Genomic DNA, 144,179 nt, shown 5'->3' on the forward strand with positions numbered 1-144,179 from the left:
GACCGATTGTGATTGTGTCTGTGCTTCTTACTTTCTGTATCTCTACTTTGCTGTCACTTTACCTGCCCCTCCCCTCTTTCCCCAGCGTAGGGTAGCAAACCGGATCTTCCCATCTGGTTAACCTCCCTGCCTTTCCCCTCTCTTCTGTCTCTCTCTCTCTCTCTCTCTCTCTTGCGTCGTTGTTTGCCTCGTTCGCCCGGACTTCAGTCAAGCAGCAAAATAAGTCCACATCATTGCTGCAACTCGTTGCTCCGAGGACAAGGTTCGCACAAAGTAGACAAGCGAAAGATACGAGGTGTCTTGTTGAATAATAAAGACCAAGAAATGCTACCTTGTCGCGAAATTTGAATTAGAATAAAGGAGCAGTAAACGTAATACCTCCTCTTAATGTTGTTCGCAAAAAAAAAAAGAAAAACATAAATCACTGTACGTTAGTCCTACTGAAGCTCATCTTGCATCGTAAGGTTGTCGGATAACGATAAATGGCCTCATTAGCCGCCGATGTCTACCATTCTATGGTTTTAGGAATATCTCAAACAAGCAAAAGAATTGGAGCCTAAAAAGTATTGCTCGCGGCGAGTGTTACTTGGCCAACTATTTTTAAAGCAACACAGTTTTCCGTTGAATAGATGTGTACTTCGGCTTCAAGGCATAACCCTTGAACTATAAACAGCAACAAAAGAAGGTATAATGAGCTCTCCCCATGAACCCACGAGAAATAGTCCAAAACTCCAATAATGACAATATTACCGTGGTGGCAGAGCGATTGTAGTGGCAGATTTCCTCTTCAGCAATCACATGTTAAAAACTCTATGGAGGCTACGCTAGACTAAGATCGTGGTTTAACAGCGAATGAAATAGCCACAATTTTTGGCGAGAGCTGAGTCAACATTCCGTACCAACCCATGATCCTCTACGATCTCTCTTTCTCGCAGAACATGTATTGTGCTAGCTGACAGCGTCGGACATGGCGCTGCTATATGGATCTGTACACGCCTCGCACGAGAGTTTTGTATCCCTCTTTTATCTGTGCAGAATGAAAGACCAGCGTGATGACTTCTGCGAAGAGCCTCTGGAGAGCTTGAAGACCGGACGCGACGGCGTCTCGGAAAGAATTGTATCCGGAAAAGCAACATGGGTACACTGCCACAAACCGGAAACCAAGAAAGAGAGTGTCACAACTCCCGCGGCAGCCGAGGCTGTGTTCAATAACAGCAGCCGGCGAGACGCAGGCTCCCCTTAACGGTTGCTCCTGCGCGTCACTCTAAAGCCGCGGAGAAGGAGCATCACATTTAGTTTTTGTTCGGGCCGGTCGACCCGTGCGGTGCGCACGTATGGTGATTTCACGGGGGAGTTTTGATAACCCGAGCTGAGGCAGAGTGTAGAAAACAAGACGAGTATTTCACTGATAGAAGAAGACGAAAGAAATACAAAGAACCGAAGAAGCAACGAGGTAAAATAACATACAAGTAATTTAGACGACTGCGCCTACGACAACCAAGATTAGGTGGGCGACAATGCCCGACCCTGGGCATAAAACGCTCAAAATCCTTAAGAAAATAAAAAGGCACAAAAACCTCATGACCGGTTTAACGACATGGAACACTACGCTGCTGTCTTTTCATTTTAGTCTAGAAATGTCTATACGACACGCATTAGTATGAACGCGTGCGTCCCAGTGCTCTAGGAAAGAGAGCGAGAAATGAACAAATAGAATAAGGCGATGAAGGAGTCTGTTACTGACTGAAGTGCCTGACGTTGAGTCGTCATGGGAACTCTGTTGCGGCGAAGACCCTGCATGTCCGACAGAAGGACGCCCAATGTCGACGACGATGAGCTCGATGAAATGGCCTCGATGAAACCGCGGGTTGTTATGAATACTTAGGATTATTTAATTTACACCAAGAAGTACGGTACACAGACGTTTTTTTTTTTCTCGATTCCCACCGGACTGGGGCTGCTGTTGCGACAGTAGAACCCTCGATTAGCACATCCTATGGCTCGATTAGGAGCAGATCGCCATAGCCACTCAGTTAGCACGGCGGGTCCATTCGTTCCTTCATCGATGCATGCAATCATAGAAGGCGGCATGAGAGAGGCGGCAGGTTTTCGGTGGAGGCTTGATACATGTGTTAACAAAAAAGGAAAGAAGAGAAACGAACGGGCCACCATTATATGTGCGACTGCGCTTCGAAAAAAAAAAATCGTGATGAAAAAAAATGGACGCCTGCTTGCCGCCTTTTATTTACTGAACGAAAAAAAAATAACGAAAAAAAAAAACAGAATGCTTATACTGATGCGAAGAGAGTCCATGTCCAAGAAATCCAACTCGCTCGCGAGAGAGAGCGACGAATGGCGCCGTATCCTCAGGCGAAATCAAACAAATTCTGCATTCGTAAAATCCTGGTGCATTTCGGCGAACACAGCAAGACGAATCCACGAGAAAAAAAATGACAAAGATTCAGCGAAAAAAGATTAGCCCTCAAAAACCACTGAAATCGCTTTGGACGTGGGTACTAAGTAAATGAAACACTAAAGGATGATGGTAGAAGTCATAGTCATAAGCGTGACTCAGCAAAAATGCCAATGACTCAGCGAAAAAAGATTAACATTCAAAAACCACTGGAATGGGTTCGGACATAAATGATAGAATGCCATGACACGCGTGTCCTGTAGGTCATGCAACATCCGCCTACGTCTTGGTGCTCTCATGGTCGTTTGGTTAACTTGGGTTTGTAGCGATGCCTTTCCGATGCTAATGCCTTTTCGCGCTTTTCACGCTTGGTCAGTGGTCAGAGCGACGGTCCGTAAGGTTATCAATGGGATCAGCCTGTCGTGAGCGGTGGATGATAAGACTAGTATAGAATAAAGCATAACGCAACGGTATACAAAATAACAGCCTTGGTAGGTTCCCCGCACACTGCTTCGCATGACATCGATTCCCACAGGGCGTGGGATCTGCCGGCTTTTTAAGTTTATTTGATCATCAATACCCTAGTTAATTATTTATTTAATAATTATTTCATTAATTCCGTATTTATGGCACGCCAAATCACAATTTCTTATACTCACAAGCAATCGTTTGTTAGCACCGTTCTCTCCTCGCTTACGCCTTGCATTGATGGCCGTCATTCGTCCGAGGACAGGGAGGCGGTTGCGACACCTTCAATGCGACAACCGTTTACGCTTGGACAATGCTATAGCCTACGTTCGTCGCAATCTAGCCAGGGAAGCATTCGGTGCATAAGTCTGCGGGGTGGCCAAGTAGCCTCCGGCTCTCCAACTACGCCGCTGTTTGTGCGGTCCTTGAAACATGTCTGCAACGCTGCACTATAATGCGCAGCGCTATGGTTTATAGGATGAGAACAGCTGCTGGTAAGTCCCTTGTGAGAACGCGACAACGAAAAAAGAAAAAAAAAGGAGAGAGAGAAAGAATGACGATTACCATCTGGTCGACGTGAAGGCGAACAACACTGCTGTTTTTTTGTGTGTGTTTTGTTTTTCTTTCCGCGTCACATGCAAAAAAAAACGCGTATCCACTTCCGCGTCGTGTGCGCGCCGCGGGTGTGATGAATAGCGAGCAAGTACACTCGTCGCGCAGGTTTCGCAGCCATTGCGTCTCCAGCCGAGTTTTCTCTACCTGAATTACGCTTATTATACGCTCGCTTAATTTACATGATTGGCCTCGTTACGTGTCATTCTTCTTGAGTCCTTATCCGGCCATTTCATTTATCAGCGGCGGCCTTCGCCGCGCCGCTTTCCCTCGTCTCCCTCCCGCATGTCTGACTCGGGTGTACTCCTCTTGTTAGCCGCCTTAATAGAGGTGTGGCAATTAAGGCGCCAAGTACACAGCGCACAATGGCAGCGAACCATCGCGTGTTTCTTCATTCCACTCATCCTTATTGGTATGCGCGGGGAAACAATGACGCACTGCGCGCCCCCTGACGTGTTACTGAACGGACGTGCTGCTTGGATCGGAAAAAAAGAAAGGGAAAGACGAAAATTCGCACCTGGCCTCATCGTCGTGCACATGGCAGCCGAACGACGCACGCCTTGATTACGAGGCGTCATGGCGCGAAGCCGCGACGTCAAAGTCAATTTTACAACCTTCACTGACGAATTTTAGACCGCTAGCTTCGGCCTCTAAATACACAGTATCCGTGATGTCGTACTTCAGAACTACTTTCTGCTTCAGCCGTCCCCAACGCTATACATAAGTGGGCCGCAAAAAGCGCACCAGGTGCGACGAACGACCTCTGTGCGTCTGGTCTTTAGTTTACGGTCATTCGATGCAATACACCCGTATTCCAAAAGAAGTAGCGACACACCCCTATACCATCCTTGACTTCATGAACGGCATTTGCTACTTCAGAGCGCTCTGGTGATGTTTTGTTTCGCATATTGTTTAGTATGCTTTATGATTAGCATCCACTGCAGGGCGAAGGCCTCTCCCTGCGATCTTCAATTACCCCTGTCTTGCGCTGATTCCAACTTGCGCCTGCAAAGTTCCTAACTTCCTCACCCCACCTAGTTTTCTGCCGTCCTCGATTGCGCTTCCCTTCTCTTGGTATCCATTCTGTAACTCTAATGGTCCACCGCTTACCCATCCTACGCATTACATGGCCTGCCCAGCTCCATTTTTTCCTCTTAATGTCAACTAGAATATCGGCTATCCCCGTGTGCTCTCTGATCCACACCGCTCTCTTCCTGTCTCTTAACGTTAGGCCTAACATTTTTCGTTCCATCGCTCTTTGTGCGGTCCTTAACTTGTTCTCAAGTTTCTTTGTTAACCTCCAAGTTTCTGCCCCATATGTTAGCCCCGGTAGAATGCAATGATTGTAGACTTTTCTTTTCAACGCCCGTGGTAAGCTCCCAGTCAGGATTTGGTAATGCTTTCCGTATGCACTACAACCCAATTTTATTCTTCTGTAAATTTCTTTCTCGTGATCAGCATGGCCTTCTATAACCTGGTGGCAATTGCTCGGAGCCTCCAACGGAACTTCTCTTGCGGTAACACCGATGCTCGTCCCCAGACCTTCACCAAGCCAGTGTGACTTAGCAAAACGAAAAGGTGACGCTTTATCGTGGGCTACGATAGGCTCCTCTGGAAACATTATGCGCTGTATGGACTCAAGCATAAGTATCTGCGCGTTCCTGACCATGGCTTCTGAGTGATGCTGCTGCTGTCTTGCCGAATAGCTCACTATTAAAAAAAATTAATTACGTGCACGATTGTGGCACCATCCTCGCTCTCCCAGCACATCAGCTCGATGCTCTAACCATTAGACCGCAATGGATCGTGTTCATCTATCTTGCTAACGCCAACAGATGTCCACCGTGTGAGTCACAATGCGTAGCACGGGTGGGCGACAGCACATGCACGCTCGCCAGTTTTCCTTTGCACCATATACGCATGAGTGAAATGGGCAAATTTATAGCATCTGATTAACCGCTTCACGAAAGTTTCGCTTCGTATGGACTCCGAGATGTGTGTTGGATCTGCATAACTTTTATAAACACAATCGAACTAGCACTACCTGCTTCACGTTTAAGTCAATAACGTCACATAACGTAATATATTTCCCCAATCTTGTAATCATCATAATTTCGTCGGCTGACTCCATCCTATGCCTCGAAAAGTTACTTAATCATCACACCACCTAATCGTCAGCTGTGTTCAACTGCATTTCTCTTGCCTTGGAACCAATTCTGTACCTCGAATAGAACGCCAGTTATATGCTCTACGAATTATATGACCTGACCCACACCATTTCTAACTCTTAATATCAACTTGAATATCAGCTACCCCCGTTTGCTCTCTGATCTACAGCGCTGCGTTCCTTAACGCTACGCCTTTAATTTATCCGTTCAATCGCTCGTTGCGCGGTCTACAGCTTATTCTCAAGCTTCTTTGTTAATCTCCATCTTTCTGCCCCCCTTGTCGGTAGCGGTAGAGGGCACTTTCGCCGAATTATATTTATGCCTTTGTATAAAAACAACTTCAACATTTCAACGTCGTGTTGCTTTGAGTCCCATTTCCATGAAAATGTGTTCCAACTATAAGCTCGGCGATGCTCAGTGCAATATGAAACAAAGATCTATTTTATCATTCATATCCCTGTCGTCGAGGCAAGATGAAACAAACCGAAAGATTATTTCATCATTTATTACAGTGCATGGAACGCGCAGAGCCGGAACGATAGCCAACGTAATGGGTACCGGCCATCCTTCATTGCGTCATCGGTTTTGGATGCGCTCGCTCTTTCCCGGCAGTGGGATTTGGAGGAGACGCAAATGAAAAAAACCCAAACTGCGATTTGCATTGTGCCGATACGCAGTCATGACCCGTTATTTTTTGGGTACAGAAATTGACAGGGCCCCCTGTTTTGAAATTGCATAATACCTCGGTTTTCAAGTTGAACCTGACAGCTTACGACAGACAAAACATTTCTCAGCTGTGTAAACCGTAATTCCAAGTCAGTTTAAAGAGACTTTATACTCAAAGGCTGATTGCGGAAACCTTCAGTTTATTCATATATGTTGACGCAATGTAAAAAATAAAGGAAATAAAGGGGGAAAAACAACAACAACACATCAGTGACTGCAAAACACCACCAGGGAATCATCGTGCAGGGTCTATGTCAATACAACCCGTTGAGACTTCCTGACAAAGGATGCGAATTAACGGGTTGCTTGGAAACGTTGTTTTGGTATTCTTATAAATGCGGTACATGTAGCCCACTTATACTGAGACTATCATGCCCAGCGAAGTGCACGAGGTGATGTGACAGCACAGATCATACCGTACTCTTACTCTTCCGTCGCGGACACGCTCGAGCACGACGGCCGGCGGCCGCACTCGACACATTCATCTTCCGTGAGCCGTGCTGTCCGCTCTCTCGTGCGAATACCTGCATGTGCCGTGGCCAGCTAGAACGCCGCTTCAACCCTTTCCCGGCGTCGTGGGCGGCTCGATGGAGGCACGGGCCATCAGAGCAGCGTTCAAGGCCGCCGTTCGCAATCTTTGCGCTATTGGCCTAGATACTGCCACCACGCTATCGGCAGTCGTATATGTATGCGCGCTAGGGTAAGAGTGTTAGGGCGGCTCGCGGGCCGATCGGAGCCTTTGTGGAGGGCTCGGACGCCTACTGACAGACGGACACGAGCTGCAGTCGGGTGGCCGCGGCGCCCTGCCCCTCCTCGCCACGGAGACGGCAGCGAGCTCATGCCGCGTAGCGGGCAGCGGTGTCCGTACGGCGAGCTTGCAGGCAACCCGCAGGAGAAACGCAAAACTCATGACGGTTTGTAATTACGGCAGCCGTTTGATTGATGGAAGCTGACGGTGGCGTCCGCCATCTTGGATTTCGCAAGCCACATGGGCCTGCGCATGACCGATCGGCGACGTCAACTGACGGTTTGGGCCTTGACTTGTCTCGGAGTCATCCATCCATCTTGGGAGGCGGGCGGATGTGCAAGCAGGGACCTGCGCCCAATTCCGGGACTCGCACGCGCCGGGCCCCGGCGTCCGTCAGCTGCCGATCTGTTTCTGGGCCCGCCGCGCGCTCTCGCTCTCCTTCCCTGTCGCTCCTCTCCTGGCGATAGTCACCGCGCCGCCCCCGGAGAAGTGCACGGTGCCACTAGTGCACCATGACATGGGCGAAAGAACTTAAGTGATCGCGCAAGCGGCATGGGTAGTTCCTGAAGCGTGGAAGGCGAAGGGAAGAGAAATGTTGGCATCACTTTACAAGTGGTTCTACCGCGAACAGCAGTTATGAGCTAGGAAATGGGCGCCGATCGCGTTCGTTCGTCACGCTTTCGTTCAGACCCGACACGACGATAAGTATGCCGCGCGGGCAGTATACGAGGGGGGGATCGAGCCAATGATACTGAGGTTTCAAGCCCGGCATTTGAACCATCACACAACAGCCCGTTTGCTTAAGCGGGCATGGTACGGCACATTATTCACCTTGAGCGAGCTGCGCTGTGCTGTCCGGAGTTTTTTCGTCGCGCTCACCTCGTGCACCTTATGGCCTCGTTGATCGAAACGCGGTGCCTGCACCATCGACTGCACGTGCACTACGGCGCGCTCTTCGCTTCACCGAGCAGCAAATGGCCAAGATGCAGTTTTCTTTTACCTACAAGCTGCAGGCTTTAGTGTTCAGAAATTAGTGAAGGGGCGCTGAAGTTCTGTGAAAGTTTTAACAGCGAAGCTGTTTAAGCCAGCCGTAATTTGTGGTTCGTATCAAGAAACTATCATCATCAGCAATGAAGAAATAAATAAAAACTTTCTTGCCGAGGTGGGATTCGAGGCCGCGTACCCACGGTCCCAAGCCGAGCGTCGTAACCACTAGGCTATACAGCCACGCTCGCTGAACATGCATTTATTTATGCGAACCACATGATTGCGTTCAAGAGTCGCCGTCTTAATTCATCCATAGCTGGCGCGTTCGCACGCGCTCGTGCCAATGCTCTGCGAGGTGAAGAAGAAGTTTTGCCCTCTATGGTCGGGAGAGAGATGAAGAAAATGAGAGCGTGAGAGAAATAGAGACGCATTCATGGAGCGGGTCTGCTCTAACGCGTTGTCGGCATTGCAACGCGGTGGAATGCGGTGTCGGCATTGGAACGCAGTGTCGGTGTTGCAAGCTGCGCTAAGCAACGCGCAGGGACAGCCGTAGGTCTAAGACGCGCGAAAAGACATTATCATCATCATGAGTAATAAGGTGAAAAGTACGCGCGCACTTCCCGAAAATGATGGGCTACGATCGCCCAGCTTCGCTGTTTCAAGCCTTGCGCGGCCGAGTGCAAGGTTGTGTTTTTTTTTTTTTCATGAATACCGTATCGCGTATCGCAATCACGTATAGAGGAGCGAGGGCCTCATAAGTCATTCAATTAAAGCAACACCGCTGATCTTGCGAGGTCACCTCTCAATTGACTAAATTTCTACCATTTCTTCTCTTTCGGCACTCTAATCATCTGTGGCAAACAGTAGGACTGAAATATATTTAGTTTCAGTTAAAATTAATTTCGAAGATTGTCCTACAGGCTGCCGACTCGCGCACGCGAAAGTATGATTGTTTACTGCCCAACCTGTGCTTGCTAACTTCAGCGTCTACTAGCAAATGATGGCGACTGAGGAACGGGTTCTCGTTAAGTCTTCATTTTGCGAATCGTCGTTTCAAGAATCAATCTTCAAACGGTATAGATATAGAGCACAGACCCTTTAATGGAATAGCGCATTATATTCAACGGCTTCTTTTGATGATTTCCTTAAATTTCTTAAACTTGAACTTCATGGAAGCTTTCGATGTAGCAAAGCCTAACAACGCCAGGCGCTTGAAGGAGAACGCTGCACCGACGCTCTTCGCGTTCACAAAGGGTCGGCTCTGACGTCATCACGCGACAATCTAACCAGTGGAGTTACAGTCTCACTACTTCGTTTCTTTTATTACCATTTAAATGATTTTCAAGTTTCTAGGCAAATCGACTCACCGTACGTGTGACAGCAAGCGCTATGTAATTTGAAAAACCACTTATATAAACAGGTAAAAAATAAAGAAAAATAAACAAACAAATAAATAAATAAAAGAAAACGTCGGAGTTGCCCTTTAACGGAATCAATTAATCATCGGGGTCTAGAAATTTCTTTAAAAAGCAGACGACTATGGATATGACACTTTGAAAGTTTGAGTAGAAGGCCATTCACAAACCTTCTGTTTGTCGATGGTGGTGGTAGTCCTGTAGGTTATGGTGTTGTGTATGAAGGTTCATGAAAATCACGAAAGCAGCGAATGAAAGTATGGGTTCATTCCCTCCGATCTATGCGGAAGTGCGCTTCCCAAACAAATACAGGTCATGATAGGTCGTTTTAATGTCACGACAGGCCATGAAGAAGACCATGAAAAGGAGAGATAGGGAAAGACGAAAGGCAGGGAGGTTAACCAGCAAGAAGTCCGCTTTGCTACCCTGCGAAGGGGGAAAGAGAAAATAAATTTAAAACGAGACAAAGGGAGAGAAGCGAGTAGATAGAATGAAAGCACAAAATTCTCAGGTGGCTCACGTCGCCGTCAGAGTCCATATCGCAGACCGCAGAAAACCAACTAGCCCTCTGGCAGCCTTTAGCGCGTACGTCAGTTGTGACCACTGTTGTTCTGACAGTGGCCGGCTCCCCAGTGTCTGACGCGATACACTGCAGCTTCATCTCTGTACTGTAGCGTTATAACGTTAAAGGGGCACCAAAGAATGAAATAATTTGAGCCCTATCTGTAAACCTTTATACAATACAAAAGAAAAACAAAAAAGCCACTATTTTATTGAGTAGAGTCTTGGCAAGCAAAACAAAACTCTGAAGTCGGTTAGCGACGCCGCCTTGCAGTTCTGGCACCAGCTCCCCGTGACGTCATGAATTTTGACGGCGTCTGCTTGGGGCTAGTAAATTTTTTAACGGTAAAAATGTGACTACGCTATATTCTCAAAAGAAAAAAAAATTCCGATCTCTTGCGTAAGGCAACCATTAACTAATTGTAAAGCACGTCGTCCCGGAAGGGGAAGGGGGGGGGGGGGGGGGCACGCTGAATGCCGGTGTGAGTCCGCTGTGATCAGGGACGCCTATGGTTTCCTGCTATGGCTTCCTAGGCGGCGGCGTGGTCTTGGGTGCCTTGTGTTGGGTCTGGGTTGGGGGCTCGTCGGTCTTTGCGATACGGTGTTAGATGTTTCTTGATGTAAGCGATGAGTCTTCGTCGGTATTTCTGTGTTGAGAGTGTTGCGATGATGTCTTGTCCTGGTCTCTCGTGGCACTCGCCAAAGAGAAGATGCTGGTTTAGCACTCACCGGCATGTGGAGCATCGCTGTGGTGAATTTCCTTGGAATCCGTGCTGGGGTTACGAGAATATCTGTTTGCGTTTGCCTCAGTAGGACCTGCTCTTCCTTGGCAACGTGTGCGTGTGACTTAGAGTAAGCTTCCGGGTTTTGTCGTAGATCTCTTGAGTGCGATTGGCTTTGGTGGGGTCAAATATCTCTTGGAATGACTGCGGTTGCAAGAGGCCCGGAATGCGGTTTCGCGGGCGAGTCGGTTTGCTCTTTCGTTACCCTGCATCCCGGCGTGACCAGGTACCCAGAAGAGTTCGAGCGTTCCCTTTTATATTTCCATAAAGTGGCCGTGCCGAGGGGAGGGGGGGGGGGGGGATGTCACTGTGTAAGATGCATGTGCATGCCTGTTGGGAGTCAGTGTAGATCTGTAGGGCTTTGGTGGGGCGTGCGTATTCTTGAATGGTTTGTCCAATGGCGTATATTGCCGTTTCGGAGCTTTGTGTGCAGGGACGGTGGCCCATGCCAATCGGTCATTATGGTTGCCGGTGTCTGTGAAGACAAGTATTTCTTGTGGTAGGGCGCACCGTATTTTCTTTGTTAGGTATAAACCACGGATAGCTGTGGAGTCTAAGAACTAGCACTGAACCGAGTAAGAAATACTAATGCGAACACAAACCTACGTCCACATCAACTGAGCAACCAATATAAACGAAGTGTTAAGTAGCCTATCGTTTGTGTGTGTGCTTGTTCTTTCTTTCTTTTTTTCTTCTTTTTTCTTCTTTTTTTCCCCCTGGTTTATTGCACTCTTTGGACACCATAAAAAACGCCATATATCATCATCATTCACTGGTTTGCTTGTTTCACTCTGTGTTACGCTCTTGCTATATGTTTGACACCTTTCTTTTCGACCACCGTGGTAGCTAAGTGGCTATGGCGTTGCGCTGCTAGGCTCGAGGTAGTGGGTTTGATCCCAGCCGCGGTGGCATCATTCTGATGGGGGTGAAATGCAAAAGAACGCTTTTGTGCTTAGATTTAGGCGAACGTTAAAGAACCCCAAGTGGTCAGAAAATTAATCAGGAGTCCCCCCACTACCGGTTCTTGCACGTAAAAGCCCCAGAATGTTTAACCTCTCCCTTTTTTCTTTAACTTCGAGTACATTGCATGAACGCAGTCTGAACTATGTTTGTTGTTCTCTTTTGAAGCGAAAGGCTTCATTACGCTACCTCGGGCAGCCATCGGCGACTCAACACTTTTCACCTTGAGAGCTAGAGGTCAAACCACAAGAGAGCATTAAGGCACGCTTATAGTCCGGCGTTATCGTTGCTCACACTTTGTCTTGCATTATTTACAAACTCACTCCTCGGATGTTTGAGTATGACAGCCCACAAACAAATATCATGGAACAAAACAACGGCGGCGCATGCCTTTTATGTTAAATATTCTCAAACTAAATATTCAAAGTGCGAAACAAAAAATTGACAGTCACTTTAGCACACGCAAAAGAGGGTGAAGGGGAAAGCCTGCGCGCTCAAGTGACATTCATTAAATTACTTGACATTTTCATTCGAACGCACTGTTACCTTTGAAGCGAAAGCTTCATTACGCTACCTCGGGCAGCCGTTGGCGACTCAGCAGATTTCACCTTGAGAGGTAGAGGTCAAACCACAAGAGAGCATTAAGGCGCGTTTATAGTCCGACGTTATCGGCGCGCGGGCGAGCGTCATCAGACGCCGGGCGCGTCGGAGCGCATTGGCTGCGCGTCCGGTTACGTTGGCGGCGCCAGTACGTCGAACCATCGGTCGAGCTATAGCCGCTGTTGTTCTCGCGAACGTGACATAACGTGTGCGCGCGTTCACGCTACGTCGGACTATATTTAGGCCTTTACGGAGCCCTGAAAGGAGACATTGCCACCGTTGCCCGAGTAGAGTTGGGCCCGGCTGCGAGTTGCAACCAAGTCTCACTACTTTACTGATCACCGCAGTGTCTTCATAGGCATAAAAAATGATGAATAAACACTGTATTCATTGCAAACATGTCTGTATATCATTGCGAAACCACACCTCGGCCCCAGCTCGACAATGGGCCATGCACAGGGCAGTGAAGCTATCGCTATCAACCAGGGTTAACCAAAGTTAAACCACAACAATTCTATTCACCTTTGAAATTTTGTGCAATAATATAACTACATAAAATTATAACAGTAACAGTATTAAACAGAAAGGAAAATGACTGAGCGTGCAACTGCGAACATAAGCAACACAGTTAAGCTAGTAGAATTTATTCGTTCTTTCGAAAGCAGCTCACACGTTCAACACTCCAATAGTGTGCGTATATATCACTACATGCACGTCCTGATACCAAGATACTAAAACATACTACATGAGCAATCTTTAGAACACAAGAAGCACCAACCCGAATGTTTTCCCCCGATATATATACTGGAACCCTTCTCCCCTCCCTAAAAAGAGAGAGAGAGAGAGAGAGAGAAAGTGTGCTCTTCTGAGGCAGTCAAAACCTTGGTGTGAGGCTTGGCAAATGTGGAACATCACGTGTACACACGCCGACTAATTTAGTATATTATTTCATAATGGAACGCACTGTTACGTCCTCAGGCCACATGTAACGTCCTCAGGCCACGCCTAAGCCCTTGCGACCGTTTTTGTAATTACTTTGGCACATGCCGAAGTAACGACACATGTATATCATCTGCTACACACATTATTGCGAAGCACACTCTGGTTCCCCGCTCCTTCAGTATTGTACTTGTGTATTGAAATAGCGGGTCTGTATTACCTTACAGAGCACAGATATATGCTATCTGACTTATTGTGCAATCTTAGTCTAAGAATTTATTTGATTGCCGCACGAAACATTAAGAAGTCATATTAACCATACCATTGAACGTGGCTTTGCATTATATCCTGAATTGAAGTGCACAATTCGCTTGAAAGCATGTCTCTGATAATTGGCTGAATCGGTCGATCAATTTGTATTTTTTGACAATTGTTTTACCGCTTCAAGCAGAAGAAATGACGTCACAAGAAATATAACAACGGGGAGGGGGGGGGGGGGGGGATAATCCCGAGACGCGGACGCTATAAGAAGGTAGCACATAGATTATTGTCCTACGAATAATTCTCAAAGCGCTGGTCCTGTCTGCACATGTGTTTTGACCCATCACTGACAAGAACCACGTCAGCGAATAGGCCACCGACTCTGAGCAGTGCGTGAAAACGCGACACTTTTCTACGGAATCGAAACTTAGAGAAAGAAAAATTTTCGAGGCCACATTTCTCCATATTCTCAGCACGACGACATTCTACATTTCAGACATCGCAGTTTGGTTCATATTCTAACGAGACTGCGTACTTGATATACCGTCTGTGCTTTCTGGTTTGTCAGGAGAAGCTAAAAGCCCAATCCGACCACACTGCGTGCGTCCAAAGCACGTTTGCTTGGCCTCTTCCTTGGCACGTGTCATAAGCCACAGGTGACGTTCTGAAGCCGCTCCGGAAAGGAACCGTACTAGCCGGGGTGGTCCCAGTCGCGAGCTGTATAAGCGGCACAGCTCTTAGAGCATAATTGTTCGGTTCCGTCAACAGGTGGTGGCTCTGGTGCGAGCCGTTAACACTGGACCCGCCGCATAACAGCCGGCTGTCCTCTGTGAACGCAGCGCGCCTAATTTCCCCGCCATGTCTCGGCGTAACGACTTGTCCACGGCAGCCCACGGGACGGGCACCTTCGCTGAGCATGGGACGCGCGCTTGCATTGTCTGGCACGGATGGCGTAACGTGGAGCGCGCGTTTCGCAGGGGCAGGCGCCACTGGGTGGCCATTATGCGGCCCCGTTGACCCCCTCCCGAAATCGGCCCGTGTTCGTGGCGAGCTGCTTATAGAGGCCGAGTGGCGTGACCTCCAGGGCCAGAGCGGCGTGACATCGGACTCAGGCGCCGCTAACCAGGGGTTTAGAGCGAGGCGCCGTTTGAAGGATGACCGCGCCGAGAGCGCAGTCCGAGGAAAAGCGGCCGAATTCAGCGCGCGCGCGACTGGTTGTTCCACGCGCCGCTTAAACCTCCCCCTTCCGAAATAAAGGATCAATCAAAGTTTCCCGAACTTGCGCGTCTTGACCGATGGGGAGGAATCGCGGAGCGCGTGATGTGTCTTTCCTCTTCTCTTGCGTTTTCTCTGCGCGTCTCCTTTGTCTCTCTTCATCTTTTCCTTCTTCTGCAAAGTCCTTGCTGTGCTACCTGCTCCGTACACATTGCTCTAGTCCCTTAGATCCGTCTCCTTTTCTTTTCTGTTTGCGCTTTCGGTCTACACGCCGCTTGCTTGGGATGCGTCTTGGCCTTCCGTGAAGACCACGGGCGTTTGGTCGGTCAGGCGGCATAAGATTCCAGGAATCACCGCGGTCGTTGCTCGCTACATGCTACATCCTTGCGTGTCCGGGAATGCCGCTACGGCGCCGACGTATTCCGTACGCTTGTCAGACCTACAGACCCGCTCTTAGGCGGACTTAACCTGGGATCTCAGATATGACGAAATTAACTACAGAGGGTGTACATCGTGATGGATAGGCATGCCGAATTTAATGTAAACAGGAAAATCACGTCTCTGCCGAGAAACTGAATATCACCATCTCCAACCCTCGAGCTCCGGCGCCGCCAATTTCTTCCGAGTTTAGGACTACTGGTAATCTGCTATCATGCGGTAGGCAAGACATGCGCTATAAAAAAAGGAAAAGTAAGAAAAAAACAAGAGCGATGCTCAGTGCCATAACATCTACGGATCCTAAACAGGTAGACATCGGAATACGGGAGATATTTCTGCGCACGTCTGGCTGCGCAAATAGTTTTGTCAATGCTAATTGTGACGTCGTCAGCAGTACTTCGGTAGAGATAAGGGGCGACGAGGAGGGCATTTGATCATTTGTGTAAGCTAAGGGACAAGGTATACAAGTTAAGGCTATTCCATCTTACACTCTGAGAGCAACAAATTAAGAAAGAGAGTTATTTCATAGACAGCTATATAAAGGGCTTAACTAATCAAGTGTCTAAACAAGCAATAAACAAACGCAAGCCAGTGTTCACATACACATCGCTACTTATGACGCGTTTCAAGCTGATAAAAACGATTTTTTTTTTCACAGCAGTTTTTTCATAGCTACAGCCCTGCCCTGTTTGTAGCATTATTTTAACTCAACGGCAAGAGACAGGTTCTTTACCATACTTGTTAGAATGACGGCTGTCAACACTTTCCGCGGCAAGCAACAAGTTTCACATCAACAGATAGAAAAAAATCAAGAGGAAGAAGAGGTGCTCAGTTACGTAACACACTTCGAATACCACACCAAGTTCACTAATTTGCCAGATTTCGAAGGAAAACCTTCTGCGGGCAGCACAGGCCTCCTTTTTTTGCATAGTATGGTGCTTGCAAAGTTTGGTGTTGAATACACTTTTTTTTTGTCGCCATATTTTAGTACCATTACATGTTTTGGGCGGCATAAGGGTCTTTGATGAAGCGCGGCGCCGTTTCTCACCCAGCACAGCATTCTCACGTAGGAATTTGCTTGGTTTATAGAAGAAACGGAAATAGCGCAATAATATATATAGCGACCGTATTTCTACTCACAGGAACGCACAACACTGAGTAAACAAAACTGAAGGTTGCTAAATCATCCCAATCCTCTAAGCAAGTGGCTCTAAAGCAAGATGTAAGAGAAATTCTTGCGGCGCGTAATATCCTCATCAGATGAAATGCTGGAGTGATTCTCTCGCGTGCGCCCAGACTTGGGTAGATTACAGTTCTCCATTAGCCAGTCATGCTGTGAGACATTTGTCAGTTGTCGCTAATAACCAACCAGTAGCGACCCAGTCGCACCGCCTCTATACTCCTGGAGAGCGGATCAAATCGCGAAATCCAAACGCTTACGAAAGCATCTTACCACCTGAACCTATTTTGTGCAAACAACTGATTCTGCGAGGTGCCGCAGAACTCGGCGCACTCAGCGACGACCTCTGCCCTCTGTCACGTCGCCTTGTCAAAGCGCATTCTGGAGCTTCTGTTCAGATAACGTAGTTTCGCAAAGTGGCATCACTCTATAGAAACATTTCGCGGGCACGCAGCCGACTCATCGAGGGCAGCCCGACAGCGGACGTAGCCGCCAATTCTCCACCTGCCCCTTCTTCGCTCAGCAAGCTGGTGACATCGCAGCGTATGACATTTCGCTGCGAACACACACACGCACACAGTGAGTCGCACGCCGGTTAAGTGCGAGCCGAACGTGCGCGGCAGCCCCCCGTCACACACGCGTCGCGCGCGCCAGTGCCGCAGAGACGACGGCGCTGTCGCGAGCAGGTCGTTCGCCGAGCTCGCTACGCGGCGGCACTTCAAAGTCTGTCAGCAGTGGGGCGCCAAATTACGCCTAAATGAACCCGAGGCCGACAGCGCCGGCGACGAACGCGCGTCACCGGGAGCTCGGGCGCGCGCATATATCCGTCTCCTTGCTTACACTCCGTCAGGAGGGTTTTATTGTTGCTCGTCTTGGCCCGGCCGGCGGCAGGGAGACGCTTGGGCGATTGCGCCTGCGCGACGGCATTCGCAAACGAATACGGACGGGTGTCATCCGAGACCAGTCGCTCGGAATGCGACACGTGCGCGCGCCGGGAGTCTTTGTTTCGAGTCAAAAAGGCGGGCCCCGGCGTCGATGGGGCCCGACAGCCGAGGGCGCACGTTAGCCGCTTTATCTTCTGTCTGCGCGACTCATTTGCCTTGACGGCTCTCGGAGCGACGTCGCGCCACGGCTTGCGAGCGCGGCGGCGACGCTCCGGGCTACGCGGCATTACTGCCTTGGCCCCCGGCGCTGTAAGCGCGTCTGCGGCTCGAGGTCAAGTAAACAGGCTCCTTCATGGTCTGTCACTTGTATGCGACACGCGCGCCGAAAATGACCGCGCGCGAGTCTGGCCTCTCTCGATTATCGAATCATGGCACGATGTGAACGCGGGGACGCGCTCGCATCACCTCATTCCTTCAGCTGCGGCTCCGAAGTCCGTGCGCCGGGCGTGTTTGGCGTTAGCTCGGCGTTGCAGAGTATGGGAGGCTAGTTTTACTAGCTATGCGGTCACGTCGATGCAAGCGGTGGTCATTGGAATGAATAGAAATGGTTGGTTTGATTCAAATAGTCGATTTCAGAAAAACCGACAACTGGTGAATAATTATCGAATTTCGACATTGAATGTGAACAAGTGGAGGGGATCTGAAGCGGTTCTAAATTGATGACACGACTGTGCTTAACTGCTAATAGTAAAAAAAAAAAAATTAAGTTTTGCTGCATAGATTACCTAAATGAATATTTTTAACATGCGGCATTGTTTGTATTCTCTCGTAAATTTTCCTGGTACATCACGGTAGACGCGGAACCTTGCTGAGAATTGATTTGAGCGAACATATCGGGAAAATGATGGAGACGGCACGTTGACGTCCATGTTCGCCGAGATATCTCAGTGACCACAAAGCACGCATTTTTGCGAGACCTATATACAAGAAGTCTTCGAGGTGTTTCTTACTTTAGTGCAGTGTGCATTTCACAGCAACCCGTCAACCAAAAAAAAAAAAAAAAAGAAAAGAAAACTAACAGTAATAACATGTGATCACTAAGCATGTCTCGGCATTGCACACATTTAAACTCTCCTCTCATGAATTTGGAAGCCAGTGCTTGAGAATTCCCAACCATGGCAGTGATATGGCTTGTTTTCTTATGTTACCCAGGTCGCTCAAGTGAAGCCGGGATTTTTCGTAGTGTGCGCTTACACATAAACACAAACGCTATCTGTTTGCTGGCCTCGCCAGGTGATAGTCATCACCGCCTTCACGAACTCGACCCAGAGATGAAAATACGGATACCACCCACCATGAAAAGGTACAATGCAAGCTTGCTGCAGAGATTACGGTTAGGCGGGGCCTTCACCCGGCGCTATCTGCATCTCATCGGCCTGGCGGACAGTCCGAATTGTGAGGAATGCGATATTCCTGAGACGACAGAAGACCTCTTGTGCACCTTTTCACCACCATGCAACCACTGCCCCACTGCACTGTGCAAGTTTTTCACCCCCATTTTCACCCTCACAATCAACGTCTTCAGTATTCTTTCTTTCTACACCCATTACCCTTCCTCCAACGCCGAGTAGCAGGTCAGAACATTGATTCAGGCCGACCTCTCAGCTTTTCTCTCATATTAAATATATATATATATATATATATATATATATATATATATATATAAGTTTGCCATACTTTGGCTAGACATTTGTCGGCTATCACGACATAGTGTGCTGAAAGAGTTCCTGGGAGGCCAACACTTCAGAATCTGACGATGAGGTCAAACCGGCTGTCCGTCCGTTTTATTTTTATTTTTCTTTCTTTTTTTTCAGTTTAGTTTTTAATAAAGTTGTTTCAACACTCACTAGACTGCTGGCATCCTTGCGATGTTGAAGTGCTGGGATAAGTGCATCAGTTTCAAGGGGGATTGCATTGAGAAATGAGATCAATTCCGCGCGTCGAAACACGTTTCGTAAACCGGAAAAATAAAGAAGTCAGGGTTTGACTTCAGCATCCCTCGTACATCTTTGTTATCGCCAGTTTTTCGGCCGGTGCATGTCGCCTCCCAACAGACTGGTGAAATTATTGCCGCTATGAAGTTGGCTGTATATAATTTACGCGCATACATCCGTGGGGCGTTGTCTCTGAAGTATCACAGACGTTTTCTGATACTGCTCAGGCAATGTCATGGAACAGTGCCGTTACATTCACCGCAGTGCACCACCATGGCATGGCGAGGTGGTATGCGAGGTGGTATGCGAGGTGGTATGCTTCCCGCTTGTCTGTTCAGTTTTACAGCGAAGCTGTTAGCCTCTAGTTCGTCGAACTTTTTCGTGTCCGCGTGCGCGACCTTTGCTCACACAAAAATGTGGGCCGATCCCCGAGACAGTGCAAATAAGCGGGAAGTGTGCTGCAGAGTGCTGCTTCTCCAAGAGACATCGCATGACGTCCTCAGGTAGCATCTTCCCTCGACGAAGACGTCATCGCCTGACGTCACGTTTCACGTGATGACTTCATCAGATTACGTCATAAGGCGAATCGTCACGTGGCGATGCTGTTATCACGTAACGTAACATTTGACGCGATGATGTCATCACGCGACATTTGGCGTCAGCACGTCATCACGTGACGTTTGACGTGGTTACGTAATCACGTTACGCCATCGTGGGCCAATCCCGGAGACAGTGTAAAGAAGCGGAAAGGGTGCTGCTTCTCCAAGAGGCATCACATGACGTCATCGGGTCACATCATCACTTGACAATGGCGACATCGCATGACGTCGCCTTCGACGTGCTGACGTCACCACGCGACGTCATCAGGCGATATCATGACTTGACGATGCCGTTATCGCGTAACGTAACGTTTGACGTGATGATGTCAACACGCGACCTTTGGTGTGATGACGTAATCCCCGTTTCGTCATCATGTCAAACGTGACGTCACCACTTGGTCGCATGGGTTTTGGTACCATCGGATGTTAACGCCGGATTTTTCGCTTCAGGGGCCATTTAATGATTTCGTATTTATAAAGAATACCCCCCTCAGCAGCTGTAGCGGCGGTTTTCCACAGCTTCGCTGGACATCCACTTTCGCTGGGCCGGGATGACGACGAGTCCTTTTCTTCCTTTTTCAACTACAGGATTTCCTGCTTTAAACACTATGTTTAGCAAGCGTCCCATCTTATGAGAGACGTCGCACGTGCCGTTAACTGGGGCATGTTTCCGTTAATGAGCACAACATGTTCAAAGTAACCGCAATCATTCGCAAGTGGCTGTAGCACGTGCGGAATACATTTGTAGAGCCATGTAGTACATTTCAATTGTACATGTTGCTTCCTTAATGACAGTTCGATATCTTTATTATTGGTATCATTATTTTAATGGCTGCTTGGGACACGAGTGTGTTTATACCACTTCAGGTATGAGCATCTGTGCTTTCCGAGTTTGCCTTAATACACTTGCAGTAGTTCTTATACACAATTATTAAAATACGAGCCTCGTTGTGTTTCTCACAATATTGCGCCTCGATGCACAGCATCTGTGTGCATGCTTGGCACGAGAAGGCTCAAGTGAAATGGCGCTTCGAGAGCTTTTTTTTTTTTTTTTTTAACCCCTCGGGTTTTCTTTTTTCTTCTTTTCAATCTAATTTCGTCAGTTAGAAATGCAAGACGCAGCCGCATCGGTAGGTGTAAAAGCAAGAAACAGCGATAATAATCAGGCGTCATCGATGATTTTTTTTTTCATTTTGAATGCAAAGTTTAATTGGACTCATTAACTGCTGATCAGCTCCACTTCGAACTCTTCCTCTCTCTCTTTTCTTTTTTTCTAATCTCTGCCTTCCGCGCTACTGAAATCTCAACATAGAGAGCAGTGCGGCCTGACATGAGCCGGCGAGCGCTTTGCAAAAAAAGTGCGAAGAGCGAGAAAACATCGCGGAAGCGAAAAAAAAAAAAAAAAAAGGGCGCCAGCCGACAAGGCGAGCGCACAAATACGAGCGTGTGGAGCTTTCTTAACAAACCAAGAGCCGATACGCCGGTGCCATATTTTTCGGATAACGATCTACTGCAGCTATTTTTTGCCTCTCTCGTCTTTTCTTTTTTTTTTTCCCCACTCGCACTCCTCTCTGCGCGTCGGTGCGAGCCCGAAGGCCTCGCGCAGAAATAAAATTAGACGCGGACGTGTGCGAGCGTGGGTGACATTTTGTTCGTGGGTCTTGACAGTTGGAGAAGAGCAAGAAAGTTGGCGTGGGCGGGGAGTCGTCTCCGGACAAGGCCAAATATCGTAGGACACCTAAAGCGAACAAGAAGATAGATGTCATAGCGGCACTTAGATGTTGTTGACAAGCCCAAAGGAAATGGGCGGCAAAGCAGTTGCCTTCTTCTCCGGGCAAACAGAAAATTGACACTTGAGGAGGAAGTCGGCGGTCGAAAGTGAAAATGTTAAGTGGGATGCCGCCGAGCATTGGCGGGGGCCTCTCCGTCGAGAAGAGAGCAGCTGCTAGCGCACGAGCGAGCCGCCGCTGGCCGCGTAATCCTGGGGGCGCGATGCGCGCGCCCGGCAAGACCGCGCTCCCCTGTCCGCAGACACCGCGGACACTGAAAAGGGAAAGGGGGGGTCGCCAAGGGCTGGTCGCATTTCGCGTCGCTCACTAGTGTCTTTCGTGACGTGGCCTTGTTTCGTTTACCTTCCGTTCCCCTTCCCAGGGGCTCGGCCACAAAGACCGCGCGGTGAATCCTGTGCTGCCAGTGCGCGCTAGATGTGGCACTTCCGCCTTCCGCTTTCGTCCTTGATTTGGACGCGCTCTTACGGAAACCTCGCCGTGTCGCGCGGCGGTTGCGCCAGGCGTGATTGTCTACTGTATTCGAGAACGGTGCGCGCTCTTTTGTATGCGCAGCGCTGAACAGCGCGCAGAGCTAGCTGCACTGCAGTGCCGGTGCCTTGCAGGTTGTGGATATTAATGCGTCAGAATGCTGATCGGCTATTATTAGTATCGAACTCGGGATGAATTCCAAAACAGGAGAACTCCGTCGTAGAGGAATGCCATTTTACGCCTCACACAGAATCACGAAATTTACTGTTTCGGAATTTACTTGAAACACCGGCAACTGTAGAAGAAACAGCAGCGCACGGAACGTGTCAATTTGGTTATATATCGCAGAGTTAGAACCATGAACAAGGACACACATTCTTATGTTCTCGTTTTCCGGTGACAGTGGCAAGAACTTTATTTGGTCCTGAGAAACTGTGGTCCGGGGGAGCATGTTCTTTTTGTTTGTTTTTTTCCCCTTAACTGGACGAGTTGGGATAGACGACGAGATCTTCGTTAGCGCTTTTCGTATATATATTTTTTCTTTCGTTGTCACTTAATCAACACTAAGTACGACATCAACAAACTCACAATATATTTCAATCGGCGTTATCAGCGTACCTCTACAAAGAGGAATGCAGTGACAGATCGCTTAAGCAACGAAGAATATATGACACTTACGGCAAACCTAGTGTCCACTCATCGCTTATAATCAACGTAAGGCTTTTTTGGTTGCTCGATCCTAGATGGTATGGCTGAGCCCACCACGGAGGATATGCCATCGATCGGGCAGTTGATAACTAAAATAATTTTGTACCAAGCTAAAAAAGATGTACTAAACTAAAATTTAATTTTGTAAATTGAAGAGAATATATCAAAAGGGTAATATCCATGTGCGTTAATGAACAATTGCAGTAAAGCAGCTTGATTATCTTAACTCTGTTAATATATACTCGTATTTTAGGACTATATTAAAGAATAGATGCTATCAATAGTGCTATTCATTTATGATGAGCCAAAAAGAAAAAAAAAGACATTTAGAAAATTAGCATGGCTGTCTGTCTCTTTGTTTCGCTTATAAAAAATGAATATGTCATCATACCTTCCAGGGCCGGTATTTTGTAGCGATGCCTTCTGCCTTATACTATACTAGTCTTATCGTCCACCGCTCACGGCCGGCTGATCCCGTTGATAACGTGAGCGGATCGTCGCTCTGACCCCTGACGTCAAGCGCGAAAAGCGCGAAAAGGCATTAGCATCGGAAAGGCATCGCTACAAAATACCGGCCCAGAAGTCGTTTCCTTGGAATTCTAAACCTACGACATTCTAAAAAGAAACGTTCCGTGGTTTCATGCTAACTGCAATAATAACACTGAGTGGAAGGAGACAAATCAGACATGTGTGAACGAAAAGTAAGCAGGGGTATCCGGCAACGCGGTCTGGTAAATGAAACTTAAAATTTTCTTGTGAAACACAATCTGCTGTACAAAGGGAAGATATAGGGTGCTGAACATCAGTGTTGCCTAAAACGGATTATTTGCGTATGTACCTCATGAACAGCACTTTATCGGAATCTTGCTGCTGGTATATATTCCGAGGGTCCTAGAATACTCAGGACCAGGATGCCGCCGCAAGTGCGTCCGCTGAATCATATAAAGTTATTGCCGTGTGGCCACTTACCCATATAAAACGGACGAGGCGTAATTATTGGGGAAGCGATGATTAAGAGTATCGGAGAACGTTAGATGGTGGAGTTATACAACGTGCATCCAATGCACAATGTTTAAGGGGCAGCCTGTTTTCATATCGTTTCGTCTATTTCGTCTCTCTTCCAGCCGTGATTGCGATTGCAATACAGGGGTTACTCTTCGCACGTATGTAGAAGACGACCACGATGATAACGACGACGACGACGACGACGACGACGACGACAACAACAACAACAACAACAACAACAACAACAAAAAAAAACAAAAAAAAAACAACAACATGTAAGGTGTACTTTATGGTGGTAGGCCAATGGCTAGTACTTTGACAGCGTGCTGCTATCAGTTTGCCGGTGGGCTGCTTAGCGAAGCGGGAGCCGAGGCTGTGCGCTTCCGATGCGCGCGTCCTTGCGCAACCATTTATACCGACTTGCGTTAGGACGGTATAGTGTTTATTTAGCCTCGATTACACTAAATAGCGATCTTGCGCGCATCCCCGGAAGTGTTATTATTGTAACCAAGGGATACTCCTCATGTAGCGGTTTTTGCTAAGAACTTGTCTTACCTGCTTGCTGGGCGATTAATGTACACGTTCAGATTACTATAGAAGATAAAAAGTACAGCAAGTGTGACCTCTCCTTTATAGCTTATGTCTGCTAGGCCACGACGTAGGCTAGAACAAAAAAAAAAAAAGAGGTCCTTCTGGAAACAGAGAGAGAGAATTGCAGTAGTAGTTTTTTTTTAAAACTTAGTGTCTGGCTTTGCCGCAATGCACTGTTCAAAATCTAGAGCCTAGCACAATGTTCAAACAGTGACTGTTATAGGAGTTCACACATTTTTTATTACAGCGCATTCTTACTGTAACACTGACCCACCAAGGCAGCTCAGTGGCTATGGCATAGCGCTGCTGAGCGCAAGGTCGCGGGTGCGATCCCTTCCGCAGCGGCCGCATACCGAAGGGGGCGGAATGATAAGCGCGCATTTAGCGTGCATTGGGTGCACGTCGAAGAACCCCAGCTGGTGAAAATTAATTATAGGAGTCCCTCTGTAGGGCGCACCTCATAATCAGATCGTGGTTTTGCCACGTTGAACCCCATAATTCAATTCTTTGCTTTAATGAGAGAAGAAAAAATTATGCACAAGCTGCACAGGTAAATCCTTTTAATGATTAGATTAGATTAAAAGACTAGAGAATAAAGTTACTGGATTTAGTTATAATTCTTATTAACGAATTTCTGCCACTTTACTACTACTTAGTCCACTACCTTTGTTACAGATCATAATCGCGTTCCCCGCTATTCTTAAACCGTTAGACAGCCATTATAAGATTGTTTTTTTACGTATATTCGCATTTCAAGGAAATTACCCTATAAAGATGTAAGCAATGCCTATCCCGTTTTCCCCGCGATATAATTACGGTGAATATTCTTATATTCCGAAAACAGTAGTTGACCGGCCACATTGTTGAGAAGAAGCAGCAACATCAGACTAGTTGTCATGTTTTCAAATGCAGGCTGCTTCCGTCGCGATCATTTTCTACATGAATGTAGCTTCTTTCTTTTTTGTCGAATAATTTTTTTGTAAATTAAATTTAGCTGTCAATTTATCAGACTGGACAACACTTGCTCAGGTTTATTGTTATACGTACGAAAAGAAAGAGGGAGGGGGGGGGAGGCTCCAAACCTCTAAAGCTATCGAGTGAAATCACATAATAAATAAATAAATAAATAAATAAATAAATAAATAAATAAATAAATAAATAAATAAATAAATAAATAAATAAATAAATAAATAAATAAATATGCACTGGCAGCCATATTTGTGCAATGGTGTCTTGAATAAAAATTGACCTACCTCAAAAGGTGCATTTAATATATAGAGAATAGCGGCCTACATGTCGACTTCAATGGCCATGATCCCTGGAAAACCAAAGTATAATTATTCGCCCAAATGTGTTTCGTTGACCCCTGGCAAAAGAACGCTTTAAGAGAGAGCGCGAGCACAAGGCCACAATAAAGCGAGAAGACGAAGACGAGGAAGAGAGTATGCAGAGCGTATTGTGCGATCTAAAGAGCGTAAAATGAATGCAATAAAGAAACGTAACGGTGTTGCGCGTCATTTCGCCATGATTCCGTATACACAGCCATCAGTTCTCGGTTCGTATAGCGCCCACATAACGTGTCGCGTGGCCCTCCGGTGGCCCCAAGGTTGGTTTACCACCATCCCGTACACGAGACGCGGGAGAAAGAGGAGGCCCCCGATGCGCTGAGGGAAGACCTGGCGAGCCCATCTCTGCGCAATGACGCGCGCGGCAAAGTGCCCACCGCGTGCAGTGCGAGTACGCGCGAGCGCGGCTAGTTATCCGGGCAACAGCTGCTCACCAATGGCCGGCGAGAGGGGAATTCACGAGCACCGCGCGCGCCTGACATACTGATGACGGCTCTGGACGGCCATTTGTTTGCGACCGAGGTAACGAGCGCCGGCGCTGACCGACGAGGGCGTAGCGCACTTTCTTGCGCCGCGGCAGTCTCAAACAAACTGCACTTAGGCGTTACCCGGTTGCGCCTGTCGTGCGCGGGCTCACGCTGGGACCGGCTAATTTGATCTCTGACCTGAATGTCGGATGAGTCGACTGAGCGATGGCTGCCTTCGGCGCCCGACGAGGCCTTGGAGACCCGCGGCTGTCTGCCAGAAACGCAGTTGTACGTTTGCGTTCGGCGAGAGAGAGAGAGAGAGCTGGTGAGATGTAGCTATATAGTGACCGCGACGCTATACACGAGAGGCACCTCTCGGTGCTTCTCCTATCCCGTCAACGCAATGGGCCCGACTGTCCAGCGGGTGTGTGTCAGCGTATCCGGCGGCCCGTTCGGGCCGGAAGGGCGCCGTCGCTGGGCCTAGGGTGTGTCCTGACGCTTGAGGTATAGAATAAATAATGCAGCTGTTCGAAATAAGGCGCGCGTGGAAACAAATGTCCCAAGTTGGCTGTTCTCCAGTTCATCAAGACCGTATAGGTACGGCGATTTATTCTGGAGCGAGCAAATAATGACGCGGAAAGGATAGTGCGCCGCGTCTCGTGCGTTATGACGAGAAGGTCGACAACAAAATTAAAATATGCTTTCAAGGGCGAGGTCGGAAGAGAAACGTTCGCTGAGCTGTATTTCCTTGAAAATTTATTACTTGAGCGCTAGTGCGTAACGCCGCCCAAAAGGGGGAAATAGTACGACGGTATATTGCTTCGGAGCTCGGAAGGAACCTCTTGGGTAAGACTTCATGGAATTCCAGCGTGTTAGTACTTGCAGCGACCAACTTTTTAAACGTCGATGAAATTTCCCTTTAAAGTCCGCTATAAACATTTTCCTGTTCATGATCAGGGTCCACTGTGAGTAATTGACCTATAGAATTTTCTGATCATGAGCAAGAAATTTACAGAAGAATAAAAATGGGTTGGAGTGCATACGGCATGCATTACCAAATCCTGACTGGAAGCTTATTGGCAGCTATATACCAGTACGCTAACGTAAGGGGCAACCTAGAGGTAAAAAAAGAATCTCTAGAAGAAGTTACGGACCGCGCAAAGAGCGATGGAACGGAAAATGTTAGGTGTAACATTATTTGACAGTACAGGAGAGTGGTGTGGATCAGAGAGAAAACAGGGATAGCCGACATTCTAGTTGACATCAAAGGAAAAAAAAATGGAGTTGGGCAGGCCATGTAATGCGTAGGGTAGATAACCGGCGGAGAGTTACAGAATGGGTGCCAAGGGAAGGGAAGCGCAGTCGAGGAGGGCAGAAAACTAGGTGGGGTGAAGAAATTAGGAAATTGGCAGGTGGAAGTTGGAATCAGCTAGCTCAATACAGGGGTAATTGGAAATCGCGCTGGGAGAGTCCTTCGTTCTGCAGTGAACATAAAAATAGACCGCTGCTGCTGCTGCTGCTGCTGCTGCTGCTGCTGCTGCTGCTGCTGCTGCTGCTGCTGATGCTGCTGCTGCTGCTGCTGCTGCTGATGATGATGATGATGATGATTGCAGTTTAGTTGGTAAAGCCTGGTTCCTTGAGCGACGCAGCGTGTTTCACGGAACTTCCCTTTCTTTATGACCACTGTGGCAAGGGTGAAATTTGCTTCAGTTGCACGTTCGTTCGTGCATAGCTGGCCATGTGATGTATTCGAAAAATATGCGCATTTGTGAATAGTGACTATTCGATTCGAGGACCGAATAGAATAAGACAGAATTCGATCAATTATTCGAAATTTTCGAATGTTCGCACGCCCCTATAAAAAGAAATAGAAAGTGGATGAAAAGACAATTTGCACATGTGGGAGCCGAATTTACATGCTCCGCATTAATTACGCCCTAGCGCGTCGTTCCACTATATTGCGTTCCGCACCAGCCTCGATCTTGTCAGCCGCTTACATTTTAGAGCATCTAGCTTGGCTTATCTTTCCACTTATACCCTCTTTCCTTATTTTCCTTTTTGTTCATTGGTTTGTTGTCGGTGACAGTGTTGCTAGTGAGCATAAATTTGAGAGTCAGTATATCGTATACCAATGAAATGAGGTGACCGGATCCAAAATTACTCAATGTTGCCGCATTCTTCTCCACAGCATGTGGAGCACGCACCGACAGCTTTTCAGCCACGGAGAAAGGAAAGAACTGGGACGGATCGCTAAACGATTGAAGCCAAAGAAGTCGGCCCAACACGTGAGTGACGTGATCGTCACGTCAGAGCGCGCGGAAAGCTTTATAGTGTTCCCGCTCTGCAGGCGGAGCCATGGCAGAGCAGCCGAACAAGCTCGCTTCGATTAAAAACTATCTAGAAACAAACATTCTCGGCCAATACGCCGAGTATCAGAGGTCCCGGGACGTATTGAGAGGAGTTTTTGATGCAAACAGCGAAGAGAATGGCTTCACGGAGGGATGGCTTGCCGAGGCTGACCGCGTGACGTAATGTTCCCCTCCTAGCTTATTTCCTTCCTCGATGGCTTCAGCGCTACGTTATTTTGCGATGCTGTGCGTGAAAGCTCTTGCGAGAGCGTGCAGCTTGTGGCGCCATCTATCAGTGATATGCAACATTGCTTCCATAAATAGTGTTCGCGCATAACTTCACTTAATGTCACTCATGGCTTCTCAGTGGTTTCCGCAGGCCGGTTGCGCTTGTATAATCGGTGGCTATGTGTGTAAATGCTACGTCTAAGGTGTTTTGTAGTTGGCTCATGCACAGCCGCAACTCCCGCGCCAAATATTAAATGCGTAACCATTTTTATTCCTACCTAACGAGGAATCCCATCCGTCTGCCCGTGTGTCTGTCACGTAAGACGAATCGCCACAAAGAAATTAATGTATAAAAAAGCAGAATAAATTCAATAGGGGCTTTGGCGGTGGTGAGTTTCGAACCTACGCCCTCACGCTCATAAGCCGAGTGCCCTACCTTCTGGGCTTACCCACGCTTGCAGGAGGTGAAGATATTTGAACTAGATGAATGTGTTGTACCGATGGTACAAAACAAATGTCAAAGGAGAACAGTTTCTATGAAGGCTTTCTTGAAAGATTTGGTGATGGTGGAATAAAATGCATGTCTCGGACCACATGTATCTATAGAGCCTACTTGGAGCATTGTAGGCATTCGGAAATTCTTATTTTGCGATAATTTAATCCCCCTCCCTTCCCCCGATGCGTTTCGGTGGTTGCGGGATGCGCCTTGCGTTGGGGAATTCCTTCACCGACCGAAATGCCACCGACCTCTGAGGGCTCATGCGATTCGCGACGCGCAACACAGACAGATAAGCAGTCAACGAGTTCATAAGAATGATAAGGAGTGATGAGGGGTTATGTGGGTCTCAATCACGGTTGATAATGGCTCGACGCGGACAGATAAGGTGCTGAAGAGCGATAAGGGATTGTAATGGCCGGAAAAGTTCTGATAAGGGTTTATAAGAGTCAGATCAAGTCCGATAAGATTGATAAGGACTGATATGGGTTGATAAGGGTCAGATCAAGTGCGATAAGGTTGATAAGGAACGATAAGAGTTGATAAGGGTCAGATCATATGTCAAAAAAGAAGAATCGTATCGATTGCGATAAGGTTGATAACGACCGATAAGGGTTGATAAGTATTTATACTGGTCGGGTCAAGTTTGATAAGGTTGATAATGCCACCGGGCTGCGTGAAGATGAGCGAGTGGTACAATGCTTACGCATACTTAGACAACTCCAGTGGAGTTACTGCCGTAATTTTTTTATGCAGAGGTAGCAAGTAACTTTTCGAGGTGTTCGATGCATTACACTTCGCGAACAAGACATTCTTCTCCGGCTGCAAGCAATCACGACGGCGATGTGTCCAAATGATGACCTCTGAGATTATATTATGTAATAAAAAGCAATCGCACATACACTATTATGGCATAATTACGATGTCAGAAAGCGCTTGCTAAATATGAACCTTCGCAGATGTATCCCAAACCAAGCAAGTCATATATTAAATACAACGGAGTTATATAAGGGAGTTCTCACATCTTTCGGAAGACCTGTGGGTATGTTAGGCCCTGTCCGAAATCTACCGAAGACTTTTCTAAAGCTTCCCTATACCCGGACCTTCTGAAACAATTCACTATATTCGACCTTTGTACGGAGACTTGCGTTATTCTCTAAAAGAAAAAAAAAGAAAAAAAGAAAACTGGTGCGGACACGAACGTACTCGTAAGATCAGATGCTAACGATAGTTTATTCACCATTAGGCACAAGTGCAACAGTGGTGCGTGTCTATACAGGTACAAACAATAATTACAACGTACTATGCGTGCAATTTATCACACTAGGCGTTAAGTTATGAACAAAGCAGAAGCAACAAACGGAACGGTAAATGATGTTAACTGGTGAACACTGACAACTGCAACTAAAATTCATCTTAGCAATGTGGCCCAGTTGCAATACCGACAAAATGTTTGTCGATTCAGGCCTCTCCTAGCTGACTATCGGCTTAGAGCATGTGAAACAAGACGTGAGAAACAAAACTTACGGATTCCTTGCTAAAGTAAACAACGCTAAGTTTGTTGTCTATTGGAGTGAGGTATACGGAAGTTAACTTTTATTTGGTAATCATGGATATTTACGTGTCAAAGCAAATTCGGGCTTCCGTCGCAGGCTGCGTTGCTGGCTGTCCTTTTATTGACATTTGATGTCGTTTGATTTGATTGACATTTGATCGCTGCATAAAAACTGTCGTTAAACACACCTTAATAGCTTCGCTGCAAAACATAATGACTACGAATCCCTTCTTGGCATGCTGTGTGCTGCCACGAACATGCCAAGTTCGCAGCTATTCTTACATTTCCTTTTCCATTGTTCTCGTGTTACGAGCCATGGGTTCCCACCGAACTGGTGAGCTGGAAAACCCTGGGAGTGGTTTGAACACTACCTAGTTGTACAAATTGCTTCCTGGCGTCGGAGCGAAAAGGAAAGGCGAATGGGATCTTTGAACGAGATGACCCAGATGCTGCGGCACAGTTCTCGTTCAGGGCACTGACGCTTCACAACAGTGCACAGTGTTTAGTTTCGGTCTATTATTATTATTATTATTATTATTATTATTATTATTATTATTATTATTATTATTATTATTATTATTATTATTATTATTATATGCCCAAGTATATACCTGTCGTCGTAAGCTTTAATGCCGAAAATTAACTGTGCCCTACGAAACTTATGCGTTAAAAGACGAATAGTCTCCAAATAGTACGACACTTCAAGCGGATTCCTGCCGTCGGCGACGCCGTCACCGTGAGGTTCCGTATAAAGTCCAAGGGCGATAAAATCGTCGCCGCGCGCCGTATGTGCGAGTGAAAGCGCGGGGGGGGGGGGGGACGCACGCTATCACGGAGAGCGAACGCACGGCGGCGCGAAAACGCGACTGACGTCGCGCGAAAGGCCGTGGGGGTATACATGGTAGGGAAGGGGGGCGACGCTGTGCTGCGGCACCAAATACGTATCTTGCAACCGGGCGCAAGAGGAATTGGCGACGGAGTCTCCCACGCGAAAGGAGCAAAGCGGGAATTAAGGCAGCGCGGGAGGGGGGGGGGGGCGCTTCTACTCTGCTAACAAATGCGTTCTTGTACTTTGCGCCGGTGCGGACTGTCGGTGTTGTCGCGCGCACCGTATCTTGAAAGCGATCTCCAGTCTCCACACGGCTCTGACCTTTGTATGAGCTATGCGCTGTGCTTTCGCCGCTCAGTTTCCGTTGAAGCGATAGCCCGCAGGAACCTTCGCTCGCTGCGGCGGCCGCGCTTCCCCACGCCAGCGTTTTGACAGTGGTTGTCTGCGGTGATCAAGTGTGATCTATTCACGTTTGCTTGTGCACGCTGACACTACGCTTGTTAATTCAGTTAGTTTTCGAATGTGTCAAGTTTATGCAGCCGATAAAATCTAATATGCTTACTCCTTATAGCTCTCTACTAATTTGCTATCGCAATTGATGCTTCGCCTTTCGGGCGAAACTGCGACATTTTTTATCAGCGTCTATCAACTGCATGGTCACACGCAACAATTAGCGCAAGTAATTTCTCTCTCACTCACGCGCGCGCTCTTTTGTGTAAATAATCGCGTTCATGGAAAATTATGCCACATAACTACGTACAGGGGACAACAAACGGAAGAAAAGTGAATGTTAACTCTCTCTTTGTGCATGTACACGTGCGTGCGTTCGCGCGCACACATTCGAGAGAGACCGAGGCGACGCGTGTACTATTCGGTTGTCTATCAACCTCGGATACATTGTTTGACGCTTAGCAAAGCTCGCAGCTTCATGCACATAAGTACGAAGATCCGATTAAAGTCACCTACACGTACGGGCACAACAGTCAACGAATCCTCGGCTCAAAGTGCACAACCAGGGTAGCTTTATCCTTTACTGGGGCACCGAAAGATTTGCAAACCGCATCGCGTGGCTCCTAACTATAGGATCACGGATGCTGTCGCCAGTGCCGCCGCTTCGCCACTGGCGGCGGCCGCATGAAAGGCGCGGGGCCTGACGCTCCGGCGCGCCGACTGCAGCGATTTCTCCCGGCGAGCCGCCCCGTGTCGCTCCGGTGAGACTGGAAATAACCGCGACGTCGAGCGACAAGGAAGGCAGCGCATCTCACATGCTCTCACGTTTTGACAATATTTATCCGACGCCTTCTCCCCACGTAGCCGTCGCTCTTCTGCCATTGTCTGTCAACGTCAGGCTGCGCCTCTGAGCTGTGACAGGCTATGCCTTTGGCTTTTTGTTCGCCGCGGGCTCCCGCCCGCCTCCCACTCGGCCGACGCGTCGGACGCAATATACGTGTCCCCGCCGCCGAGGCCGCTTTGTGGCGCGTCCGCGTTGCGTGGACACTACTGCGGCAGCCGCACGACGACCAGGGATTACGAACGGCGGTCGCAACAGCGCCTGCGAGACGCAGAATTTAATACAACGAACAGAGGAAATGCAGCCAAGGTTTTACCTGAATCCACTGCCGCTTCTTATGCAGTTACTGATGGCCGTTTTTGAAGCTCTCGAATTATTTGATGAATGTCTCTTGGCGGTTCTTTTCGTTTTCTTTTGTCATGTTTCGGAGGAAGGGGTGAAATAGGCGCAGTAAACTTGTCGCAGTACGTTTCAGGCCCACGCATTTACCGTCGTTTGCAGGGTTCTTACACACTGGAAAAAAAAAAAAAAACGCAACGGTATCTATCTCATGCATATATTATATACCTCTCGAATTTCTTGTCGCTCGGTCGCGCCATCTTTAAATCCGTACGTGACGTCACCTCCAATTTTGCCGAGAGGGCAGGGAGGCTAAGGCTAAATGTGGCACGTTTGGTTTATGACAGTGGCGAGACTCGGGGTTAAGGAGACGGACAAAATCAACGCTCGGGGAGCGCGAGAAGAACCGCTGCCTGCCGTCTGTGCGTCTCGCGCCTTGGCCTCTTGACAGGCCGGCGCGCGTGGATTCGCCTATTGGAACAGGTCTGGCCAAAGACAAAAGCGCCACGCTGCGGCCTTGAGGCACATCGGCGGGACGCGGCGACACGTGTCAAACGTCGGACGTGTCTTGTAAAACGGCTGACGGGCCGACTCTGTCAAACTTCGTTTTGGGATCGCCATGCCTCTCGCTTCAGTGTCCCCCCCCCCCCCCCCCCCCCCCCCCCCTGGCTATCGTTCGCGTTTTCTTCATTTCTTTTCGCGCCTTTTGTTTCTCCCTTATTGCTTCTGCGCTGGCGCTCCGCAACGCGGGGGCTTTATCTGTTTGCTTCGCTGCTCATCCAGCCGACGCCGTTGTCCCGATCTGTGATTGCAGTGGATGTGTCTTTTCTCTCTCGGAGGATCACTCGGCGCGTTTGTTTTCTTTCTTCCCGGCCGGCTTTATCTCCCTCGCGCCTTCTTCTCTTGCGGGTCCGCTCTCGCGTCTACCGCGCCACCGTCTCGGCAGCCTGCGAAGCAAGACCTCCGTACAGGTTGTTGTTGTTGCTGTTTTTGTTATTGTCACCACCAAACGCGCCTCGCCTCCCTGTTGCAAAACAAGGGTAGCGGGCTTTCATTCGTTCTTCTTCTTCTTCTTCGAGTTTTCCTTTCCTACCTCGCGGGAATATACGTTGAGGTGTATGGCTGAGTTGACGCGCTGCGCCTGCCTTAGACCGTTGCTCGCGCGCAACAATTTTTTTTCCCCTTTTTTTTTTTCTGCGTCACCTTCCGTTCCCCCTTTTTTATGACATAATCGCAATGTTGTCATTTGTTGATGTGAACGCTTCCCAACAAATGAGAAAGGAAGAGTTTCTAAATATAGCTATTAAATAGAAAGGATTCAGCGTTCTCCTGCACTATATATACGACTGAAGGAAGTCGGCCACTGTGCTATGAGGGTTGTCGACACGCCCGCGGTCATTTTTTGGTGACTTGCAAAAATTTTTTTTTGAAACCTACAAACATTTTCTCGATGCCTTCAAACGCACACATATCTGGTACTACTGACAGCGATTATGTATGCACCCAAATAAGGCCTTATCCTTATTCACACCAAATTGATGAACTTATATAGACGGCAACCTTAGAATTGCATGAGCACAGAAACTTTTAGTAAACAATAAGCTGGTTATTGTGGGCGTTGGGCGTCAATTATTCAATTATTCAAGGATTCCTTACGTCGAAAGTGGCTTCATACAAACTGTATTTCATCATGTGAACGTCGCTTGCCTATACTCTAAGAAAGAAAGAAAGAAAGAAAGAAAGAAAGAAAGAAAGAAAGAAAGAAAGAAAGAAAGAAAGAGAGAAAGAAAGAAAGAAAGAGAGAAAGAAAGAAAGGAAGAAGTCTAAAATTCTCTTCTTGTTTATTTGTACAAGCTCATAACAAAATGCCTTTTTTGTTATTGTTAATAAGGCCCTCGCATTCACGCCCTGCTTATGGAGATACCGTCTACTGCTTGTTCCCACTCATAGCGAGCTTTATCTTCGGAAATCTTAGCCACATAAAAAAAATGTTTGCTAATTGGCCGATACACACTTTGTAGGCTCATATATCTATAGCTTGTGTGCAATTACAATTGAATTTGCGTACGTGCGCGCGCGCGCGCGTGTGCTCATGAGAGGCACGTGAGAGAGCCGTTCTTTTCTGTAAATATGGTGCTACAGTAATCCTTTCCGAGTTGTCTATGTCGTATAGTTCCCTGTGTCAAGTGCTCCCAAGTGTGTCGTGTAAATAATCATAAAAAACTGGCAACTAAAGCGGATGGTTGCGCGGCGTCGTGCATGTGCAGCTCTGTTACATGTGTCAGGCTACATTCCGCGCATATTTTCAGCTAAAACAATATGAACAAGTGACGCCAACTGGGTGCGTTCATCGATAACGCTGGCGCGTTAATAAGACTGCATTTCTCGTCACTTCGTAGGCTTTCAATCGGCGTCTCTTCCTACTGACGCAGCGAACCAAATGTTTTCTTTTTTTGCGAATAAAGAAAGCACCACTCAGCCGGGTTTGTTACATAAGCTTGCGTCGAATAAGCGATCGATAAGCTATTTCAGTGTGATGATGCTGTACAGGTCACGCTCCCCGACTTAGAGGCATCGTGACTGCACCCTCGTCGCCTGCGGTGGCGAGTCGGCAGCTTCGTCGGCAGTGTGCGTACGCCTGCTCGTGATTCGCACTCGAGTGAGGTAAATGGCTGTCTGCGCTTTCTCCTTTTGTTCTCTCAGTCGTTTCCGAAGTGAAACCGATTGGGTTGGGGGTACGATTGGTGCAGTGTACAAACGCGTAGGTGAGAGCGCGCCGTGGAGGGTGAGGAGAGATTGGAGTGGAGGGAACGGGCGAAGAATGTCACCCCTCTAGAAGAATACCACCGGGACAAGAGTAACGAGGTCTACTGGCAGCGTTGCGAATTAGCTAATTTATCGCTTCTCCAATTAAAAGCAAAAGCACTTATTAAGGAAGCCGTGAGACCCCCCAATTATTCGCCATTTCTTGCGTCTCGGGACCCACGCTGACGATCCTCACTTCCGATAGATCCGTCCTGAGTTATAGCGACTTGAGAAGTAAACAGCCAAAGCATGCTTCTGCACCGCTGTTCCGGCGACGGGTGGGGGAGCACCGGGGTTGCCCTTCTCTCCTACGCTGTGGCTTTCGGTCCTAGCGCGCGCCGCGGACCGCCGAGGAGTGGAGAGGGGGGGGGGGGGGGGGGTCAGGAGAAAGAAGAGCGCCGTTGTCAAGTCGCTTCTCCCCGTGCTCCTCCTGTTCGATCTGATACTGGCCGTCCGGTAATTCATCACACGAACGACTCTGTCGCATCAGACCGGGCTCTGTTATTAGGACTGGTATTTTAACTGCGCCGCTGCGCGGCCACGTGCGTGTGTGAGCCCGGCGAGCGACGGACGTACGGTGCGCGATCTCTCTTCTCTCGCCGTCACCCGCTCTCTCTCTCTCTCTCTCTCTCTCGGCGACTGGGCAACTTTGCCGTATTTAGGTTAAACGCCGTCTCTCACTCCTGCTCCCTCACTACCATCTTTGAAGCGGTGCACCGCCCCCTTTCGGAAAAGCGAGCTGAAGCCCTATACGCGGAACGGCAGAAATGGAAAGTATATCCGAGAAAGGCGCTTCGCGAGAGGAATAATAATGGGAAGCAGAAAAGGAAGGGGAAAAAAAAAAAAAAGGAGAAAGACGAGAGAAGACGAAGAGGGGCTAAGGCAGAGGCCGCGGGCGGCGAACAAAACGGATTGTTTTCGCTTCCCTCAAATTCGGGGAGTGGCCTCGCCAGCTGATAGGTGGCATTTCAAACGTTCGCGGTTCTCGAACTTTTCTCGTGTAATTTGGGGATGGCCGCAGTTTAGGAAGCGGGTAGTTAAAACGGGGGACGTGATAAATGAGATCTCTTACGCCCAAGTTGGGCTCCTTCAAGCGCAACCTTTACGCGGTGCCTTTGTGAAGAACCCCCCCCCCCCCCCCCCCCCCCCCCCCGTTCAGGGCTCGGTGCGGCCTACAACCGCTGCTCACCTCGTCACTGCGGCACCGGAACGGTGCAGTGGTCGTCGGCATCGTTTCTTGCCCCCCTCGTACATGCCGAATGTTTGCTACCTTGGCCAGACCTTCGACAGGCAATATCCTCCACTTAGGTTCATTCGGCGGCGAATAAACGTGCTCGGTTGACCTGAACTCGAGCAATAACTCTAACCGTTGCTAACTTGGTCTCTCTATTTTTTGTTCGCTTTTAATCCTGATTATTTATTTTTACTTCTTACGTTGCATATGATATATTGTTCAAATAGCCGGGGTCAGATGAGGCAGTGCCATACTGCAGCAATGTTGCGAGAAGAGATGCCCACTTCGCTGAATCGGGTTGATGGTCGGGCGTACATAGGAGGGCAACACGGTGTATTCGCGAGCACCTGGGTCCCAAAATTCATCGCCTTCTTGTCACCCGCCCTCCGTTAGTTTCCTCATCCTCCACCGCCTTCTTCTTATTATTATGTTTTTTTCCGCAGATTTATAAATAATCTTTAAATATTACATAATACGTTTCACGAATATCTTCGCTTGTGCAAAAAGGAACCAGCGCGTATAGAATGTCTCGGTGACAGCGCTCGTTTTCTCTTTCTTTTTGTGGGGCCTGTTCATACGAAATGAATTTTCTCATTTTCTGCAGCATGGTCATCTGGAATGACGTCCTGTACTGACAAGTCAAATAACACTGTTGAGTGAGGAATGTGACTAGAAATCGTCTGGCGAGGGAATTCCGTAATCGAAGTAAACGTAAACTTAAATTTATTAGCGCACACTGACGTACACTTCGCGTACACGGACGTTTGATTTGTAAGCACAAATACTAATAAATCGTGAATATAGCGCTTCTGCTTATTTTGTGCTGTCGAGTGTCCATTTATTTCGACTGTCACATAATGCAGTAATTAAAACAAGAGGCGGGCATTTATTTAGCAGACGCTCATTTTTATACTGACATTAAATGAAAGCACGAATGCGAAACTTCAAGTTTAATTGTACGGGGGCTAACGCACCAAAGCAACGCGCATGGTCTGCGTTCCAGCGGTAGTCCAGTGGCTATGGCGTTGCGTTGGTGAGCTCTCAAGGTCCCTGGTTCGAAACCGGCCACATCGGCCGCATTTCGAAGGGGCAAGAACACTCGTGTACTTAGATTTAGGTGTATGTTAAGGATTCCCAGGTGGCCAACATCAATCCGGAGTCTACGGCGTTCCTCATAATCAGATCGTGGTTTTGGCAAGTAAGACCCCAGAAATTAGAGTTTTAATGCGGGATTTGAATTCAGGACGCCGTAGTGGTGGATGCCGAAGCAATTTCGACCACTTAGGTTTCTCTGCAGTGAACCTAAAGCTACGCTCCCAAATGTTTCTCTCTTTTTTTTATGCATTTCGCCTCCATCGAAATCAGCCGCCGGGTATCGAACCCGTGCCAGCCGCAGAAGGTCATAGCCACTGAGCCAGTGCTGCGGTTACGAATGCGAAGCCTTTCGCGATGAGCTAGCACGTCGTGTACGACGATTTGTTGCACCAAATTTACGGTGTGGCAACATCGACAGTTATGAAACGTCACTGAGGCTGCTGCTAAGGTGGGTTCAGCTGGTTGTGAGCGGCGCCACAATGCTTGTGATAGCTTGAGTGTCTTTTTCTCGCGTTTCTGCTAGACTCTTGTATGGGCCCCTGGACACGCGCTCACGCGACGCGGTTGCCATATGGGATGTTCAGGCGGAGAAATTGCATCATGTACTTGCAACATCTCCCCTCTACCCCCCCCCCCCCCCCCCTCCGGCCAAGCTCCCTGCGGCACGTAATGGGGTTACTGAGTGAAGCGCGGTGTTTAATGCCATCAATGCTAATTGCCATGAGGTAATGACACACACCGGAATGGATTAGCTGGTTTCTTTACACCGAGAGACTGCCAGGCTTGGAACAATGTATGATTAGTAGTCCGAAGCGAACATACAGCACAAGGCGACCAGCACTTTTCAGTGGCATTGCAATGATCTCAGTGCCATGTTGTTAGTGGCCACTGAACATATGTGATTATTATTATTGTTGTTGCTGTTGTTGTTAAAGACATGAAACAGAACTGCTCTATAAGGAGAGGGATAAAAGAAGTCATGCTTCCATGATGTATTTTGTCGGCAATGCGTCTTCGTCATTTCACAGTTCTCCTACATTTGTTTTATTTAATTACTTTTCTTTCTTTCTTTCTTCCTTTCTTTCTTTCTTTCTTTCTTTTTGTTCAACTTCACCGCAAGCGACCAGCAGACGAACAAAACAAAGAAAGAAACAAACAAACGAGAAGGACATCGCATACACAAGGCCTTTTATTCGGCGGAATATTTAATTTGTCATTCTCTCGTCCTCACCATTTTGGCGCGGTTGTTTCAGCAAAATTAATTATTGGCAAAGATCGAATAGTCCGATATGCGACATCCACGATAGTTTCGCACGTCGTCGTCGTCGTCGTGCAACTTCGACTGCACCGCCACCGCGGCCCGAGCCCGCGTCATCGGACGCCGTCAACCGCGCGAATGTGACTTGGTCACGTCGGTCACTCGATGGTTAAAGCCCACACCGCCTTTCTCCCTGCATTTATCGAACGTCATACCTCGGGGAGCCCCATCAGCGGGCATAAATCATTCGCGGCTCATAATTGGAAAAATCATCAACGGCTTCCGATTGCGCGGTCCAGCGCGTACCGTCCCCGATTAAGGCTCAATTCCTCACGATCGCTGGCCGGTGCAAGAATTACTCCGCTTTCGCAGACACACTGCCCTGGTGCGGAATAATTTGAGACGGAAATGCCTGCATAATGGCCGCGTATACGGCGCGCCGTGATGGATAGTTTCATGCTCGCGGACGCATGCCAGGGCGCCCATTCCAGTGGCGGCCTTCGCATGGTGTTTGTCGGAGCGCGCGCGCAAGACGGGAAGGACGCTCAGCGGCGTATAATCAAGCCAGGTAAAGGCAGAGCCGGCCGTGCGACCGAGGGCCTTGATCCAACCAGCCCAAGCTCGGCGGAAGCGAGGGGCAATTTTGTTTTGAATTAGCACGTGTGTTTTACCCGACTATATATGCCATACCGCACCTGATTCAGAGAGATTTGTTTCTGGGAGACCCGCAGGGCTTGGGAGGGCAGCCTGAAGGGGCGTGCTCAAGCTAATAATTGAGCAGCGTGTTACGAGGAAATTTGAGGAGCTGCATATTATTGAACTCACTTGCTTCATTGAAGAAGAAAACGAGGAAGAATGGTAGAAGAAGATGCTTGCAGACGGCGTCAGCTTAAAAAACTGCAGCTAGGTTCAGGAGACATACAATCATGCTCGACTTTTTTTAATATCGCTGTAACTAATTTTGCTGACTATCGACGCCTACTGTGTTAGCACCGAGCCGACCTGGCTGTGCCCACTCTGTAGACAAGGTGAGACGATTCACTTTTCGTTTTCAGTCACCGTTTCGCATCTATAAAAAAGTTGAAAGATTAAGAACTCCTGCGTGGCATTTTTTTTCTGCAAGACTCCTCTCTCGGACACTGCCACAGCGATGCTTGCTCAGTCATTGAAGAATTTCTAATTTCCAAGGCAATTTTTTGTTAGATTTTTAGTACTTTACGTTATTTTTGATTCCTTGGATTTTTCCACAAATATTTCTGCGGTTTTTCTGTATGTACTAAACGCCTTCTTATAATTCCCACCGAATCTTGGCCATGATCCCCCAAGTGGGTATGAGTAATTATAAGAGAGAAAACAAACAAACAAAACAAAACATTTTTGCTGCTGCCAAGAAATACGTGAAACAAGCTTGGCGTGTATAATAAAGAAATATTTCTTTGCTTTGGATTACGTCGTGCAGTTCACGTGGCGCTTGCCGGGTACAATACGCCGCGAAGTACTTCGTACTCACACAGCTAAAAGCGTACCAGATCAGCTGTAGAGAGCCGTCACCACCTCCGCCACCGCCACCACACCATAGACCTGCGACATCCACCACGCCATACGCACAGATTGCGCATGGAGGGACGCATCAATCGGGAAATGAGCCGCAGAAATCCCACATTCTTTAGGCACCTCGAAAATTACGGTTGAAAGCGTTATAGCTAATCAAAGTCAGGCGCTTCATTTACTGAAACCATAACACGTAGAGATGGAATATGCCTAAGCACAGTTCGCGGTAAGCGCTTTTCCAGTCCAGGTGGAACAGGGTAATCCAAAGTCCGCGTTCAGTCACCAAAGTGCCACACATTCACTGATTCTGTGGACAAAGCCGACACTTGAGAAAATGCGGAAGATTCATTCGCACTGTTAGCCTCAAATGTCTTAAACAATCGCGCAAGAAATACACCTGAAAACTCAATGCGGGATTCCCTGCTCTCCAGACAAGTGGAACTTCGCTTATGCAATTAGTGATTAAGATGATGACGGCTAGTGCGATTGAGCTCCGCGGAAGTGAGCCCCTGTACGTATATGTAAAATAAGTCGCACCCGTATTATTAAAAATAACAATAATAATTACACAGGGCTATCAGAAATTGTCTGCACCATTTTGTTTTACATTGCACCAGCGAAATGTCATTATTCCGATTACTTTTTGTTTATTTCGCAGATGCCCTCAAGCACATTGTTTGTGTTTTGGTGACTCCTAATCCTCGCATGATGGCGGCACCCTACATGTATACGCCGTCGCAGCGGCGAGCATCATCACTTCACCCCCAGCGAGACAAATCCTGCGAACGAGGACAGGGGCGCCAATCAGCCTTATAATCCTACAGAATATAATTCCACGTAACATCTCCTTTCACCCTCCCTGCGATGCTATTTGCGGTTACATGCACTTAAGGAAGAGCGGTGACGTCTCGGCACACACTCGCCTGGGACATTGACTGCTTTGGTACTCCATAGCGAAGCAAGCTCTTGGTATGGCGTCGACGAAAGGGGCACCGGTGTCGGTGTGACGCAGACTAGTCGCCACACTGTAGTGCCTCTCCTTAAGGGACTTGCCCGGTGAGCCGATCCCCATAAAGTTTGTTTCTTTTGTTTGTGCGGGGTTTACGTTGATTATGTCTCTGCTAAAGTCACAACGCACCCGCTGTGGTGGCGCAGTGGCAGTGGCCTTCTGCTGCTGCGCACGAGGTCGTATAGCATCGATTCCCGACCGCGGCGGTCGCATTTCGATGAGGGCGAGATGCCAAAAACGCTCGCCTACCTGAGATTTCGGTGCACGTCAAAGAAACCCCAGCGGTCAAATTTATTCTAGAGCCCTCCACTAGGGCGTCCCTCATAGCACCAGTGTTGCTGTGGGACGTCGAACCACATGGATAAATCAAATCGAAAGTGTGTGCGTGGTGAGAAACAAGAGCCTTATCGAGTAGTTGTAGGGTCAAGAACAAAACACGAATTAGTTCATTTACGTGTCCATTCCTATGTCAATCTTTCTGCAAGAACAAATGAGGGTTGAGATAATGGAAATGATTTGTTACTAGCACATTAAGTATATGGAATCGGGATAATAAAGGAATATGGCTGTCGAATGACTCTAGCGTCGCTCGAATGGTGTCAAAAAAAAAGAAAAAAAAACTGGAGGACGCTTAAGCTTCGCCTTTAAGAGTAGAACGCGATAGCGTTATGGAGACCCGTTCGCATCGCAACGCGCGGCCGTAGGTCTGGTAGAAATGCTGGAAAAGGGGTTTGTGTTTGAGTTTCCTCGTAGCAGAATTAGGTTTTCTCGTACATTCAAATTACCATCCGACGCCGATTGGTAAACAATCCGACGGCGAATTCGACGCCGAATGGTAAAGTCGTACTTTACCAATTTCCCGACGGATTTCACTGTGAGAACAAACACCACACACACACCAACAATTGAACACCAACAGTTGTGTGTGTGTGTTAAATTGTTGGTGAACACACGCACGCACACACGCGCACACACACACACACACACACACACACACACACACACACACACACACACACACACACACACACACACACACACACACACACACACACACACACACACACACACACACACACACACACACACACACACACACACACACACACACACACACACACACACACACACATCCTGATCTACTGCCGTTCTTTTGACAATGAAATACAGACATTGCGTGCTGCTTTAAGCCCATACTGGACGACAGAGCATTCGCAGAAGAAAAATATTAGCGTAGCTTGCAGTGAAGGCGCAATGCTAAAGAGACAGCGGAGCTGATGGGCACCTAGCTAGTCCTGGCTTTTGGGCTAGGCTAAGCGCTACCAAGTCATCCCCAGCATTTTCAGGAATTTATTGATTATTGATCGTTTCATCATCATCATCAGCCTATATTTATGTCCACTGCAAGACGAAGGCCTCTGCGATCTCCAATTACCCCTGTCTTGCGCTAGCTGATTCCAACTTGCGCCTGCAAATTTCCTAACTTCATCACCCCACCTAGCTTTCTGCCGTCCTCGCCTGCGCTTCCCTTCTCCTGGTATCCATTCTGTAACTCTAATGGCCCACCGGTTATCCATCATACGCATTACATGGCCTGCCCAGCTCCATTTTTTCCTCTTAATGTCAACTAGAATATCGGCTATCCCCGTTTGCTATCGGATCTACACCGCTCGCTTCCCCTCTCTTAACGTTGGCCTAACATTTTTCGTTCCATCGCTCTTTGTGCGGTCCTTAACTTGTTCTCGAGCTTATTTGTTAACCTCCAAGTTTCTGCCCCATATGTTAGCACCGGTATACTGCAACGATTGTACACTTTTCTTTTCAACGACAGTGGTAAGCTTCCAGTCCGGATTTGGTAATGCCTGCCGTATGCACTCCAAACCAATTTTATTCTTCTGTAAATTTCTTTCTAATGATCAGGGTCCCCTGTGAGTAACTGACCTAGATAAAAATACTCCTTTACACATTATAGAGGCTGATTGGCGATGCTGAATTCTTGTTCCCTTGCCAGGCTATTGAACATTATCTTTGTCTTCTGCATATTAATCTTCAACTCCACTCTTACACTAACTGTTCCGTGAAAAGGGTCAATATAATGTAAGCGACATGTGCAGTGGACGTAATCATTAAGAAATAAAAAACAAGAATACTATGACATTCAAATTATATAAACCTAGCGACATCTGAACTGGACAAAAGGAAAATACTGCGCGACAGCGCTTGCGCAAATACAGCGCAAGTGGCCACGTGCATGATCACAGTTGAAAAAAAGCAAACAAGGTTCGGCGGGAAAGTGCGCTGTCTTCGATTCACACGATAGCATCAGGAAGGTGGTTCCATGCAGTCGTTCGTTATATGTGGAATAAATGAATATAAAAACCTGTTTGTGTGACAAAAAGTGCCTCTTACTTTATGATGGTGATCAACTCGAAATGACAGATAAGTAGGTGCTAGAATGAACTCACCGCTAAGGATATGATGAAATACTTTATGAAATAAGCATAAGCAAAAAGCCTTCCTGCGCAGCGATATAAAGCTGGTAGACACAAGTTGCTTTTCATAAAAGATATGCTATAGAAGTACGATCGTAATTTGAGTGAATGAAACGAGCGTAATTATTCTGAACCATTTCAAGAGAATTAACAAAAGTAGCATTGTAAGGGTGCCAATTAGGAGCAGCGTATTCCAACTTAGATCGAACTAGTGTTTTATACAATAGTAATTTCATTGATGAAGGGTATTTGCTAAAGTTTCGCTGCAAGTAGCCTAACATACGATTTGCGCTATTGATTATGGAGTCGATGTGACATTTCCAGGATAAGTCAGATGCTATTGTTACACCTAAATAACGGTGTTACACTATGTCATCGAAATTGCTGATATTACCCTGCTTATCTTTCAGTGCATACATCTTGCCTTGTCCTATGGCAAGTTTTCTTCTCACTGATTTCAAGCTGCGTCCATTTCTTACTGCTTCCTCATCCTTTGCCCCGTTGTAATTTCGAATATCCCTTACTTTCTTCTTGTTGAAGTTTTGACAGTTCAGTGAACCCTGTCTGGTCTCTGGAGTGTCAATTTACACTTTCATGTTTTGTCGTTTCTTTATTAGGTCCTTTGTTACTTGGGAGAGCTTACCTACTGGTTGCCTTGGTGCCTTACCTACCACTTCAATTGCTGCTTCTGAGATCAGCCTAGTTACGGTTTCATTCATTACCTGTATATTGTCTTCATCTTCCTATTCTAAAGCTGCATATTTGTGTGCGAGCACCAGCCTGAATTAGTCTTTTTTTACACTTACTGCGTCTAGGTTGTAAGGGTAAACGCAGACCAATTGATCGATTATTGATTGGCTATCAATTGGCTATCGCAAGGTATTGGCCACCTATTTGAGCTAGGCTAAGCACTACCAAGTCATCCCCAGCATTTCCCGGGATTTATTGATTATTGATCGATTATCGATTAGCTCTTGATTGGCTATCGATTGGCTATCGCAATGTATTGGCTACGTATACCGAGTCATCGGTATACGTAGGCGAAGCTCTACCGAGTCATCCCCAGCATTTTCTGGAATTTATTATTGGTCGATTATTGATTAGCCATTGATTGGCTATCAGTTGGCTATCGATGACTGACTAAGCTTAAGTAGTCCCAACCATGCTTAGCTAGACTTATCCAGCCTCAGCTTTGCTAGTTCACAGGGGTATGTGCCATTGCGCTTGGACCCTTTCTGCACTACCTCCAGTATCGGCCCACAGTTTTCTGTCTACGACAGATTACGCTCGGCATAAACAGCTCCGCTGTTAAATAATGTCGCAGTTTCGCCCGAAAGGCGAAACATCAATTGCGATAGCAAATTAGTAGAGAGCTATACGGAGTAAGGATAGTGGTTTTATCAGCTGTATAAACTTGGGCATGCAGCAGCACCAGCAACGCGCAGAACTGTTGTCGACGACGCCGTCGGGGTTTTGCCCGCGTTCGCACCGAACGCGCACGGCGTTGGTGACTGTTGCCGGTGCCTCTGGGGGCGGCTCGGAGGTTTTCGACGAGATCAGAATGGGACGCTCGTCGAGCAGCGTTGGAAATCTTACCCACCTTCTCGCCTCGCAACGTTTTAGGGGCGGAGCTCCTTAGGGTGTGGGTCCTTCCCTCCTCTGTAGTAGTAGTAGTATGTAGCCACCTCTAGTTTATGAATTGCTCAATAGATGGCGTTGTGTGTCCGTAGCCACCTGTAGTTTTTTAAGTGTTCACTAGATGGCGTTCCGGTTCCAATTCCACTTCCGGTTCCACTTCCGGTTCCGGTTCCACTTTGCGCGCGTTCGGTGCGAACGCGGGCAAAACGTCGACGGCGTCGACAACCGTTCTGCGCGTTGCTGGTGCTGCGCATGTCCAAGTTTATACAGCTGATAAAACTACCTTTAGTCGACCCCATGGCTGCTTCGCATACTAATCAGGGTTCCCCTACGGGAAGATGGTGTAATTTTCTCTCTCGTTCCCGACGCGCGCTCTCTTTATCTCTCATCCGTAGCTGTGGTTTACCCGAATGATCCCCCGGTGCTTCACCCACTCATCATGATTCACTTCGTGGATATGCTGTGATTTTTTTATATAAATGCGCATTTGGTGCCACAGCTAAATGTCGCCTTCCCTCCCTCCCTCCCGTCCCCCCACGGTCTTCCGCGCGATAGAAGAAGTCGCGTTTGCTCTCTATATATGGTGATTGTAAAGGAGGAAAGAGACGCTTAATTCTGCAGCCCTTCATTGAGCACGGCACAGAACGCGCGTTTGCTCTCCGACGTGCGTTCGCTCCCCGTGAAAGCGCGCGTCCGATCGCGCCCTTTCACTCGCACATACAGTATCCGGAGCGCGGCGACGATTTCATCGCCGTTAACGTCATACGGAACCTCACGGCGACGGTGACGGCGATGACGACGCCGACGGCAGAAATCTGCTTTGAAGTGTCCACATAATTGCCATCGTAATAAAATACTGGGACCATGGCGTTGCGCTGCGGGCCAGAAGAGCACTGCTGCACTTTTTGAAGACGACTGAGCTCTGCGACCGCCTTTGACGGCCGTGATGGGGAACACTGTTGTGTGTGTGCGCGGGCATCACTTGTTCTTCCGTTCCTTCTTCCTGTTCTCCCCTCTTCACCCGCCCCCAGTGTTGGGTAGGAAACCGGGTTCAACCTGTTTAATCTGCCTGCCTTTCCTTTTCTTTCTATCTCCCTTCGATAGCAGCGCAAAGTGCTCTGAAATGGCAGCGCGATGTTCAGCTGGTTAAAAAAATTAGCATAACTTGCACTGGAGGTGCAATGATAAAGAGACAGCGGAGCTGATGGGCACCTAGCTAGTCCTAGATTTTGTCCTAGGGTAAGCACTACCAAGTTATCCCCAGCATTGTCCGGAATTTATTGATTATTGATTAGCTATTGATTGGCTGTCGATTCGCAATCGCAATGTATTGGCCAAGTAGTTGGGCTAGGCTAAGCACTACCAAGTCATCCCCAGCATTTTCCGTAATTTATTGATTATTGATCGATTATCAATTAGCTATCGATTGGCTATCGAAAGGCTATCGATGACTGACTAAGCTTAAGTAGTCCCAACCATGCTTAGCTGGACTTAGCCAGGTTCAGCTTCGCTAGTTCACAAGTGTAGGTGCCATTGCGCTAGGACCCTTTCTGCACGACCGCCACGATCGGCCCACATTTTTTCCGACGCATCACGGACTTCCGGCAGGCTTAAACAGCTCCACTGTTAAAAAGAGCGCCTTCAATGTGGTCGGCTGGTTTCAGCAGCGCGATCGGCTCCAGTGGAGAATGTGACGTCCGCTTCAATAGCGGATACCGTGATAACGTGACGACATATGGCATGCAGCGTCCAGGCAGCTAGCTGGCTTCGATCCGAATTTGTCCTAGTTACTTTCTACCCGTCGGGATAGCAATAAATAATGGTATATTCAGCCATTGCTTAGTATCATCTCACGCTGAGTACATAGTATTTGCGCTGTTTTTTCGTTATTATTGAGGGAAGCTGATTGTTTTCATGCTATAAGGCCTAAGATGCTACCGAGCCGTCGAAGTTTCTTCGTATTTATTTACAAGGAGGGCGCCACAGCAGCAGTATTGGTCATGCGTTGGCGATGTGGACTTTCTAAATGCGTAATTCTTCTCTGCATGATTTTACTTTCACGCTCTAGCACGGTACGCGACGATGTTATGCTAAATCGTAGATGTCGGGGCATGTCTATCGCTGTTCCGTGGAGAAGTGGCGCATGCGCATCAGGGTAACGTATCCCGCAAAGATAAAACGATCTAACGGTGTTTGACTTCTTGTTCGTGCGTTGAGCGTCAGCTTTTTGTAAAATACCGAAATGCAGAATCGACGGTGCTTCAGTCGAATGAAGTGCGCGTTTCACTTGTCGCCGTGCTCTGTCGCTCTGGAACTGCCTGAACGCTGTAACTTGTTCGGCTCTGACGCTCTACCTCCAGCTCGTACTGAGGGGGGCACAGGATCCGGCTGATCTGAAGCAGAGGACAAGTGCGACCAACCGAAGATACCATTACCGTAAGTCAGTTCCGAAGTTACCACCCTTCAAATCTTCGCTCCTGGCCCTGGTTGTAGCGCTTCACCTCATTGCATAGTCTCGGACGAGCGCTTCGCCTGTTTACCCCGTGCTGCTCGCCTGTGCATGCGCGCTGTCGCGTATTCCTGGCAGGCTCCGAGACGTGAGTCTAGCGTGAAGGCGTTTCACATAACAGATGTTCCTATGTCGGCTTGCTGGTGTGGACAGTCCACGTTACATTCTGCGCCAGTCTGTGGCGATTTTTCGCGCAACCAAAATTGCAAGAAATGGTTGAAGCGTCTTTATAGTAACATTTCAATGTAAAAAAAAAATATTTGCAAACATATTTTATTTTGCTTATTACGGGTGCCGTCGAACCCAGACACGTGAAATCCGTTCCTTATACCTTACGAAAGCGCTCCTTTCGTTAGGATGGCTGAAGGTACACCTTTCAGAATACGCTGTTCCTTCCCTTATCGATACTTCCTGGTAAGGAGGCATGAATGCCTCCTCACGTAAATTTAGAAGTCGCATGAAGAAAGAAAGGTTTGAGAATTCGGCCTTTAGCCATAAAAGAAGGTGTTGCTGGGCTAGGTGACTCATACCTGCAGGTTTTGACTAGCACACAAGTTAAGCCCTTCCTTTCGTCCTTGTCTTAACCCTTTGTCAAGCGCGAGAAATCTACTCATGGTTTCAGCTATACCTTTTCCCAATTGAACTGTACCACATGGAAGAAGAGCAAAAAAAAATATCATTTCTTGTACAAGAATATTTATCCGAAAAATCTGCGGGACAACACCTGTCCCACAGATAACTTGAGGACATGAGCGAAGGTGGGACACACGTTGTCCCTCTGTACACCTTGGGCTTTATCCTTTCAGGCTCTGAGGTGATTACGGCTTCTTATGGAATAATTCAAAGCACGCAATGCAAAAAGGCACTTGGCAGGCTTAACACACAAGCTTTGTGCGTGTTTCCTGCGAAGTTTTTGAGCACCATTGGCACCTTTTGCGCGTAGTGGTGGTGCATGGGTACTGCCCTTTCCCGTTGAAGCGAACCTCTGTTGGCACCACTGTCATAATTGAGGAGTTCTTGCTTCCTCTCTTGTGATATACAACACTGCGCCGGCACTTGCGAAAGTTCCTCCATTGATGAGCTGTCTGCACAGTATCACCCAAAACAACAGGTATCTCATGCCGTCTCAGTAGTAGCGCTGGACGTCATCAACCACTACGTTCAGCATATTTGCAACCAGCTGAAAACAATGGCTCACTCTCATGCCAAAGCTGTGTACAATTGATCTAACTGCATCACTGGAGTGCAAGAAAAAAATTTTGCTCTCACCGGTCAACTTATTCGTGGCGCATGAGCAAGGAAATTCACGCGCTTGAAGAGCGACGACAGCCGAAAAACATAAGAAAAAGCAAAACAACTCGAACTATTAGTGCCCCCTACGAATTCAAATAAAAACTTAAAATTATGTTTGCTTTATCTTCTAAGAGATGGCACTACCTGTTTCTGTGGGGCCACGTATGTCTATCCCGCTGCGGACTTGGGGCAGCTTTCGCTTGTGGTGACCAACAAAGGGTTAAACTGACCAGCAAGTCACCAACAAAAGGTTAAAGGTTGCGCTTGTTAAAACCTACAAACGTCTAGTCTTCTCATTTCATTTTTTCCACCGTCCTTTTCAAATCAACAAAAGATTTGCAGAAGTTTCACGAAATTTACCTTATTCGTTAAAAAATCACTATGCTGTACTTAACGATGCATATGCTGGGCATTTATGGAGGCAGAACTCAGCTTCTCGAAGGTACCTCGTTTACTGGAACTCATTGAATCAAGGAAGTCTGACGGAAAGGGTCAGCCGAAAATTTACCGATGCCTGCATAGCACGGAGGTGGCAAAAATTGGTCGTTCAGCGGCATTTGAGCTTGGGCTGGGAAGCGTATACCCTCTGAATTCATGGCAAGGCCGGAGTTCTTCATTTTGAGGGGCAACATTGCAATGTAGAATTGTGGACTTGACGCCCTAAATGCATTTGAATGAATTTTAAAAATTAACTTACTTAAGGAAATTCACTCCACATGAACGAATCATGGCGCTAGCATGTTCCATGCCGGCTGTACCTCTCAGTCCTGGTGGGCATAAAACACTCCTGCTACCGCGAAAGAAGCGTTGCGAAAGGCTCTCGTATAATGGGACGTCGCAGGAAACTGCCGTGACACTCGTGTCGGTGCGTTTTCATGGAAGCGAAAATGTTCCTACATACTCCAGTCCGTTCTATATACAGCTCACTATATGTCTGCAATGTTATCTCTATATAATGGGATTTCTCCATATAAAGGCCCATGGATAAACAATTACTCCATTCTTATCTTCATAAAATGTTGTGCAAGTGTCAACATTTTGCAAGTTTAGTCATTTATTCTTATTATTAGCGGGCTGACACAAACAAGCTGCACCATTGCCGGGAGCCTTGAAGCATTCAAAACAAACTCGCTGCATCCACTGGATCTAAATCTGCATCTGCCTTGCATAGTTTTCCTGTCCTGTCAAAACAGCAGCTGGCACTTTATGGACCACTACTACGAAACAAACCAACAAGCAAAAGAAAAGAATAGAAAAAAAAAAGTGCTCTGATTAGCCCAGGCCTTGAAGAGACCCCACGTGTAAGAGCGCATCTTACTACTTCACAATTCAGCAGTGACCAACTTGGTCGATCTTCGTTGAAAGTATAATGTGGGAGCCTTGTGTGATCTTTCGTTAGCTTTCTCGGTCGGAAGACCTCCCATGATCTCACTAAGCCGGACACTACTTGCGAGACAAATTGCAGGATGTTGGGTAACTAACTACATTTTACAAATTATCTTCGTAATTAATCACGTTAGCACAAATCTTCAAATATATATACAGTAAACCCTCGTTAACTCGAATTCTGATATTTCGAATTATCGGATAAGTCGAATTTCTTCCCTGGCACGGTGTCAACGCCATGGGTTTTTCACCCCTTATTTCGAAACGCCACTGCGCCGAGTTCCGGATATCTCGAAACCTAAACTGCGAAAATGCAGAAAAAGAGACAGTACCGAAACGTTTTCTTTTGTACTTTTTTTGCGCAGCTGTGGTATCACCAAAAAGTGAAACCAGGGCCGGTATTTTGTAGCAATGCCTTTTCCGATGCTAATGCCTTTTTGTGCTTTTCGTGCTTGGTCAGCGGTCAGAGCGACGGCCCGCTCACGTTATCAACGGGATCAGCCGGCCGTGAGCGGTGGATGATAAGACTAGCATAGAATAAAGCATAACGTACCGCATAACGCAAATGTCCGGTATGTACCCACCCCCTTAAGGTCCGTAATTTTGTAGCGATGGCTTATCCGGTGCAGTTCATTTTCGCGCTTTGTCAGTGGTCAGAACGACGCTCTGTGGAGGTTATCCTCGGTCTAAAACTCCGGGGAACCGAGTACGTCGCGCATAATATCGGAAAAAATGATCTACTAAAAGTACCGCTCCTGGTACATTGAGCTTTTGTGAGGAAGTCGGTGGTTACCAAAGCCATACTGGAAAGGCGTCATGTTGGCTTTACGTGGTGGTTATGCTTATATTCTCGTGAATTCGGCTATCTCGAAACTCCGCTTATCTCGATTTTCCCCAGTTTTTTTCTACTTAGAGTTAACGGGGTATTACTGTATACTATAGTGCGTGCGTGTGTGCGTGCGTGTGCGTGTGAGCGCGCGCGCATGCGCTTAACTTGCATGAGGCAATTTTTACACGGCCCATGCCACGCTGGGCTGAGGGACGTATATTTTCGCGTACGCTTACCGCGTCTCGTACCCGAAGCTGAATTCGATGCTCAAGAGCAGGCATTTCGGCATCTTCGTAAGCAGCGGCTATGCAACGGCGGTGTTTGCCTCTTCATCACAGCTGGCAAGTTCTTAATACGAGAACTGGTGTATCCTTACCTCCCCGGGAAATCTGCTTCTCGCGGGGAAGCGAAAGAAGCCCTCAAGAGCGCGCGTTCCGAGATGGCCGCGGCGTGAGCGCGCGCGCTGCGGGCTGACTTAAGCTGCGCGCCTGGTGGGCGCAAACAAAACGCTCGTCCGAAAGCGCGCCGCTGGCGGCAATCAGAGGGATTCTCGATGAATCTCATTTCTCTTCGGCTGCTGAGTGATGCCGATGCTTATTTTGATCACTCAAAGGTATATAACGAAGGGAAATCTCCCCGAACAGCTGAAGATGCCCGTATATATTAGCCGCGCTAGCAAGGATCCCCGCTCGAGTCGTATTTGTTAATTGCGTGGCCATTACGGCCTCTGCAGCTAACTGCACAGTATAGCATTACCGCGAGGCCGTTTCTTTCCTATCTTTATCGGAATGGAATCTTTGCTTCTAGTCGCCCCCCCCCCCCCCCTCCCCACCTCTTTTTTTTTTTTTTTTTTTCCCTTATGCGAATAGCAGGCCGCGTGGATGCAGGCAAAACAGAGCCACGGCTCCCCTCCCGTCCAGACGGATGGTGATGGCTGACCGAGAAGCGCTGTCATTTGCAGGCGCCTCCGTAATGAACGAATTCGTGGTAATGTTTATCTCGTGATAGCAGGCACATTTTCTTCCGAATCGCCTGTCCAAGTTCTCTCGTTTTTTTCCTATGCCACGCCAGCGAACGGCCGTGCTGGATCCGTACGGCGGGACGGCCCCGCTCCGTACGCCAAAATGTGGTCACTGCACGGCTCGTGCATCATTCCGGTCATTTGCAGTTTTTGGAAACGCTCCTCCGGTGTTCAAATAATCACCGGTTGCACCAGCGAAGCGCGGCTGCCGCTGCTGGACTTCTTTTTTCTGCGTTGCGTCCGCGCCCGAGTAGCGCCCGCTGATGTAGCTTTCCATTGGATCGGGAGCGCTCGCCGTTTATGATGCCTTCCTGGTCTCGTTATTCGTGAATAGCCTCGCCAGATGGTTTCTCCGCACACGACGCGAAGCTGACTGATTGAATTTTCCGGAGGAAAAAGAAAGGACACTGGGCGCTAATAGTATATACGGAACAAAGGCGGGAAGGAAAATCTGTAACATGGCGTTTAAATGTCCTCGTTCAGTGGGTATAATTGATCGGCATTTGCACTTTATACATTTTGTATTCATAGAAGATTAACGTTCATTCACATATGTTTGTTATTTCATTTTATTATCATTTATTGTTGTCGTTCTTTCTGGTTATGTGGAACTCACGAAGCCATTTACGAAGTTCTTGAAAGGCCGTCTAATTTATCGGCGCTCATTCCGCACCGATTAAAAGTAATTAACATAGTGCGGCGGCATGACTTAGGCAACCATTTTCTGTTTTTCTATCTTTCCTATGTTTTCTGGCTTGTTTCTGCGTGAAATAGCGTCTGCCGCTTCCTTGAACTGTCACGGCACGTGACGGAACATAAAGCACTGACGCAGTTACAACAACAAAACAAAAAAGTTTATTCGCAGCTTTCATTCATTCATTCATTCATAACAGGCTGATTAAACGGAGTCCAAGTGAGGCTAGAAAGCATGAGTTGTGCTTAATGAGCGTGCGGTTCTGTACGTATAGGAATACTGCGCTGATTCGAGTTCGCCGAAAGTCGGTACTGCGCTTTTACTGCGCTTATCCGAGTTCCTCAGAACACTATACCCAGTGATATTGCAGTAGACACTCAGGCGGAGCAATTGTTGGCCTCAATCGCCAGCCTAAACTCGCCTGTAGCTACAATTTACCATTACTGCTAGCACCACCACCATGATATCGCTTTCGCATATTACAAAGCTGGCCTGATTACCAACGTGATCTATTTCTCTGCTACTAAATGAGACGTTCAATGCATCCTCCACTCCAGCCCTTTATTTTTATTGCATAGTTTCTGATATATTGCTCGCACGAACATTGTCGTCGTCCTACTCAAGGATATGGAAGTTGCACGTGTATATGCTAAGCGTCTGTTCGTCCTCATTTTATAAAGTTACAACTACACGGCGAATGACTAAACACTGACGATATCCGTAAGTGGTGCTCAGGGCACAAAAGGCGCGTGATTTTCGCTAGACTGCATGCACAGGTATATTCACTCTATTTAGGAATTCCTGCTGTCACGCGGCCTTCAAATGTAGCCTTAATAGAATGCAGAAGTTACCTTCACAAAAAGTGACGTCTTGCGTTGCGTATTAAAGGTGTCACGCTCCCCCACTGTCAACGTTTACAGACTGAGAAAATGTTGGGCGTCACAATATGATGACGTGGTCGCGTATGTCTGAAGTTTAATGGAGAAGCTTGCTTCTCTTGCCCATACTTTCCACGTGCTTTCCAAAAATGCCTCGTTCATGGATGCTCCCTGAACTCCTTTTTGGGGTCTCTGCTGCGCTATGCATGGAAAAAATGTCTACGGTACTCGCTTCCTGCACTCCAAGACCTCTCCCAGGAGGACACGCAACTCTTGGGAGGAATGCAAGCTCGAGCTCTCGGATATACCACGATCCCACCCAAGGACACCTCAAATATGGAAAATAGTGACCGTGATCAGGCGCCTCACACTAACTGTGCTACACAAGAAGGAGTTACTTCGACATCAGATGCGGTACTTCGTCAGAGAACGCAAATAACCGCTTCCAGCTTGTTGTGCTTATGAGGCGTGCGACATGCTCCCAACTCACTGCCACAGATGCTCTGTCTCTTCACTGCCACTTGGGGAAGTTCGCGGCCCGGGAGATCCCCACGACGTTGCCTGGTATCGAGAGCAAAGTTAAAACTTCTGTTCCAGCTCTTGCTTACCTTGTTCTTGAGCACATTTCATAGTGCCTACATTCACGGCTCGGTAACACCTGAGTTCTCTGCCACTGGCGTCTGGATTCGTTCAATGAACACTACTGCTGCAGCGAGGCTTTGCCACGACACATTGGCAGCAACTACTACGTTGGTTGTGCTGCGAGAGCCTTTCACCTTCATCACAGAACGTCCAGCTAGTGCTTGGGCAGCTCTTCCATCTCTGAAGTCACTCCGCACGCTAGACCAATTGGTAACTGACATCAACTACCTACATGCAATGACGCATAGGCTGAGCCGCAGCGCCGTGCTGCAGTCGTTGCCCACAACTGTGGTATAGCGGGTGACGTGAAAGCCAATCGAGCGGCTGGAACTGCCCACGGTTTCGTCTCCGGGCCGATCTTCACTCTGTTCTCTCGACCTGACGCTGTGGCTCTTATGTCTGCTACTGCGTCACGCTTGCTGTGGAGTGATGGGCAACAGCCGTGCAGACCGCTTCGCAATATTGGCCCGAACGGTGACTTTTGCAGTTAGGGTGAATTCCGCGATGGTCTCGGCAGGATTGATTGCGCATCCTTGGATCGCATGCTGCTTGATGTCATTTTCACTAAGCATCTCTTAAAATTCAGCGGCTCAGCACTTCAATATGCCACAAATACAGTGTTCGCGAGGACTTCGAAGTTGGCACGCATAATTTGTACATGCATGCGTTTCATAAAGTGAAGAACTGACTTTAAAAGCTCGTCGAGCCTCCGCCAAGATATATACCTGGAACTACGGGATATTATCGTATCTTAGAGGAACTCTGTTTGCGCTTTGCGCGCGACAGAGAGCCTTTTGGCCTTTTCTTTTTTTTTTTTTTTTTTTTTACGTGATAGAGTCCTGTTAAAAGTGTGCTGTTCTCTTGTGCTTATTATTGGCGTTTATATTGCTTAATATCTTTTTTCGTCTTCGCTCGTTTATGAATGGGTGTTTTTCACCTTTTGTCACTCTAGAAATAATTATCTTGAATAAAAAATGTAAAATATTGTAAAATAGATTATCGGCATGAGTAGTATTTTATAATCTTTTCGTAGTCCGACATGCGCCAAGCGTTTTGGTTGTATATCTTGAATGCCTTCCAGATGAACCATCTTAACATGTTAGAACGACTGGATGGCTGATAATATGATACCGGAATACCGATTTCAACACTTCTCAGCCCGCAAGATTAAAAAAAAATTCTGCGACCTTAATGTTCCCTTTAAGTGTCTTTAATGGCGCTAGGCCCTAGACCTTCGGTTAACGCACGTCATTATCCTACCACACCCAGAGGGGCAACTGACGACGTGTCCTAACGCGCCGGCGGAAAGCGCGTTAGGACACGAACAATGAATGGTTCATACCCCCTTCAACAACGGCTCATACCCCCGTAAACGCGGCCTCCCTATTACGACGACAGAAGTGAAATTGTACGCTGGAATGATGAGCGCCAACGTGCCAGCTGTGGAAGAAGACGCTCGAGTCATTGCTGATGATGATAGTTAATCATAATAATGATGAGAAAGGCCTGACGGTTATTTCGCCCTTTCCTTAGCTAAACTTATGCTCCTATATCATATCTATCCTATAAAACTCTTAACTTGACCCATTACCTCCTTTTAGATGGGTTTTTATTATTCTCACGGTTTCGAAGACACCTCAACTTCCGGTTGCCTGAGGCCGACTTCCGGTGTGCTCCTTGAGAATCATAATGTCGGTAGGTGCTAGTGCCGTAATAATGGGGCCTCTGTGCATATTGATCGAGATTGACTTGTCTTGTGCGATTGTCATTGACGGCTGGACCCTGCTCGCGCGTGGTGAACATGTCCTATTCTTTCCTATTTCTCTAATACCCCACTCTCCGGCAGCAAAGGGCGCCAGCACGAGACGCTCTTTCTTCTAGTGTTAACATCCCTTGCTTGTTAGCTCGTTGGACTAGCGTCTTTGTGGACTGACCAATCGTGGGTTCATTATATAGCAAGTGCACTCCTACAGAATCTCTCCTAATCCTGTATGGGAGGTACAAAGCAGCAGTGCATAGCCCTAACACATCGTTACAATGACACGACACTGCAACCGAAAGTTGTTGCTGCAACTGAAAGAGCGTGTTTTATTGGAGTTGCGACGACAAGGCACTTCAAACATTAATCGCTCAGAGGCGTCGTCAAGCAGGTTTAAACCAAGCTCCCGAACAATCTTCAAGATTCGCAAAAGCGGCATCAAAGAAAGCGCACATTACCCACAGCGAAGTGGAGGAATCGTTGTATCCTCATGCTTGCGCGCTGTAATGTGGCAATATAATAATGTGGAGAGCGCATTCGTGGGATGGGCGAAGTGAACGTGACTGTTTCCTTGAGCACTGCCGCGAGAGCAAGGGACGCTGGCAGCAGCGGGCCCGCCAGCGTTGCACGCGGGAAGCGCCTGCGATCAGCGTCCGTGTATATGCGGTGTGGGTGCAGCCGGTGGACGGGGTCTGGCAGTCGCCTGGGGAGCGACCAACGGGAGGAACGGCAAAAGGAAGACGGACAGGGAAAGGAGATCGCCAGGGGATGAAGCAACCTGGATTTATGACGCTGTCACACTGGGGGACACCCGGTTCAATTTCCTATCAACTGCGCCGGACAGGCGACTGATGGCCTCGAGTTCATCTTCCCTCCTCCCTCGCGCGGAGAGGCGGAAGTAGGGCGGCCAGATAAAGAGGCGCCCAGAACAACACAAGTCGCCGCTGCGAGAGACAATAAGAGCGCCCCACGTGATACTCGCGAACCGGAGGAAGGGGCCCGCCGCGCTCTATCGGCCCGCGGGCACTGACGGAAGGCTTTTCAGACAAATAACTTTGTCGCGCCGGACGATTATGAGTGCCTGGCTGCAGCCCGAGGAAGGGTCCGATACTCGGTGATGAGCTCGGCGGCTCTGATTGAGTTGTGACGCAGCCGAGAGGCGCCCTGTCAAGGGCTTCATCGGCCGCCGCTCTGCAGACCCCCCTCCCACTCTCGCAACCATCGTCAGCGCCGAAGTCCCTGTCGCTGAGTTGGCTCGTGAACCGGCTGCCCCCTCCTCTCTCTGCATCATCCCTTTCACCGTGCTTGGCTTTGCACGCGCTTTTCCTACGTGCGGCTCGGCTCGTTCAATCTCGCGCGTAGCCCGCGGATTCCTGGAACTGAGTCTTCTATTCAGCACGTAACGAGATGCGTTGCTCTCGGATTTACCTATCATAGCTACAAGAATATTTGCTATATCCAATGTTTCAAGCTTTCCTACAGCTATAGGGTGGTGTGATTAATAATTATGTATAGTAAATAACTGCAACCATGAATCGTTTCACTGCATTACTAACATGTAAAAAGACGCCCTACTCTGGCACCAATAGACTCCCTTCGCTAACGTTTCTCTGCATGGAAACTCTGCACAGAAATACAGAAATAAAGTTCCAGGAATTTCGTTTCTCTTTGCTGAAAGGCGCTACAGCTGCGTGCATTCGCTGGTCTTTGGCCTGCGGCTGGAACTTCCGCAAAAAGTGGAGGCATGGAAGAACCAGAAATCAGCCTTGAGGTTGTGCAGCAAAAAAAAAAAAAAAAAAAGTATCCTGTACTTGAAGATAGCGCAAATTTATCATTGTTTAGGAGGTGCATTCTTCATGAACTGCGTTTGATTTCTTGTTCCGAACTATAAACTACAGCAGGAAATGGCGGCGCTAGCTTGCAGCCTTCCTGATGTACTTCATTTATTCCTGCATGATTTCAAGTGCTACACGGGTGTGTTTCATAGATGAGCCGTCAGGCAGAGGCGGACGCATGATCGGAGAAGCATGTGAAGCAGATACTTGTTGACAACGTGTTACGTTCAGTGCCTCTAGACCTTTTTAGTGGGAACAAACAGCGCTAAACACAGAACACAGAACGAGAGGACAAAGTTTAAGGTTAATCGCTTTGCTTATAAACCTAAACTATATTCGTTATCACGGGAAATGAACTATTTTCAGGAGTCGATAATTTTTTTTTTATGTCGCCATAGACCGCGCTATAGCATATAGTGCCGCATTGTAAATTGTACAGGACCTATTCATGTTTCGAAATATAGAATTTTCAAGAAAGCTTTTAACAAATAACAAACAAAGATTTCCTAGCGGACATTTTTGTGGCCTATAAAAGTTTTATAAACCTACAAAAATTTACAAGTTTAGAATAGGTTTTGCAGATAAATGTGCCAAAGCACACTTTTTTCTAAAAAAAAAAAAAAGAAGCCAATCAGCACACCACTGTTCTTTGAGTACAAAACACACACAAAAAAAAATGTTTGTCTTCCGGAGCCCGTGCTATGCATTGTGGGAGTTACTCGACTTCATGATGCAAAAGTAGGCTGCGTTTATGGCAGCACAAGTTGGGTTTTTGTTCGACTTTGTGCTACAGATAGCACTGCTTGCAGTTTCATCTCCTCTGCATCTTCCTAAGTTGGAGTTGCAGTTGAACGAGCTCAATTCTGTACAACAGTTGGCTGAAATTGGCGATTCTCTGAAAGCTGTTCTAAACATCGTGAAAATGCTTCGCTCTGCGTGTTGGACGTGCGGCAGACCCTTTGAAGTGCGCTTGAACGAAATAAAATCACGCAGAGTAAATAAAGTACTCCGGGAAGAATAACACCGCGCCAAAGTTTCAAGGTACTACGCGCAAATCTCAGGACATATGGTGAGCGACGTGCACGGGAAGTTTTCGAGGCATGCGCTGTTCATAGCAGCGGGCAGTCGTGCGTCAGCATTCCATTTGTTGGCCTGAGTGATCGAGAAATCGCATACATTTGCGATTAGTGTAGTTTTGGTTCCCCGAACCTTGCATCATTTACTGATATCTATCTGTAGTTGTTTTCTTTTTCGTAGCTTTTTAACGTTTGTATGCCGCCTTTGATGCAATGGACCGTTTAGTTATTTATTTACGATAATGTTGCCACAAGGCCACGTAATAAAGTTACATCAGTAATGTGAGAGCCACGGAAAGCAAGTACAACTTCATAAATTGAATGGTAGTATAATACTTTGGCATTCACAATTTGCGCTTCACCACTCGAATTTATAGCACAGAGCTCAGAGTACTAAAAAAAGTAAAAGAAAACAAAAGTACAAAGCATGTCCAATATGTACATGAGTGAAAGCAAAATATATATTCAGGTTTGCAGTGGCGTCATTATGCATTTTTCGAACGTTTCAGCTGTGGTACATTGCAGAACCGTTGATGGCAAGGTATTCCAATCTTTTATATTTCGAGGTAGAAATGAATTTGCATATGCGTCGATATGTAGCTGTGGCACAAAGAACATTGAGTCATACTTTTCCCTGATCTTTTTGTTTTGTTGTGTTAAAGTGGTGTCTAGAAAGCAAAAACAGAAATTTTAGTCTTGCCACCCGGCGGCGCTTCGATAGAGTTTGATCACTGAAGGAATTTATGATAAGTTGAGAGGAATGGTCATTGATGAGGAAGAGTATAGCAGCATAGGGAGCGACCATAAACACATCATTTTGAAAATGGGATATGTAGTTGGAAAAGAGAGCAAGGAGCGAACAATGGCCAGTCCAAATTTGAACGCTGAACAAATAACAAATATAGGCACAAGAGTTGAGGAAGAACTTGGCAAGTGGCCACACAAAGAGTGGGAATATATAGTAAGCTTCCAAGTGTAATTACGACAGAAATACGGAAAGGCAAGCAACATGCTCGTTGGACAGAAAAAAAGAAACCGAAAGGCTGGTGGAACAGGGAGATACGAGAAGCGATCGCCGAACGACAGAAAGCATCACGAGACCACAGGCAGGCAAAAAAAAAAAAAAAAAAGCGCAGTTGCCGCAGGATGAAGTGGATAGAAAATGGGAAATATACTGGGAGAAAAAAAAATCTATGGTTCAAATACTGGTTCAAGCAAAAATAAAAGGTAAACGTAACTGTTGGTGGTCAGAAGTACGCGAGAAAAAGAAGGCAGCACCTAGAATATTTTGAAACCACATATTAGGCAGGACGTCTTGAATAATACAACATATCCTAGACGAAGATGGAAACAAACTGAAAGGGGACGTGGCATTAAATTACATCCGAAAATAACAGCCGAATCTTTCCAAGGCAATGACGCAGTTGTACTTGAGGAAAAAAAGAGCATGAAAGAGAACCAGATGGAAAAGGAGCTGGTGCTGACAAATTTCAACTGGAAGAAAGCTGAAGAGAAAATTCCCAAACGCACAGCCACAGGTTTAGACTAGGTTCCCGTTAGGCTGATTAATGAGCTAGGACCAAATAGTAAGGAAGCTCTGTTGAAAGCAGTAGAAGAAAGCTTACAAGATAGACGAATACCAGACTGTTGGCGACAAAGTAGAATGAATTTAATTTATAAAAGTAAGGGGAAAAAGATAGCATTCGCTCATATAGACCGTTGACCATTACATCGGTAATATACAATTTAGTGATGCAGGTGATTAAATTAAAGCTGCAAACATGGACAGAGAACAATACACAGAATCACACATACAGACAATACACACAATACATAGAATCGGTAGGCGTCTGAATGATAACTGAATGATAACTTATTTGTCCTAGCTCAGTGTATTGAAATATCCAAAGAAGAAATGAGACTGCTATATGTGGCTTTTTTAGGCTTTACCGGAGCGTATGACAACGTAAACCGCAACATATTGTGAGATATTCTGGAAGGGGAAGACATATACAGCGACTGTATACAGCTTTTGAGAGAGATTTACCTTTAAAATACAGATTTGCGTTGAATGGGAAGGGTTGAGGAGCGAGGATCAAGTTGATATCAACAAGGGTTTGACACAGGGGTGCCCTCTATCCCCGCTGCTGTTTATGATGGACATGGTAAAGATGAAAAGGGCGCTAAAGGGAAGCAATACCGGGTTTAATGTCTCATATATATACAACCAGGCGGGTACAGTAATGGAGCAGCAGCTTCCAGGTTTGTTTTATGTGGACGACATCGTGTTGCTAGAAAACAACCAAAGTGATATGCAACGTCTGGTTAATATCTGTGGACATGAAGGCGAGAATTTGGGTCTGAAATTTCGCATTAAAAAATCAGGTTTTATGGTATTCAATGAAAACAGTGAGCAGACAGTGTCAATACAGGGCCAGGAAATACCTCGGGTAAAAGAATATAAATACCTTGGTATATGGATAAACGAAGGCAATAGATATATGGAAACACAGAAAAAACAATAACAGCAAAGGGGAAGAGAAATGTGGCCATAATGAAACACAGAGTGCTATGGGGATACAATAGGTACGAGGTGCTCCGGGGTATGTGGAAAGCTGTAATGGTTCCAGGACTTACTTTTGGAAATGCGGTTGTTTGCTTGAAGTTAGGGCTACCATCAGGACTCGATGGCAACCAAAGGTCAGTGGGACGCCTTGCATTGAGCGCTCACGGGAAGACTACAAATGAAGCTGTGCATGCAGGGTGATATGGGCTGGACAAGTTTTGACGTGAGGGAAGCTCAGAGTAAAATTGATTATGAAGAACGACTGAGAAAAATGGAAGAAAGTAAATGGGCTGGAAGAGGTGTTCATATATTTGTACAGGAAAAACATAGATTCACAGTGGAGCAAAAGAACTAGGAAGCTTACCAACAAGTATGCGACCGGTACGGTGAGCAACCGATGGCAACAAAGAACGTCAAGCGGAAAGTCATACAGGCTGAGATACTCTCATGGGTGGCGACAATGGAAAATAAACCTGCTATAAGTAACTACTTTAGAGGAAAAAGCGAAATAAGGAAAGAAACAATTTATGAAAACCTAAAGGGAAGCTCTTTTACTTTTCGAAGCGAGATCGGGATGCCTTAGAACACGCACTTATAAAGCGAGATACAACGAGGAAGAAGAAGCATGTGCTTGCTGCGGTAAAGCTAGCGAAACGCTGGGGCATGCTTTATTAAAATGTGGAGATATCTGTCCAGCGGTCGATTTAGGCACCATTGGCCTCCTTGAAGCCCTTGGGTTCAGGGATAGTAAATGGGAAAGTAAACATGACCGCAATAGAGATCAGTAAGAGGCGATTGGAAGATTGGTGGAAGAAAAGTAGGGAAACGACAAACAACGGAGGCGTACAAAAACAAAATTCCCAATAGGGGTTTAGAAAGTTTGGTGAGAGGAATTCTTCGCGTTTTTTTTTTTTTTAAGATAGGTAGGACATTATAATAACAAGAGCTTGGTGGCGCAACCCATTGCCCCAGACGCTCCTAGGATCCATCCATCCATCCATCACCCCATCCATCCATCCATAGTTGAAACTGATTTAACATTTCAGTTACTCAGTCGGCGGAGAAATTTCTGAGCAACATAAACCTGCTGCCCTTTTTTGTACCCTTTCAAGTTCTTTTATTAGGCCCATTTGAAACGGATCCCATATAATTCTTGCGTATACTCTAACGTTGGTGTGAGGTAAGTTAGAAAACGTGGTTAGTTTGACAGACTGAGGCGCAACCTTCAACTTTCGGCGCCGAAACCAGAGGTTTTTTTTTTTCGACAGTGGTCGTGATATCGGCGATCTGTGTTTTCTAGCTAAGGTTCTTTGTAATAGTTATCCCTATGTATTTAAACGTGTCGTATGTTGAAAGTATTCGGGAGTTCACAAAGTAGTCATTATCCAAGGCCTGCTTTTTCTTGTTGGTAACCCTGAAGACAACTGTTTTTGTTGTTGGTTGTTGCTAGTCAGCGCAGCGCCCTGTTTTGTATTGTTCTTTGCCCAGTGTTTAGCCCTGTTTGTTTCCACAGTATATGAACAAACTAGCTCATCTAGACGCGTTATTGCCTCAAAGCTTAGGGCACCAGCTGGAAGCAATTCGCTTCTTGTTTCTGGATACTGTCGATGCTATATTGTGCGAAGCTTCGGATACGTTAACAGCAACAGCGCGTGACTTTTCGTTAATAATTATTTCCGTTATGCCGCGGCAAAAAGCACCGGAAACCGCGAGTTTTAAGTGAGCTACCGTACATAATTTATCTTTTTTTTCCTTTATTTATTTCTTTTCTCATTAATATTTAATTTGTTCTTCCATTTTCATTCATTTCGTTTTAATTTCTTTACGTTTGGTATCGAAAAAGTTATCCACCTCGCAACATGACGAGAGTGTCTGCGTGAGGCGCTAGTTGGTAAAGATATTCTATAGTTCAAGCTGGAATAGCATGACAGGAGAGGTATAGAAACTCTCTGGGAACACGTTTGTATACCTGCCATGTATGCGTTTTCAGTTATGTGCACATTTTTCACCTGTATTGCATTGATGAAGTAATGTGTATGCGAGTTGAAACGCAAAACGAAATAAAGAAGCAAAGTCAGGACAGGAAAAAGTGAGCGAGCAAGTGGTCGATTAGTTCGCTTCCATTAAGACAACCAGAGACAAGTGCCAATTACTTGAAGAACCTTGATTTTCGCACATCAATTATCCTCGCATCCTTATTCCGGTTCTCCATTTACAGGCGAACGCGTTGGCAAGGACGTAACAATGAGCTATGACCCACTGCAGCGTTCCGGAACAACCTTGGCTCCCTTTCCGCGCACTTTCGCTTCGCTGCGACTTCTCCTTTAACGGAGCGCGACATTAGCTGGAGCTCCGTTGCCAATAAATCCGCTCGCAAGACAAACAAACCTGCGCGAGTTGCGCCCTAAACGCGAGTGATCTGCGTCGGCGGCCGCGCGAGTGGCTGCTTTCATGCAGGATCCGGACGGCTGCGGAGAGTGGAACGGAAGGCGCCGAGCGAAGCCGGCTAAAATAAAGCGACCCGTCGAGCGACGAGACGAGCGCGCCGGCGGGCCCGCGAGTCGAAGTGCGTTTGTTCAAGGTCGGAACTCTGCTTCCTGCGTGACTAGACTGTGGAGAGCTATTTCGATGCGATGCTGTAATCACTCAGCGAGCGGTCCCCGCTGAGCGCGCGCCTCTCGCCCGCTCTCCACAGGCGGAGAGGGGGACAGCACCGGTAGGTGAGCGCGCGTGAGGCCCCCATCCGCGTAAGTGGGCGGGGGAGCTCTCTGGTCCCTTTCAATGAGCGTCTTGAACTTGGCGACTCCGAGGCTATGCTGCCCGTTACGCCGTGCGTTCATTCTCGGCGCCCAGGCCGCCGCGTCAAGGAGTTACGAAACGCGTGGTGGGCAGGCTACTTTTGGTCGCGCACGTAACTCGGGCGCATAATAGCGCAGCCGCCCGAAACAGCGCGCCACGTTGTTTGCCTTCGCTCCTCTTCCCGGCTCATCCGTCGACAGCAGCGTTGGCCTCCCCGCAATGGCCACTGCCCTCAGTCGGCCCGGACATCCATTCCCTTTTCGGGGACAAGACGGTTGTGAAATGCGGCCACGTGCGCAACACAACGCTGTCGGCGTCTCGATTCTTCCCAATTCTTGCCATCAAGCCCCCGCATCACGTGAAGGACTGAGGCAGAACGAGCGATAGATTGAAATAGGCGGAGGCAGGCCGCCTTAAACGAACTCTAATCTCAGAGAATCCGTGGTGTCGCTAGATTCGCTTAAATAAGGTACCCATGAAAGTAAGGTTAAACCCGATACGTATGCAGTATTTAACAGAAGTGTGCCAAAGAGGGCCCTTCTACTGTGGGCAGAGCTCGGAATTCGGCGGAGGGGGAGGAAAGGGTATGGCAAACGATGACGTGAAGGCGAGAGGCTGTGCTTTCACGTCGTGTTCTCATGATGTCACTGCTTTTTTTCTCTTTTCCTTTCTTTCTTTCTTTCTTTCTTTCGCTCTTTCTTTTTTTGCGTTTAATGCACTAGATGACTGTGATGTATCGTTGATTGTTGCGAAGTCTGGTCCCAGGAGATAGTTAATTATTGATCATTAACATTGGATTACGTTTCATTCGTGATTAGCTGTAAGTGGACCTTGAAGATTACAACTGTCTTTTCCCGCGTAAGGCCGATAGACGTGACGTCAGGCTGAGGTAATCGGTTCCATGACTTGGGCAAAATGTTATTAGAAACATTTTTTTACTCTATTTCCCCACAAAAAAGCGGTCTGTTAATTAATTAATGATTATTCGTCGAGTAAGCTTACCGGGGATTCCTAGAGACCCATCCAGCTACCTCATATACGAAGTGATCCCATTGAGCGCGCCCCCAAACCCGCCACGGTGGCTTAGTGGCTATGACGTTGCGCTGCTGAGCTCGAGGACTCGGGTTCAATTCCCAGCCGCGGCGGTCGCATTAGGATGGGGGCTAAATGCAAGAGCGTTTGTACACTTAAATTCAGATGCACGTTTAAGAACACCAAATGGTCAAAATTATTCCAAAGCCCTCCACTACAGCGACTCTTACGGCGACCCTATATGCAAAAAGCACGTATAACGGTGAGCCGAAAAGGATGGCGGCTGATGGGGTATTATTTCCCACACGCTCAATAATCGGGTTAGTTGTTGGTGACGTAATCAAACGCGAATGGGAAGGAGAGCACGCGTCTTCTCCTCTAGCCCTGCCGTAGCTGTGAATGACTGTGCGCGGCTGACGCTTATGCGGCCCGTGTGCCATATCTAATTGTTGGTAATCATTGGTGGGTGCAATGATAAAGGGCGACCAGGGATGGCTCCTAACTTCATGCGCGCTGTCGTCCTTGCCGGGCTGTCTTTCTGCGCCCCTAGTGTTGCAGAGTTAATAGACAGAGGTCATCGCAGATCACTCACAGAGGCCGTCAGTAGTGGGCATAAAAATAGGCAGATAATGATGATGAAACTAATTTTCGGAGTTGCGGTGTACGAACCGTTCGCCTCCGCTGCCGACGTTCTTCATAATGCTTGCGCTGTGAAAGCGAGTACTCGAGGTCATCCACTGAGGTATTTACAGGTTTACATGAACCGTGCATTAAACTATGCTTGCTATTTTAATTTTTAGAGAATGTTTACTGCAATTTATATGGCCACTATAACTAACGTATAGACTCATGTAAGGGCCGCACTTTTCTGTCGCGATTATGACGGGCCTTTCATGGAACCGGGTCATTTGACCTCATTTTTACAACCACCAGTATGAAATCCGCGGTAAACCACCGCGATCGCCTCCTCTCGGCATCCAGTAGCGATGCGCGAAAGTACGCTGCGCGCGACAATTCGCTGTTGAGCCCGATCAGAATCTGCGCACGGAACGCGATTGCTTCTCGGTTGGATGTCCTTTTTTTTTAAATATTGGCTGTCAAGTTATGGGTGCGGCCCTTACACGGGTGCGATCCTTACACAGATTTACATGGTAAGAATCTTCCTTCGTGTAATTGTCTTCTACTTCGCTATCACTAATACTGCTTCGCCTTCCCGACCAAACTGCACTTTTTTTAGTACTTTGAGTCCGAGTATAAGCGCTGCTGCGCATGACTTCTAGACTTCTATTTATTCTGATTGCGAGTGAATCCGGCTTGGCATCATTTCGGTTACTGAGTGAATTCTATATACAAGGTGTTTCAGCGAACAGTTTCCAAAATTTTTAAAGGTGGCCTGTGGCAGATAGTACAATTCTAGTTCATGAGCTCGTCTACTCGAAGAGGCAGGCATTACTTGCACAAAAAATTGAAATGCATAATCGACTAATCAACAAAATTAACCAATTAAGTTTTTAGCTAATTACCTTATGGCCCATGTTGCAATTCACAAATTCTAGCCGTGGAGTGCGGATCCACGTTGAACTAAATCTCAGGCTGACACCAGTGTCGAGATATTAGTTCTCTAACTTTGCGGAGAAATACATTGGCAGTGCCAGTCACTTTCTCAACAAAACGTCGTTTTATGCGTCAAAGCACAAAAGTATGAAAATAACAAATTATGGGATTTTATGTGCCAAAATCACGATCTGATCATGAGGCACGCCGTAGTGGAGGACTCTGGAATAATTTAGACAACCTGGGGTTCTTTAACGTGCACCTAAATGTAAGTATACGGGTGTTCTATCATACAAGTGTGCCCCATCGAAATGCAGCCGCCGTGGCCGTGATTTGATCCCGCGACCTCATGCTTAGCAGTCCAACACCATAGCCACTAAACAACCACGGCGGGTAAGTGCAAAAGTAACTGGAACGCCAATGCATTACTCCGCAATGTTCGGGAATTAATATCTCGAAGCTGGTGCCATCCTGAGAATTAGTTCCTGGTGCATCCGCCTTGCGACTTCCACGGATAGAATTTGTAAATTGCCACATGGGCCATAAGTTAATGTTAAAAACCTAATTGGTGATTTTTTAATTCGTCGATTAGGCATTTCAATTTTTTGTGCAAGTAATGTCCACCTCTTCTCTGTAGACCAGCTCATGAACTAGAATTGTGCTATCTGCGACAGGCAATCTTTAAAATTTTGTGAAAGTGTTTGCTGAAACACCCCGTATTTATGGCCTCTGCATGCAAGAGGCGATGTTTCCATCCCTAATGCGTAAATGCTGTAAATAATTAGAAGAGCTTTTTTTCAGTTTATTTTGTAGCCAGTCGTTAGCATTGCCTACTGGAAAGAGAATCAATATTGAGACACATTACTCTCGTGATTTTCACAAGCCGTCGATAGAAGACTCTGCCGAAGGGGTCACTGAAGTCTGCAGGTTTTTTTTCAGGGTCAAAAAAGCACGCAAAGTAATTTGAAGTGAGGTGAACATACACATACATCAACATATTCATTCTCTAGGTATAGGCTATCCATTTAGTTGACTACCTCATTCTCTTTAAAAAATATAATAAACTTTGTCCTTTGTATATATTTAAATATATTGTGTTTGTGCGTGGTGTTCTGAGCGGAAATTAAAAAAAATGTTGAGAGAAAACGCGGATGAGGTAGCCGCCGCTGGTGCTTCTAATGCGCTTGTCCTCCTATTGTCTGGATTTGCCGAAATAAAGCGAAAGTATAAATTAAAAGCCGTGCACGTCCACGCCAACAATGGTGCCGTAAGCTTTTAGCCACAACAAACGGGAAAATTTTGAGGCAACGCAAAAGAGTCCTCAAATTATTTGGGTAACAGAACTCCGGTAATGACATTTTAGGGGCGGGGGGCTCAGCCCCCCGGGAAAATTCCGGAGGGGGCTCGATCCCCGGAACACCCCAGTAGTCGGCGCCTATGTACTAAACGTTGCCTTTTTGCTACTGTTGACGCGCAATTTACTAACACAGCTTAACTTAATATTCCTTTTTATGGCCCTGTAGTACTGCTCGCCCCAGGTGGCACTAAGACTTTCAGATTCACGATGTTCTTAGATTTAAACATACCCTTTCTATTGAGCATACATGTTGGGTTTATCAATCAAGAGCAAGCAAGCCGCTTTTTGCCTTACAGCTGGGCCTATTCCAATCTCGAAAAAGGAGCATGACCAACCTGTTTCTTAAAGCAGGTTAGTCGCCTGAAGTCATCTGGCTAACCTGACCACATTTTATCGCGACAGCGTTAAGAGTCCACACCTTCGCCTTTGCTCGCCGCAGCTGTTTTACGCTTGCCGAGGAAGCGAGCGCCACCTGGATGGTGTTTTTGCAAGTAACCTACCCGGGCGCGCCGCTGTATGGATGGTATAAATGCTGGAAAAGGGGTTTGCGTTTGAGTTTCCTCGTAACAGAATTATGTTTTCTCGTATATTCAAATTACAATCCGAGGCAATCATGTCTGTAGGTTGTGGTTAAGTTGTGCTTTACGATTTTGCTGATGTATTTTACTTTGAGAAATTCAATTAGTTCACTAACGCCGCTGCGCCACGCGGAGGGCCAGCGTGGTTTGGGTGGTTCGGGATGATTTTCTCAGCCGCGGACGCCGACGCCGTCACCAACGACGGATTTTCTGCGACACGGGGCCTTTAACACTATAGCGTTAAAACAGATTTCTGACCGGCAGTTATGCGAAAGATCAAAGAAGAAAGCAAAGTTCGCGGTAATTCGTGATATTCATCAGACGTCACATAACCGTTAAAACGTAGCGCAGCGGTCAAATCGTGAGGTTGTACTTACCGAGCCACTGACGCTTAGGCAACTTAACGAACTCCTGTATCCGAAAACTGTCAGTTAGAATCATGGGCAATGAAAAGCGAGAGAGAGAAAACAAGAGATGGAAGGTAAAGAGGTTAACGGGAATGACTGTCCGGTTGGCTACTCTGCACTAGGGGAAGGGAAGAATGGTAGACATGATAAGAAGAAAAAAAAATAAAGTATGCTTGAAGGTAGTCTGTCCTCCCAAACACGAGGAAGGCGCCTGACCATTATCCATAAAGAGAAACGTCTTAAATGCGAAACGGCAGTAGTTTACTGAATTCCGCGTTCTTGCGGTAAGGCTCTACATCGGGCAAACTGTGGTTGCCTGGACGACCGCCTCAGAGAAGGATCGCAATAGCCTAGAGAACGAAACACACGGACATCTGGCTGCCCCCAACGAAAGGTGCACGTGCACCCTCAATTTTAATAGCTGTGCCGTTCTCGCTCACAATCGCAAACAATGGACAAGGCTTATCACACAGGCTATGATGATACGCAATGAAAAAGAAAAAAAAATATATAAGTGTAGCTTCCGACACCTTGAATGCAAAATACATAACTTTTTGGATGTCACAAGAGTGTAGTCTTTGAGTGTCGCGTCTTTGTGCAAGCTTGTTTGACGACGGGGTTTTTGAATTAAACGAGTTGTAAGTGGCGCCATGCTTGTCCCATCGTGCTATTAATCTGTTTAATTGTATCTGATTTGCTACGCTGTACCAGCGATTTAATGTTTCAGCAGTCTTCTCGATTCATCGTTTGATGTACGCTGGGTGCATGGGAATGGTCGAAATTACACACCAGAAATCCAACCTGATACCCTGCCCTTCAGATTCCCTCTATATTATTTTAGCCCGAAAATTCCTTCTGCATCGGGACACACGCGCTTTATGAACTCCGTATGTCTGCCTCCTTCCCCGCAATCATTCTCGGGTGGAGGAAGTCTTTCTTCGGAGACTACGGGCTGGGCTGGTTCTCTCACTTTCTGTCCCCTGGGCCTGGGTTACAACACCTGAAGACCCCGCCAGCTGTCCAATGTGTTATTCTCTATCATCTGCAATGGACATTTACCGTCAGCTGCTATGGCTCTACCCAGGAACGTGGACTAACCAGACAGAGGATTTTAAGAGTTGCCAAAAAGCCATGAATTAATGAATCAAACACATCATATGCATTCCTTCTTGAACAAGTTCGCCAAGCAACTGCTACAATTTTTGAACGAGGTGGTTTTCAAGCTTTTATTTAATACACATCTTGGCGACAAAGAAAGCTGCTCGAAAAAAAGAAAGAAGCGTAATTGGCCGAATTGATGAGTGCACTTTCGTTTAATTCTTCGCCACAAGCTGATGCCATTTATGGATTCGCACGAGGAACAGAAGCGTGCAGTTTACTATAAAGGACAAACTATGTCTAGGCTGAGTGTAGCTCCCAGTAAGAATTATTTACCGATTACACCGTTTCCACGCGGCCGAGCTGGGGAGTCGAACAGCCAGCAAGGTCAACGCACCCGCACAAACGGGGCCCCTTTCCTCTGTTCATATTCTATCACGAAGGACACTAAGCGTCGTCCGCTCAGCATCCCCGCATATATCAGGTTCGACTACCGGGCGGTCGCAGCAGCCGCTTGCTGCACTTTGGGAGCGAGCGGGCTGACGATGGTCCATCTTTATCACGGCTATAGCTCGGGGGAAGCCGCTGCATAAAAGCCCGAAAATCAAACTTTCCTTGCACGTTTGGCGACCGTTTTCGATCGCGTGTCAGTCGCCCGTGAGCGGCATCTCTCTTTTGATATACAGTCCGCGGAAGAAGATCTTCCGGGAACTGCTCGGCGGTCCTTGATTTGTGCGAGACTTTGGTTGAGGCCCGAGGAGTGAGCGCTCCTTCGGAACCTGCAATAAAAGAAAAAAAAAAAACGAATGAAGAAACAGATAACGAAGTGTACAAACCTGATAAGTTATGAAACAGAGCCCACGCCTTGAGGGAAGTAGAAAGAGCGCGCAGCAGCCCCTCAAGGCACGCGAAGCAACGGCGCCCGGCACGCATGACGATGACGACTGCCTATACTGCTTGTGGATGTCGCGCTATGTATGCGTAAAAATTGCGCTGAATATACGAACGGACGCTCTGCTCGTTAAGATCATCGCCGCGAAACTTACGCACACTGAGGATTCCGAAGGCCACAATCGAACAAGAAGAGAGCGTTTCTACTGCATTCACCTTTCTCTCTTAACAGGGGTGTCCTTCCTGGTTCGTTTCATCAGTTTATCCTTCAGTTTCTTTCCTATAGTGCGGCCCCTTCTTGCCCTGCAGGCAGCGAGGTGATGTTTACTTGAAATGAGATCATTTCGTGCGCGGTCTTTATCAGGCGGAAAGTGACATACCACTCTAGCCGCAAGAGCAGAGAAGTTTCCAAGGCCCGTCGATACGTCGCGATAGGTGTTCTTTGGGATAATCAGAAGCCGAACTGAATACAAAGTATTGAAGCGGACGTTTTCAGCAATCTTCAGACACAAATGGGCACTAGGTAGAGCAGAAGAGCATATTGCAGATATTCAGCAACTGGTCTTAAACAACATATGCAATGTTAAGGAGAAGTGATCTAAAAATAATAATTTTAAATACCCATTCAGAATGGGTGCCAAGAGAAGGGAAGCGCAGTCGAGGACGGCAGAAAACTAGGCGGGGTGATGACATTAGGAAATATGCAGGTGGAAATTGGAATCAGCTAGCGCAGGACAATGTTAATTGTCGATCGCAGGGAGAGGCCTTCGTCCTGCAGTGGACATAAAAAAAAAGGCTGATGATGATGATGAATTTTAAGTACGCCCATATACCCCTGATTATAGTACAAGCAATGAAACTACATGCCCTCAAATATTTGACGCATTAAGAACGAAGGGCGTAATCTGGTTCCCTGCGTGGTCACAAAGGATAAGTAAGCAAGCGTGGTTTTGTGATGTAGCACCCAGAGGCTAAATGACTCTGCTCAGCACTCTACGCCTCTTCGATTCTTCCGGCCTTGGCCAATAAAATAATTCATAGGTAAAAGTCTGCTTTAAAAGCAACAGAGCTCAAATGATGCTATGTTCAGTTCAGACAATCAACGTCAAAATTTGATATCACTTTTTTTATTTTATTGTTTTATCTCTAAGACCCTCAAGGTACAGAGTATTACACCGCAGAGGGGAGGGGCGAGAATACAATGCAAGAGCAAACAATACAGAATTAGTTCTAAGAATTCGCAGTACAGGGAACAAAAGAAGGTATAGAAAAAAGTAGTAGTATTTCAGCAACAACCGGAAAAGAATCACTTACATAATACGGAGTAATTAAATGGACAAAAAGTACACGTACTTTACCAAAGTGACAATGCATAATTATGCAATTTGGTAACATTCATTATTTCATCGTAATTGGTGGTTTCTTAAAACGAGTGGGGTCACTCATGCTTACTAATGATTCAGGTAGATTATTCCAGTTAATCGAAGTCCTAGGAAGGAACGATTGTGAGCATGCGATGGTTTTATGACGGGTTACATAAACTTTATGCACGTGATCACGCCGAGCTGAATAATAAGGCTCTGGGTGAATCCAAAGGGACCGAAGAGGTACGTTGTGGTAGTAAATTTTATGAAAAAGGTAAATGCGTGATTTTTTTTTTCTGCCGTGAGATAGTAATGGGGTTTGAAGGGTACCCTTCATTAATGTAACACTAGCAGTGCGATGGTAGTTAGCTAGGATGAAACGAACAAATCGATTTTGCACTGATTCCATTTCGTCAATTAATGTGGCCTGATCAGGATCCCAGACGGATGAGGCGTATTCCAAGTGGGGGCGCACATAAGCTGTGTACACCAGTCGTTTTAATGAAACAGGCGCAAGCGAAACATTTCTCTTCAAGGCGCCTAAGGAGCGGTTAGCTTAGATATTAGGTATTGTACATGCTGCTTCCAATAAAGATCGTTAGTTATATGAACGCCAAGATAACGGTAGCATGCAACAGATTGAAGGGGGAAGTCATTGAGGGTGTAGATAGGGCAAGTTATGTTAGAACGAGACGACCGCATAGATTTGCATTTATAAATGTTGAGAGAGAGAGAGAGAATAAACATCTTTATTAGGTAAATGCATCGAGCTCCGAGCGCTAAGTGAGGCACCAATTATGTATGTTATTTAAATCATATTGAAGGTTTGTTATATCAGATACATTAGTTACATTACGATATATAACACAGTCGTCAGCGAATAAACAAATTTGCGAAGAAATGTTATCAGGTAAATTGTTTACATATCTTAAAAATAAAAGAGGGCCAAGGACAGACCCTTGTGGAAGACCGGATTCGACTGGAGCCGTGTTAGATGTGGAGTCACCCGCCGGGGTGGCTCAGTCAGCTAAGGCGTTGCGCTGCTGAGCACGAGGTCGCGGGATCGAATCCCGGCCCCGGGGGCCGCATTTCGATGGATGCGTAATGCAAAAACGACCGTGTGCTTGCGTTGTAGTGCACGTTAAAGAACCCCAGGTGGTCAAAATTAATCCGGAGCCCTCGACTACGGCGTGCCTCATAATCAGAACTGGTTTTGGCACGTTAAATCCCAGAAAGAAGAAGAAGATGTGGAGTCAATAGTTATAACAAATTGAATATGAGACCAAATGAGCGATTTAATCCAGTTAAGTACTCCAGGGTCAATGTTTAGTGCGCTTAGTTTGTGTAGGTGCTATACATGGTTAACCTTGTCAAAAACTTTCGGAAAATTCAAAAATATGCAATCAGTCAAAAAACCGCTATCAAGATATACATGCAAGTTAGTAGTAAAAGATGCTAGCTGAGTCTCACAAAAAAGATTTTGCGAAAGCCGTGTTGACTACTAGAGAAAAGTGGTTTTCTTCATGAAAGCTGACAAACGTTAGAAAATATAATGCGCCTCATTATATACTGCACGGTACTGAGGCAATAGGTATAGGCGTCTAGGATCGTGAGCTTCGCCAGATTTGTGGATCGGAATAAGTTTTGCTGTTTTGCAATCATGAGGCAACGATGAAGACTGGCACGACTGTGAAAAAATGCTCTCTGAGATGATCGAGCAATAATCACTAGTATTTGTTAGAAATTCCGTCGTGATATCATCTATTCTTCAAGAAGACATCAGTTTGAGGTTGTGTATATATTAGTATTTTTTAATTCCATATGAGTTAAAAATTATGGCATCCATAGGTAAAAAAATTACTGCGCGATAACCGTGGAAGTACGTGATGATGTGTTGTAGGTGTGAAAGCTTTCATAAATTGATTATTTAGGATCGTAGCGCAATGCTGGCGGGCTACAGGTTCGCCGGAAGACGTACTAAGTGATATGATTTTCGATTCACTAGGCCTTACTACATTATAGAAGCTATTTGGATTATTGATAAGCATGTTCAGGAGGGTAGTATTGAAAAATGAAAATTTAGTAGTCTTTATCCCAGATGAATAGGCCGAGTCAGTCGTTTAGCCTGGTTTTGCAACCGTTTAGCTGTGCTATAAAGCCGTTTTTTTTTTTCTGTTAGACAGGTGTATCAAATATTTAGCATGCCACGAAGCATTGTTATTCGAGAAAACGCGCCTCGTCGGAATAAACTGGTTGACAAGACCGTAAATATTTCCTTTGAATTTATTCCAGTTAGTATCCAGTGAGCGCTCGGCGACATCAGGCAGGAAAGTATCAACAAAAATAGCAAGTTCGTCGTTGATAACGGTGAAGTTGCCCTTTTTTATAGTCACGAATGGTTTTAAGACTGTTATGAGACGCTAGAATTGTCAGGCTAATGGGAAAATGCAAGACGTCGTGATTGTTCAAGCCGGGTGAGTGTTTAATCTGAGAAATGACATCTGTCGATGACGTTAGAACAAGATTTAAGAGAGATGACGTGTGTTCGTTACGAGTGTAGGGAAAGCAACAACCTGGTTCGAGTTTAAATCTGCGCATGCGTCGATAAAACGCTTCCATTCTGCGGAAGTTGGATTTAATAAGTGGCCTGTGCCTGACCAGGAAATGCTGTGGAAATTAAGATTGCCCATAAATAAATTGGTGCTCCGGGGAAACGAATACTTGCAATATCATGTAAAGGAAATTTCAGTAAGTCATTCTTTTTAACATGTATTTTATCACTCATTGTTTACCAGTGACAGCACTGCGTAGCTAGTCCTCATTATATTACATTCGGTGTCTGGGGAAATAATGATTAGACAAGTTCTGGAACTCACTGCGCGAGCAAATACTGAGCCAAAATCTGAGTCGTTCCGAAAGATTCCTAGTACGTAGGTGTGACAGGTGGTCCCTGTTATTTTCTAGCTGCTGTGTGCACCGTGGATGTGCCAGCTGACAAGAATGTTCAGCTATCTTTGGATTTTACTTTAAAGCGAGTCAAAGAGTACCTCACGGCCAGTATAGTAGTACTGCCCCTCGCTGACCTGACTGGAAGCGATCTAATAAATATTTTTCTGTGAGTCAGGCATACATCATTGCCTGAAATACAGCAGAAACAACCCCGTTATTGTAGGGTAGCTGCAGTCCTCCGATTTCCATAAACACGCGGCTAGTTTTACTTTTCACTGATATACGAAAGTGCGGACTCCGTGCTTAGCAACAGAACGTCTCATAGCTCGAGCCACCATGGCACATAGCTGTATTGATGTGATAGTTCAGTGAAAACGATTTTCGCACTCACGGCAGTTTCACTTGGTTAAGGTAACAGCGCGGTGTTTTAAATGTAGCGCGACTTCTATACAACAGCGTGTCAAAGCTTAATTACGACAACAGCTCCCCGTGTGTGGCCGCTCTGATAGTGAACTGAGTGTCGGGAACCGGCATTCTGCTGAGTGGCTGCTGTATGAAAATCACCCTCACAATCACTTCAAGTATCAGGGTTGAAAACCTGCTACTGCGCACTGCGCACCATTGATCTCAATCTTTTCGTTTCGCAGTTTTTATCTGTTACTTCTTTATGATATTAAAAATGTTTGTCATCGTCATGACTTTCTTGTGGATGGAATTCTGTGGACACCCCGTCATCGTCATGACGAGGCGCTGCGTTTTTCACGTGATGTCGCCGCGGTAGCTTAGCGACTGTGGTGCTGTGCTGCTAAGCACGAGGTCGCGGCCTCGAATCCCGGCCGCGGCGGCCTTATTCGATGGGGGCGGGATGCAAAAACGCGCGTGTCTCCTGCATTGCGGGCGCTTTAAAGATCCCCTTGTGGTAAAAATTAAACCGGAGCCCCCACTACGGCGGGCCTCGTAATGAAATCGTGGTTTTGGCATGTAAAAGCCCAGAATTCATTCATTTTAACAGCGAAGCTGTTTAACCTGGGCGTTTGCCGTCAGGTGTAACGCCGAAATGTGGCCCGATCCTGGTGGTAGTGCAGAAAGGGTCAAAGCGCAATGGCACATACCCCTGTGAACTAGCGAAGCTGTTGAAGCTCGAGGATGGTCCGTCGAGTGTACGCCGCAAAACCTCCGCCTGGCAATGACGCCACCATGCGTCGCCTAGTAACGCTTCGCACCAGCTGCGCCGACCGCGCCATGCCTCGCCACAGCTGCGTGAGCCGTGACGTCATCGCACGCGCCGCATCGCTTCGCCTTAGCTTTGCCGAGCCATGACGTCACCACGCCATGCAAAGTGGTTGCCGCGGCTGCGCAGAGGCGCGCAGTTAAGCCATGACGTCATTGCGCCGACCCACGGGATATATAGCTCCGCGTCGCCGCCGCGGCGACACAAAAGCCCCGCCGTCTCCGCGCCGAGCACATCGCCCCAAAGATGGGGCGGCCGTAGAAGAGCGTCACTCCCGAAGAAGAGGAAGCGCGGCGAGAAAGCCGCCGTGCCGCTACTCGAGAGCGACTGAGACGACTTCGGTCTGATCCCGAACACCGCGCCGCCGAAGCGGCGGCGAAACGTCGGCGATTCGCAGAAGATACACAGTTACGAGCCCGCGAAACCCCAGATAAAATATTTTAATGACCGAGTGCTCGTTGCTGCTTGGGCTGTCGATGATTCCAGGGTGATCTTGCGCAAAACGTGGCGAGTCTCGAAGCATAACCTCGCAAAAACTTGGGCGAACCGAGATAAAGCTAGGTGGTGTCGCCAGCTTCGCTGTTTGCCTAGTCTTTGCACCACTAGTGTGAAGCTGCCCCTAATTTGTTTGGTTAAGATGTGATCCTAGTATTATTCATAAACATGTTAGTTTAGTAGTTTAGTAGTTTGCGCTCTAAAAAGTTTATCAAGTATGCACCAACTAGGCCCACAGAAAGTTCTTCTAATGTTAGTTTAAGCTCAGTGGATATATATATATATATATATATATATATATATATATATATGTGTGTGTGTGAAGGAAGAAATTTTTCGAATCCGGTGCTTAATCAAGGAAAAGAAAGGCAGGCGCATGTAGCAAAGCAAAAACACTTAATTTCGATTTTTTGGCCGCGGAAGGCTGGACCTCAGCCGAAACGTCGAAATTAAATGTTTTTGCTTTTCTACGTGCGCCTGCACTTGTTTTAATATATATATATATATATATATATATATATAGAGAGAGAGAGAGAGAGAGAGAGAGAGGGGGGGGAGGCAGGGAGGTAAACCATGGCCGCAGATGAACATTCACTCACGTGTATTCGTAAGCGCTCGTGTAGTCCAATTGCGTTCAAGAAGCTCATTAGCGATTCGTTCACCTTAACTGTATATACTGCCTGCGGCCAAGGTCTTAGATCTTTTTACATCCGAGAACGGTCTGTCGTCTAAGCCGCAGAGCATGTCGTCGACAGTCGAAAGACGCACTGAACGTGTTCTATACTGTCGTCTCAGCGACAAAAAATTTCATGCCGCGCTGTTGGTTATTTTTATGAGGAATGAATAAGCGTTCGTAAATGCGACCCCCAACCACATGCAACACCACCGGGGCTATCCCGTGGTGAAGTGTGCTCAATGGATATGCTTGCCAGCGCCGATGTGTCAAGAAGTTGCCACTGGCCCTTTCGTACACCCATATGCCTTCTACCAAAAAGATTTAAAAAAAAAAGGGGGGGGGGGGGTGAGAAATGTATGGCAGGAGTAATGCTTGTGAACTACAAGCCTTCTGGCAAGTGCGTGAATGGGTATGCGATGTTAGCTACGGATAGCGCAGTAACCAATACACCTAAATCTCATTCTTTCCACTCGTCGCCACATTTCCTTCTTATACGCGCTTTCCTGTTAGCTATCTACTTGCTTCAACGCTGCTTTCACTACGCGTCCTTTCGTCAGCACACGTGCCACGCATTCATTGTGAGCGCATGAGTCATGGATCATTCATCGGACCTTGAAGTGAGGCGGGCGGTAGTTGACTAAGAGTGTAAACCTTCTTCCAGGAAAACGGCTTAGTGCTAGTTAGGCTCTTTTGTAGTAAGCGCTGAAGGCAAGAAAGCGACAGACCACTCACTGATTCATATACAAGTAGCCAAATAATTGATCATTTTGACATTTCTTTATTTAAAATTAAAATTAAATTATTAATGTAAAATTAAAATTCAAATCGCATACGACCCTATCAGAGATAGCTCGCGGTTCCGTGTAGTACGCTCATTCAAGGGAAACTGAAGCGTTCTGGAAAAAAGTGAGTAAGGCGCGGCTCGGTTGTGTAATGCTCAATACGAATTAAAAATTGCCCTCAAATGGGCTGTAACAAAACGTAAATTATTGTTAAGTTGGAAGACCCATCAGCCGTCGCCTCAGCGCTCGCCACAAACAGGACTGCCTGCTCGTACTGGACAATGTATTATTGACCTCATTCTTGCTATTATAGTTTCACCACCTAATATAGCGGATGCTCTTTCCACCTCTGCGACGAAATGATTTCTTGTACTTTTCTTCTTCGTTTTCTTTCTCGGAATTACTCGTGAGTCAGGCGCTGAAGCGACAACTGAATGTTATTTGGTGACAAAAATTGTGTCACTGAAATAATTAAATATTAATATAAATTATCGGGTTTTGCGTGCCAGAACTACGATATGATTATGAGGCACGCCGTAGCGGGGGACTCTGGATCAATTTTCACCACCTGGGGTTCTTCAATAACGTGCCCATAAATCTAAGTACACAAGCGTCTTTGCATTTTGCTCCCATCGAAAGGCGGCCGCCTCGGCCGGGATCGTACCCGCGAGCTCGAGCTTAGCAGCGCGAAGCCATACACCACTAGGCTTCCGTGGCGAGTAATACAGTAATATCTCACCTTTAGTAATGCTATTATGTCTTAGGCTCATTTCCGCTTCATATGCATGATCGGGACCGCGTATTTTAATTATTAATCTAACAATATGGCGAAAACAGAAAACAGACGCCGACCAAAGGGAAAATTCCTGTTTTCGTGATGATTCTTCCCGACCAGACGAAATTTCGTCAGACCCTGGACTTAATCGAACAATACCCCGAGAAATGAGCGCTCATTGACTGCATCAATAGTGTAGTTATTAAGATAAACAGGTGGGTTATATTCACAAATTAGATGGATTAGAATGAATAGAATGGCACAACGGAAACGGGCGTCTTCAACTGATTAATTACGGAAGAGTTGCGCTGGCATTAAGTTAAAATGTTATTTAGACCAACGTCTGGCTTTGGCCGTGAGAAACATTTCACTGGTCAGGGGCTACTATACAGTACCGCTAGTATTAAGAAAGGCTTCGGTGTCAGAGAGGCAGCTGGGGGGGGGTAGAATAAAACAAGTAAGGCAGCGGTCCCTCTATTGACCTCTGATGTACTGCTCGAATTGTCGTTGTGAAATCAGAAAACAATTATGGGGTTTTACGTGCCAAAAGCACGCGAATAAAGTTGTGTTATAAGTTGTGGGGCAAAGTGGCATCGTGCAACTCAATACATACACATTCGGTATGATGTATGACCTGAGAGAGAGAGAGAGAAAGTATAATACTCTCTGAGCGACAGCGCGCTAGTTTAAACGAGCTGTTCGTTCATGGGTGGCAAGATTGAGAGTACTACGATCGCTGCGCGGAAACGTGTAGTCACGTAGGCTTTTTCATACTATGTGGGCTCTCCTTAGGACTCGAAAACAATAACTGCATAATAGGCATGAACTTATATGCTGCTGAAATGGTCGTTTCCTAGAACACTATCTAATTTCTTCATTGGAAGTCTTTCTCTAAATTTAAGACTTGCGGAGTTGATGAAATAATTTCGACCAACTGTGCAGATAAAAAGCACGAAAAAAAAGTGTGATTTTGTCCATAGAGTGGCCGACAACATGCTCTTAGTCGCGTCCTCCCATAGCGTACTCGAATAATTTTAAAGCTTCGCTAAAGTTAACTGGGGCACCCTGAATATGTTGGTTGGCAGAACAGCAAATAAAGGCGGATGCCACGTTAGAAAAAAAAAACGAAAAAGGAAAAACGCTCACAGCAACAGTAATGGTGGAGCGGTATTCTATATAAGAAGGTTCAAAAGAAAGTGCATAAGCCTACTATAGCAAAAGAAAATACTTTCAAAATTTGCTTCCTGAATCACAAACTCTGCTGCTACGGAAATGGTGTTTGGTATAAGCGTTGCTGCCACTTTCAACTCGCCAACCTTGTACGAATGATCCACGTAGGCAGACCATGCAGGCAGTTTACGGCGGCAATTACAGCGCACATCTTATACACCGGTTGATGTACGAAGGCAGGCTGACAGGGCAAACAACGCACAATGTAACACGTGTAGCCCAGGTGTGTGCAGAGCGGCCAAGTAAAATTGGATTCGACTCTTAGAGGCTGAACGTTGTTAACAGTGGACGTTGCTGGCATTTTAGGGTACACAACAAAGCCGGCGGTAGCAAGGCGAATGCCCTCCTTCAGCTGCGACTGCGGTCACAGAAATCAAGTCAAGAAATCTATATTCAGGAACCATCAAGGCAGAAAGCACACACGCACTCACAAAAACAATGCTGATCATTCTAGTGAAAAAAATTGCGGCAGAACCCACCTCACGACGACTGTCGACGGTAACACGTTAGTATTGAATCAATATGGCGACACAACGTATTGCCGCCGTCAAAACGAGGTATGCATGAGGCGTGTAACTGTACCCTAAAAAAACTCGGCGCCATCTAGCGCGGCCACCGCGAAATCTGCGCGTAGCCTCCAAGATGCAGGGCGCCTGAGAAACACGTCATGCCGCAACCGGGCTCCTCTATATTGCGCCTCTTTCTGGAAACGCTGCCCCATCTGGTGGCGCTGCCGCGAAGTTCACACGTGGCCTTTTAGACGAGAAGCGGGGCGCGCCGGTGCCTGCGGAGGCTGAGAATTGTTCCTTCGCTTGGCGCACACTAAGTGGCACATACTCAGTGAACCAAGTTGGCGAGAGGCTCATTGACGGCACATATTGAGTGCGTTCATGGCGCAGCTCGCTAAGACGTTGGCGTGAAAGGCGTTCATTGAAAAGCGGCACATATACCCAGTGCATTTGTGGCGCAGTCGGCTAAAGCATTTCTGAGGAATATTGACTTGGTCTTATCTGTATTTTATTTTGGTCTGTCTCCGTCATTTCTTTGTTTCCTCTTTTCTTTCCTCCTATTTTCATTTCCTCTATTCCCTCCGCCTGAAAGATTATGGGGTTTTACGTGCCAAAACCGCGATCTGATTAAGAGGCACGCCGTAGTGGGGGACTCCGGAATATTTTAGACCACCTTGGGTTCTTTAACGTGCACCTAAAGTCCACGGGTGTTTTCGCATTCCGCCCCCCTCGAAATGCGGCCACCGGGGCCGGGATTCGATCCCGCGACCTGGTGCTCAGCAGCCCAACACCATTCCCTTCTCCTGAAAGAGCAGGAAGGCATTGTGCCCCTCTCGGTGGCAATTGTCAGCTTGCTCCCTCCCTATTTCTTTCGTGTCCTTGTGTTTATATGTGTACAAACCACATAATAATAATAATAATAATAATAATAATAATAATAATAATAATAATAATAATAATAATAATAATAATAATAATAATAATAATAATAATAATAATAATAATAATAAAGTGTCGGTTGGCTGTCCTTGAGGAACCCGGGTGACGTAGGTTCGATTACGCCCAACACTGAAGAAATTTAAAGGATCCAACACCATAGCGATTAGGTTACCGCGGTGCAGGGTGGCCATGTGAGTAACGCTCCGTACGTATTTCATCATTCATCTGAGCGAGCCCTTAATCATGCTCCGTGCTTGCATGCTCTTTGTTCGAAGAGCAGTGTACAGTATATACGAGCTCGTAAGTGGCATCACATAATTTCTCGCTGTCATTCGGAAGCCCGTTTGGTTCCGAGATGCTATCAAAATAGCACACTCATTGAAGCGCATCAGCTGTACTGCACGTAGTTACGCAAACCGTGCCGCATTGACAACGAGTTGGTATATGGCTCGTCGGGAAGGTGCCATCATTGTTGTGTTACTCTTCTCTCACTCTTTTATCATAAACAACTGCAGATGGAGATGTTGGGGTTAGAGCCGTGAGCCGAAGGACTCAGAAAATAGCAGGCCAAACATCGTGTTGCGGCATTTCTTCTTCTTTTTTTTTTTTTTTTTTTTAACGCAGGAGCCAGGGAGAGAGGTGAAAGTCGCATCAACCAAATCAACTTTATATAGCCATTCCTGACTTCTTTTTTTCCCCGCTAAGCATTCTTTCGCCCTACCTTATGCAACCCAGCCGACGCACAAATGCCATCAAGGCCGAAGGGAAAGGGACGAGCGATTATTTTCTGGCGTGACACGCCAGCGGAGAGGATCATGCGGCAGCGTCCTGAATCAGGCTTCTCTTTCAGGGTCCGTGCTTTGACTTGGTCGTTGACAAAATGGGAGGCCTACAGGCAGCGAACGCGAGTACGGTCCGAGTAATTTGCTGTGACGCAGGCGGGATCACGTCATCAGCTACAACCCTCGTTTCTGGGAAATACGGTGCAGAGTCTATGGGGCAACGGGAATCGTAGGCGTAAACAGAGCACGCGAAGCATAAAAGGTGCCGCGATAGAACAGAACGCTCAAGCTGTGCGAACGGGCCCCCAGGTGACCGTCGGGAAATTGGCCAGAAGTTGCGCAAAAGGTTGCGCTGTTATCCAATGCCTCCAGGTTGTGTGTGTGTCACAGATGAAAGACAAGCGCTGTTACGTATGCACGGCAGCTGTAGTGTGGCATTCATTGAACAAGCTATAGCGCGAATCACAGGACATGGCAGGCCTAAAAAGGCCGCTGAGCGTTGCATTATCTCCTGGACAAAGGGGAATTGTTATGTCGGCTGTGGGATGGAAGGGCGATAGCTTCACAGGGCGTTGCATGTAAGCTTGTCTTTATTTAGGGATCTATCATGCTCAGTTTACTGCACTACGTAAAGCTTACGGCCGAAGGCGACATATATGTCATACTTCGACAAGCTCTTGCCAAGATATAACGCGAGTATTTATATTCATTCGCAGGGGAAATTGAAACCCTTTCCTGTGTGAACGCGTAACACTGCCGCATGGAACATGTCCACCTTCTTTTCAGTTGTACTCACGTTGTGGGTTAATTGCATTGTCCATCCAAATGCGTCGTCACTCGTATTGCAGCAAAGAAAAGAAAATGATTAATTTTTACCACCCGGATTTCTTTAACGTGTGCCCAATGCACGGTACACCGGCGTTCAAATTTTGCCTTTCGCGCCCATCGAAATGCGGCCGCCGCGGCCGGGATTTGAAATGCGGCCGGATTCAAAGTGCGGCCGCTCGACACTGAGCCACCTAGTTATAGCTGAGGCCAGGGTACCACCTGTTCAAGCTCTACGTGTTCAGGAAATATTTTGACATTTCATCAGGTTAACTACACAACACAATAATCGTCCATCGATACATAAGATACCCTTCAGCACCGTTTACGAATGACGGGGCCTACACACCACGCTTTTTGCACCACGTGAAGAAGAATTAAGGAAACCTCAAACTGTACCTACTGTGACACCCCAGGCGCTTCTGTGGATCACTTCCTGATAGGACGTTCACAAAATGATCAACAGCCAGCCCATTTTCGAGATAAATTAGGTCACTTGGACTGACGTGAATTTTTCCTTACCAAAGTACTTGACTCATGGGCATGCCCCGCTAAACAGAAATATCACTGCGGGATTTTCCTGGGGACAGCAATCTAATTAATTTGATTTGATTTGCAGATTTTTATGAACCCTAGGTAAATGGAGTGTTCGATGTCGGGAGTACTCGAAAGATGACATTCGTGCGTTACACGAATACTAGTGTTTTTATTGTACAGTGTACATGAACTTTTACTTAACGCGGGTGCATGTGGATCGCTTCTCCTGTTTTTTAATAGCACGAGCATTGATTGACACTCTTGTTTCTTGCACAGCCCTTTCGGTTCACCTCCTAGCCCGACCGGGGACGAAATTAAAAAAAAAAGAACTAAAAATATAAAAACAATAGTACAGTACAAAATTCATGGGTTTCATTATAGATATATCAGAGCATAAGTTTATTTACAAGTTGAGTTACTGAAGTGTCTGGAATAATTAAAATTAATTAGAAATCACTGATTACGGGTGACGAAATTCAAAATAAATCAGAAAAAAATACAAAAAATAGTACAGGACAAAATTCATGAGTTTCGTTATAGATATCAGAGCATAAGTTGAGTGACAAGTTGAGTTAACGAAGTGTCTGAAATCATTATAATTAATTAGAATTACTGATTACCGCACACCAAAGCACAGAATCGAAGACATTAGAGACCCGCCACGTCAGCACGACTTTGGCAAAATTCCCGGAAACCCGGAAGTAGAGAGCGGGAGTAATGACGTCACTAATGACGTCACGCACACGAAGGTGACATGATATTTAACCGGCTAATTAATGGAAAACAGTTGCCTGGGATAGACTCAACATCTGCCTAGCAGAGCGGATGTGACGTTACTTCCTCCTCTCTTGTTTCTCCTCTCCCGGCGCGCACCTGCTCGCTCGCAACAGCTGCACGTGCACGCTCGTTACATGCTCTGACGTCAGCACCGGAGAGGGCGCGTAAGGTGCGCTTCGCGCGCCGCTCGCTAGGGGGCTACGCCCCGCCAGGTAGCACGCGCTGCGTTTCCTCCTCACCCTTCCTCGTTCCTCGCCCGCATATCGCGCCAGGGGAAAGACTTTCGCTCGCTTGCTTCTCTGAGTTCGGTTCGTGCGTTGTGTTCGCCGTGTAGGTGGTTGACGAGGAAGCCGCCGGACCAAGCACAGCCTGCCCACAAGAAGAAGACCTACAGATGATGGTTCTCTGTGTCTGTGTCGTTCTTTCAAAACATACACACATAAAGTTAACCTAAAGAACAGCAATGCCGAGGTGCGAGTGCCACTAAGACACACCTAAGTCAAAGTCAAAGATTAGGGTCGACTACCGTTTTTTTGTTGTTTTTTTTCTTGTTTAATATTACTTTTATGTAGACTTAGTATGTTTCAGTGTTTGTGGCATGTGTGGCATGCGTGTGTATTGGGAGAGCTGGCGCTAATGTAGCCTATCGTCCCATCGTGGGGGCAGTTATTAAGCAAAAAAAAAAAAAAAAGAAAAAGTTGGCTTCGCATATATTCTAGCACGTCCATTGTAGTATTTGGGCATTTTTTTAGTATAATATAATGCAAGTGATTTGCTCCGCGTGTGGTAGCGAGAATGTATTACACCATCCGTCATATATTTCATTTGATACAACAGTTTTATTTTGTGGTGATGCCAGCGATATAATTGCTGCAAACCTTTCTAGTATAGTAACTAACAAATAAACCACCCGAATCCTCAATTTGGCGATCGATTTTTATTACGTGTTATATAATTTGACGTGAAGTCGAGATACCTTAAGTTTTTCAAGCGCTCTTTGAGAATCGTCAAAGAATTGAAGAGACACCAAAGAGAAAAAATAATTGAGTTATTGTAGTAAATTACCCTTCAAGAATACGAAAAAATGCACTCTTGCCGCAAGAGGGAGCTTGGTGAGCCAGAAAGAAGGGTGGCGACGCCGCTTTGAAGTTGCAGCTCGCCATGACGTCACGAAATTTCACGGCGTCTGCTGTGGCCTAGTTAATTTTGTATCGGTAGGGATAGAATACGTTCTATTCTAAAGAAGCCACATACAAAGCTTAGCAAGTTCGTAGAACTTTTACTGAGTTTCGAGTTTTATCAACTCGAAATCTTCGAGGAAACAATAAGACTTGCTGTTGTTGGGCGAGTAGTTTATAGTCGACATAAGGCATTTTAGCGCAATTGAGGAAACAAAAAGAAGGAGGAGGAGAAGATAGTGGACAGGAAAACAATACGTTCGAAACTACCGCCCAACAAGCGTCTCGGCAGCTGGGAGGAGTGGACCACTGCCCCATGAAAGTTAGCGTCGGGTGCGCTTCTGGTGCAGCACGTCAAGAACGTACGAGGCCAGGATACATGAGCCCACTACGATGCCTGGACTGGGGCCTTAGTTCCTGCGGAACTAATAAATGTTATCTCTCTCTCACTCTATCTCTCTCTCTCAATGGCTCAAATATAAAAAAAAAGATGGTTTGAAATACGCGATGTAACATTGACTTACAGGAGCTGGAGTTCCGGCGCGAAATTAAACAAAAAAAAACTTTGATCTTTATTATGTCTTCTACCAATCAAGCTCTCAGAGTGAAACTAATGAAAATGTAGTTTTTTAAGAACTTTGCGAGTCTAAACTGATCCAGTGCTTGCCTTCAGTATTCCCATAAGGCCCATCCGTGGGCTACGGTGAGTAGATGCATTAGCGTTTAGCAGAAATGCGACAGTCGGTCCGTTGTGGAGGCGCCGTCTTCTGCTGATTGGGCGCCGCGTCGTTCCCGTCATGGTAGCCGTATCAACATGTATGTTCGCTTGGATTCCCGACCACTGCGGCTGCATTTCAATAGAGGCGAAATGCGAAATGCAAGAACGCTCGTGTGCTTGGATTTAGGCCCACGTTAACCAACCACAGGTGGTCGAAATTATTACTGAGCCCTCCACTACTGTCTCTCTCGTAGTCCTAGTGTTGTTTTGGGGCTTAGAACCAATCAATCGATCATTCATTCAATCAATCAATGTTTATGCCATTTTGGAGAGGTAGCAATAAATGTACCGCGATGGGCAGTGTCCCATCCAATCTAAGTGCGTTAGCATCCCCCAGTTCTTACACGTTCCTGATGGACGCTGAAGAGGGTGAAAGGCAAATAAACGCAATGTGTGAACATCATGGCTGAAGAAACAACCGAGGCAGGAGGGAGACGACCCGAGAGTTGTTGCGATGACGTTCCTTCCAGGATTCGTAGTGCGCGCCCACCGCAGTGTTGGAATCGGCGTCCCGCGCAGGCCTCTCGCGTGGCAACGCTGATTTGCCTCGGGCGCCTCCGGGCGGTGCTCGTGGCTGTGCGAGTGCACGACCGGTCCAAGGGCGGCGGCCATCAGCGGGTTGGTCTGAAGGAGGCCGGGTGACGCGGACGGCACGACGCCGGGGCCACCTGGCACGTTCGCCTCGAGTTGGCGACGTTTGTCAGATCGCATTTATTAAGTCCCACACGCGCGCGCAAGTGGAGGTGAATCGCTTTGACTTCTCCAGACTTTAACGACTCAGCCCTGCGTTGGTGTGTGTGCGCGCGCGCGCTTTCGGCGCGACGTGACAGGCACGCACGGGCTGATTAATCACGCCCCGGCGTCGAGCAGCAGGAAAACAGGCCTTCGCCGCCAGAGGTGACGCGGGAGAGCGACCGGCCGCGCTGAGGAGGAGCGCGAAAGGGAAGCGGCATCGAGTCCTCCCGCGATAATCTTGGACGCAAGAAAACACCTGAAGCTGTCAGGGACGATCCATCACTTGCTTGGCGCGACCTTGGCTCCGGCCTGGCTTTTCCTTTCTTGAGTCGCAGGCGTTTGGCTCAGCCGTTCGTGCGGGGTTCGGCGGCGGATCTGGGCGAACGCAGCAGCAGCGACAGATAGCGGACGAAAGGCCGCTTCGTCACGTTGGACGGTCCGTGCCCCTGCAGTGACATACCAGCGGCCCACGGCCTGCCTCCTTTAGCTCGTGCACTTAGTCCGAACTTGCACCTCAGCTGCCGACTACTCTTCGTGGCTGACTCTCAACTGTGGGCGTTTCAGCCTTTTCGCACCATTACCGGACTAATCATAACTTTCGATTTTCTGCGGTTAGAACCATAAAGACGAAGTAGCGTTAAATATATCCAGAGAAGTTCAACGTGACGCAAATTGTGCACTCTCTAGAATGATTCTGAGACGCATAATAAAGAAACGAAGGAACAAGTATCAGCTTTCGCCCATAAACTACTTCATTTTTGCACATTCTTTATTTGTTTGTTTATTTTTGCCATACTGCTAACCTATGGCAGAGGCAGGAGAAAGAGTGCATTAAAATTTAACAGTTAATAATTTTTAGCACAACAGGATAATGGCCCTGCATACGCGAACGGCTCAAACACCTTTAACTCAATGACGTAAAAGAGGGCACGTAAATTGCAGACCACGCCCCCTTTTTTTAACCAGATATAATTACTATTAATTAGACGGTAGCTGGCTACGGTCGGTGACTGCTCACGGGAAGAGAGGTTATTTAAAAATTTTAGTTCAACGTGGTAAGGGGTTAAGGATCGCGTGCGGCTTAACGTCTGGTTAGTCGTTTTATTAGTGCTTTTATATATGGGCCTCGACTCGTTGATAACTTGCTAATAGTCAGCAGAAAACTATGCCAAAGGTGTGGAAATTTTCGTCGAGCTTCAAGTGTTGGTGAGCCGTGATTGTCCATTACATGGTGACTGACGTCTTGTGCAACATACCATCATTAGCTGTAAAACAATCTGGCCTGAACTGAATGATATCCATTCAATGTTGAAAACTTTTTCACCGATGAGAAAAGTAAGACGAACAGTTCATGAAATGTATGGCGAGTGCTGATTAACCACTTCCTCATGCCTGGCACCAACACGTGGGTGAAAAGGGTCTATTCGACCGGCGGAAAATCAACGTTTTGTTCATTAAAGTTCTTCTAATTCTTCTAATTACATGTGTCGGCGAAGATGGACATCTCAGTGCCACCACGTGAATTCAGCTATTTTTGATCAAGAAATGATTGATGCTCCAATTTCTTCGTGTTAGGAACTCGATTGCTGCACGTTTGCGGCGAACGCGCTTTGCTGACCGACGCCGGTACCTAAGTGTTTGATGCCGAGTTCTCGCTTCAGTTCTTTTCGTAAAACATAATGAAGTGTCGTATAGCCTACCAATCAATGTTGTGCTTCCTGTTTTGTTATATAGGGCGTCCCAGCTAACGTTAGCCAAACATTAAAAATAAAAAAAAGATTTAAAGAGTACGCTGCAAGATATGCTAAGACCTACGGTGTCCGGTAGTAAGACCCCTGACGACCGAGTATCGTAGGTGTTATGATCAGTACTTGCACTGTGTTTTTTTAATCATTTTTTTTATTAAACAGCTTGGCTAACTTTGGCTGGGACACACGGTATAAGGCTGTGAAAAGTAAAACGATCTAGACGAAATTTTGCATACTGTTTCGAATGAAAACAAGAACATGGTTATAATGGGAGACATAAATATCAATCTTCTGGATGAGGACTGTGCTTACAGCAGAGAATACATTAGCATCTGTCATGGATACGGCGTAGAGTCATTGTTACAACTACCTACCCTAAGCGCGCCTCTAACTCGAGTACTCTAATCGATCATGCACTAAAAAACCTGCTTTATCCCCCTGAGGCTTTTATCGTACGAAGCAACATAACCGACCACTTTCCAATTGTGCTCCGTTTTCCACGTCTTAATCACGCCTTTGAAACTCTGTACAAAAAATCCAGGTTTGACAAAGAACACTTCTCAGAGCTAGTTAACAGTTCAGCTTGGTCGCACGTAACATCATTAACTGACACTGAAGCCTCTTATAATGAGTTATCTGGCATAATTAAAGCTTGTATATCCTCAGCAACAACAGTAGTTAAGTGCCGTAAACATTTTGCCTCGACTTCAAACCAGCATTGTTGAAGAGAATGCGCAAGAAAGAAAATCTGTATCGTAAATGTAAAAACAGACCATTTAACTAATCTCTTAAGCTTCGGTACAAAAAGTTTTGCACCTTACTGACATATCTACTTAAAAAAGCGAAGAAAAGTTACTTTGAAAATGTAAGAAATCAAACCGGGAACGATTCGCGAAAGCAATGGCATGTACTTAATGCGTTTCTGATTAAGAATCCTACTAGGAATAGAATAACGAAAATTCAAGAAAAAGACTGCATACTTACAAATCCTGAAGATATTGCATGCGCATTCAGCAACTTTTTTGCTACTGTGCCTGATATCACTGGCAGTAATGACATTCACATGTCGCGCTTGTCACAACAATCAATTTATCTCTTCCCAACTACACCCAGTGAAGTTCGCGCAACAATTATGAATCTTAAAAATTGTAGTCCTGGTTTGGATTCAATATGCTCATATCATATCAAGGAAATTGTTGACAGCATATGTGAGGCTTTCAGTCACGTTGTCAATTTAATCTTTAAAACTGCCGTTTTCCCTAGTGACTTGAAAAGATAAAAAATAATTCCTGTGCACAAAAAAAGGAGACGTCACGTTAATAGCAAATTTCAGGCCTATATCCATCTTGCCGTGTTTCAGTAAAGCAGTAGAAAAACTAATAGCACAGCGCCTATCTAACTACTTGGACATGTTCCAACTATTAACACCAAGACAGTTTGGCTTTCGTGCTGGATATTCTACTAACCTAGCTTTAATCACCTTCACTGACAAGATCAAAGCGGAAATTGATGGGGGCAGATTCGTAGGATCTGTCATTATCGATTACTCGAAAGCATTCGATCCCCTTATTCCCAACATTCTCTTTACTAAACTCAGCGCATATGGCATAACATATCCATCTTTAGAGCTATACTGCGCAGTTGTTTACACGACAGACTGCAACAGGTTTGCATTTCGGGACACAAAAATAATTAACACTGGCGTTCCACAGGGGTCCATACTCGGCCCCCTTTTATTTCTAATCTTCATTAATGATTTCCCAAACTGTCTAACTTTTGCAGAATGTCTTTTGTACGCGGACGACACCACTGTTTATGCTTCCCATAACGACATCTGTACGCTAACTGAGTGTTTAAATGATGAACTAAATAATATCAGTAGTTGGTGCAAAAAAAATATGTTGCTAATTAACCCTCAGAAAACAAAGTTTATGGTTTTTAGTTCACACAATAAACCTCACCCTAACCTTGCACCACTGTACATAGCTTCTCACCCAATATTACCATCTAATGAGTGCTCATTTTTTAGGTGTTCAATTAGACTCCTTTCTTAAGTTTAATTTGCATGTCAGCTTCATAAAAAAAAGAAAGCCGCTTATGGTATCAGGGTGCTTTTAAAGGCCAGACACTACTTTCAAAAGCACACGCTCCCGACATTGTATTGTGCTTTTATGTATAGCCATTTAAATTACTGTATCAGTTATTGGGGTCTCACATATCGCTGTCATATGGCTCCCTTGCAGCACATCCAAAATAACGCTGTCGGTATCATCGCTTCGGCTCCTTATAACGCTCACGTTGCCCCCATCTTCACTGAGTTAAATCTCCTCACAATAAATAAAATTATCTGGTACAACCACAGCATCGTTATTTACCGCCTACTTAAAAACCCGCAATTACATTATATCATTGGCAGGAATAGTCTTGCTAATCCTAACACTACCAGGTTCTCGTTACAAAATAACCTTTTACTTCCAAAATCACGCAGCCACTATGACCAACTAACTGTTGGTTTTGCTAGTGTGAAAATGTGGAATAATTTACCTGCTCACATCAAATCTTCACCTACATTGTCGTCATACCAACGTTCACTGAGAGCTTATATTATTACCTTGTAAACTGCATCTCTTCTTTGGTGTATTTTTATGTTGCTTATTATGTACATTTTTTATGTTGTGATGTGTTGCCATAGGTTTTATTGCTTCAACACTGTAGAAATTGTGTAATCCGTTCTTTGTTCATAACCGCAATTGACGCCTTTTTATTTATATATTATTATGTAACTAAGAACAAGAGGTCCCGCTGCAGTTTCTAACTGTGGGACCTCTTTCTGTATAACTGCATATATGTACCACTAATGAAGCAATAAACTTGAATCTGAATATGAAATGTCAGGAACTGCTGTATGTTCTAGCCGTTAATTGTGTCACCACCTGCATGCGGGGACTATTCTATTGCCCACCAGCGTCGCTAACACGATTCTTTTAACGCCATCTGTAGGCATCTCTAGTTTAGAAGAGCGGCCTTTTTATACCGACAAGATACAGGCGCGCGAACTTTGCTGGTCATCGGCACACAAGGCGTAAGATCGACTGAGTCTGTGTGATCACTCTTCACCACAAGACGCTTTCCTTGTGTGTGCATGTGTTCGGTGAGCCTTTGTTTCTCCTTCTAATTCATCCTTCCTCTTCGCATGTGTAGGGCAGACAACCGTACGCTTTTCCGTTCAGCCTTCCCACCTTCTTACCTCCCTATTCGATCTAAAATTCTCTAACACTCGTTGTTCTTAACTGCATAGTTTGTCATCACTACACGTTCGGTGACAACTGCTTCCTTTTTTTATCCCATAGGGATACTTTCTGGGCCTTGTTTCGCTCAAATACTATCACCGCAGCCACGTTCAAGTAGGTGAAGCAGATGAAGAAATGAATAAAACATTAAAAGATAAATAAATAAATAAATAAATAAATAAATAAATAAATAAATAATGACTCCTGTCAAGCAGTACTGCCTGGCTCTTTTTATTGGTAAAGGAAGTTAAAATATTGCAATGTCAGAAATTTCGCACTGCTAGAATGAACCAGCCCGAAAAGCAAATTAGAATAAACGGTCTCAATAGTTTATTTTCTCTCTCTCTCTCTCTCTCTCTCTCTTTCTCTCTCATCATACTTGCATGCTCCACATGTTGGGGGAAAAAATAAGTTGCCCTGTGTACGAACTCGAGTGAAGGGCTGCAACTGTAGCTCTTCCCCACAACAGCCGCAAGCAACTTGGCAACAGCGGCATATGTGTTACGGCTGTACACATGTGAAAAAGATTGGATTTAGGGGCGGAGATCGACGGGGATGTTTCTTCACGTTTGCGATCGGCTGAATTCTCATAGAAAATACTCGGCGCGTACACATTATCTAAGAATACATGTCTCGTCCATGGTGTATATACGGCCGCCCACCGTCTTCCAAGGCACTGCTCATTAATCTGCCGTTTACCTAAAAGCCAGCTACATGGGATACCAGCTCCTTTTATACCTCAAGTGGCTCGTGCCACCTATTGATCTCCCCAATGTGTTCCACGCGGTGGGAGCTCAGCAGCAGTTACACGTCTCCCCAGGTCAATAGAGAGCCGAGAGTTTTAAGGCGTTGGGTCGAAAGGGCCGGCGATAGACGCGCTATAAGTTAGAGAGGGGGTTGAGTATCGAAATGGAGCAGTCACGAGACGCCTTTGCGGCGTCAGCAGCCAGCCGATGTCGCGTCGAGCCAAAAAAGAGTCGGGGGCCACTCCTCGCTTCTTGTTTTCGCGCCGTCGCCTCAAAGCGCGTGTTTTTGCGCTCGCGCGCGCGCTCAGGGTGCAGCAGCCACACAACTTCATCGAGCGCGACGACGGGCCGGGGGCGAGTCTATCAGGCTCATTTCGGGGCTCCGGCGGTCGTGATTTGTGTGCGCCGCTCCCACCCTGACCGAATATTTATTCCGGAGCAAGTTGAAGCGCACCGGCGGAGACGTCTCGAGCCAACGGCAAAGGAGCGCGCAAAAAAAAGACAGAAAGGGACGCCCGATGCGAACGGCGATGCTGCGAGGGAGTGTCGTGCGGTAATTTAAAGGCGGGCTACAAATTATACATGCGCATGAAATATGTAGGCTTCTCGCTGGACAGCCGGGAGACCGTTAGTCTCTTTTGATGACGGCCATATTTCAGTAAGTCTGCAGGGTCTGCCCGCTTCGGCCCATAATATAGCACTCTTCGGGCTCGCGCGCAGTGCGCGGCCCCCGAAGAAGCAATGGGGCCGATCTCGATGTCGAGAAGGCTCCATAAGCATTCTTCATGCCGTGATGGAAGTCTGGAACGCACATATGACGCGACAAGGCTCCTCCTCCCGCGCGCCTCGTCCTCCTCGCCGCCCTTGGCGATATTTCTCCCCAGCGGTGTGTCTCGCTCCTCTCGGTCCTTTTCTTTTTTCGTGTTTTGTGCTTCTCGGCCGGCGCTTCTTCCATTTCACTCACGACTATAAGCCTGCGTGATGATCTCTCGGTGTGCTTCTTTTATGCGCCTCTATTTCTTCCTTTGATTTAGAAGGCCCCCTCAGTGCGCATAACGAAGAGACGGCCTCACAGAAAGGTCGAGAGCGTAGGTTTATGTTGTAGATTTATGCCCGCGGACTCGGCCAGACAGAGAAACCAAGCCATCAAAGCTTCTTTCGCGTTTCAGAATGTAAACCTCCCCCCATCCTCCCTTCGAAAGATAGAGGTGCCCTTTAACAGGAACTGTATACGCGGGAGGATCCTTCGTGAGAAGGATCTTGCACTGCGTAATGCCCGTGGCCGTTCTGAACAATCAGCGAGGCCGTACAGAAGAGGAGGAGGAGGGCTGTTTCGTGGCACTTTTTATCTTACGCCCGTGTAGGCACTTTTCACGCTCCTTCTCCGGACGCAGAGCACCGAAATAAAGTATACGAGCAGCTCTCAACAGCCTCCGCTGCCGTGGAGCGGACGTGCGCCCGGAAGAAGGTAGCTATGCACGTGCGCCTGCTTTGCCTTCGTGATGGGTCGTTGCGCGCCATATTTACGAACAATATTATATGTACAAGGTGTCCCAACTACAATAAGCCAAGTTAAAAAAAAAACTCGAATTATTATTATGCGCGAATAAGAGCAAGTGCACGTTGTTTAGAGTGTTTGTTGGTGAGTCCGCAAGCAATTTTTCAGCCCCTGAAATCCAATTATTCAATTAAAAGTATTGTCTAACTTTTTATTGATGTTATAATAGTCAAGATCTCGATGAGGTGGTCGTAGAGAATCGTAAGACACGGCAAAATTAGTTGCTTCCTGCCAGGTATACGTCGAGTGTTTACTTCTTCCGGCAGATACACAAATCCCGCGAAATATGAAATAAAAAAGAAAGTGAGAGAGAAAAAAAGGCGCAGTTTCACTCGAAAGGCGAAGCATCAATTGGGATAGCAAATTATTAGAGAGCTATACAGAGTAAAGAAAGTAGATTTATCGGCTGCATAAACTTGGCCACATTCGCTTACTAACTGAATTGACAAGCATGGTGTCAGCGCGCTCAAGCAAACATGAATAGATCACACTCGATGACCGCAGACAACCACTGTCAAAACTCTGGCGTGAGCAAGCGCGACAGCAGCAGCTAGCGAAGGTTCGTGTGGTCAATCGCTTCAACGGAGACTGAGCGGCGAAAGCACAGTGCATACAAAGGTAAGAGCCGTGTGGAGATCGCATTCAAGAAACGGTGCGCGCTACAGTCCGCAGCCGCGCAAATTACACGTACGCAGTTGCTGGCAGAGTAGAAGCCGCACCCCCTCCCTCCCGCGCTGCCTTCCCGCTTTGCTCCTTTCGCGTAGGAGATTGAGTTGCCAGATCCCCTTGCGCCCGGTCGCAAGATACGCATTTGGTGCCGCAGCTAAACGTCGCTTCCCCTCCCTCCCTCCGATCCCCTCACGGCCTTTCGCACGACGGAAGTCGTCGCGTAGGCTCTCCGCCGTGCGCTCGCTCTCCGTGAAAGCACGTGTCCCTCGCGCGCTTTCACTCGCACATTCAGCATACAGCGCGCGGCGACGATTTTATCGCCCTTGGACTTTATACGGAACCTCAGGGCGACGACGACGGTGACGCCGACCGCAGAAATCCGCTTGGAGTGTCCATATAATTGCTATCGCAATAAAGAAAGTCGCAGTTTCGCCCGAAAGGCGAAGCATCGATTGCGATAGCAAATTAGTAGAGAGCTATACGAAGCAAGGATAGTAGTTTAATTGGCCGTATAAAGTTGTAAACATTCGCTTACTATAACTAAATAGAAAAGCACGGTGTCAGGCGCGCACAGGTAAACATGAACACATCTCACTCGATGACCGCGGAAACTCGCTATGAAAACGCCGGAGTGAAGCCCGACCAACATAGAGCGATTTTCTTACGAAAAAATGGCGAACGGCCGCGCCCGGCGGCCGGCAGCTGTTCGCCGTCGATCAAGATGGGCTAGATAAGTTCGCAGGCTTCAACCGCTCGCCGGAAGCGCCGAATGAAAGCTGTCAGCGAGGACCAATCAGGGCGCGGTCGCGTCCGACTTCCTGCCGTCGCATTTGAATCGGCTAACCAGCCAAATAGCCTAGAGCGAACATGGCGACAAAAGCTGCGTGCATCGCGTACAATGATCGACTGATCCCAGCTGTCCAGGCGTGACCAACATAGTTCAGTTGGAGATACAAAACAATTTTTTCACTGCATTTTACTGGGAATTGTATCACGCTGTTTCTAGCAACAATGAAATCGTGGTGGCGGCGGCCGCCTGGTTTTCGCCGCATGTGGGTGCAGCACGGCGGCGGCACGCTGGCGTTCCGCCGCGCTGGTACGATAGGCCCGGCCACGATAGGCCGATACGACGTTGATTTTGGCCTCTCGAGTACAGTGCAGTTCTCTTCTGCCAGTGATTCTGCAACATGAAATTGACCGCTTTTGACTTCGTGCGGATTGCACGCAGAAGCGGGAAGCGACCGACACGGCACGGAAAGCGAGAACCTGCTACCAAAATCAGCAGTGACAGCCGTTTGCAAAGCCCAGCCGCTCATATCAGTTCGTCTCCGTGTGATGCACGCTGATTGTAAGCGCAAATCTGTATGCTTTGCAGCACTTCGTCAGTGTCTCATATCGGCGCTGCGTGGTTCCCACAAGAACGTTGCTTTCTACTGCAAAGCGTCTTGTGGCGCCGTCTATCGAGTAAAAAAAACGAACAAGCATTGATAACGTATGGCCTCTGAGATTAAATAGCGCCTTTAATCTCAGAGGCTAGGTCCAGCTTGTTAAGCTTAATGGTTAAGCAACCGAGAATCGATATCGGAAACAACGCCAAGTTGTCGCTAATAGTTTGTTGACGAAGCGTCATTGCTCAAATCGAAAGCGACTACAGGTACCTGTTCGGAGCGATAGTACGAAACGATGCAGGACGACGACTTCATAGATGCGAATAGGGCTGCTTTCGCCTCGAAGGCGCCGCCATGTTCAGTCGTGTATAATATGATCGTGTCGTTGCAGTGTGAAAAGAAGATCGACCAACTGTCTGCCGGCGAGTCCCTTCCCACCGACGCTCCGCCGACACGGCCGTCAGCGATCCGTCTGCAGGCTGCTGGCGTCGGTGCAGCGTGACAGGGGCGCCGACAGGACGGAAAATGCTGTCGCCAACAGTCGGCAGGCCACAATGGGTGTCGCGTCGGCCTAGTGTGAACGAGCCTTTATAAATGTGAGCGAACGTTCGCTATACCAATATGCAGGTGCCTATAGAAGTGCATGAAAAACCTGGACGACTCAGACCTCGACGAACTGCGACGCGTTGTTCACAACTTCTACCAGGGTAATGAGGTGCAGGCGTTGGGCGCAGAAGATCATTGTGGGCGACCACAGGACGCGGGTGAAACATTCTCGATGACGCTAGCATTCCTTATTGGCCAGCAACGTTCGAAGACTCACAGTGGGGCGGAGAACTAGCGAATGAAGTATGGAAACGTGAAAGTCTTAGCGTTAAAGGTAAGTGGTGTGATATCGCTACAGGTGACCGTATTCCATGTCTTACATTCTTACAAAAGGTAGTATCGTCTTCTGCGAGCAATATGGCTGCGACCAACATGGACATTCAGTGCTTTAAGCTATCGCTTGGCTCGTTGCCAGTGTGGGTGCCTTTCTGTCCAGTTGTCATTCTGTTAGAGACCAGTTGGCTTACAAAAGGGTAACGGAATGCGGTGCTTGCTCCTGTGTATGGATGGAAGACTATTTAACCTTCTGCTCCCCGTTTAGTTACTGTGACGTCGCAGATGACAGAAGCAGCAGATGCCGGGTAAAGAGGGAAGAGGGAGCGGGCTGATTTGCGTGAAGATGATTGGCAAACACAACTGCTCAAAGTAAGGCAGCTTCATGTGGCGCACAATCCATACGCGATAGACGTATAGATTATAGGAATGTGTTCAGTAGCCAGGCTATTGAACATTATCTTTGTCTTGTGCACATTAATCTTCAACCCCACTTTTACACTTTCTCGGTTAAGGAGGAGGAATAAACATTTATTGCGGAACTCGGTTAAGGTGCTCAATCATTTCTTGTAATTTGGCCCCTGTCTTGCTGAACAAGAGAATGTCATCTGCAAACCGAAGGTTGCTGAGATAATCGCCGTTGATCCTCACTTCGAAGCGTTCCCAGTCTAATAGCTTGGATACTTCTTCTAAGCAAGCAGTGAATAGCATTGTAGCGTGCCTCCTTGCCTGATCCCTTCCTTGAGAGGTAACTTTCTACTTTTCTTGTGGAGAACCTTTTCTGTGGAATCTTTGTAGATATTTCCTAAGATATTCACGCATGCCTCCCGTACTCCTTGATTATGCAATGCCTCTATGGCTGCTGGTATGTCAACTGAATCAAATGCATTTTCATAATCTATGAAAGCCATATAGAGAGGTTGATTGTACTCTGCAGATTTCTCCACTAATTGATATGCAGGAAAGAACTGTAGCCGAGCTTTGTAGCCTTGGTTCAGAAGAAAGAAAGAAAGAAAGAAAGAAAGAAAGAAGAAAGAAAGAAAGAAGAAAGAAAGAAAGAAAGAAAGAAAGAAAGAAAGAAAGGCCGCCTTGGGTTCATTATTGGATAGCAAAATGGAAATCGGTGCTTTTGGTGGAGTTGTTTGGCGACAGTTGTTATCGGCGACGGGTAACCAGGAACGTCTGACCCAATTAAATAATTTTCTATGTCTGCATAAATGATACTTAAAGTGATAATTAAACATTCTCTCGGTGCCACTACGTATAACGAGCCGTGTCGGTGGCTCAGTGGCTGTGGCGCCCTGCTCCTGACGTCGCGGGTGTATGATGGGTGAAATGCAAAAACGCTCGTGCACTTAGATTTAGGTGAACGTTAAATAACCCATGGTGCAGCTTCGGGACATGAAAGCTCCCAATGTAGCACACACACAGCGCAAATCCAGGAAACGACTGATTGACAAAACGTTATATATCCGAACTGAGGGAAAGCATCATGTTTTTGCGCTAATTTGTGGGAACTAAAAATATTAATTTTCTCGTACACAAGCAAGATGCAGGTACGACGGTGAATCAAAAATTATCCGCACTCTGGTTTCTCAAAACGTCTCTCCGCCGCAGTGTTGTCTTGTCTGCTACAGCTGTGCACGTTTGAACATGTTATGTCAGTTCCGCTGTAGCTGAATTGAGAAAATTATGGTTGCGCCACTTGTGATTTGAGCGAAATGAGAGCAGCGTGCAGCAATAATACAGCCTCGGATGGACGACGGGAAGTGACGGAAGAGGACAAACCCCGCCAAACCCTAAATTGGTCGGCGGTTATGAATTCACAAGCGCAAAGTCCTTTGCTTTTTGGTGCATCGCGCATCGTGTAGAATGTATTCGACACAAGTAAACACACACTTGGCATCCGTCGTCTTATCAACGGATCGTTTTTTCTCGGAACAGTGTCTTCAGTCATGTGCTATGTCATCCAACCTTCAAGGATCTCTGTTTAATCTTGTCTACCTCGGCTGTTTGCGTACGCGCCATTGTGAACACCCTTTAAACCCCTGTTCTTGTACGCGAACACGTTATATGCGGAACCTTGGGTTATCGGTGTCCCAGTGTACGCCCTAGATGGGCGCCTCCGTCGCGGCTGCAGTTGAGGCGTGTAGTCACAGAGGGGCCCACTGTGCTTTCAGCGCGAGAGCGATCCTCTAGCGTTTCCGAATCCCAGCCGCGGGGCATGCATCGCGCAGCACACACACACAGCCGCGAAAGGCGTCACCGGCCGACGCGCACGGGGGCGGCCCGCTCGATCGGCGCTTTCGTCAGGGCTCAAAAGGAGCCGCGCGTTGGCAGCTGAAAACGTGAGTAACGGCTCCTCGCCCCGCGCCCGAGACCCCTTGCACTTGGGCGAGCGTTTCCTGCGCGCCTTTGACTATCGCCGACCAGCGCACGTGTTGAGGCGGCCCAGAAAGAAGCGCCCTTGTAGCGGAGCGCTGGCGCGCGCGCGCCCGCGCAGCCGCGCGCCGTTGTGAAGCTGTGGCGGCGGCTCCCTCGGCCGCAGCGGCCTTCTTGGCCAGGCCCTGCCCGCGCTGCCGCTCGGACGACCTTCCCCGAGAACTGCCGACAGTCGCGCCTTGACTGATGACTCTGTCGCCGTGACAGAAGACTCCCGCTGACGGAACAGGAAAAGCAAGTTGCAAATAAGATAAATAAGACGGGGTCCGCCGCGGTTTTCTTCTCCTCCGTCAGCTGCCGCATCACACTGACAAGCCGCGGCGCAGCCGCCGCGAAAGCTCTCTGCGGCGAGTAAAAAAGCGTATTTACGGTTGGACGCTTGCCACCGGCCCTTCCTTCGACTCGACGCGAGGCAGACCTCCTCAGGTCGGAACATCCCATCCTTTATTTCTTCTCTAAGGTAGTCTTCCTCTTTTGTGCCTTGGCTGCCACCTAGGTATCAGCTGAGTCCCGTATTGTGCGACAGAAATGGCGGTGAATGTATGCCCCCACCTCCCATGGCTTCTCCTAGCCAGCAAAGTATCGACAGGCGCTGTTTTTAGTACCTCAATGATAACTCGACGCGAAGACGAGACTCTGACGCAACGTATACTTAGCAAGGTCGCGCCATAGTGCGTAGTCACGAAAATATCAGAGTAACAAGACCAGAGACAGCCTTCGCGTCAGGAAGTTTAGCTGGTAGGGAGGCAAAACTCCAATGACCGTACTTAACCAACAGTGCACCACTGTCTCCCTCCAATGACGCCAACGTGTTATAGCTGAGCCCAAATATGCACCAGTGAATAGTGCAATCATGCTAAATTTCCCGATAATATGTGGATACCACAGTCACGGCCAAGATAATGGTAAGGGGACACAGGAATCCACGGGCTAAATCGATTCACAGTGAAACGCGTCGTGGCTAGCACCACATATGTAAATTAAGGGCTCCCGATGGTGGTAGAGCTTGGTAAGGGTGGATCATGAACAACAGAGTACATCACTTGGTCACTAATGCAAAGGATAATCCATAGCAAAAGAAGGAGAAGACAATTTAAATGCAGCACAGTACAAAAAACAACAAAATTTTGGGCCATTCTAAGCAAGCAAGCAAGAGGGTGGGAGGGTGTAATGATAGGATCAGTTAACACGAGAGTAATACCCGAAGTGTGCAGTTGATAGCTCGATAGTTTGAAGTATTTCGTTCAGAGACGATTGATTTGAGCATTAGATGCCATTTTGCTATGGTGTTGGGTAGAAATGGGTATTGCAAGGCGTTGGCAGTACCGTGCATACGTTGGATGCTGAGGGAAGAATAAGGCAAGTCTGGTGCTAATTCCAAGTTGTTCCTGTTGTTGCTGCATAGTCAAGCTTCGTCCGAATAAATATGCCGTAAGGCGTTTCGCCGACAGAAGGAGGGGAAATTGAAAGATTATTTTTGATGAAGCCAAGTGACTTTGATGCGAGATATGCAACCTTTGAAATTTGTTCCGACCAGGTTAATTTGCTGATGATAGGAACGCCAAGGCAGCGGGATTCTGTCACATGTGATATGAGTGTTGAATGTAACGACCGTGGGTAAGAGACTTCTGACCCGCCGCGGTGGCTTAGCGGCTACAGCTAAGAACGAGGTCGCGGGATCAAATCCCGGCTGCGGCGGCCGCATTTCAATGGGGACAAAATGCAAAAAGCCCGTGTACCGGGCATTAGTGGTACGTTAAAGATCCCCTGGTGGTCAAAATTAATCCGGAGCCCCCCCCCCCCCCCCCCCCCAACCCCACTATGGCGTGCCTCATAATCAAATCGTGGTTTTGGCACGTAAAACCCCAGAATTCAATTCAAAACGCTTTTGCACGTTTGCGAGTGATTTGCATGAAATTTATACTTAGAAACACTAAGCTTCTCATCATACACCTCGTGCGCCAGTTTTCTATCCAGCATTTTCTAGCTGAAGTCGGTGCTCATAACTCTTCATGCGGTGACAGAGGACGGAATTATCAGGAAAAAAAAGTACGTAGGGGCGAAAGCCCGGTACGGACGTCATTAATGAAGATAAGAAACATCAGAGGACCGAGTATCGATCGCTGAACAACACCCGGTAATGCTTTTGTTGTTGGTGAACGCCGGCCTTCTATTGAAGTGAACTGTGATCGGTCTTTGGGAAGCATTTTATTCGTGATAAGGTTATTTGATCCAGGTAGAAGCATTGTAAGTAAGCTTTGATAAATCATTGGTGTGCGATGAAATGAAATGCCTTTGAAAATGGCGTCAGTTTGAAATGAAGTGATGAGCAAATTCAAATAGCTGCGTTTCACGCGGCAACCCAGTACCTTGCTGTTTGCCATAAAAGAAGGCATTATCATCAAGATGACGATCGACATGCGAATATATGCCGTGTTCCAGACGTTTGGAAACAATACTGTCTAGATACACGGGGTGATAAATAAAGAGCCAGAAAGACTGCCATTTTTGAACACTGGTACTACTTTTTGCAATTTTCCAGTCTGCTTCGCGGAATCAATCCCTCTGAAAGAGACTGCGTAAATGTTATCTTTAAGGTGCGGCTAGAAATGATTTCCGTAGCATTTAGTATATTCGCAAGAAGTTTGTCAGGTCTTGAGCACTTTATACATTTACTTTGCTAATGAGATTCGTTACACCACCAGAAGTGATATGGAATAATATAGCAAATTAGGACCTTGGTGTGGCAGAAATTAAAGTTGGCTCATGAGTAAAAACCGACGCAAAGTGCTTATGTGGAATACGCGACCTGCGTTGATGGAAGTAATGTTACAGTTACACGAAAATTTTTTAAAGCGAAGCTTTCTTTGTCTACCCTCCCGTGTTTGGCGTAGCTGCTGGCTGCTGGGTCGATCAGTATCTCGGCAGATATATTTGTGAATAAATATACGAAGGTTATATCCACGCCGAATGAATGTGCCAGCGAGTGGGCTTATATAACCCTTCTATGCTGACCGACACAGTAGTGCAAGTAAGCGCACATGTGTATGCAAAAAAAAAAAAAAAAAAGCTTACATGAAATTTGAATAAATAATGAATAAATAAAACACACCGACCTGTTACTGGAATTGTGGAGTAGATTTTATGGATTCCTTGGTTTACTGTATTTTATTTTTTATTTCCCAATTCGGTTTGTGCCACTGGGTGTCAACCCGTTCTTGGTGAATCCCGCAGAATGGGTATGTGCCACTCTGACACAAGAGGAACACCATCCTTAAATGTTGCTAATTGATACGTGTGGTAGTTTTCTGTGCATGCACTTGACATCACAATTCTCCCCCTCGACAAGCATCATACATCGCCGTCGTCCTTGGGACGTCGCTGCGTAGACGTCTCACACACTGTGCATACACTTGACTTGGAGTTTGCATTTCGGCCTATAGCTTATGAGCGGTGTAGTGCATGAACATAAAAATTGCATAAGAGAAAAGTTGGGAACTTTGTGTGGATAAGCACGAACATTGCATGAGATTATACCTTGCGTTATAGGATGAAAGTAAAAATACTACGCGTCGCCGTTAGTTGTAAAATATTTCAATTGCAGCTAAGGTAAAGCTTAGCTTCACGTAGATTCAAATGTGTGCGTTGGATCTGCGTATTTTTCATATCGAGAGCAATGATTAAGAAAAACTTCATGGCTTACGCGCATAGGACACTCGTGCGACATCGCCGCGAGAGGTGCTATTGCTAGCTGCGCAGAACAATCTGGAGACTTATTCTGACAGTATACAGCGTCGGCAGCCTGCTGCACTGAAATGCAGTTTTTGCTCTTATTGCCAATATCGACAGCTTTTTCGTGTTGCGAGGAACTTAACATGTATTTAATTTATGCAGTAGAGCTTCACAAACCGGATGAAGTGGGCCTTTTTGGCACCTCTTCCTTGTTTGTGAGGTATCTGTTCCGCCCCAACTCATGAGCCTTTACTGCGAGCATGCGTTGCCAGTCCACTAATCCCAACGCGAATGTCCGAGCTGTTGGCTCCCTAAACTTGTCAGAGGTAAGAGCGCAGAGAAAGGCAGGTTACGTGTTTTCTCGCCATTGTCCCCGTCTATATTTTTGCTCCGATGAATTACCAACTCACCCAAAGATACATGTGAGAAACTGCCAAGGCACGAGTAAGGGATGAGGAGGCCGATTTGTAACGGGCCGATTCAGGATGTTTCGGTTGTAATGTGGGGAGCGATCTCGTTCGTGCCTGTATTCGAGACGTGGCTCACTTTCTTCGCATTTTCTTCTCGTTGGAGCTCGTTGACGAATGGGCGTAGTGATGTTTACTATATTGAAAGCGTTGCCAGCGTTGCTCGCTCGTGTACACTGCGCGGACGCGCCAAACAGGTGTGTCACGCTCCGGGCGTGGCGCGCTGGAACCAGCTCAAGAAACCTACGACTTTTGAAAATAACTGACCCATTAACCCTCCTGCGCCGTTCAATGTAATTCCGACAACACAGCGAAGGCACACAGGCTCCGCGCTGGCCAAACCAGGCACAGTAACGCGTTGCGAGGCGGAGGCCGACGGCACGTTACAAAGTTGCCGCGGAACTTCCCGATTATTCCGCGGCTGCTGCTGCCCCCGCCAGGCGGTAACCGCTCGACGCGCTCGAAAACCGCGGAAGAGAGCTGACAATAATAGGGCCACGTGGCGCCATCTGGCCACTATTACTAGAACGATAAGCGCGCGAGAATTCAGGGCAGTTGAAGTGGCGCGCTTGTGTACATTGATGATATATCTAGATGCCCTTGGTGTTGATGGCTTGCTAGAGATCAAAGGAATACCGATACTGCCTTATTCAAAGCGTTTTCGCACTGCTGCGTCGAAACGTACACAGGTCTCAGCCATCGAGTGCCATGGGGTTGAAATCGACCCTGCAGCTGGCGTTATCATAAGAATAGCGCAATCGGGCATTCAAAATAAGTGCCGCTGTTCATAGCCCTTAATTAACCTGTGACGTGGATGCACCTTTTCTTTTGGCACTTGACGGTACGCTTTTCTTGTGCATTCATTGAAATATTATACGCATCGGCACGTCACTTACTCCGGTGGTATTTTTAATCCCGAAAACAATATACCTAAATTCGTTTTTCAAACGGAATGTAAGCTTCCTTATGTCGTCCTAAACGTTAACGCTACATTCGGCAGTGAACAAAGACATTTTCCCCAACTGCTAGATGCAGTGACTATGTTTTATGGAGCATTCATATCACATCACGTGCGCCATTTTGCAGTCCCCTTCGCGGCTTCCAATGTGTTGCTGGGGATACGCGGATCTAGATGACGCGCAGCTTCTTCCCGTGCTGGTTGTACTACAATATGGCAACCTCGATGACGTCAGCCCAGACCCCCCCCCCCCCCCCCCCTTTCTTTATGAAGCAGATTGCGGAGCCAAAATTTTAACGTAGGCGAGACAATGTTCGTCTGCGCCTCGCGACCAAACAAACTTCAATTACACTGTTTCGTCATGTGTATACATGCGTTGATTACTCGTGTATGACGAACCACTCTACATCCCGTCAATATAAGGGTGCTTCCGGAAATGAAGTATGGTTTGGTAATCCAAAATGCTATGGTAATCTCTTCAGCTACGCATACTTGGTAAAACTGTCAGGGCTGTATGGGTGCAATGTTTGTCAGCATTTTGCATGCGCGTTCCACAAACGTACCCATAAATTTAGCAAATGTACCTCGTGTCCCTCCTGATTTTCTCAGCAGGTGGTGGTGGTAGCTACAGGTGGGTTCCACTTCCCGTAATTTAATTTTGAAATCGGTTTCGAAGCCAGCACTGGAACAAACATTTCGCGGTCTCCCATCCTGCGAGTTTCCGCTTAAATCGTTGCATCCGCCCCCAAAACAGCACTTTAGGTACTGAGGTGCAAATTGTAATTCGAAATTATCGTTCGAGGAGCGGGCAAAATCGTTTCTTTTTATGCAGCGTAGACCATTTGCTACCCTTCTCACCAAACTTCAAGATAGAACGGGCTTTAGACACGCTCTTACATCGTCTACATCTCGAAGTGGCGTACACACGTCATTTTTTAAAAAGTCGTATGCGGAAAAAATCCTCTTCACACTACGTACACTGTGGCACGCCGGAAGTTTGTGTGGAACGTTTCGTCATCGAATGTCCACAATTTTACTAACATCCAGGGACACCTCGGTATCGTCTTGACGCCATAGATAGGCGTTCCTCATCTGTAAAAAAAAAAAAAAAAAAAAAAAAAAAAAAAAGTTGTCGCAGTTTCACCCGAAAGGCGAAGCATCAATTGCGATAGCAACTTAGTAGAGAGCTATACGGAGTAAGGATAGTAGTTTTATCCGCTGTACAAACTTGGACATGCAGCAGCACCGGCAACACACAGCACTGTTGTCGACGCCGTCGGCGTTTTGCCCGCGTTCGCACAAAATGCGTGCGGCGTTGGTGACTGTTGCCGGAGCCTCTGATATAAATAGGCACTTGGTGCCGCAGCTAAACGTCGCCTCCCTTCCCTGCCCCCCCCCCCCCCCCCCCGGCCTTTCGTGCGTCAGAAGAAGGCGCGCGTTTGCTCTACATATATGGTGATTGTAAAGGAGGAAAGAGACGCCTACTTCTGCAGCCCTTAAGGGAGCACGGCACAGAACGCGCGTTTGTTCTCCGCCGTGCGTTCACTCCCCGTGAAAGCGCGCGTCCCTCGCGCCCTTTCACTCGCACATACAGCGTTCGGTGGCGCGCGGCGACGATTTCATCTCCATTGACGTCATACGGAACCTCACGGCGACGGCGACGGCGACGGCAACGGCGACGGCGACGCCGACGGCAGAAATCTGCTTTGGAGTGTCCATATAATTGCTATCGCAATAAAAAAAATGCTGTGTCTTTGGTCGTGTCCCTATATAAACAAAGAGAAGCTGTGAAAGCCTTGCACAATTTTCGCGTGAACAATCACCTGATTAGTCCCTTGCGAATTGTACTATTTGAGTGTGGCTATGGCGTTGCGCTGATGGGCTCGAGGTCATGGTTTCGATGGGGGAGAAATGCAAAAACGCCCGTGTACTTAGATTTGGGTGCACGTTAAAGAACCCCGGGTGGTAAAAATTAATCCGGAGTCCCACACTATGGCGTGCCTCATAATCATATCGTGGTTTTGGCCCTTAACCCCCCAGGATCTAATTAATGATTAATTATTTCAGTGACGTAATCTTCTCTCGCGGTAGCGTCATGACTTTGTCGATCGTGTCACTGACATTTTGTATGCTTTGGTCTGTTCCTTTTTATTTCAATTTATTATAACTTTTTCCCGTGATTGGTCTTTCTTGCTCTTTGCTTTGTACTATTTCAACATGAGCAGAGACTACTCATGCTTGTCACAGGTCATGCGCCGAGTCTTCATTACACATGATTGGCAACTTTATGTCAAGTTCTTCACTTCACATAAAGTTGACACTTGACACTTAATCAATTTAAGTGATTATAAAAACTTTCGATTAGTTCAATTTTTTTACTTTTGTTGTCGCGTCTTGTGTTTTATTTTTAATATGTGTGTGGCGTTTAGCTACAATGTTGGGATAGCGCGGGCTCTTCTGTAGCCAAACTTCCCCATAGTGTCGTAGTTAATAAACAATAAGAAACAAGTGTCGATAAGTTTTGATAAAGATGTAAAACTGCATCTACCTTAATTATGGGGTTCTACGTGCCAAAACCACCATATGATTATGAGGCACGCCCTAGTGGGGGACTCCGGAATAATTTCCACCACCTGAGATTCTTTAACGTGCACCTAAGTCTAAGTACACGGGTGTTTTCTGCATTTCGCCCCCATCGAAATGCGGCCACCGTGGCCGGCCGGGATTTGATCCCGCGACCTCGTGCTTAGCAGCCCAACACCATAACCATTAAGCAACCACGGCGGGTTGCATCTACCTTAAGGCCTAAGTGAGTAGCTAGACTGAAGCCGTCAGTGAATTACCTAAGCTGAGTGATGGTGCTAAAGCTATCCCGATAGCCATGCTTAGTATTATGGAGAAAATTGTTGGATCCAAGTAAGCAATATATGTGTAGGTTGTGATTTATATGCGTTCATTAATATAGAGTAAGTCAAATCAGCCTGTAATTCAGCCTTTTCTGGCTAGGACTTGCACAAGGAATAGAAATTTCGCCCGTTTCTATGATGATGGTGTAATGCAAGTACGAACTGACTTTACCAATATGTCAGTCTGGTATTGGCTAGTTCATAGATCGTAGCAACGAAGAAATCGATTACCAGAGCTGAAGCTTCTTTACTTCTTTATTTTTGTTATTATTTTTGCAGATGGATCGACGTTAACTATCAGGTTCACGACATCTTATTGAGATACGGTAACATGATCAATAGGAGAAAAGGTGTTATTTATTAGACAGGTCTAGAATAGCGTTCGGCGCCTTACGTACGTTAAACACAGGTATCATTGCAGGACGATATTTAGTTTTACGTACTGGAACGAAACGTAGGGAAGACGTTAAAAGATAGGGCGCTGTCTGGTGCCTGGTGCCCAACATGTCCAAGTCAAGATAAAACATTAGCGGCCACCCTGTCGTTTCTATGCCGACGTGTCTCGTCGGGCCTACGGTCGGCTAGAATCACTGACAGACCTCAGAAACTGTACGTGTAATGCGTTCATAACTAGCGTTACAGGCGAGTTTAGACGAAGCGAAAGCTCATTTCAGCAGTTACTGGCAATCAACAACGATACCGAGAGCGTAGCCATCACGGCAATCTACGCTGAAACGGGAGCCATAGGTGCCACCATGTTTGACAACTCTACAGTATTAGAGTACGTAAACCTTACATACGTTAAACTCGCCGAATAACATACATTAGCTTAGTGTACGTAGACCATAGGAACCCAGTAACGTGCATATCATATGTGCGGTGAGGACCGGGTTGTTTCTTAAGGTGCGTTCTAAAGCTATTCTAAAGCTGTCTATTAAGATACAGTTAGGAATTTCGGGATTATCTTGCGTGGATACCGAGAGAAAATATACGTTGAACGCATTAACAACATCTGGTCAGCATATTCGTATATCATTTTGTAGCGATGGCTCTCTTTCGCTGTTGCCCCAATTTGCGGTTTGTCAGTTTCTGGGCATTCACTGCCAACTTAGGACACTGGATGTCACTAGGTGCTACAAGGCGCCGAAAGAAAGTACCAGCGCACGGGCCTATATAAACATTGTATGGTGACCAAGTATGCCCACCTTACTTGAACATATAATATCGGCTCACATGCATCTATAAAACACACCGATCGGTTAATAGAATGGGGAATTATACTCAAAGGATTCTTTGATTTACTTTCCTTTCTTTGATTTAGCTAATCAGTATGTGCCAGTGGGTGTGTGCCCGTTCTTGGCCAATCCTCCAGAATGGGCGTGTCCCTCCACGATTCCTACAAAAAACTCAATAAACCAAATCAAACCAATCCAAACCAAACCAGTCTTTGAATAGCATTACATAGGCATAACGAATAAACAAAACTTTGCTTCACATTGATTCCAATATGTGCGTTGGATCTGTGTGCAATACCAACAGGGCCGAATTGAAGAGGTATACAAAAGAAAACCAGACGGAAGAAAGAAAAGAAGAAGGCATGTACATTTAATGAAAATCAGTGTGAAAAACAATTAGCACGTACATACTAAATATTGACTCGAAATAAGCTGGCAAGTGATGACACTGGCCTCTTGAGGCGAGAACGACGAAGTTCGTGGTTGCGCGCGCGCTCTCCGAGGATCAGCCATTGCTAAAGGCAGACGTTTTGCCAATCTATCGCTGGTGAACTGTTTTAGGTTGTACTAGCTGGGTGACAATAGTGTAATACGCTTATATATGCATGTGTATGTGGGTGTTACTACATAACATGATATGCTGAGGGACGCTTAAAAAGCTATCGCTTACAAAGATATCAACCCAACGTTGGCTCTACCGGAATTTTTTTAATGCCTTAGTGGCACGTTAATTAACCAGAATCGAACTCCAAAATTATTTCGGGTTATATTTTATCAAATGAACTGGAATTAAAAGTCATTTTCTATATCTTTTTTGTAGTGAGGTTCCTGCTTGATCAGATGAAACTCAGCTCTTCGTGTCGTGTCAGCACTGAGGCCGTATACTGGCAAGACGACGTTGAAATTGCAATATTTCTCACGTCAGACAAGGCAGTCACATATTCTTATTTCTTTTTTTTTCTTACGGAACGGAATGTCAACACACTTTTTAAGAATGTTCTCATAACATCATGTTAAATGATTAAGATCACCGGGAATGTAAAGTTTGACAAGCCTTAAGATTGTATTGAATAGCGTATCAAGTCTTAACAGATCATTTTCAGCATTAATATTCCAAAAACTTGTACATGTATTCTTAATGAGGCTCTGGGATTCAGTTAGTGACAAAACTTAAAGCTGCCTTGTAGTCGGAGATATCGTTAAAGGCTCACATTTGAAGCCATTGGCAAAAATAAGTGCATTTAGGGAAAAAAAAACAAAAAACCATCTAGAATAGCAGATCTCGAAGTGACGTCGAGAACAACTTAATGTAGACCTAGGATCAGTGAGACGTCAAGTATTTCATTACTGAGCGAGACATCATGACCGATAATTGATAGCAACGGCCATTCCAGGTACGCTGAAGTCACCTGTCGAGATCAAATAGTCGCGCTGAAGTGTAAACGTATATACTAATTGTCGTTGGTTCATCTGTGGAAGACTTAGGAAGACTATAGAATGTGTCCATAATTAGATGAATGATAGCAATACGGAATTTGCTGCAGACCTTTTCAATAGAAGGTTGGACCTTGCAGTACAGAATACTGGAGGCCAAAAACAAGGCAGTACGTGATTATAAGCATGGCTGATTATAGCAGTGATCATAACACAGACTGCTAACTTTTTCAATACAAGGTGGGACACACACACACACACGCACACACGCACACACGCACACACGCACACACGCACACACGCACGCGCACACCGCTTGATGGAGGCGTGCGATATGCGAATATCTCTTTGATTTTGCTTGCCTAATTAAGTATATTGTCTCAAAGCAACACATGGACAACGAGAAACATAATAGTAGAGCCTGGACGGCGCAAGGTTAATTTTGACGAGCTGGTGTTCCCCAACACCATTGATACCCCATTGATAAGCCACGCTATTTAATTATTTATGTGTTTATTTAATTCATTTACGTATTTTATTTATTTATTTATTTATTTCCCGAATACATTGGAATGGCGGCGTGGACGCCGGGATTGGAAGCAGCGGCATTGTGCTCAGCGGTATGTATAGAGCGCCGTATACCCGTTGCGCCACCACGGCGGATACGTAGTACTTGGAGTCTCTAGGCGGTTTAGTATCAATTTTTAGTTACACTTGCTTCATTCACTGTGACAGCGCCGAGAGTAAACAGGCGGAATGACTGATACATGTACGCCACGTGGCCCTATTATTGTCAGCTCTGATATTTTACTGCGGTGGGCAAATGCACAGATTTTAACTCGCAGACGTGTACCTACATTTCGCGCACATGGGACAGTATTTCCATAAATTGGCTCAGGAATCTTATCCTAACAATATAGTACGGCACTACATCCCATTTCGCGTAATGTCATCGGGAATCATAGTTTATTTCAAAGATTAGAAGCCCTTTATTTCTGTTCACAAACATTGAAGAGGGTGGCACGCATATTTTCCCTTAATATTATTACGGGAAGGTCGTGCCCGGACTTAAGCCGCTAGTTTAAAAGGACGGCAATGGCCCGAAAGCGGTGACACGGCAGCACATGATACTGGTTTTTCGCACACGATTTACGCACGTAACGTACGCATGTGGGCTGCTGGCTCGCCTTGCGGGCGTCACACGCGCTTTCTGCGCTTTCTCTATACTGTATATACAGTACGTATATACATAGTAGAGAAATGTCTGGCTCGTCGCGTCGCTGTCTGCGCGCTTTGTGGTGACGAAGGCTCGACACTCTATAGGTGCTCTTCGGGGATTTGTAGTCTGACCCTCAAAATCTGAGTTTCCCGGTGGCCACTATTAGCATTCAAAAAGCAGATCGCCGTTTATGAAGCGGGCGTGCTCAGACATCACGCTACAAAGTGATTCGCGTATTGGACCTCGATTTCCTTGTATTGGATAGACAGGTGTAATATATTGTGCTAAGATTGCGTTCAGACGCGATGCAGCCAAGTGGCCTTCGGGTCCAAATGCCAGGAGTCGCGTTATCGTCAACCCCCCCCCCCCCCCCCCTGTGTTGCGAAGCTCTCTGGCGGGTCGGTGCACGAGACGCCCGAACGACGGGCCTCGTAAAGCATATATCACGCGGGCATCGAAGACATAGTATATGCGTTCGATAAACTGGTATCTCAAAAAAAAAAAGAAGCAGAAGGAAAAAAAAAAGGAAGTATATAACAAATGAAGCAGAATGGAAAGAGAAGGCGAATTCGGATTTTGAGCGGCACTACTGCGCACCGACATTTTGAATGCGCAATCGGTCTGCACTGCACACAAGTTGCACCGATGCCTTTGCTTACTTTCGCGTCGTGACTGGTGCGACACGATAGGATAGCCCCTGAGTGAACAGCTGTGTTGCTGACGAGGATGCAATACAAATTTTGAACACTAATGGAAAGTCCTATGAGGAAGATAGCGAGCTTTATGGCTTTAAGTCATTCGGGATCCGAGGTCTCGGGAATAAAGTGAAAAAGAAAGAAAAATGAAACGGGAAAACGCCATTTCTCAAGGCGAAAGGCAAACGTGTTTCCGCCGACTTATCAACCCCGCTCGGTTGGGCGTCGACGAATGCCGTTGTCGTGCTTCGAAAGTGGTCTTGGAAAACAGTTCACTTCACGGATTTGGTAATCATAGGTGCAGCTGCTTGGTGACCGGAATCGCTCACGATATTCCCATTGAGGCTTGAGCTCAGGGACACCTGATGGGTACTTCGGCCGTTTTACGAGCCGGAAGCAAAGGTTGATTTGTATCGATGGGGTATACGGTATTACTGAGTGCGTATACGTAACGAAAGCTGCGTAAGAAAGTAGTCAAGAATAAACTTGTTCGCGAAAAAGCGTAGGCGCTCTTGCTATACAAGAGCCGCATTTCAAGTAGGTGTGCTAGTAAGTTCAAGTGCATAAATAAAGATGTCTGTTGTTGTTGTTGATGTTGTTGTTGTTTTTGTTGTTGTGTGAATATCTCTACGTAGCTTATAAAACAATCACTCCAATGAGAGCTTCAAGAAACACGCAGCTAAATGTAGTACGCGCAGAAAGAGGGCGTAAAAGTATAAATTACACTGTTGCAGATATTTTTTTTTCGTAATGTTGCTTCTTAGAGAAGGCATTTCATAAAATCAGGGTGGTGGTACAGAGTCGCGACCACCATACTTAGCCCTGTGATCTTGTGAAAGAGGTGCTGCCGAGCGGTCATTGGGAACGGCCAGTCGCATGACGGCACTATAGGTACTAAAATGTGGCAAGAAACTTTAGTAGCCTCGTTTTCTTGCATTTCAGTCTTTCGAAATATACTTCGTCGATTCATTCGCGTAGAACGCACAAGTGCTTACTTTTATTAAAGCAATTCGTAGCCTGCAGGCCTGTTTACTTCAACGGAAGAATAGTGCACGCTCGCAGACGCACTAGTAATATGTGAGGCTCTCATGTTCTTCGAATCAATTTGCGCTAACAACTTGAGTTGAGCGAGTTGGTTCATCTTGAAGGTATATTGATGCAGCGCGATGGGACGAGCACATTAAAACAAGACAACCGGATATCAGTCTGCGCTAGTCCTATATTGTAGTTGTTTTCTTTCATCATCCCATCGCGCTTCTTCAATAAGCCCATATTAGAATAAGCTGCGAAACAAGGTGCTGGCGTATTTACTTTATGCTTGCTTAATTTATTTATGCTGTAAACCTCATGAAACATTGTGCATACATTGTGCAAAACTATGTGAGTCTGTCTAATATGTAACGCTATCAGCACGCCTCCGAAGTTGTTCTCGAAAGGCCGGGGGTCTCATGGCCTGTTTATTTGCTCTCGTTGAGTTGGGCCTTGTCTCCCGCGGTGATCTGCACGTGCATGATGTTCCCGTTTGTTGCCGCGGCGCGTGCCTTTTAATAGTAGGGAGGAGGCCCCTTCCGCAGGCAGTTACCACTCGGTGTCCACGTTACCAGCGCTGATACCTCCAAAGTGGCAACCACACGAGAGGTATTTCATACGTATCTTCGGCTCGGCGTCACCCAGCATCAGCGCGTCCATTTGTCAAAGAGCCATCTCCACGCTGCTAAGAAGGCTGAAACTCGTACACCATGGGGCATCAGCTGAAGTTAAGCGACAGGAATATAGCGGTGTGGATTAGAGAGTAAATGGGGGTAGCCGATATTCTAGTTTGACATTAAGAGGGAAAAATGGGAGCCCGGCAGGCTATGTAATGCGTAGGGCAGATAACCGGTGGTCAAATAGAGTTACATACTGGCTGCCTAGTGAAGGGATCCCGAAGGCAGTGCAGTCTAAAAATGTGGGCCCCTTGACGTGGGTATGTGCCAGTCGGTATGTGCCGCTATTCAATGAACCTCTTTGACGCCAACTTGAGTCACTGTGTATGTGCCACTGGGCATTCGCGGACTTCGACGCCGCCAGAAGCCGCGGCGTGTCCGAAGAGAAGCGCGAGAGTGAAGTCCGGCGCGCCTTATAAGCGACGCGTTTCGGCTATTAAAGACTGAAGTTCATTTTAACTTCTGCGTCGTGTTTATGTATGCTTGCTCAGTTTTGGAGAAAGAGAGTGTTGCATGTGTTTCACACTTGCATCGTGCACGTGCAACGTTTCGGAGAAGGAAACAAGAAACTAAATAGGAAACCCAACTTGGTTAACGCCCACGTACAACTGATAAACGATTTTCAACATCGATTTTTTACAGCGTAAGCTGTTATGGGCTCATTCTATTAGCCGTTCCGGTTGGCCATGTTGCCGCTGCCGGTGTCCGTCGCAGCTCTCGCCATGAGAAAAATATTACCGAATTCCCGCCGGGATCGAAACCGGGGCCCTCTGTGCGGGAGTCAGCTACTCTACCACTCCGCCACGCCTGCGCTTGCTAGCTGCTGCTGCGGAAGTATGCCGTATTGACCCTTTTCGCGGAGCTGTTTGTTCTAAAGAAACGAGATGGCGCTTACGGCGGCGCGTCATACGTCGCCTCAGCGACCGCGCTCGAATACGAAACCATTACCACTTCTATACCTTGCTTCTGTGCGATCAGCTGTCGGAAATGCAACTGAGTTTTCCCTAACGCACTTTGCTCCATTGATGCTGACTTGAATCATGTGGATTGAAGACGTGTGAAATAGTTGGCTGCAAAAATAGTGACTGTCATATTAAGGAATGTAATGAATATGTGGGGCCAAGTTCGCGGACCGCTCCTGCAACTGTCCGTACACGTTTCCGGCACTTCGAGATGTACGGCTTTCCTCGAGGGTACACAAATTTGCTCATTGGCCAGCGTTGTATCGCTAACCTTCAAAGAAATGGCTTCAACACCGGTACGTCGGCAAGAGTGAGTACCGCTCGTTAAACAATGATAAAGGGATCAGCGCCGCTTCCTGTCATAGTAGGTTTTATCTTCACACAACTACCTCAACAGGCACGGAAACTTACGCCTACTCTTTTGCCAACGTGTCAAGAATAAGTGAATGGGCGCACACTTGAATATATGCGCACTGTATACGCACAAGAAATGACGGACTGCACCTATGGCGCACGAATGGTCGAAGCTGAATGTTTCGTGACGGTCCACAAGAGTAAGCGAGTTACCAGCGATAATACGTCTTTGCTACAAAGTATTACAATGTGCAGAATAGCTACGTTTCAAGCCTTGTGCGCAGCAAGAACAAATATAACGGAACTGAGCACACCCACGAGCGATTAGGCAGAAAATAATCAGATAGTGACCGCACCGAGAAACCTTGCTGAGTCACAAACGTGACAAGCCGCTGCTTCAAAATATTTGCTAAATAGAACGAAGACCAAAACACCAAAATCCTGTTTCAATTCATGAGAGGAAAGTTTGGATAGCTTCGAATACATATTTAGCCCCACTTTTAGAGCAAGCACCATATACGCAGCTCGCGCCGTTTGGACATAGCTTAATGAGCTCCGAAAGCGCTTTTGTATGTTCTCTGAAACTGCGGCCAAAGCTTCGTGTCGTCCACCCAGTCACCATCTACGATATCTCCCGAAACAGAGGTGTGTTAAGCCGCACCGGCGTCATACACATCCATTGTAAACACGGAGGCAACGGAGGCAGTTGAGGCAAGCAATGGACGCGTCACCACGTGATCAAACATGGTAGAGCCCACGGGATCGCCGCGAAAAGGGTCAATACGCGCGTCCTATAGTGCGTGAGGGGTCACGCGATGTGAGATGCGCGCCGCGTAGCGTCGATACGTGCACAGTTTGCAATGCAGTTGCTTATTATTATTGCACCAGGTGGTACGCCATGTAGCAATTATATAGGTAGTGGTACAATGTAGATAGAAAAGTTTTTAGGAGGAAGAAGAAGATTAAGGAGATTTATACAAAAACATTGTCTCGCCATTTCGGCCCTGCGAGAAAGGATGTCCAAGAAAGCTGTTGAAATTCACCGCTACAACTGCTTAGGGGGTATGCAATGCTTTATGGCTCTAGAGTAAAGATAGTAAATCTATTTTAGAGCAATGGTAGTAATGGGAGTAATGGTAATATTGACAGCACATCGCTTCCCATAGCGGTGCTACAACAACATTGAAATCACTTGATAGGCTGATTATTTTATATACGAAACGCTAAGGACGTCACTCCCCACGTCGCAAGCTGCCGTCGCCGCGGGAGCTTGCGCAACAGTAATCTTTACCGGGAAAAGTATGCGAGGAGCGCTACGTGCTTCGCATTGCATGTAGGCGCAGGAGCGCCTTATCATCAATTAGGAGGTTTGGATGCTTGTTTTGAGGTTGTTCTTTATTAAAACGTATGCTGTTCTGTATGTTGTATGCGTGATTCCAAAGAATGTATGCACTGTTCGCTTCACTTTGCTGAGTGATTGTAGCCTCTTTATTACTTGGCGTATGAGCCATTGCATTTGGGGGTATGAGCCATTGATGATGATAGTTTTCTGTCGACGTAACGCCACGACGAAAACCCAGGGTCCTAGCCATAGACAGCTTCGCTGTAAAATGCTTGAATGAAAAACATCTATAGCATACCTGATCAAACAGGCTAGGTGACTATTTGTCACCGCCCCGTTTCAAAGGCGAGGCCAATAAATCATCATCATCATCAGCAGCATTGTATCGTGGATATATTGTCATGATGATGATGTAGTGGCAGCAGCCACTTTGTAACGGGTGGACACACGCAATGTCCTGGCTTGGAGGGTCTAAATAAATAAATAAATAAATAAAAAGGAAAAAAAAGTAAAAGAAAGGAAATGGGCACTTCGTAGGTCGCTATGCAATCTGGAGTCACATCCGACGCACACTGATCCACCACTCTGGCAGTCGCTTTTTGGTGGCCACCACAACGCAGTTCCGGCAGACGTAGCGTCCATTCGCGATGTGATTTCCATCATCCGCCACGAGCGTGTGGAAACCAAGCGCCCGAGGGAGATATGTGTCCTTTGCCGGAGTAGTCTGCAGGCCAGCGCATCGAAGGATGAGATGCTCTTGCGTCTCGATCTCTGCCCCGCAGAGCCTGCACTTGGTACACATACCGGTGTCTTGGAAGCGGCTGCGGTATACATACGAGAGTGCGCAGTGCCCCTGCCCTCGCCTCGAACAGGAGGCTGCTTCCAATGCTGTTATCATAAAGGCACTCCGCACTGATACCGGGTTGGTTTCCCCGGTAGAGTTCAAGGGTGGACTTCGACTCCATTTCCTTGCTCCAGATGGTGGTTTCAGCTTTCTTTACGCGTCGGCAGACCTCGACGGACCACTTGGTTGCAGTGTCGGCCGCGATTTCTTCACCAAAGAAGCCGTACTTCTTTTGGATCTGTTACACTCGGCTTGTCCAGTCGGTTCTCATGCATGTCGCCGAGAGATACTCGAAAACTCGGTGAGCCCACTGCGTGCGTGGCAGGGAGAGGAGATGGCCACGGTAGGCGCTCGCAGGTTCTCGGGCCTCGAAGCACGACCATCCCACATCTCCCTGCACGGCCTTATTGGCTACCTGGCCATGGCATCCAAGAGCAGTGCACCCAGCCTCCCGCTGCTGACGCTCCAGCCACTCTCGTGTTGGTGGTGAGAGGCAGGTAACTGCATTTGCAAAGGTGAGGCCGGGTACGTCGACCAGTTTCCATAGATCGCGGATCATCAGGAAGCGGTTACAGCCCCACAAGCACCGCCGGGGGAGGATACGTTGCGCCCGAAGAGCCGTCTTCCGCAGTGCGGTCTCGCACAGAGAGTGATCCCGAGGTACCTGTATTCATTACGTGTAGCCACCGGCTCTCCCCCGAGAGTCAGGACAGCTGGATCGGTACGCCCTTCAGCCAGACGAACGACCGCCGACTTCCTTGCACTGAAGCATAGTCCGATGCGCGAGATTTCCACCTGGCAAATGTCGAGGAGGGCCTGTGGATCTCTCTGTTGCGATGCGATGTGAGATGCGCGCCGCGTCGGTGCGGGCAAACTTTGCATTGCAGTTGCGTTGTATTCCACCAGATGTCACGACATCTAGCAGTTGCATCGTATCGTGCCCTGTGTCAAGAGATGTCACATGTGCGCCGAGTAGTCGTGATACCTGTGTTTACTTTTCGGTACACGTTATGGCGCCTCCTCGGAAGGTACGAACCGCTGCTGAAGAAACGAATCGTAGAGCTAAGCGCGCGGCTGCAACCATGCAGCGTCGGGCTCATCAGGCCGCTCTACAGAGAGCAGCACAAGCTGCAGCTGGCCGTCGACGCCGGGCGGACAATTCAGTTCGTTCTCGTGCAAACGACGCAAAGATGCTTCGCCGCGAAGACCCTCCAGTGCGTGCTGCCGAAAATGGAGCTCCTCTGGAGTCGCTGCTCCAGTTGACGCTGTGACTGTGCTGCGTGTGCCGCGCAGGACTGTGGCTTTCTTTTAATGACTTCATGTCCCTGATGCACTCGCGATTTTCACTAAACGGGCGCCACGGTATGACAGCGAATGTCGGATGCCGACTGTACAACGACGCCAGCATGGCAACGGTGGTATAATTACTATTGAATGACGACAGCATGATTACGATAGAATGACGAAGAAAGAATGGCGTCGATGTAACACCGAAGGCGGTATCACGACGAGGGCATGAATACAATGGGATGACGATTCTGAAATGATAATGATGGTACGGCGACAGCGTGACGATGGCGTCATGGGGACAATGAGATGCCGACGACTGTATGACGACGACGGCATGGCGGGAGTAGGATGACGATGGAACGACCACTGTGGCTTCACGACCGCCAACACATACATGGTGGGCCAAGCTATCAGACAGCTTAGGTCACGGAGTGGGCGTCAGAAGATAGATAGATAGACCGATTGATTGATTTATTGATTCAGAGTACCTGAAGCGGGCAAAGAATGCTAATTGCATTAAGATATACGTGAACTTGTTCGCGGAACTTTTTTACGGAAATCCATCAGAGCGGGCGCGTTTTGGAGATTGTGACTGCATCATCGAACGTTGCTCTGCGCGTGCACATGCATTGACAGTGAACAGAAAAAAAAACAAGGACGAGGGAACGGACGAATATTAATGTCATGACCGGAAACCGAGAATGCCGGACTGCTGAGTATTATTACTCGTTAAACAAGCCCAGGTGACCGACATTAGACTTTGTATACTACTGATGCGTCCCGTATTAGCTATATGGGGCATCGAGGTAGAGTAAACTGACCTACTCTTGATCACCTGGGCTTGTTTGTCGATGCAGTCATTATGTCTTAAATTTATGAAATTAAAATGAAATCAAATTATGGGGTCTGACGTGCTAGAACAATGATCTGATTATGAGGCACGCTGTATAACACGCTACTCCGGATTGATTTCGAGATTTAAAGAATCAATTAATCAATCTCGAGCGCATCCGTAGCTTAGTGGCTATGGCGTTGCTCTGCTGAGCTTGAGGTCGCGCGATGGATGCCGGTGCGGCGGCAGAATTTCGATTGGGGCGAAATGCAAATATGATCATGTACTTAGATTTAGGTGCACGTTAAACACCCCAGGTTACCAAAATAATCCGGAGTCCGCCACTACGGCGTGCCTCATAATCATATCGTGGTTTTGGTACGTAAATCCCAGGAATTTATTTTTCTATCTCGAACGCGAACAAGGGGAATTTTGAACGCCAAACCCCATAGCTCAACTTCGTGGCTAATTTAACCTAGCCTGCACAGCTACAAACGCATGCAGCTATATATCAAAACACCATATATCAAGGTTTATCATATCACCATATATCATGGTGTGTGTGTGTGTGTGTGTGTGTGTGTGTGTGTGTGTGTGTGTGTGTGTGTGTGTGTGTGTGTGTGTGTGTGTGTGTGTGTGTGTCTGTGCGTGCACACACACACACACGTGTGATAGTTATTGTAGTTCTGGCTCATATCTATGATTGCAGAATTCATCAACTTCGCAAATCTAAAAATTTCGGGAGAAAATTCACCGCCGACGATTACGATACTCCCTGATGCTAAACTTGAGCGCAGCTCTAGTTTAGTGTTTTTATTTCGCTATGTATTGGCTGGTCTGGACAACCTCTCTCGTGCGGCGCGTTACAAACGGAGCGAAGTGTGGCATGACTGCCTCGCTAATCGGGAGATGGCGAGAGGCGGCGCGTGGGTGACGCGTGGGCGCGATTCACAGCAGCCGCCGCAGACAGACCTCCGCTCATGCAGCGCTTTGTTCCCATACAGACGACGCGCGCTACTCTGGCACCATCTCGTAGCCATCGTCGCCCCAAAGCTCGTCTTGCGCGGCGCTACCCTTTTCTTCTCGCGCTTTCGCCATACCCTCCTCCTCCGCTCACCGCCTGATCGTCCCGTTGCACCCGCCTCCTCCCCTTACCTCCTGGCGCTCTCTTTGCTGTCGCCGTCTTTCATCTCCCGCTGCACTCTGTGTTCTCTTTCATCCTTCGCTGTGTTCGTTAGCTCGGTTACGAGGGACAACGCCGACGCTCGCCGCAGGAACGGGCGCCTAAGAGTTGCGTTCTGAAACATCTAATGGAAAAGTTGTAGAGCATCCTATGAAACATCCGATTCAGTACATTACTTAGCAGGCCCCGTGGCATGAACGGGGCCTGCTAAATAAGAAAAAGCCCACTAGAATGTCCGTTTGCGCCCCACGATCACAGTACCTTTAAAAATTCCACGCATGACTTAATCGCGCTTTTTACTTTATGCGCTACCGCTGAGACTAGGACAGCGACGAAATGGGTGGCGCTGCTCCATTAACCCAAACAATCTGTCTCGCTCGCGGTCTCACTTGAGCTGTCAAAAGCAAGAGGTGCGGTGGAAGTCTGGATTTTAAGACGGGTTCAATTGAGTGGAGATAGTCACGTTGATGAAGCGGCAGACTACAGAGGCGATTCCTGAACGCGTCGGCATATTTCTTTGTCATTGCTGATTCGTCGGATTTTCCATAATAGGCTTCGTCTGAACACCGCGTTCAGCTACCCGTGCCGTCATGGACTGACCATCAATCCTTATTGTAATAATTTTGGGGCGTTAGGAACCATGAGACACATTTTGTTGGGAATGTCCAGCTTACAGAGACGAAAGGAGATAATATTTGAGCACAGTGGACTCTTCTTTCGAAGAACGACTCGAGCTATTGCTGATGAGTAAAATTATAGTGCAACAAAATTACAACGCACAGAGAAAGGGAGGACAAAGACTAGGGCTGTGCCAAGCGCTTGTCTTTGTCTTCCCTTCCTGGGTACGTTGTATTTTTGTTATGCTAATTTTACTCATGAGCAATGCAGGACCAACTAGCCCTACAATTATTTATTCTTGAGTATACATTACTGCCAGCACGCGTACTAGGTCTTATGTTTGCTTCTTCAAAGCAACATCGAGCTCTAAATGTTGTTTGCTCATTCCTTCAAGACATTTGCTGAATTGAAAACACTAGCCTATTTGCATCCAAATCATCACATTTGTTATCCATCTGTACCACCATGACCATATATTTCTTGCGTTTTTTCCCGTCCTTCCTCTCAACTACTCAAGCTAAGGCTTGGCTGTGTCAACGTGCGCGAACGTTTATACAGACAAGGACGTGTGACCAGTCCATCGTGTACGTCTTGCGGTGGCTACGAGACACTTCAGCACCTGACATTGGAGTGTCCCGCTTTCAGTGCGCAACGCATATCGCTAGTGAGGGACTATCATATCCTTGGCCTGCGGTGTACGACACTAGACGAGTGTTCGTACCTCAGTGGTTGTGCGTCTCGACGTGATCAAGCTCATCGCGCTCTCCTCACTTTTCTAGAAGCAACGAACTTAGGGGCACGTTTGTAACCCAGCAACTATTTCTTTTATTTTACATTCTTTAGTAGCGTGACCTGCAGGGACGGGCCCTACTGTATGTTGTACTTTTTTCTTTGAGATTTGTCATCTCTCTTTCCTCTTTCCTCCCCTCCTTCCTATCTTCCATTTCTATTTTTCTGTCTCCTCCTTTCCGAAGAGTAGGCAGGCGTTGTGCCCCTTTTGGTGGCAGTTGCCAGCCTTGCTCCTCGCTTTCTCTTTCCTGTGTATATGTTTACAAATAATAATAATAATAATAATAATAATAATAATAATAATAATAATAATAATAATAATAATAATAATAATAATAATAATAATAATAAATTCCTCCTAGGGCCTTTCTATTCCCCATTACTTTCCCCACGCAGAGTAGCATGTAGGCGGCTATGGACACGCCGGCAAAATAATAAGTTTTTTTTTTTTTTTTTTTTTTAGTCTCACAGGCCTCTCATAGCAATAAGCAGACTTAAGAAACCGCAATCGTCACTGCCCTGTCACTTTGTCCGCGACATCACTTTAGGTTAAATGTGCAATAGACGCAGCAACGCGAACCCGACATGAGCATGACCATGGTAACGACATCACCACGTAATTAGCGCAAGAAAGCATTTGCTTGAAAAGAAGGCGTGCATATGAAGTATACAAAGCGAGTGCAAATAGATGGCATACCGAATTCGAGCCCTTCTCTATGGGTAACATGAGGCCATTATAAAATTAGCGAGGCCAGCAGGCGATCTCGTTTAGATAAAAATGAAATTATACATATAATTTGCTATCTGTAGTCTACATTGTTGGTGACCCCCATGCTGTTTATTAAGGCTAAAGCCTTAGGTGTCTATGTTGCTGGTGCCCTTGGCGGTGACCTTTGCTGTGACCTTGGCGAAACTGTGCCGTGACGAAAAACTTCTGACGCCGCAAAGAGTAAAAACACGTCTAAAATGCTCGGATTGACGTCACATTTCTCAGGGAGGTTCCTGTAAACAAAGTAAATTAGCGGCGTTGAAAAGAAAATTTGGTAAACTTCGGTCTGGATGGCAACGAACCCGGGCCTCCGTGGCGCGAGAAGAGCACGCTTCCCTGAAACCACGGCTGCTCCACGGTTGTGGCTTACTAAACGGGTGCCTAGTGCGTGCCTGATTGCACACGTCACCTGGTCACTGCGACGCGCTCGTGCCACTGCTCGCACGTTCATCGTCGTCGTCGTCTTCTACAGCTGGCTCCGATGCCGCTCATCATGCCAGCGTTCCCATACTGCCCCTCGCGATCGTGCCACTGCTCGCGCGTTCGTCGTCGTCTTCTTCCGCAGCTGGCAGGCTTTCTCCTTACTGCTTACTGTTTAGTTTTCATATCCCTCCACCATCTCATTGTTTTCAATGCGAAGTATTCTTTGCCTCATTACAGGTACTTGGTGGAAGGTAGGTATAGGTACCGCCTTGTTTCGCACCTTCTCAATAAAACAAATGCGTGACCGGCGGTGGGATCGAGCGTTCGGCTTGCAGAACCGTTGCCCGATGCTCTAAAAATTAGCCACGATCGCTCGCATACAACTTTTCTCGTGCGGAAAGCCAACTATGACGTTTGGCACGTGCATCACGCGCCAGTTTCTCGCATTCTTCTATCGAGACAGCTGGCGCTTTTAGACGCTGGGAGACTTCACCCCGACTTTGGGACCGGCCCGCATTCCCGTCCTTTCTTCGTAGCAGCTAGCGCTACGTATAGAAGCGATCCCACTATTGCCTTCACGGTGGGCCCAGGTGAAACAGGTTTTAACGTTTCTTCGCCGGTGTACAAATGGCATTGTCGTACAATGGTACGACGACGCCGCACTTAGTCGCAGATTGCGTCACAATCCGTGTTTCGGCCGCTTACGCCCGTTCAGTACGCAACGATCGGCATGTCGCAAACTCGCGTCGAACGGCCGGAGCAGAAGCTATGCCGTCGCCGTCATACGATCGTCGTCACCGACGGTTTGCTGTTGTCATACCCGTTGCTTAGGCAATTCAGAAGTGACCACTCCCGCCGGTTGTTGGTGGCGAGAGCTATTTTTTCTTTTTTATTTCGATTTTTATAGTTCAAGCTCACACGCGCCTTGCTAGTCCTCCTCTTCTTAGATTGTAGCATTCAAGGTGGCACCAAAAAAAAAAAAATTAAACCCATTAAATTAAACCTGACAAGCATTGTGAAATGTGAAAATTGCGCATCCGAGATTTACGACACCGCGATGTAGATGGCCTCGATGTTCGCTTGCTAGCTCCTACGTGCATGAAGCGTACACACACCGTATACTTCCGTTCAACCCGTGGACCCCATTCAAAAATTCGCGGACGTCACAATGCCTCCTGCAGTTTTACGCGCGATCTTCTGGCGTGAAGCGGCATTGCAGGTGTTGACTAGTTTTCTTTACTAGTTGAGTGTTCGCATCGTGCTCAGTCAGAGCAAGTGCTGGAATATTTGCTCCGGCAATATATCTTATTCATTTACTTCGTGAATTTGCATTAACTTCATGAAGGGAAGGGAGAGGACATTTCTTATGAGAAAGGCGGAGAGGTCGACTTGAGTGATGTGCCTCTAGCCTGCCGCTTCAAGCTGGGGAATTCGGTTACAGGGAAGAACCGAGAGAGGGTATAAAGAGGAGTTCAAAAAAAAAAAAAAAAGGTGGGGGACGTTTCAATTTTGAGTAGGATCCAATTTCAAGTGTAGTCTGCCTTTCTTAATCTGCCTCACTGACCACACACGTGGTCTTGGGCCAGGGATAATGTGATGGAAAAAGACGAGGCGTGCCGTTCATTGTTTATTCTGCGTTTGTGTGTTTTAAAGTATAACATAATTAAAGAAAGAAGTAGTGTTACATTTTATGCTACATTTAATGTACCAATTGAAAGCGTTTTCTAGAGCGGAGTAAGGTTTTAAGGCATTTTTTTTTCGTTGCTAGATCGAAGACGACAACGAGGACTGTTGCTTGCTCTAAGGCTGAATCCGAGCTTATTGCTTGCTGGTTGGTCCCATGTGTGTTTTTATGGCTTAATTTAGACAACAAAATAAGCAATTTTTACATTGATATGCTACCTTTAATGCCACCCATGAATACATTTTCGTGAACTCGGAGAGTAAGGCGATAACGCGACAGAAAGAGAGAAGCGAAGAGGGAGAGCTATGAAGGTTAACCAAGGACGTGTACGGTTGGCTACCCTACACTTGGGGAGGGGGGAAAGGGGAAGAACAGATAAGAAGGAAAGATAATAAAAATATTGAAAAGTCAGTCATTGTGAAAACATTCGCAGAGGAATGCCCGCTGTCACAAGCGCTCGTACAGTCTAAAAAAAAAAAAAATGGGGGTTTTACGTGCCAAAACCACGATCTGATTATGAGGCACGCCGTAGTGGGGGACTCCGGAAATTTGGAGCACCTGGGGTTCTTTAACGTGCGGTAAATCTAAGTACAGGGGTGTTTTCGCCCCCATCGAAATGCGGCCGCCGTGGCCGGGATTCGATCCCGTGACCTCGTGATCGATCAGCAGCCCAACACCATAGCCACTGAGCAACCACGGCGGGTTCTCGTACAGTCCAGTAGCCTTCAAGAAGTTCAGAAGGGCTTTTGTGGCCTTTTGCATGCAAGAATGCATAAGCCATGGTCCCAGGATTTTTTCTACCGAGAGCGCTCTATTATCTAACAGGCTGAGTCTAGCTTATAGAGCACGTCGTTGAGCGTCAAAGGATGGGCAGTGACACAGAATGTGCTCTAGAGTCTCATCGCACCCGCACAAAATGCACACCGCGCTGTTAGCCATTCCTATGAGGAATGAATAGGCATTTGGAAATGCGACGCCCAACCACATGCGGCACAATAAAGTTGTTTCGGGACGGGAGAGTCCAGCTGCAAGGCGAAGTCGCAAGTTAAGGTCGAGAGAGTGCAAGCGTGAGTTATAGTGAAACCCGGTGAATTCCATCGTAGAAATGTGATGTGGAGACCACGTGATTGAAGTTGCCGCGCAGCATTCGTTTTGAGAGTGGTATAGGCACTTGCCGATGTTTTTGATGAGCCAAGCGCGCAGCTTCATCTGCGCTGTCGTTGCCGACAATTTCGCGGTGGCTCGGCAACCATTGAAATACAATGTCGTGTCTTTTCTCGAGCGCGTGGGGATGAGCGTGCCTTATTTCATGCACTAGCTGTTCGTGTAACCCATGGCGTAGGGCATACTGCAGAGTTTGTAGGGCTGCTGTCGAATCGCAGAAAATGGCCCAACGATTTGGCGGCTGCTGGAGCACGTAATTGAGTGCACCTTGAAGAGCCGCAAGTTCTGCTGTTGTAGACGTGGTATTGGGCGAATATTTAAATTGCATAGAGACGGCGTCTGATGGAACAACTACTGCTCAAGTAGAGCTGTTGGAATTGGTGAGACCGTCCGTGTAAATGTGTATGCGGTCAAAACAAGACTCGCGTAGGAGACGCAGAGACTATACTGCTTCAGGGCTAGTGTGACAAGTCTGCCTTCTTAACGCTCCCAAGAACTGATAGGCACACGTGAATTTGCCGTTGACCCCACAATGCCCATGTTGGGTGTTTCGCCGGCTTTAAGTCAGGTGGTATCGAGTCATGGTGTCTCATCAAAATACTACAGAGCCTGCGGTTTTCGCGCGGGCAAACTGGCTAAATGGTGGGATGGTAGCCGTGAAAGGTGTCGAATGTGCGCTCTTATAGCGTCTCAACGACGATATACGTGGCAATCGGGTGCTCCTGTTGAATAGTTGCAGCTGTCGAAGAACATCTCGGGAGGCCAATACATGTCTGAAGTGCTTGAGCCTGTACGCTCTGTAGTGCAAGCAGGGCCGGTATTTTGTAGCGATGCCTTTCCGGTAATAATGCCTTTTCGCGCTTATCGCGCTTTGTCAGTGGTCAGAGCGACGGTCCGCTCGCGTTATCAACGGAATCAGCCGGCCGTGAGCGGTGGATGATAAGACTATAGTGTAGAATAAGTCATAACTAGGACAATTGAAGAATGTACAGTCTCTGTGAATCCCGGTATTTCTGATCATGCAATGGTGTTGTTATCATGTAACCTTGAAAAAACCTTGTATTGTTCCCTCCGAATTAGTTTCTGTAAAAGATTTTTCTCGTGCCCGGGATGAAAGTGTCCTGGATTATCTTGAAATAAAATTCAACAGCTTTCAAGGCTCAGATGTTAATATACTTTCGGATCAATTTAAACAGATATGCACTTACTGTCTTGACAATTTCATACCAAACAAAACAAAGAAAACAAGAAAATTGAATCCCTGGATCACGAGAGAGGTCTTACACCTAAAAAGAAAACTTAAGCGCGTCAAAAAAAGAGGAGCAGCCGCAAACATTGTTGAAGCCGCTCGAACGGCATTTAATGAGGCGTTGAAATGTTCCAAATGGCGTTATTTTCAACATACCCTACCAAATTTTTTAAACGAATCCCCTCAGAAGTTCTGGGACTTCTTGAATCAGAAGAAAAAGTCGGTTGACGAGATACAAATTGATGGTGTTCAAATTGTTGACAAGGAGGCCATTGCGGAACATTTTAACTCGTATTTTCACAGCGTGTTTTCCATCCCTTCTGAAAGAGTCAGTCTTACCCCTGTATTTTGCTCTGATCTCGAAGATATTGTGTCGCTGCAGGGTATTGTGGCTATGCTTCTTAACCTGAAGACTAAAACATCACCCGGTCCTGATGGGCTTCCGAATGCGTTCCTTCGTCGTTACGCTGAAGTGCTCGCCCCATTCCTTGCATGCATTTTTCGCGCATCGATATCTTCTGCGGATCTACCAGTTGACTGGCGAACGGCGTGTGTGGTGCCCATACACAAGAAAGGTGACACGGCGCTGATTTCAAATTATCGTCCTATATCTCTGGCTTCTTCATGCTGTAAGATGCTTGAACATATTATTGCTAATCACATAATCACGTTTTTAACAGATAACAACATTCTGTCTTCATTTCAACATGGGTTTAGGAAGGGCTTTTCTACAGTCACACAACTAACCACAGTAATTCACAATTTTGCAAGTGTTATGGACAAGTCTGGTCAAACTGACGTAATTTTTTGGGACTTTCGAAAAGCATTCGACCTTGTTTCACATCAAAAGTTAGTTTTCAAGCTAAAATACATTGGCCTCCCTCCTTTCATATTAACTGGATTTCCCCATACTTGGCAAACCGCGTACAATCGGTTTCTGTCAATGGTCACCACTCGCGTCGTTTGCCAGTTACTTCCGGGGTACCACAAGGTAGCGTACTGGGACCACTCTTGTTTTTGATTTTTATTAATGATATTGTTAACGTTGTTACTGAACCAGTACAAGTTCGTTTATTTGCGGGTGACTGCATTTTGTTTCATGAGATTGCTTGCCGTGAGGATCAGGAACTTTTGAATACTAACCTTCACAGCATTTATTCATGGTGTAAACAATGGGACATGCAGCTGAAGGAAGAAAAAAACAGTATACATGCAAATAACCAAGAAAAGACATAGGTGGAAGTTTCCGTATAATCTTCCTACTCATCATCTCGTTGAAGTGAATGAATATAAATATTTAGGTGTGACAATAACTAACAACTTAAGTTGGAATTCACATATCTCTAATATATGTGCTGCCTCATTTCGTAAACTCTATATTCTGCGTCATAAACTAAAACAAGCGCCCCCGGAAACTAAACTTCATGCATACAAATCACTCATTCGGCCGAAATTGGAATACGCATGCACAGTCCGGGATCCACATAATAAACACAGTATTAATGCACTAGAAATGATTCAGCGGAAAGCAGTTAGGTTTATTTTTTCTAAGTACCGTATAAGCGACTCACCAACAACTATCATGCGCAATCAAGGTATACAGACATTACAACTACGGCGGAAAATTCTAAGGCTTAAATTTCTTTTCCTCCTCAAAAATAACAAACTCTCGATCGATCCTGCTCCATATGTACGCACATTAACTACAAGAGTAACCAGACATCACCACTCTGAATCTTTAACTTCCTATCAAACAAGAATTAACACTTTTAAATTTTCCTTTTTCCCCCGTACTATTGAAGAATGGAATGCAGTACCATTATCATTGCTAAACAGCACTGACTCAATAGACCTGATCAATTTTTAGTCTGTTAATATCACAACAGAGATGTGAGCGTTTTGGTTTGTTTTCTTTTGAATGCTTGGTATGCTTGTATTGTATTGTAGTCCTGAATGCTCTGTTGTAATTTTACCCCTCCTGCTTGGGCCCGCATGGGCCTGCAGTATTTTGTAAATAAATAAATAAAATATAAATAAATAATAAATAAATAAATAAAAATAAATATAAAATAAATGTAAATAAAAAAAATAAGGCATCACTACAAAATCGTGGCCCAGATTAGCCTCGCATGTGTCGGACAACACAGGAAGACTGTATCGCAGAAATCCGAGAAAAAGTGCCGTGTATAGCTGTAACATGGAGCGCATGGATGGTACCCGCGGTTTTCTAGCTACGCATTTAAATATTCTCAGTACAAATCATTTTTTTATTAATGTAGGAGATATGGGGACTCCAGGTAAGATCACGGTCCACAATAACGCCCAAGAATCTGTGAGTTTTCTTACACGCAATTGATTGGCCCTCGATGCACACCGGGTAGAAAGACATGGGTTTTCGTGTTAATACCACTAGTGCACATTTTTCTGTAGATATCGCCAGACCTTGTCGGCCGCTGTCAGGGTTGCCGCTTTCTGTATTTTGGCGCGCATTTGTGGCCGTATCACGGCGGACGCCCAGATGCAAATATCATCGGCGTAGAGTGAGAGCATTATCTGTCTGTGGTAGCGTTTCAACGAGCCCCACTAGAACGGGATTGAAAAAAGTTGGGCAGAACACTCCGCCTTGTGGGACGCCACGACTGGAGATGTATCTATTTTTCGGGCCATATTCTGTAAGAACAGACACAGATCTCGATGAGAGATAGCTTCTAATCCATCTAAAGACGTGGCCTCAAAGTTCTGCAGCCTCAAGAGCTTGGAGAATGCCTTCGTTGGTTACGTTGTCGCAGGCACCTTTTACGTCTAAGAAAAGTGCCACAGAGAGGCGCTTCGTAGCTTTTTGTTGCTGCACGGAGGTCACAATATCAATGACCCTGTCAATTGAAGACCTTCCACGTCGAAAACCAGCCATAGCATCAGAGTACATGCTACAGTATTCTAGGTACCATTCCACACTTCTCAGCAATATCGTTTGCATGACCTTACCATGCAACTCACAAGTGCAATTGGCCGGTACGATGTAAATTCCAGCGGAGACTTTCGAGGCTTCAGTAGAGGCATCAGTCGGATGCACTTTTAATCGTCGGAGACTGTGACGTCATGCGACGATTGATTGAAAATATCCAGAAGAGCATTGCGCTGTTGAACCTAGGTGCCTTAAGGCAGCGTAGGTCACCCCATCGGAACCGGGCGATGACGATCGCCTGCACGTAGCCACAGCCACTTGCAGTTCTTCCATAGAGAAAGGCACTTCCATACTTTGAACTCGCGCGATAGGAATGTCATGTAGCGAGAGGTCAGGCAGTAGAACGAAGTCGCCAGTAACCTTCGCACACAAATCACCAGTGACCTCAAGTTCTGGACGACATTGATGTAGAGCCAGCGCTGTGAAGGGACGACGTATTTTTGGAAGTGAGCGAAGACCCTGCAGAGTTCTTCACACGGGGGATAACAGCTTGCGAGAGTTCAGCGATTCGCAGAAGCTGTTCCATCATTGGTCCTGAAGTTTGTTCATCTGACTCTGATCTTTCTTCTGAATGCGTCGGGTTTTCCTCAGATCATAAATGGACTGGCTACGCTTATATCGTCTCTCGACCCCACAGCGGATTGCCCGAAGCCTCTCCAATTCTTCATCGAAATCTGTGCGTCTTAATTGTAGATGTTGTACACGTCCGCTTAGAAGCCTGCAGCGCTTGTACTATCATGTCTTCAAATTGCTCGGGAGATTGATGTCTACACTTGTCCTCGACCGAAATCCGATACTTCCCAGTCAATCTGTCTTGAGAGCACAGGGGAGTGAGAACTATCTAAGGCCTCTGATAATCATGTACGTAGGAATATGGTCGCTGCCGTGAGTTTCAATGTCTGTGAGCCATTGAACTTTGGAGCTCAAACTATGCGACACTAATGTGTAAGTCATTCCTCGGAGATAAGTCGGGCTGCCATCATTCAAAACTCTCAGTCCGTGCTTGGCAGCGGGATAAACTAAACTCGTGCCTCTTTGATTTGTCCTGAAGCTTCCCCAGAGTAGATTATGGGCGTTAAAGTCACCCATGATTATCCAAGGACCAGGAGTTTTTTTGAGTATGTCGTTTAGTCTCTGTCGAGTAACTCGACGTGATGGGAATATGTAGGCGCCTATCAATGCGAATGAAACTTTCTTCTTTTGAACACGGAGACACACATATTGATTGTCGTCGTGAGACTGCACTGTTTGGTGAACATACGTGAGCTCCTTGCGGATATGCACAACTTGACTACGTTCAGTGCAGTGACGAAGAAACAAGTGCTTCGTAACCCGACTGCGGAATTGTGTTTGCAAAATGAGGTTCACAAATGATTATAATGGGTAACTTGTTCTCAAAAACAAAGTGCCGAAATTCTGACTTCCGCGACTGCAGACCTCTGGCGTTCCATTGAAGTATGGAAGCGCACTTGACTTGCTGGCAAGCCATCTTGTTACTGTATACCCGCAAGTACTGATTCAAAGGTGTGCAGGACTTGCAGTGGGAATTTAGCGGATGGTGTTTGCATATTATTCAGAAGTGCGCGGATAACACTCACCAGCGACCTCAGTACATCAATGACCTGGACATCTTGCGCAGCTTGATTATGCGTTGTCGAAGTAGCGCTTGGCCGTAGTCGATGCTGTCGCTCCGCGGCGAAGTGTGCATGTGGTAGTGCAGGCCAAAACGTGTCAGAATCTCTTTTCTGAGCCTCAGTATTCTGACCATGCAGGTGTAGCGTCCTTGGCGGCGGTGGCGGCAGCGTAAATGAATGCTCTGGAGGCAAGACAGCACTTTTTCTTTCTTAGAAGTGTGCCGTCAACGAAAATGTCGTTTTTGAACAGTCGTTATCGCTTCCTTCCGAGACAAGCCGTCTTTCACCATTTGTCTTAAGAGTGCCTTCTCCTTGCTGATTAGTGGACAGTTTTTGCAGCGTAAGCTGTTATGGGCTCATTACAATAGCCTTTTCGGTTCACGTCGTTGTCCGCCGTGGCCGCCGCCGCCGTTGGACGACCCGACCCTCCGCCAGTATGGTGACGCCAACGCAGCGTGCGCAGGCGCAGACGACGAGATGCGATTCAGACGAGGCGCCTCTTTCCTTTGTATACCTCCTACTCCCCCTCCCCCCTACGACGCTGCGCCGTGTTCCCTGATGGGCTGCAGAATCTAAGCGTCTCTTTCCTCCTTCATAATCACCATATATAATCAACGCGCTTCCGATGTGAGATGTGCGCCACGTATTCTGGATACCTCTTCCAGCGGCCGTGCCTCTTCGGTACACGTTATGGCGTCTCCTCGCAAGGTACGAACCGCTGCTGAAGAAGCGAATTGTAGAGCTAGGTGCGCGGCCACAACCAGGCATCATCGGGTTCAGCAGACTGCTGTGCAGAGAGCATTAAAGCCACAGCTCGCCGTCGACGCCGGGCGGACAGTTCAGATCGTTCTCGTCAAAACGAGGCGAAGAGACTTTGTCGCAAAAACCCTGGTGTGCGTGGTGCCGAAATTGGAGCACTCTTTGAGCCGCTCCACCAGCTTACGCTGTGACTGTGCTGCGTGTGCCGCGCAGGCCTGTGACTTTTTTTTTTTTTTTGATGAGGTGTCATGATTTCCACTGCAGTTTCTTCATTTAAAGGTAGTCGCTTTGCAAGACTCTGCTGTGTGGGGTTCGGCGCAGCGCGGGCAAGCTGAGTTGTTACTCACGTGGCCCATTCCCAGACACTTGTTGCATTGAAGAGGCCTCTATTATAGGCTCGAACGACATGACGAAAAAATGTCGCAGTTTCGCCCTAAAGGCGAAGCATCAATTGCGATAGCAAATTAGTAGAGAGCTATTCGGAGTATAGGGATAGTAGTTTTATCGGCTGCATAAACTTGGACACATTCGCTTACTAACTGAATTAACAAGCGTGGTGTCAGCGCGCACAAGCAAACATGAATAGATCACACTGAATGACCGCAGACAACGACTGTCAAAACGCTGGCAGCAAGCGCAGCCTAGAGCACTGCACGGGCCGATTTTTACGTTGGGCGGCCCGCCCGAGCCCGATCAAAACTTTTATGGCGAGACCAGGGCCCGGCCCGGGCCCGGAAATAATCTACGTTACCCGCCCGGCCCGGCCCGCCACCCCTTTACCTTAGGCCCGAGCCCGGCCCGAGCCCGACTCGAAACCGGCCCGAACCCGGCCCGAGACCGAAAAATAATGTTTTGCAGAGTTAAGACACCCGAGAATAACTCGCTGCACGTTACATGCACACCACCAGAAAGCCCGAGCCCGGCCCGGGCCCGCGTCAAAGAAACCCGAGCTCGGCCCGGGCCCGAGTCAAAAAGCACACGCCGTGCCCGAGCCAGGCCCGAGCCCGTGAAAAAACTGTGCTACCCGGCCCGGCCCGGCCCACGGGCCGGGCCGGGCTCGGGCTTACCTGAAAGCTTGAGCCCGTGCAGTCCTCTAGCGCAGCCACCGCAGCGGGCGAAGGTTCGTGCGGTCTATCGCTTCAACGGAAACTGAGCGGCGAATGCACACCGCATACAAAGGTCAGAGCCGTGTGGAGATAAGAGACGGTGCGGGCAAACGACACAGCAGGCAAAGCGCGAGCTCAGTTGTTGGCAGAGGAGAAGCTGCCCCCCCCCCCCCCTCCCTCCCGCGCTGCCTTTCCGCTTCCTTGCTTTCGCGTGGGAGATTGAGTGGCAAGTTCCCCTTGCGCCCGGTTGCAAGATACGCCTTTGGTGCCGGAGCACAGCGTCGCCCCGCCTCCCTCCCTCCCATACCCCCACGGCCTTTCGCGCGACGGTCGCGTTTGCTTTCCGCCATGTGTTCGCTCTCCGTGATAGTGCGCGTCCCCCGCACGCTTTCGCTCGCGCATACGGCGCGCGGCGACGATTTTATCGCCCTTGGACTTTATACGGAACCTCACGGCGACGGCGACGGTAGACATCCGGTTGAAGGGTCCATATAATTGCTATCGCAATAAAAGACCGACCTTCACATGTGAAGGAAGACAGTGGCCTTTGAAGATCACCTTGACGCAACAGGAATTGCCTATTCAGAAACCTTGCAATATGTTCGTAGTGTCAGCAGCTGGCTTGACCAGGACAGAAAGGTCAGCATTCGGAATATAAACGTCGACATCATATATATGGCGATATTTGACGTGACTCTGTCCTGAGGGACGAACTCTGATGTCGCCAAGCTCTGTAACAGTTTGCGATGTATTTAAAGCTCAACATTTATGGCTAGGACGTTCTTACGTGAATTAAGTCGAATGTCCTTTATCTCATTCGGCACGAGAGTTTCAAGTAGTGCCGAGATGGCTTGTCTATTCATGATTCTCAGGTTGTCCGAAGAATCAACATGAACAAACTGTATAGTGTGGCGCGGCGGACCACAGGAAGCCTTCATGGTTGACGTGCTTCGATCCGCCGAGGAAACTCCTCTTTGCTTTGTGCTTCGCCATAGGGACTAAGGCATCGTCGCTGCTGTCATCGCTACTCGCCGCATGGAGTTCAGTGCTGTCACTGGCGGTGTCATCATGTCGACTGTTCCGCCTGATTGAGGCAGACGTCGAAGGCAATGCCATGCCGGGATTTCGTACAACTGGGTCAGAATCCATCGCTGCCAGCAGGAGGGCGGTGATCCCCGGAACGCGCAAAAATAACAAAAACACAGGAGATAGAAGGAGCAGCGTTACACAGGAGAAACACTTCGTCGTCTTTCTTCCGATAATTCAAGTCTTCACCTCAAGTGCAGTGCGATCCAGAAGCACCGCAATGCAATGTGAAGCCCGAGTTAGGTCTTTTGTACGCGCAAGCGTAGCTATGTCTGTGAAATCAGCGAGATTAAGTCGGAGGCCGCCGAATTGAAAGAACGAAGTGAGAGCCGGAGGAGGAGAGCGCGCCGGGGAACGTACGGAGGAGCGTGCGGTGGAGGGGGGGGGGGGGAGGAGCCAGGTTGAGCGTCGCGGACGAGGAGGGTAGGCGGAGGCGCGCTGGGTTCACCTCCTCTGGCAGTTGCTACGGGCTCTGTGTGCGCTATGGATGTACCGGGTTCGTCTGGCCATTGAGAGGCCGAGCGCTGAGCGAGAAGGAGGGAGCAGCAACGCAAGCGGCGGCAGGCTGGGCGCGAGTCAACCGACCCCGAAGGCATCGGCAAGGGTCGGGCTCTAGCTGAACAAGACAGGCAAAAATCGCTGGCTAGGCGTGCCCAGGAGACTCTCGAAGAACGTGCTAGGCTGCTTGCGACAATGCGCGTGTGTCAGGCAAGACGGCATAGCTTATAAACTCCGGAACAGCACACATACGCTTGCGCGTAGCCCGCCCTTCACGAAGTGAAACGTCACAATATTTTTTTTACGCGTACGTTTCAGCATAATGCGGTGTTCTCTGTGCGTGCGTTTGTGTAAAGCAAATGTAAATAACGTTCACTCCACGTCGGTGACAGTATCACACACACACACACACACACACACACACACACGCGCGCACACGCACACGCACACGCACACGCACACGCACACGCACGCACGCACACACACACACACACACACACACACACACACACACACACACACACACACACACACACACACACACACACACACACACACACGCACGCGCGCGCGCACGTGCACACGCAGGCTGTCTGGCTGCGCAATGGGAGTTCCCTTTGCAATATTCTCTTGAAAATGTAATTTAGTGGTCAGAGTTAATGAGGTGAGATGCAAGGAAAGGTGGTAGGACTGTGGAAATACTTTGAAGCTGAGTAGTTGAGCTATGATTGGTTTACTAATAGGTGGAAATGAAGAACTTTATCGAAACTATGGCCTAACTATATTCTAAAGAGGCAAAGCTGACGGAAGAATGAGGTCTTGTCCTTGCTAAGGTGAGAAGCACCATAGTTGCCCATGATCAACAGGCTGAATTATATCTTCGAGTGACATAGTCAAACCACAGAAGCAAAAACTGCTTGTGGCTTCACGACGAACCGGGTTCTGGTTTCACGACGAAACCAGAGCCCGGTTCGTCGTGAAACCACAAACAGTTTTTGCCTCTGTGGTTTGACGATGTCACTCGAAGAGGATCGTCAGAAAGATTGAGCTTCGACCATTCGTTTTGCTGTCGGTGTAGTTGCTGTCAGCCATGCTTTGGCGCATTGATTCAACGGTGCGCCCATTCACATATTCTTAATACGTCGGCTTCAGAGTGCGCGTAAGTTTGGATGGATCTGTGTAGATAACGTGCGCGAAACTTACTATGCCAGGAAGCGGCGCTACTCCCTGTGCCATTGTTTAACGAGCGGTGCTCACTCTTGTCCACGTTCCCGGGTTGAAGTCTTTTCTTTGGCGGTTAGTGATACAACGCTGGCTGATGAGTGACATTTTTTATCCACAAGGAAAATTGTGCATCGAGAAGGGCCGTCAACACAGTCTGTCCGTATGTAGCAACGGTCCATGAACTTGGTCACATATATTCATTCAATTCCTTAATACCCCAGTGATTATTTTGCATCCCACTGCTGCACACGTCATCAATTCACCACTCCACATTTTGCAGCATGAATCGAGCACAATGCGTAAGCGAAAACCCAGTTGAATTTCTGACGGAAACAGGGCAGAAGCGATAATGGTTTCGTATTCGTGCGCTTTCGCTGAGGCAACGTGCCGGGTGGCGCCGAAAGCGCCATCTCGTTTCTCGAGAACAAACTGCTCCGCGAAAGGGGTCAATACTTGATGAGCTAGGGCAAAAAAGCTAGCGAAACAAGACGCATACGCATATACGCAAGACAGAAAACACACAGGAAGATTATTGTAGGATCGCTTCTATGATTGCGCACCCGCTTTCTGCTAACCTTTTTGCTGATGTGCTTGTGTGCGTGATCAGTGAACGTTTGTTGTTAGTCCAGAGATCCTTCTGTGTACTTCTTGTATCTTGTGTATGCGTCTTGTGGTTTTTCTTCTTTTTTTCTGCTTGTATTAAGCGAAGACAGAACAGCGCGTGCGCATATGGCCTATGAGCACAGTGCCGCAAGACGCGCCTTTCATCGCTCTTTGCAGCGCGGATAGAGACAACAGTGTGGCTTCGGTGTGTTCGCAGACGCACCGCTGCTTCCGACGCTCGGGGCGGGCGGAGCAGGGCCCCCGGCCGCGTGATTGACCCTCGGGTGGTGCGGCGTTGGCGGCGGCCCTCTTCCTGGGCCAATATTTAATCGATGAGTATCTCGCACGGCGGTTGCCCGGAGCCCGGGGTGCACAATGTATCAAAGTCGATGCAAGATTTGTTACACGGCATCAGAGCGCGCTCGACCCTCTCGGTCGCCGCGAGAGGAGCGCATAAATCGAAACCGCGGCGGGCCGCGCGAGCGCGCGCTGGCTGGGAATAATCCGCGCTGCCGGAATGCCAGTCTGCGACAGGCGGAGACAAATGCCTGGCAACCCTGTCTCGGTCGTGTCGCTTTGTCTTGCGCGCTAGTCCGATTTCGCAAGTCACTGCTTCCAGGCCCCAGCGTGACCCGGACGGAATGCTTCTTGGCGGAGCGTGTACGCGCCACTTATAAATCTGCGGCCAACGTCGCGCCGAGGGCCGGCTGCCATTTTCAAACGTCACGTGGGTCCAGTGCGATTGACCAGTCGGTGCACGTCGCTCATTAGTTTCTGCGCTTGTAGATGGTGCCCCGCGTCTCGAGGGCCCTATCGGCCAAATCTACACGTGACCTGGCCGGCAGCTGACACGCGAGAAACAAGGCGGTCGGAAGTACACCTGAGCTGCTCCAGCTGCCAGAGGAAGCGCGCGCCGTTGGCCTCAACGAGGGCGACCGCTGTGCATATTAAGCAGCTGAAGGACTCGGCTGGCCCGTTAATTACGGGACGTCCATCTTCTCACGTGGCGTATATAAGACATGCGCGAATAGCTCGAGTTGCTTTCCCGCCAATTGAAACGTCCAGGGAGCCAAACTGCTTTCGTTGCATGATAAGAAAACCTGCAGCACGTGCGGCATTTTGTCGGGCTATAGTATACAAGCCCCAAAAGGTGAACACCGAGCACGTCATTGAGATCGACATCTTCTTCAGCCATGCTTGCGAATTTATCTTCGTGCATTCCACATTCAAAACAAAATGCATGTGCGGTGGCGCTGCCATCGTGTAGGTGCAAGGAGAATTAGCGTGCTTGTGCGCGGATCCTCTGTGTTGAGAGGGTGGATCACATAGAGAAAAATACGCTCACGGTAAAGAGAAGGCCGGCATGTAGCGAAACGCGTTTTGCATAAGGACGCCGTGGACTGCTCAGAAGTATAAACGTATGGCTGCGTCATAAGAACGCCGATTCCTGTCTGGTAGATCCCAACTAGGGGAAGACTGGCCACGTGCTATGTACGGCAGTGCTGGCGCTCAGTTGATCCGAGATTTTCACGTTAGGGGACATTGCAGGCGCTCTGATCAAGGCTAGAGGGACATCAATATCCTGGTAACTGGCCGGCGTCGTCATTCATGCGCCAAGAAGCGAAGCAGGCGTTTCTCCCCAGGGCGCGTGTGCTGCAACGGGAGCGCGCTGATTGTGGTGCGGCAGCTTCCGGAGGACAACCATTCTGCGGCGCGAGATCCGCGCGGCAATCGCGGGGCTCGAAATCGGCTACCCGTCCCAGCTCTGATGCTTTCGAGCTTGTATCTTTTCCTTTCGCCTGACGTGGCCTCGCGCCCTCCAAAGTCGGCTAGGCCTAACGCTCTGCTCGCGCTCTGCGCAGCTTCAGCTCACGGAACTTTCGTTGTCGTCTGCGGCGGCCAGGCAGGCAGGCAGGCAGGCAGGCAAGCAGGCAGGCGCACTGCAGTGACAAATCACCGCTGCGCCTAATGACGGGTGAATGAGCAATGGCTGCGGCGGCGACAATGACGAACGAAGGAGAGCCCGCTCGCTTCCCGAGAAAGCGTCGCATGCGCGGCCACGACGCCCCCGGAGGGAGGCGGCGCGCCGCCAGGGCTGCTGCTGCTGCTGCAGCCACCGCGTGCGCCGCGCTTCCTGCCGCGGCGCCTGCGCGAGAAGCGAGCCCCATAAATTTGATGGAAAGGTGCCCAGTTTTTGAGCCCGCAGCCGAGGTGCAAGCGCCGCCCTATCCATCACGCATTTGTTTGTTTTTCAATGGGCCCTTTGTCGGCCACGGCGAAGACATGCGCGCCTGCTCAACGTGGGCTGCTGTTTTCTTCGAAGACCAAAGCTCCAAAGGGCTCCGGTGACGCTGGGGGAACGGAAATGAAGAAGTCATTACTGCCTCCCGAGCAGGGGGGAAGTCTCTGTGCTTTGCTTTTTTTTTTTTTCTCCCTCGCCTTCTGCCCGCTTTCTTTCACTTGTTCCTCTGCTGTATTAGGAAGCATTGTGGGCTTTATTCCTCTTAGAAGTGCTTCGGTGTTCGAGTGAGGCGTGAATGCAGAAATCTGATGCTGATTGACCACGTGAACCTTGTTTATTGCTAACGCGAACAGAAACGCAGATCTAGGGGAAAAAAAAGAATGAGTCACAGTAATCAGTGGAAGATCCAAAATAGAATCAAGAACGCTATTAGCAGGAGATAGTTTGCGCTGCAATTCCTCTCAAGCAGCTGCCAGTGTCTTTCATACTTAGTAAATACATTGCTAGCTTTCGCCGTTCACGTCCCGTAGAATATTTATCTAGCTGTGTGTATTACAGACCTATACTACTGGATGTCCAATGGCGGTCTTCGTCCTTCCGGCTATCACGCTTAATATTTTCGAGTGAAAAGATATGCGCCTAACTCGCTAGTTGACATTTTGCCAAGATGCTTAGTCGTCATTCCCGAATTCGGAGAATTACATTCTCCGAATGTAAAATGAAAGGGACAAAGACGAACAAGACCGGAAGTGGCGCCATTGCTATACTTTTTTTTTCAAATCCATTATTCATCCAAATCAACTATTCAAATCCAATCAACGTGTTCTCTTTTTTGACACAATAGCCTTGTACGCGACCTCATAAGCATACGGTCACCTGTAGGCTGCCTGGTCCTTCAATGCCATCGCATTGGCATGAATTTGACGTCTATGGTAAGCACAATTGCGTAAAGGTAAGAAAAAATCAAGAAAGAAATAGAAAATTAGGGCTGTTTCATTTTGAACCATACTTGGTGACCGCGGTAGTTTAGGCTGGTGAGCGCTACATAACTAATGAAAGATATATATATATATATATATATATATATATATATATATATATATATATAAATATTTCATTCGAAAGCTTGTCCTGCGGCATAAAACCTGTGAACCATACATGGTATATGTGTACATGTGTACTTTATCTTCGATCAAGTCTAGCAGGGTTCTATGTGGTGTGAAACATGGATCGGCAGACATAATATATATATATATATATATATATATATATATATATATATATATGGGGCTTTACGTGCCACAGGCACGATCTGATTATGAGGCACGCCGTGGTGGGGGACTTCGGAATAATTTGGACCACCTGGGGTTCTTTAACGTGCACCTAAATGTAAGTACACGGGTGTTTTGCATTTCGCCCCCATCGAAATGCGACCGCCGTGGCCGGGATTCGGTCCCGCGACCTCGGGCTTACCCCGCAGGATCAGTCAGGCGGGTGGCTTGGCTGTAGTCTCACTTTTGATAGACAGTGGCACCTCAATAAGTGCAGTCCACTCACCACCAGTACCACTCACCACCAGGTCCACCAGAAGAGGTACGGTGGACCTGTGCGCGCAGCTTGGCGAGGGAAGAAGGAACAAGTTGCGCCAAAGGCTGGTCGACTGTCCCGTTCCCATAGACAGGTTGCAGCTGGCTTCCATGCAGCACCCACGTGGTTCCTCTTTAACGCAACCTCCTCGCGGTTCCAAACTTGGTTAAACTGACAGTGCTAAGAGAATCGGCCCATATATTTGCTGTTGATGCAGCGTTTTCTCACGACAGATATATGGCGGGCTGTTGTGAAACACCGCTAAACCAGGTGCCACCCTGTGGCTTAGAAATCAGACATGGAAACTGAAACTGTAAGGTCCCTTTATCAGCAACGTGATTCGGGCTGATCGTCAAGGATGCGTTTAGGAGTCGAAAAAAAGTTATAGAAGCGTTGCGTTTCATTTACCTCAAGACGGCGTTCCTCATAATCATATCGTGGTTTTGGCACGTAAAACCCGAGAATTTAGTTAATTTAATTTAATTAGTAGGCGTCAGAGAACACTATCCATGTTACTGAACCAGTGAAATGTCACACTGGCATAGGGAACCTGAGTAGCCTTTGATATTGAACCGTAGCGCGGGGAATCCCACACTGTCATTCTTCCCCAGTGCAGGGTAGCCAACCTGGCTCAGCCTGGT

Source organism: Dermacentor silvarum, chromosome 1, assembly GCF_013339745.2.
Source record: "Dermacentor silvarum isolate Dsil-2018 chromosome 1, BIME_Dsil_1.4, whole genome shotgun sequence".
In the NCBI taxonomy this organism is placed as follows: Eukaryota; Metazoa; Arthropoda; class Arachnida; order Ixodida; family Ixodidae; genus Dermacentor; species Dermacentor silvarum.